The sequence below is a fragment of the Chrysemys picta genome, chromosome 2 (assembly GCF_011386835.1).
Source record: "Chrysemys picta bellii isolate R12L10 chromosome 2, ASM1138683v2, whole genome shotgun sequence".
Taxonomy (NCBI): domain Eukaryota; kingdom Metazoa; phylum Chordata; order Testudines; family Emydidae; genus Chrysemys; species Chrysemys picta.
Window position 1 is genome coordinate 185,650,171 of NC_088792.1, and position 144,179 is coordinate 185,794,349.

Consider the following 144,179-nt stretch of genomic DNA (forward strand, 5'->3'; position numbering starts at 1 on the left):
GCAAAAAGACTGAATGTTTTGACTTTATCAAAATGTATTTTTTCTATTTTTCTCTCTAAATGACTTTTCAACAAATTTGACACACTTCTGCAAAATATTTCACCTTCCACGAATTGGCATTTTCCAAAAACTTTCTGACCAGGTCTACTTTTGTGTTTCAAAGCAAGAAGCTTATAGCAAGGAATGTATCCAGTGATGTATATATGGGTTGTAAAAGTGATACCACCAACAAAATTCTTAGCAGGGCTAAGAGCAGCAGAAGCATTTTCCCTGTGTTGTTACAATGATTCTATTATTATCTTGGTATGTTATATATCATTATGATATAGTTTTTAAAGACTGTCCCAGGGCTATGTTGGGACTGGGATATGTGTGATTTCTGTGGACCCTTGTGCTCTAAAATGTCCCTCAACCTCCTTTCACTTATCAAGCTACAAGCTGTCAGAGGCAAACTTCAGCAAAAGAACCAGTGCTGCTGTAGCAGTGTCGGTAATGTACAGCATTATTCATGTATTTATGTTATATGCATGCTCTGATTTATGTCGATGTGGTATCTTGGATTATTTACCTGGGAAATGGTAATGTCAAAATTTGTTAAAATCACTGTCTTGAATGGTATCTAGAAGTTGTTTGGCAGCCATGTTGGCTACCCTTCTCTTTGGAACTTTTGTTTGTGTTTGGCACTCTTTTGCGGAAAGGTGGGAAAAGGACTAGTCAGGTGGTCATTAATCTGCCTAGAGACTAGAGGATATAAAAGCCTCACACACAGGCTCTAGGGTGCTGTCCTCCCTAGCGGCAGTCCGCATTCGTGTCGTTAGATCAAGAACTGCCAGAAGATCTCTGAGAGATGCCACCACAGCTACTTACCTGAGAAGTGATCCTAATCCTGCTCCAGCAGTCCTCAAAGGTCCGAGTCCCTCCTGCGCCGCCTGTCATTCCCAAGCGCAGTGGTACGTCCGGATCTAACACCTTGAGGCTGAGGCAGACGATCAGACGAGCTTTGATCTGTAAAGTATAAAATACATTTGTCTGTCATTTGTAGAGGGGGAGGTTTGTGGGCTTCATGCCCATGCAAGCCACTGAGATATTTTGTCCATATACTTACCTTATGTTAAATAAAGCACCTTTTTAGTTTACCCTTTCTTGCCCCTTATCCTTATTTGCACTGAGATCAATTAGGTGATAGAGCCTAGTTCAGTGACAGCCGTACCTATAACTTCTTAGCAGGGGCCCATAACATTCTTAATTTCTCCCCCAACATTGATTCATTGTAAAAGTAATGACTAGTCATGAATGACAGTGATTTGCAAAGAGTTTAGTTTACAGTGAAAATGACTTAGGAGAGCAGGCCAGACAGAAGGTAATTCATAACTAAGCCATAATTCCACCTTCAATTATAAACTCCGTTGCTCAACCTTTGGCAGAGCTGGAGAGGAGAGCATAATGTGCGGGATCCAAAAGAAAGACTCTTATTGATTCCAATGGGCTTTTGTTAATATGTGACAATTTGGGAATCCGGCTGTCCTAATTTATGAATTTTAGCTGAGATTATGAAGTGTTACTATGAAAACTGCTAAATCGTGAATGCCTCCTTGTATGTGTCTTTACCCAGCAGCAAACTCCATTTTGAATGTGCAGTCTTTTGCCTTCTCTGTTGTTGATTTGCCTCCATGCTGGACTGAAATTCCAAAGGCTGGTGGCAAAAGAAAGAAAAAAAAAGCGGGCTGTTGATGTTAAGTGCTCTCTCACAGAAATGGAATAGCTCTAAACAATAGACTGGCTTTCAACCAGGAGAACTGGTTTAGCAGGGGAGAGGTTGCCTTGGTAATGAAGTCACTTGGCAGGACTCTGGTCACCTGTTGACCTGATAAAGGGGGCTACAAGTTATAGAAAGGGAGGAGGTGAGCTATCTGGGGTCCTAGTCCAGTTTGTCTCCAGCTCAAGAAGAGAGAGAAACATTCCAGCCTGCAGGGGCCTGCAGAGGCAGGGAACTCTGCCTGCTTTTCTGAACCTAGATGATTTCCTAAGGGAAGGGTGAGCTGGTGAGGAGCATTGTGGTTATGGTGTTTATTGTTTTCTAAATGATTTGTATTCTCTTGTGCTTTATATGTTTAAGTAAAAAGAGCAAATGTGTTAGACTTCCATGCAAAGTGTGTGAATGTGTTATTTGCTTCACAATTACATGTGCCTCCTGAGAGAGTTATAGTGTAACCCACAAGGCTCACATCTTTCAGTGAGATTCTGGGACAGGGTGTGTTTAAGCAACTGAGGTATCTTCAGTGCTGGTCCTGGGGACCCAAGACTGGTGGGCTGAGGAGCACCATTTCCATAAAGAAGTAACTAATTGGGTCTGTGCCCAGGAAATGTACCAGAGACACCAAGGGAGGAAACAAGAATGCAGCCTGCTGAGAGACCCAGGGCTGCTGAGATCTAAGCCACATAGGGGTCCAGGATTCCAGAGTTTTGGATTACACGCACTGCAGTTTGGTGGGTGCCCAGCGGGGGCACCTGACTGGACCTCTTACAGTTTACTTTATATTGTTTCATTGGTAATTCCAACTACCCTAGGCTTACTAATGATAACTGAAATTTAAGAAAAAAAAATTCTTTACAGACCCTTAGCTAACACCTGAAAAACACAGCTAAAATTGGTTGGGAATTTTCCACTGAATCTCTTTTCCATTGGAAAATGTTGATTTGTTGAAACTGAAACTTTTAGCAAAAACATATCCCTCTTATCTCAACACATGATATAGATGAGAGAGAGATCAACCAACCTAGCCAGTCAACCACCAGTCCACCCCAGACTAGTCCAGTGGTTAAGGAATTCACTTGATATACACACATACAAAGTCCCTGCTTTGCTTGATTGAAGTCAGGACTGGAACCTGCATCTCCCAAATCCCCAGTGAGTGCCCTTCTAATGCAGAACAAGAACTACAAAATATAATTCCTGTTTTCCAGCCAGCCCTACTGAGAGCTTCAGTTGCCAGATATGCAGTTTGTCCCTTTATAGTCATCATATACATTGGTGGGTAGGAAAAACACATGCTTGTTCATTTAATTGATTACACTTTTTTAGCCTTACAAACTGTTGGCAACTTGGAGCACTACCTTAGACAGCTGTTTTCATTCTTTACAAGGGATGTTCAAACTAGTTTGGGTAAAACAGGGACCCCTGCCCTTTCCCTGAACCTTCACCCAGAACTTGAACCCAATGTTAAAAAAAGTTTGGTTAACTTCCCTTTCCCATTCATTACTGCATGCCTACGTACTTGTGAGATCCGCTTGGACCAGATGTGGAAATGTTGAAATATTGCAAGAAAGGATATTTCCTCACTAGTATTGTAACGATTCTTTTTATAAACGCACGGGTTGAGAACATGTGCTGCATGCACAGAGCTTTGTGTGCACGTTTGGAATCTTCTCAGAAAGGGTCAGATGAGATTTTCTACTCCAGTCAAGAATCCACCCCCTGTCACTTGGGCCTCCTGATAATCCTTAGGTAGACCAGCAGTCCTGCATTCTGGTTCAGAGAAAATTATTTGCTATCCATCAGAGGATAATCACAGGGCTAAGCTACACTGCTTTACTTTCTCAGTTTAGGTAAAGCCATTTCCCCTTTCTAATGGAGTTAAGAGCCTAAAAAAACCCCCAAACCCAGTTTTGTGCTCTGCTGCAACACTTTCACATTTGTCACCAAGGAATACTCCCAGCACAGAGGCAATGTGGAGCTGGCAAAGGCAGACCTAGGCTATCCCCTGACTTTCCCCACCCCAGCAACTAGTGTAGGGGTATGATGGGGAGATGGGGATGAATAGGAGTGGGCGGGGTGTGTCAGGGGCAGGAAGGGGAGTTGTGGAGAGCTATGCATTTGAGATATTCTAAAGCAGCCCACTTGTGATTGTGGATGGCTGCTTTAAGTTAGAACAGACCCTAGCGGCAGTGGTGGCACGGCTGAACCATGCTGTGTGTGTACCCACCTATTTCAGGTTGGGTCACAGTCAGCATGGCTCAGCCATGCCTCCACTGCTTCTACCAGTGCTACGTCAGCTACACAGCTATTTATAAACACGCTAGCTTGACACTGAGAGCTAGCGCACGTGTGGGTGTACACAAGCAGAGGAACCCCTCCTCCAGCTCATAGTTTAGACATTGCCTGGGGTCTCAGTTGATGTAATTACTTGGTTCATTTGAACACTTGTTCTGTGCAAACAGGTTGGGCCCAAATCATCTCAGTGGTATAAGCTCATGGAAGTCAATGGCATTACACCAGGAATCAATGTGTCCCGTCCTGGTTTGTCAGGAGCAAAATATTTGCTTTCTTTTCTAGACCTGGCTAATGGCCATTAGGGTCCATGTCAGAATGTTTTCAGTGGAAGAGCATCCCACCAGTACCAAAAATAGAGGCCAAAGATTTAGAAGTAAAGGTTGTGAGTCCAAGTTTTAATATATGACAAGTGCCTTGGCCCTTACCCCTCACAACTGGTCCTTCCCACTATCTGCATTGGTTTTCCTGGCTTATTTTCTTAGACAACATGGGCTCTCTATTGTGGGATAAATGTTCTTTGTTTTTCTTTTCTTTATATCAATTGCTCATGTATTGTCTTCACTCTGTTTTTGCATCTTCTTCTGTTGTACAATCTCTGCTTGCCCAATATTTGCTCCCTTTTCACCCATTCCCTTTGCCATTCTCTTCCTCACCTCCCCCCTGCCACTTTCCCCCTAGCATTAGACTTTAGAAGCGGGTCTATTGCTATAATGTTGTAGGTGCCAGCAGCTATAGATGTCTTCTCACATCTAATGATTTTAGATGCTGAATGTGCTACTAGCCTCAGATTTGCCGGTAATGCTTAATAATGCTTCTCACATCTAATGAGAGTAGTGCTGTGTTAGTGGAGCCCAGTGGGGCAGTGCCCCATACTGTCTCAAGGGAATAATAATGCATGATGTCTGATTGGGACTGTGTGCTAGGTTGTAGGACTAAAGCCTGCATATCTGCTTTAATGCTAGCTCTTTAATCTCATGCTCACTATTCACTTTTCTCCAGAGCCTATTCCAGCAATCCTACATCAAAACAGACTTTAATCATCAGTGACCTGGTTCTTTCACTCTCGGGCACAGCTCTCAGAGCTATAGCGGGCAAAATCAAAGTGGAGGGGAGCTTTGTTGGGTTGTTTTGTTTTTTGTTTTAAATGCTTCGATCTGCCAGATCTTTGCAAGAAACATCAGAATGGACTGAAGTACTGCCAGCCTGAAACAGATCTCTCAAGAGCTGCCTCACTTCTCATCTATCATGGAGTCCTGATGAGTGAAGTGAGCCACCTGCTCCAGGGCCACAATCTCTCATTGCTGTGCCACAGCGAAATACATGCCGGGATGTTGCACTTTGGTATTGCTGTGAGGGCTGGAAAAAACACAGTGTCTCACCGACCAAAGGAATTCTGGTGTGACAACAGGAAGATAGGAAGTGTCATACTGCATCAGGTCCATCTAGTCCAATATCCTGGCTCTGACAGTGGGGAGCACCAGATGATTCAGAAGAAAGTGCAAGAAACCAGTTACAGAATAATCTGCCCATACGGGAAGTTTCTTTCTAGCCTCAGTTGGGGCTTAGTTTATACCCTAAAGCATGAGCTTGTATATTCCTAACCTTATTCAATCATTTCTAATGTAATGATGGATGTTCTTATTATACATACAAATGTCTAAGCCATTTTTGAAGCCTACTAAGCTCTTGGCCTCAATGACATCTGGTGGCAGTGAGTTTCACAGATTGATTATGCTTTCTATTTAAAAAAAATCCTTTTATCTGTTTTAATGCTATAGTCTTTCAGTTTCATTGAATGTCCCCTTGTTCTTGTATTATGACATGGTAAACAGTAGCACTTCATTTATTTCTTTTATGCAATTCAATTATTTTGTGTTTTACTACCTTGTCTCCTCTCTCAACTACAGAAAACCAATCCTTTCAATTTTCTCAGCTTGTACTGAGGTTCATTTAAACAGGACAGAGTCCTGCTTTTGAAACCCCACCCCAGCATCTTGGACTCTTATCAAAACTTAGAAACAATCTACTTAGATTAAAAGCTCTTTGGGGCATGGATTGCTTCTTTCGTAATACATATGGGCATAATGCCAAGCACAATGCGGTCCGGTTGCCTGATGCTACCACAACATGAATAATAAATCTTCTGAAGTTTCTTCCATTTCACTGTCCCACTCTCCAAAACTACCATCCAGATTTCCTCTCCCTGTGAAACCCATTTACCTCTAATTACCTGTGGCTCTTGACTTCTTCTCCAAAGGTCTACTAGTCTCTCTCTATAGCTTCCAATATGGTTTCTAGGATCTTTGACATCTCTCTACATCCTACCATCAGGAAGCTTTCCTTGTTATGATCCCTTCTGTCATGGTTTCTATCCAAACTGGTTTATCCACTCAAATGGGTTCTCTCTGGTAATGATGCTAAATTAGGGTTGAAGCAGTGATTTTGAGGAAACAAACATTACTGCTAATGCCCGCACAACCCATTAGATCTTCGCCCTAAGCCTGTGATGGAAAAATAAAGCACAGCACTCCCCGAGGAAAAATTCACTGTGTGTATGTGGTGCACTCCATACTATGAACAATTTTGAAGTATATTTTATAGTGGTAGATCTATCATGACATGAGTGAAGAGAAGGGGGAAAACTCACAACAGTAAGCTGCAAAAGTGAAAGTAAATACCATAACAGTAGAGAGCTGCCATGTATTGTTTGTTTTTACACACAAAGTACAAATTGCCTTTCTCCCACAGTTCTTCAGAATTGATGGAGTTTGGGTGATAGGAATGAGATATTAGAAGCATTTGCATTAAGTGAGAATAGAAAGTTCTCAGTACTGATTGAACCACCAACGGCTTTTATGTCATCAACAAAATAAGGCAGGTTTGTATTAAACTGGCAAGAAAGAGAAGTGGGACAGTGAAAATGGTCTTGTTCCATTCACTACCCAAGATATAATCTCTTTCCAGTAGTGTTCCACATATGTCAATGCCCCTTGAAACTAGAGAAGGTGAGAAGGCGTTCTAGGGGCAACTAGAGAAGGTGATCCAAAGCTAAGGCAAAGGAAAGCCTCCCTTTGACTTCAGTGGGCTTTTGACCAGCCCCTTATCGAACTTCTACTTACAGTGAAACAACAGTGCACTTTCCTGTTAATGGCTCCCACTGTATGTAGTGTAATTATAGATAGATAAAGAAGAGTCAGCTCATAGATGATACCATTTTGATTGCTGATTATTAATTGTAATGAGTTTTTAAATCCATTTTTTCCTTAGGCTTTTAATTGACAGCTGGTCAAGAGTGGGTGGTAACTAACTCGGGCTATTTTATTATTATTTTGGGATATGACCTAGGCTGTTATATTCTGATTGGACAGTATCAGAGGGGTAGCCACTTTAGTCTGAATCTGTAAAAGCAACAGAGGGTCCTGTGGCACCTTTAAGACTAACAGAAGTATTGGGAGCATAAGCTTTCGTGGGTAAGAACCTCACTTCTTCATCATCCCAATACTTCTGTTAGTCTTAAAGGTGCCACAGTACCCTCTGTTGCTTTTTTCTGATTGGACAGTTCACCTCTGTTAAGTGACTTGTAGTTTTTGGACAATTGTCAGTTTTGATTAATGTAGTATCTAGAGCAATGGGGAGGCATTATATACACTGGAAGAAATGCATAAATATGTCCATTCCTATAATGCAGTTCTTCTTTCTCTTGCTATATATTTGTGCAACATAGTCTTAACTCATTCCATAAGACAGAGCAAAGCTGAGCATCAGCTTAGGAGTTGTTTTATTGCTGTTAAGAAATGCCTTCACATATTAATGAGCGTGTAACATCTGTGCAGCAGGAAAGTGAGACTTTCAGGTTGCATTTTCTGTTGCCAGATTCATCCTGTGCTTTGATGTATACATTTGAAGGAGGGAATATATGCCACTAAAACTAATAGATTGGGTCTGTTTGTTAGAATTAATTTTACCAGATACCTTACACTAAGTATTTCTATCACATGTATATTAGATAAGTATTCTATATAAGGTCTTCCCTGTAATATCTGACCTCCATCCAGTAGTGCATTAAGCAACCTGATTACACATCTGTCACATGTTTGTTCTCTCATTCTCTCCGTGGGAGGAGAATAACATACACTGGATTGTCTTGTTTGGTAGGGTTTTAGGTTTTTTGTTTGTTTTAAAATATACGTGTTGCAATGTATTTGTTAAATACAGAAATGTGTCTTGCTCTAGGAGCGCAAGATGATGAGGTGTGTGATGATCCTTAGTTGCTGGGGAAGTTCATTCTACAGTCTTGAACCTGCACGCAAGAAAATTCTGTCTTCCATACAGATGAGCTTTACCCTTATTGTTGAGCATTCCATTGTGCTTGAGGACCATGGTCTTTGTCCCACAGATTTAGACAATCTTTTAGACATCCTAGGCCATGGATTGACTTTGAAGATAAGGAACTGAGTCCTTGAACTTGATTCAGCATTCTATGGGAAACCAGTGAGAGAACACAAGACAGGTTTGATGTGCTTGTGGTAACCAGTGTTGCTGAGGAGAAGTGTCGCAGTGTTCTGTACTAGTAGGAGTTTCCCAAGTGCTGAAGACTTCATGCCCAGGTATATCAGATTGCTGTGGGCCATCTGAGAAAGGCGTGAATGATTGAGGCCAGGTCATTGTCTGCCAGGATGGGAAGGAGCCAACTGAAGATGATAGAAAGCATTATTCATGGATGCTACTACGCGAGAGCCTATGTCAATGAGGAATCAAGAGCAATGCTAAACTATGGACTGACCTGACAAACTGAGGTGTGTACATTCAACCACAGGAGACTGTACTGTGGCTATAGACCTTTCAGAATGCTTTCCTTTGCTCACCAGCATCACCTTTGTCTTGCTTGGGTTCAGCTTCAGCCAGCTGTTTTTCATCATCTATGAGCTAATCTTCTCCATGCACTGGGCCATCTTGATGTTTGTTTACCTTAACTTACGTATAAGTAGCAAACAGAGTCCTTGAGACAGTAAGAGGGGAAAATGGCAAGAGACAAGGCAAATCTGCATTTCAGCATACACAGGAGAGAAGAAAGAGCATGGGGCCACCTTTACCACCAGACTCCATGTTGTCTTCTTTACTGTTTGAATAAAGTTTGCTTTGAGTGGTAACCCTCAGAAGAATCCACTTCAAGGGTGATTGGGACTATAAAAGTGAGGTGCAAAAACACCCCAAGTCACCTATCCCTATCTCTCTCTCTTTCACTTAAAAAGACAAAGGAACCAACCCTTTGACTTTGGAGGGGATAGCCTGACCTGGGAATTTGGTCAGTGTTGTTGCTGGGAACTTGTGGTAAGGATTTTACCTTGAACCAAGTCTAGCTTGTTAAGCTTTAGCTACTAGGAAGTGCTTTATCTTTATTTCTCTTGTAACCATTTCTGACTTTAATGCCTTATACTTGTACTCACTTAAAACTTCTCTCTTTGTTTTATTTTTAATCTAAACCAACCCAGTGTTGTGTTTAAAATGAACTAGAAAACAGGTGAATATTGACTCTTAACGGGGCAATGGACCTTTGACTATCTGAACTGTCCAGGAGAGGGCTGGACAGTGCAGAACAGATGTATTTAGGAAAATTCAGGACTGGGAGTGTGTTGGGGTCACCCTGCAAGTATTAACCCAGGATGGTGGAAACCCGACTGTGACTGGAGTGATACTGACAGGCTGCTGGGGTCAGAGCTGCTGGACCAGGGCTGTAGCTATACACAGACACTCAGAGTGTGACCTGCAAGCTCTCTGGCTGTTTGTGAGCAGCCCAGGTTGGGAGCTACCACAGCAAAGCATTGTGAGGCACCCAAGGTTGTAGGGCAGGTGGTGGCACAACCCCCAACTAGGGAGGGGGACGGGGGATTTAATCTTGCTAGAAACAAATCTAATTCCCAGGTATGCAAGTTTTTCCAGCTCTTCTATCCTACCAAATAGGTCAGTCCCATTACACAGCACTAAAAATCTGGGCTGAAATCCCGGCCCTTCTGAATTCAATGGGAGCTCTGCTAATGACTTTGATAGGGCCTGAATCAGAAAATAGCCACTAGGTACGGCATTTGGTTCCTGGTCACCCCCCGCCCCCAAAGAATATTGTGTATTTGTAAACTCTCAATGCCGTTGCTTTAATTCTGCATACTGGAGGCTTCTCAAGCTGGTTGTGAGCTTTTCACAGGAAGTAATAAGATGATTTTATGCATCTGTCATAGTTGAAAGCTGTGTGGTACGTTATGTATTCATTGAAAACTGAGAGGGCAAGTCAGCACCTCAAAGGACTGTGCTCTTTACTAGCAGAAATGAGCTGCTAATTTGAGTTTCAGATAGTTTATAAAATGGTCAAAGAACAAATTAACCAGTATTACCAATCCAAGCCATTAAATCTGTATTTCACCTGTTTATTTTAATGGTCTAGTACCAACTACTTTCACATCTAAATGCAATTCCTTCGTTGTCTTGGCAATGGCCCTTCATCTGTCATCATTTAATCTATCTATTGAGGGCACGGATAGATACTGCCATACTTGAGCAACAAAGGATGCCCTATCAGACTGCTCTGAACTTGAGTTGCTTCAACAGATGCAGTTTTATGTTGTGCCTAAGAATAGTCCTTTTTATTTTAACTCTGAATACTTTACTTCTTTCTGTTTTGTAAATATTTTCTAGTATTGACCAATCCTTTATCTGGCCTCTTTTCTTCATGAGAGACTATAAGTTCTTCTTCTGAGCCATTATAGTCTATCACTTTAACACATTTTTAAATTGTAAACTTCATATTATTTGCCTTTATAGATTTTCGGGAGTCTTTAGGCCCAGCTACAGTACACAGGGTCTGGACCAAAACATTTTGCATATTAAAAACCATAAATTTTAAAAATGAGTTGATAGCTGTCAAAAAGTTAAGTAACTGTAATGGATGCTTTGTACGATGATAGCACCCATTGACCTAGGCTCCATAAATGAAAAAAGTGTCTCTGGCCCCAAAAGCTTAACATCTGAAGAGACACAACAGAAAGGCACAGAGATGTGAAAGTTACTTGCCCAAGATCACACAGCAGGCCAGGGACAGTGCCACGAATAGAACCCAGATCTCCTGAGTCCTTATCCAGTGCCCTAACTACTGACTCACACTGCCTCTCAGATTTGGTTAGGATTAAAATATCCTGCCAATCCTAGATAAGATATGCTAGTATTATTATTATTGTATTTATTTATAATCCATTGTATAGATGAGGAATCTGAGCTACAGCGACATGAAGGGACTTGACCAAGATCAGAATTAAGAAGGGAATTAAAAAAAATAACATTAAGGGTTACTGGTATTCTGAATTCTAATTGGTTACTTCCTTCTCTATTACACAACAGAAACTAACATAGTTGTGAATCATGACGCTACATATATTTTCTGCATTTTTGGGATCCCAGTGAATGTCATGGAAGAAGTTTAAAGTAGTTTCTGGTAGGCTCCTTTCAGAGAACAAAGAAAAGTGTGTGTGGTGAGACCCTAACTTGGCAGTCTAACTTTTACATTAACATGTCGTATTGGGTATATCCACAGGCAGCTGCCTGAGTACTATTTAAGCTGGGTGCTGAACTAGGCGCAGACATTGACAGGCAGTAGTTAAGCTGCTCTTATCTTTTTTTCCTCGTGTCACTGATAATGATACTGTAATTCTCTGCAAACTGTGGTCCTTTGGCTATGTTTTGACAGCATGGTTGTTATTCCAGTGGTCTATGTTATTCTCTGACTGTGTCATTTCTGCTGGAGACATTTTTCTCCTTAAATTTCTATTTGAGCTCCTTAAAGTAAGCTTGTTTTTCCTTATATCTTCTAACAGTTTTGTATTACCAATATATAGTTTGTTCAGATTAAACGCAAGGGCTCATATCCTCATCTGGTGTAAATCGATGTAACTCTATTGAAGTCAATGGAGCTATGCTGGCTTATTCCATCTGAAGATCTACGCCATATTCTCTATATATTAGAAACAGCTGAAAAATACGATTTTTTCCCTTGCAAGGTATTACAGTAAGAGATTTGCAAAATCTTCCAGAGACCAAAATAAATCTACATGACTAGATTTTGCAAGGAAAATACATCCCACAAACTGATACCTTATTTGAGTTTAAATGTCTGCAGATTTCTTGATCTACAATCATATGGACCAAATCCTGAAGTACTGATGCAAATTTCACTCAGTCATTAGCAAATCTCTAAGGTGCCACAAGTACTCCTGTTCTTCTTTTTGCGGATACAGACTAACACGGCTGTTACTCTGAAACTTACTTCTGTGGCATTTACATGACAAGTGCCCTAAAAATACTTTCTACAGCTTTAAAAATCTGAGCAATGGTCCATAGTAGTTAAGGGTCAGATTTTAATATCTTTTCTTTAGATGAGAAGTATATTACTCCCCAAGTTTCAGTGGAACTATGCTTCAAACAAAATACGACTCCATGTTAGTGTAGTTATTAAAATCTGGTCCTAAAACAGTAGCAGTATTATGACGAGTGTCAGCAAAATGGGGCTTTGAATGTTACTCTTTACAAGTGCAAATAAATTATTAAAATCCTTTAACTGAGAACCCACCCTGGAGATATCTGTCCTTCCAGTCTGTTTCCTTCATGTAAATGGAACTGCCCCCCTATTTCATAGGTGGCAGTAATGGTCTCAAGAATTGGTTCTTGAAATCATGATCAGGCCCTGAAATCATAACAGGATAACCTTTAATTTACCAGCTGTTAATTGCCTAAGACCAGCTAATGCTGTGACCATCCATAGGACTGTAGAAACACACAACTGATCAACACTGAAAATGCCTTAACAAAGCCAAGCCCAGCTCACTCAAAAACAGGGTGACTAGATGTAATGGAAAGAAGGCAGCTTGCCAGCCAGTGAAAGAAACCTCCAATAATACATGAATACCCTTACTTTCTGGACTTTGTGCTTTGGAGGATAGGATTATAATTCAAAATGATCTGGACAAATTGGAGAAATGGTCTGAAGTAAATAGGATGAAATTCAATAAGGACAAATGCAAAGTACTCCACTTAGGAAGGATCAATCAGTTGCACACATGCAAAATGGGAAATGACTGCCTAGGAAGGAGTACTGCAGAAAGGGATCTGTGGGGTCATAGGGATCACAAGCTAAATAGGAGTGTAACACTGTTGCCAAAAAAGTGAACATCATTCTGGGATTAGCAGGAGTGTGGTAAGCAAGAAACGAGAAGTAATTCTTCTACTCTACTCCACGTGGATTAGGCCTCAACTGGAGTATTGTCTTCAGTTCTGGGCGCCACATTCCAGGAAAGATGTGGACAAATTGGAGAAAGTCCAGAGAAGAGCAACAAAAATAATTAAAGGTCTAGAAAACATGAGCTATGAGGGAAGATTGAAAAAAATGGGTTTGTTTAGTCTGTAGAAGAGAAGACTGAGAGGGGACATGATAACAGTTTTCAAGTACATAAAAGGTTGTTACAAGGAGGAGGGAGAAAAAAATTTCTTCTTAATCTCTGAGGACAGGACAAGAAGGCTTAAATTGCAGCAAGGGAGGTTTAGGTTGAAAAACTTCCTAACTGTCCGGGTGATTAAGCACTGGAATAAATTGCCTAGGGAGGTTGTTAACTCTCCATCATTGGAGATTTTTAAGAGCAGGTTAGACAAACACCTATCAGGGATGGCCTAGATAATACTTAGTCCTGCCATGTGTGCAGGGGATTGGACTAGATGACCTCTCAAGGTCTCTTCCAGTCCTATGATTCTATGACTTAAAGTATGCAGTTGAAGTCATTTTTAGAGGGTGCATAAGCCTTATTAACATGAACATTCAGCAAACTTCCATAGAGTAAGTTAAGATGTCTAAAGGAAACAAGAAATACTCACAGTACCAAAGTCACTCAACAACATGAAAATGAGGCCATGTCTACACGTACAAGCTTATAGCAGCACAGCTGTACCGATACAGTGTGCTGTTGTAAGAGCACTCGTGTAGCCATGTTATGCCGACGGAAGAGAGTTCTCCTGTTGACATAATAAAACCAGCTCAACAAGTGGTGGGAGCAATGTCAGCAGGAGAGTGTTTCCCACCAACATAGCACTGAGCACACGAGTGTTTATGCTGGCAAAACTTATTTCACTCAGAGGTGTATTTTATCACACCCCTGAGCAAGAAAAGTTTTCTGACATAAGTGCTACTGTAGACATGGCCTTAGTCAGTGCACAAAGAAACTCCCCTACAACATGGTGGGCTTGATTCCCTTCTCACTTACATTAGTGCTAACTTGTGAATGGAGTTACGCTGGTGTAAAATGAGTATGAGAGGAGAATTGGGCCCACTTATAGATGTACAGTGTGTATGAGTGATATAAGTTATGACATGTTTTTAACTTTTTTCATTTCTGAAAACGAGAGATGAGCTAAAACCAGCCCAGAACCCTTCTGAATTCTGGAAAGGGGTGTGTTTCAGACTTTTAGGTGTAAATCTGAATTGCTCCTAGGTGATTGTTGCTCACACGGACATGGGGCACAAAGGACCATGCAAATTCTTTGCTCCCAAGAAGATCAAGAAAGTGAGCCATTGCCAGGAGGAGGAAGGAAAAGAAGAGAGCTACGGAGGGAGGGAGGGAAGAAGGAGGGAGAAGTCATGTGGGAGTCAAGAACTCAGGATATGAGGGAAAGGAAGGAGAGAGTTCAAGGAGAACAGAAAGAAAAGTGAGATGTTACCTAAAGATTCTAGAAATGAAGCAGGTCTGCTCCTGAGTTTGCTGGCGGGGGAACTGGCCTTCTGTCTGCCTCTGAAGACAGTAGATAGGAAAAAGCAAGCCAACTGCTGAAAATGAAGGAGAGATTATCAGGCTATGTAGCCTTCCCAAAGTCACAACACTAAAAAGGGATGGTTTCAAGATTGGTGCGTAGGGTGGCAGTTGTGGAGGTGTGTGGGAACCGAGGGTGTAGGGCCTAGTGGGAGATTTCATAGCTTTGCATAGGGCTTTATGTGTGTGGAGAATAGGCGCAAGATGGGACAGGACCCGAAGTCAGACTGGGTAGGAGCTGGAAGGGACAGCAGCAGTTGGTAGGGGGTATGGAGTGTTGCTAACAGGGATGATAGCTAGGGAAGGGAGGATAGATGTAGAAGGAGACATGGACAGGCTGAGGGTAGAGGAGTGGAAGACTCTCGAAGCACTACAGCACATGCCGCCTCAGAACCTGGAATAGAACCCAGGATCCCTGAGCCTCAGCACTCCTTTGATGTCCCGCAAATATCTGGGAAACCCACTGGGATCCTTGCTTCATTTGTCACAGAAGTTGGAGCATCTATACTGATTGAGCTGGAGTTGCAGGAAAAGAAAGGATAGTCTCCTGGTTAATGCGGCCCTGAAGAACTAGATTCTATCCCTATCTCTGCCATGAATTCCTGTGTGATGCTGGACAAGTTATATAAATCAAAATGTTGTACCGGTGGCCAGTGGCTGTGCCTTGCTTTCTGGGTACCCCGCTTGACATTTGGGCTCTAATTTACAGATGTTCTGAGCATTTGTACCTGCAACTGAGGTCAACTGGAGTGCTGCTCTGATCATATAATGTACCTTGAAATGCTAAGTACTCTGACAAATCAGATCCTGAGCATCTCAAATTGGGCACCAAAAGTAGTAGATACTTTTGATCGTAATCTCTGTGCCTCAATTTTCCATCTGTAAAATGGGGATAAATATCACCCTTCCTCTGCCAGGGGTGTGGTGAAGATAAATTTATTAATGTTTGTAACGTACTAACATATTACAATAAGAGCACCATAAGGAAATTAATAATTCTGCAGTCAAGTGCACCATTTGAATGGTGTGCTGTAACTAATGCATAGGGCCACACATTGAATACTGAGGTTTAAAAAGAATGTCGAATGACTACCCATTCAGTAAGCACCATCCATCCTGTGCTCAGAGTGAAGTGGGGTCCCATGAACAAAACATTACATGATCATATAATTAGATGTATGATAATGGATAAACACAGAGTGGCTTTTCATAATTTTTGAATGCTTGGCTTTGCAACCTTAACATTCTATTAGTATAGTTCTTCTGGACGTAAGAACCATCCATAACACCTTTACTGATGCACTTATAAGCATCTATAACTCATGTTAATCATGCCTATAACATCTACTCATCATTTATTAAGCTTTTCTAAACCATTTGTAAATAGAACCTTAAGATAAAGTGCCACCTGAAAATCTTTCCATGAGTTTCTTCAAGAAAACATCACAATCTTTGTAATTTTTCTGTCTCAAGGACAATATTTAACAGCTCCGACCTTCAAAAGCCAGGCACTGCTAAATACAACGTACAAATTGTAAAGGCAGTTTTGGCATCATTTGTGTCAGGTGGTCAGAAGTCACTTCCAAGTCTCTTCTCTCATTTCCAGGTTCAGAAAAGTTCAGCCCATGGGAATGAATGTCCTGACCTCGTTCGCCTCTAATAGCTAACACACCCACTCCAGCCAATCAATAATTATAGAGAACCCTGGCTGAAATTAGCTCAGAGCCCTTAAAATAGTTGTCTTATTTACACAGAAAATAGAACTGACGTGGTGTTTTTCCTTTCCTGTCTCAAGATAAATTGAATGTCTTCTGTGAGTCCAGCTAGTTTTGTAATCCCAGCCAGGGCAAAGTGGCCTGTAGTATTTTGTAAACCCCATCTAGACAGGCTTTCCAAGCTGATACTTCATTAATTACCATTTTGGAGAAATTGGGTTGTTGGGATTGCAAGAACCTGGAACATCCCAGTAAAAGTAGCAGTCAAATCCAGTGCTAGGAGTTTATTTTTCAATATAAAATGCTTGCTACTACTGTTCTCTGTCTGACTACAACTTTCCTTCAAGTCTGTGCTCTGTAATTTATGTCTTAGCCTCTGTAATGTTAGCAAGGTATTAATATATGCATGAAGAGCAGCAGTCAATGTAATTACAGTAGCAAAGTGATAAACGCATAGCCATTTTGCCTGGTAATATTGTGTATTTAACAGGTTTATTTGTTCAACAGTTCTGGCTTTAATTATATTTTGCCATTTGGGATTTTTAGACATATAACAATCATAGCTCTCCCATCAATATTATTTTAAGAAGAGTGGATGCAGTATTAAATATTTATTTATTCATACAAAACCTATTTTTCCAACAGCACAAAGTGTCTAATATCCAGAATTTCTCTTTTTCTAATAGTATTGGAGTGAGTCATTGAGTGTCTGAGATGTGATGTTGCTTCCCTATACACCAACATCCCTAACAATGACGGCATAGCTGCCTGACTCAAATAGTTACAAGCGATGGGCAGCCATCAGATATTGACCCCAAACACGTTGCCAAACTCATGCATTTCATCCTCACACATTACAGTTTTACATTAAACAACAATCACTTTGTCCAAACCATAGGAACAGCCCTGGGTATTCGGATGGCTTCCCGATATGCCAGTTTCTTCATGGGCCACCTTAAAGAACAATTTTTTGGACAAATGCACCACGAAACCAATGATATACCTGAGATACGTCAATGTTGTTTTTCATCTTCTGGACAGATGACTTAAACTCCCTCATAGATTTCCACCACAAATTCAACAACTGCCGCCTGTTCCATTAAACCCTCTCTGGAACACGTCCACACTAGCATCAACTTCCTGGACACCATCACCAACTTCAACAATGGAACCCTACAAACATCTATGTGCAAGAAACCCATGGATCATACACCTACCTTATAGATCCAGTCTTCTTTCATATGGCTTGGGTAGGTAGCAATGATTACAAATGTATACCTAGATTTGATAGCCAGCCCATTGCCGCAGCAGTGAGCTGGTGAATGTCCTTCAGGCCCCTGGTGAAAGACCGAAGGGGACACTCAGATATGATATGCTCCATCATTTGTGCCTGGTGACCACAGTCACATACAGGTGTTTACCTCACTTTCAATTTAAAGAGGATTTGTCCATGAGATATCCTGATGCGATTCAATCTTCACGAGTTTCTCTGACATAAATCAAAACCCGGTTGTTCCTCAGCTGGGTCAACAATAAGCTGTTTCTTTTGAGTGGTTGAAATGCTTCATGTGGCTCTCCATGGAGCTCCAGTTTCAAAGGTGTATGTAAGGGTCTTAACATGGTTCCATAGAGGGATGCAGGATTTTAATCTTGTCTTTGGTGGGTTCTGCAGTTCGTCATGCAATGGAATTCTTGTGTTTGCACTGACATGGTTGAGAAAACGAGATGTCTCGGTGTGACACTCTATATCTTGGAGGAGCACCCTGTAATCCTCCTATTCCTCATCTGTATATAATTGTGATATTGCATATAAAGCATGTGAGGTATCAGGGGAAAGGTTATGATTTGCTGAAACCCATTGTTCCATTTAAGTATGTATATCATTAATGCATATAAAATTATAAGAATTCTGCTGTATGGTTTTCACTAAAATATGCTGTGGGTTTGGGAAGTGCCCAGATACTAGCTCTCCAGAGACAACAACAATGGAGGTAACCAACACACAGGGTGGGTGCTGAACAGACATCACCAGCCATTGTCCATCAGAGGATTTACAATTCATTGACTCACTCACAGGAGACACAGCGGGGGTATTGCTTCACCTGGTGACTCAGCAATGCCCACCAGACATGCCTGGACTTGTGTTCTCCAAGCACATGGACTAAGGATATAAAACAGAACACAGTGGCCCCAGGCTTGTCCTTTTCTCCTCCTCCCGCCTATGCTGCAAGCAACAAGGACACTCAGAAGACTGAAGACTCCAACAGAGGAGACTGGCCCAGGTTTCAAGGGTGAAACCTGTGTATTATGAACTGCAATATCCAGTGGGGTGAGAAAAACTGTTTAAGCTAGATGTTGCCCAGTCTAATAGGGTTGAGAGTGTAGACTGCGTGCTTATATTTTATTTTATTTTGATAACTACTCTGACTTTTTGACTATCACTTATAATCACTTAAAATCTATTTTTTGTAATCAATAAACTTGTTTTACTGTTTATCTTTACCAGGGTGTTTGCCTGAAGTGCCTGAATCTGCTCAAGTTTACAAAGGCTGGTGTGTATCCATTTCCATTGATGAAGTGGTGAACCAATTAATAAACTTGCATTCCTCAAGAAAGGGTCTTGAGCAATGCAAGAGGGTATATTCCTGAGGTACAAGGCTGGGAGCTGGGGGGGATTTGGCTGGTGCTTTATTCTGTGTGATTCATGAGTGGCTCTGGAAGTATTCATGCAATCTAGCTGGCTGTGGGGCTCCACATGCCGTTGTGCTGAGTGATAACAGGACCTGGAGGGGTTCGCTGCTTGTCACTAGCAAAGCATTGTGAGAGACAACCCAGAATAGTGAGTTAAGGGGGCACAGCAGTTCCACACTCCCAGGCTGCACCCCGGGATCCCATCACACAGGGCAGCTCTTCTAATCTGTGGAGCCTGGATGTGCAATAAGACCAGAAGCCAGTCGACTGGAGTTGATTTGAGCATCCGTGACACTATGTGCGTGGCATTATTGAGTTGAGTATCAAGGAGGATTGATAGTGTTACTGGAGGAAAAGATTAAGGGGCTGCAGATGCAGGTAGATACCCTGGTGGAGTTTAGGCGGGGGTTTGAGCAGCTGATGGAGGAAAGGCAAGGGGGGGCTGAAGGAGAATGCCCTGTGGCAGAGGTAGAGGCAGAGGTAGAGGACGGTGAGAGGGGAATGGAGGGGGGAGAACATGGGAGGTGGAAGCATGTGACTGTGAGAAGTAGGCCAAGGAAAAGAAGGGCCAGTGAGGGGGGAATAGAACTCAGGAATAGGTTCGAGTGTTTGGATAGCGAGGTGGAGGGGCAGCAGGTGGCGACTGAAGGTGGGAGGGTGAGGAAGAAGAGAAGAGCAGCTAGTCCAAGAGAGAGAGGGGAGGAGTTGATGGAGACAGCACCAACTCTGGGCCCCGGGAGGATTCAGGAAGGCATAAGGGGGGGCATAAGGGAAGATAGGAACAGGCACAGGTCAGGACTACAGGGATCGGAGACTAGATTACTAGATCGCACTGTTGCCAGGCAATGGCAGGTGTATGTGATTGGAGACTCTTTACTGAGGAGATTGGACAGGCCTGTGACCAGGGCGGACCCGGAGAACAGAAGGGTGTGCTGTCTCCCGGGCGCAAAGATACGCGATGTGGACCTGCGGTTGAAAAGGATCCTAAAAGGAGCAGGTAAGAACCCCTTGATATATCTTCATGTGGGAACGAATGACACGGCTAGGTTCTCGTTAGAGAGGATCAAGGGAGATTATGCCAGGCTGGGGAAGACACTCAAGGAGATAGAGGCTCAGATTATCTTTAGTGGGATTCTGCCCGTTCCGAGGGAAGGGCAGCAAAGGGCTGATAGGATTGTGAGAATAAATAGTTGGCTAAGGGAGTGGTGCTATAAGGAGGGCTTTGGGATGTATGGCCACTGGGAGGCTTTCGGGGACAGACACCTGTTCTCGCGGGATGGGCTTCACCTGAGTAGGGAAGGAAATAGACTTCTGGGAGGGAGGCTGGCTCATCTAATCAAAAGAGCTTTAAACTAGGAAGTTTGGGGAGACGGTTGGGAGATGCACAGTTAATCTCCACGCCAGATTCCAGTATGGAAAAGGTGAGTAAAAGGAGAGGAGACATAGCCGGGGAGATGAGATTGGACATAGGAAGGACGGGGGGACAGACACAAGGAGGCCCGCAACATATAGTGCTGCTAATGGGAGACGGGCTAAACGACATACATTAGGGTGTTTATACACCAATGCCAGAAGCCTAGGTAATAAAATGGAGGAATTGGAGCTCTTGGTCCAGGAACTGAAACCGGATATCGTAGGAATAACGGAAACGTGGTGGAATGGCAGTCAAGACTGGAACACAGGTATGGAGGGGTATGCGCTGTTTAGGAAAGACCGGAACAAAGGTAAAGGTGGGGGGGGTGGCCTTGTATGTCAATAGTGAAATAAACTGTAAAGAAATAATAGTGGATGGATTAGATAACACAGAGTCTGTCTGGGCAATACTCACACTGGGTAATAGGACTACTAGAGCCTCTCCGGGGATAGTGCTTGGAGTGTGCTATAGACCGCCGGGATCGACCCAGGATATGGATAAGGAACTATTTAATGTGTTTAGAGAAGTAATTACTAACAGAAACTGTGTAATTATGGGGGACTTTAACTTCCCGGATATAGATTGGGGAACAAACGCTAGTAGCAATAACAGGGCTCAGATGTTCCTAGAAGTGCTTGCTGATCAATTCCTCCATCAAGTGGTAACTGAACCGACGAGGGGGGAGGCCATTTTAGATTTGATTCTGGCAAGTAGTGAGGACCTTGTTGAGGAAGTGGTAGTAGGGGACAATTTGGGCTCCAGTGATCATGAGCTAATTCGGTTTAAAATACATGGAAGGAGTAACAGAATTAAATCAAAGACTAGGGTTTATAATTTTAAAAAGGCCAATTTTAACAAACTAAGGGGACTGGTAAGGGAAGTGGACTGGGCAAACGTATTAATGGATTTAAAAGCAGAAGAAGCCTGGGATTACTTTAAGTTAAAGATGCATGAGCTGTCGGAGGCCTGTATTCCAAAAAAGGGAAAAAGATTACTAAGCAAGAGATTTAGACCGAGCTGGATGAGCGACCGACTCAAAGGGGCGATTAGGAAAAAACAGAAAGCGTATAAAGAGTGGAAGAGGGGAGGGATCAGTAAGGAAATGTACCTAAGTGAAGTCAGAGAATGTAGAGATAGAGTGAGAAAGGCCAAAGGCCGTGTAGAGTTGGACCTAGCGAGGGGAATTAAAAGCAATAGTAAGAGGTTTTACAGCCACATAAATAGGAAGAAAGCAAAGAAAGAAGAAGTGGGACCGCTGAAGTCTATTGCCGGAGAGGAGATTAAAGACAATCTAGGCATGGCGCAATATCTTAATGATTATTTTGCATCGGTGTTTAATGAGGCCAATGAAGGTATTAGGGTTACTAGCACCACTATAGAGGGGCATTCGGGATGGGGGATTACCGTATCCGAGGTGGAAACAAAACTTGAACGCCTTAATGGGGCTAAGTCGGGAGGACCGGACGATCTACATCCGAGAATATTGAAGGAATTGGCGCGGGAAATAGCAGGCCCGTTAGCGATAATATTTAATGAATCTGTAAACTCGGGGGTGGTCCCGTTAGACTGGAGAATAGCTAATGTGGTTCCTATTTTCAAGAAAGGGAAAAAAAGTGATCCGGGTAACTACAGGCCTGTTAGTCTAACATCTGTAGTGTGCAAGGTGTTAGAGAAAATTCTGAAAGAGAAACTAGTTGAGGACCTGGAGGGTAGTGGCAATTGCGATAAATTACAACATGGTTTTACGAAGGGCAGATCGTGCCAAACGAATCTGATCTCCTTCTTTGAGAAAGTAACGGATTTATTAGATAAGGGAAATGCGGTGGACCTAATATACCTGGATTTCAGTAAAGCGTTTGATACTGTACCCCATGAGGAATTATTGGTTAAACTGAAAAACATGGGGATCGATATGAAAATCCAGAAGTGGATAAGGAATTGGTTACTGGGGAGAATGCAGCGGGTTGTATTAAAGGGTGAACTGTCGGGTTGGAGGGAGGTTACTAGTGGAGTGCCTCAAGGTTCGGTTTTGGGACCCATTTTATTTAATCTATTTATAACTGACCTCGGAACCGATTGCAGGAGTGGGCTGATAAAATTTGCAGATGATACGAAGGTGGGAGGCGTTGTAAATTCGGAGGAGGACAGGGATATCCTGCAGGGAGACTTGAATGAGCTTGTGAATTGGAGTATCAGAAATAAGATGAAATTTAATAGTGAAAAGTGTAAGGTGATGCATTTGGGGATGACTAATAACAATTTTAGTTACAAGATGGGGACGCATTGGTTAGAAGTAACGGAAGAGGAGAAGGACCTAGGGGTTCTTGTAGACCGCAGGATGACTATGAGTCGACAATGTGACGTGGCGGTGAAAAAAGCCAATGCTGTCTTGGGATGCATTAGGCGAGGTATATCTAGTAGGGATAAGGAGGTCCTGCTTCCGTTGTACAAGGCGCTGGTGAGACCTCATTTGGAGTACTGTGTGCAGTTCTGGTCTCCCATGTTTAAAAAAGATGAACTCAAACTGGAACGGGTGCAGAGAAGGGCCACTAGGATGATCAGAGGAATGGAAAAGCTGTCGTACGAAAGGAGACTAGAGGAGCTTGGGTTGTTTAGTCTGACAAAGCGAAGGCTGAGAGGGGATATGATTGCTATCTTTAAATATATTAGAGGGATTAATACAAGGGAGGGAGAAGAATTATTCCAGCTTAGTACTAACGTGGATACCAGAACGAATGGATACAAACTGGCCGTGGGGAAGTTCAGACTTGAAATTAGACGAAGGTTTCTGACCGTCAGAGGGGTGAAATATTGGAACGGCCTACCGAGGGAAACGGTGGGGGCGACGGACCTGTCTGGTTTTAAGATAAAGTTAGATACGTTTATGGAGGGAATGGTTTAATGGTAAAACATAGTAGTCAAGGAAAGCCAAGCAATGGTGGGTAAATAGTATAATGGCTAACGGGGTCGGGCTGGAGACTCTTGCCTATATGCTCGGGGTCTTACTGATCGCCACATTTGGGGTCGGGAAGGAATTTTCCTCCAGGGCAGATTGGCTGAGCCTCTGGAGGTTTTTCGCCTTCCTCCGCAGCATGGGGCAGGGATCTCTAGCAGGAGGGTCTCTGCCGATTGCAGTCACTAAAAACAGGATTGGGGACTTCAACAGCAGAGTCCAGGGAAGGGGTAGGGACGGTTTTATGGCCTGCAGCATGCAGGGGGTCAGACCAGATGATCATAATGGTCCCTTCTGACCTTAAAGTCTATGAGTCTATGAGTTTAGTGTGACTGCTGTGAGACCTCACTGGTGCACAGTATTCAGCCACAGAATATATGAAGGCAATTGTTGCAGTTTGTGAGGTCCGTGGACTGGGGCCCTACGATGTTCCAGACAAGTTCCTGATAAACACGACACAATATCTGACCGTGTTGTGGGTGCTCTCAAGGTGTTGTTGAAAGGTCAAACTCCGGTCCAGTGTAACGCCGAGATACTTTGGGCTAGCCTCATGGCTGACGCTCGCATCACAGAACTGCACATCGTGTTTAGTATTAACCATTTTATTGTTCAGATGGAAAGTGGCCACCATAGGTTTTTTAGGGTTAGGCCTAAGTTTCCAGAGTTGGAAATAATCAGGCATTGTGCTGAGATCTCGGGTTAGGATGCAACTGATGGTATGGAGACTTGTGTGCTGAACAGCTAGGGCAATGTCATCAACATACAGTAATGACCCCAAACACACCAGGAAATCTGTTATCTATAGCCAAGCACTCAGATACCACAGAATATGCTCTGAGGAGAAAGTCTGGGATATACACCTTAGCACACTCAAAATCACCTTCACCAAACAAGGACAATACACCAGAGAAATAGATCGCATCATGGAATGGGCCACCTGAATACCCCAAGAGAACCTGCTTCAATACAGAAATAAAATTCCCTCCAACTGTAGACCCCAAGTGGTCACCTGCCACCCCCCACTAGAACCCACATAGGGTATCAACAATCAGCGACAACCCATACTCGATGGGGACCCCATCCTGAAATAAATCATTCCTGAACCCCCTCTTCTGGCCTTCAAATAAGCTCTCAATCACTCCAAGCTCATCATCAGAAGCATGCTCCCCACAGATCAGGACACACCAACTCAAAGTGGCACCAGACCCTGCCAGAACAATAGATGCAAAACCGGCAGACATATCTCCACTGCTACAGTGATCAACCCCCGACACATACAGCACACCTTTCTAGATCCCTGGATCTTACACATGCCCATCACAACATGTGGTGTACTTCATCCAGTGCACCAAATGTCCCAATAACAGCTATGTGGGTGAATCCAGGCAATCACTACACTCTCAAATGAATTCATACAGGAAAATGATAAAAAGCAAAAACACCCTATCACCCGTGGGTGAACACTTTTCACAAAGCCATCACTCTATATCTGACCTGTTGGTCCTCATCCTCAAGGGAAACCTGCACAACACTTTGAAAAGATGAGCCTGGGAGATTAAATTCATAACTTTGCTAGATACTAAATATCATGGTCTTAATAAAGACATTGGATTTATGTCTTATTGTAACAATCTGTATCCAATTAACCCCCCCTTTTTGTCTTATGAATACAGGAGTGTTAATTGGCCACTTCACCTTGAATGATCCCTTAGAATATAGGCTAACTACTAATGCTAAACTGTTTGACCTTGTGTTTAGCTGTGACACTCTGAATACCTTTCCCAGACCTGAGGAAGAGTTCTGTGTACTTTGAAAGCTTGCCACTCTCACCAACAGAAGTTGGTCCAAAAAAAGATATTACCTCACCCACCTTGTCTCATTGAGACTTGCTCTGTCAAGCCCTTGTGCTGAGTTTTGTCGTACAGAACTTGGAAGTAAGTGCCACTTCTCAAGGACATGGTACTAGAGCATTTTGTTGGTCTCATGAGCTTATAAAAATAAATAAGCAATTTGTGTGGCAACTGATAGCTAATTACAAAGGGTTAGCATTAATAGCAAATGAGCTTTTTCCTCTCTTTGAAATGCAAGCACTTTCTCGCAATTAAAGTTTGGGTAAACCAGTCTGGAATGCAAGCTGCATATTCTATGCAAATTCAGTGCAAATTTTAACACACCTTTTTTTCCTGCAGTTTTGGAGCTTAGATCACTGTCCTCAGTCAAGTCTTGGCATAGGTACATGTGCATGTGCACACATGCTTGCAAATATACAACATGCAGAATACTCACTCCGAGAAAACAGATATAGGTCCAGATTTTTAACTGATGTAAACTGACAGATATAGATATCTGAATGTAATCTCCGGGTCGCCAGCTCTCAGGATTTTATTTGCTGTTTTTTCTTAATTCCTCAGCTCTGGGAGTCATGTGATTACATGAGCATCTCAGCTTTCATTAAAAATAAAGTAAGTTTCTAGCCCTCATGAGTAAAGAGAAAAGCTTGAAAACATGATCGCTAGCAACTAACCCAACATTTATTATTATTATTTATTATTTAAATCTCATGATTTTTAAGTCAATCTCACTGTTTGTTGGAACCTGACTCATTATTTTTGATCAGTGAGAGTTGGCAATACAGTGATTTTCACCTTTCAGCAGCTCTGTTGGTTCCTCTGCTTGGATCTCTCTGAAATTTCCTGCAAGCTCAGTGGAATGGTTTTCAGAATGCTGCCCTCCTTTGTGAACACTGATGGATGAGCAGGCAGTGAGCTCCAGAACAGGGGAGTCTTGTTCGCCAGATCTCAAATCCTTGGTGAACAATCCACTCCAGCTCCAATTATAAAAACATTACAGTTCTAACAGTTGCCTGACCATGAATTATTCTGACAATGTTTAACCTGAAGATAAGAAACCACTATCAACCTGTCACATTTCCCCCACTAACGAGTTCAGCATCAGTTTAAAAGGAAGTGCAACTCATGAAGCAATGGCTCCGTGTCATAAATTATAGGTATCCGGCATGCATTACAGGGACAGGAACAGTAAAATAGCAAGGGACTCTTTATTATACATTCTGACAGTGTCAGAAAAACACCACTCTGCAGTGTTTAATCTACCATAGCTTGTTTATTCTCTTTCACATCCATGCCCGTTTTGAAACATTTGGTGCTGCATTTTGCTGCTATCTGCAATTAGCACAAGTATTTATTTAAAGCCCAGAGAGCAGGAAAGAGGTTGCCTTTGATAGCCTCTCTAATCACCCAGCCAGTGGAAAGTGGTGCTATCAGGGAAGGTCTGGGCCTATTTATTCTGATAAAACTGTTACTTCGGGTGAATTTCTTGTTTTGTCTGTAATGATGTACATGGTCACTTCTCAAAGCAAAACCTTGTAACTAGATCTGTCATGCTGAATCTCAACAGTATATGGCCCCAGAAAACAAGCTGTGCCTGTATCTTCCTCTGATGATAAAATGAAAGAAAAGCATGATATGCTAAAAGGTGGGCTAATCTCCTAGATAGCTGATGCTTCTAAATGTGATATGAACGAAACCTGGTTGCTATCATGAAGCAATGTGGTTAAATGGATGGAGCAGGCCATGGACAGAGGATCCCTACATTCTATTCCCAGGTTTGTATTTTACTTGGTTAAGTCATTCATGCCTCAGTTCCTCATTTTTAAATTGGGTAGGCAAACGTTCCCTCACAGGGGTTTTGTGAGGCTTATTTACATAGTCAGATTTTGGCTTTCCCCTTGCATGAGTGTGCAAAGAGATGGGGGGAAGAGGATGCAGGGAGTTCCTCCTTTCCTTGCAGAATCCCCTTCTCTAAAAGTTAGAATGCTGACAACATTTGTTTACTGCCTTTTAGTATATCATAGGAAAGCCATGTGATCAATAGTGCATTATATGAGCTGGAGAGCATAGGGAGAGGGCAGGAGGCAGCAGCCACTCAAAGCCTATGTAGCAAATCATAGTTACCAACCCAGAGCAGTTAAAAATTAATTCCAAATCATTTTTTTACAAATCCAAAACCCTAATCTGTCACTCTGCTTTAGAGAACAATGGAGAGGAAGAGAGAGATACTGGATACATTTTTCACTAGCACCAAAGTCCCACTGAAAGTCAACAGCTCTCTATGGGAGAGCTGGAGAGCAGTTTGCCCCTTCATGCCCCTACAGTGAAGACAGCAGCAAGAGAGGTACAGACAGTGCTTAATTTGTGCCAGGGCTTGCTGGGGCTGAGCCCCGGCACCTCTAGGCTTGGCAGTTCATAGCCCCAGCACTTCTGGGCTTGCCACGGCAGTTATGAAAGTACAAAAATGGCTTGAGCCCTGGCACCTCTTTCATTACAAATTAAGCACTGAGTAAAGAGTAGAGCCATGCTGCCAAGGAATCACTCTTACACTGTGGGTATTCCCACTGGAAGACCAGCGTTGTGGGCCTTGTACACTAGTGGAGTGAGGCTGTGAGGAGTTCCAGAATCAGGGCCCTAGACTTTTGGAAGTTTTTATCAGAACACCAAATCTTTGGCAGCTCACCCAGTTTCTAAAGCTGCCAGGACAAATAACAGGAGATAAAAACCCTGAAACTAATAATTCATGGAGACTGCTGCTATGTTTTGGCATGGACAACCAGAAGGAGGTGGAGGTAAGTATTTGTGTTGGGGGAAATTGAAGACCTGGTCTCAACACTGGAAGTTGCTCTAGTGAAATATGCTATGGTTGCAGGAGATGTTTAGATGCCTCCACAGTGGACAAAATGTTTGTTCTATTAAATGGACAGGCAGTATTACTGAAGAGCACATACTGTACAGGTAGGTTGTAAAGAATACCCAGTTCTCTAAATCAGCCTTTCAGACCTTTGATGTGGTGAAAGAGAAAGGGTTTCAGACATTTTAGGGACCTCCCTGTATTTGGGTTATTGCTGTTTTTTAGACCAGCCTGTAACTTCAAGAAAAGAATGTGCAAGAGTGAAGGATAGAGTTAAAGCTATGGAAGGGGGAGAGAAGATGTTTGGGGAAGAGGGACAGACACTACCATCAAGTTATTCAGAGTTCTATTTCTGACCTGCCTGTACTTTTTGGTGCAACCAACTATCAACTATGGGATGACCTGCAGCTGGAATACTAGAGCAGCTGTTGTTATTTTCGCACATAGAGGAATAATAAGGTGAATATTTTGAGCCCTTCAATTTGGTAATACTTGACCTACAGCTAAATTGACTCCTGAACTATAAAACATTTTAATTTGTGTTGCTATAATTGGTCTTAACTGTTTCCACTTTTAGCTTGGTTCCCCTCTGATCTTTCACCAGTAATGGCTGTTAGGAGACAGCCCTGACTTTAAGTTCATTATCTTTTGAATTAATTCAGAAAAGGGACAAGGAAAGAGCCCACTCACAAAGAGAAAAAAGAAAAAGATTTTTCTTGGTCAGTCTGCAGAATAGGTGTTGAAAGTGAAGGTAAGTTGCCAAGGAGTGAATGTGTTAGCCTGTCACCTCTTGAAAATCTGGGTTCAGATCTGTGACCCTAGCAGTTTCAAAACAAACTAGATAGTGGAAATGAATCACATCACATCACTAAATCAACATGGAGGCTTAGCATAAAAATATCAGACTGCAGGATTCTGTATAATAACTGTCAACACAGAACCATCTTCTGCTCTTCATTAAACCTAGGAAACCCATTGGCTTACCTGCAAATGAGCAGAATTTAGCCCACTATAAATCTTACTGGCATTATCCAGTCACAGTCATGAGGACTAAAGCTCATCTGTGGGAATATATAAACAATTACATTGGATTCAGCTCTATGTTCATAGTTCTTTTTTAATCCCAGTGATTAGTTTATTTCTGGAATTGGCAAAGTAGCAAACCCATCCCACTTCCAGAATCCTCTTTTTTTCCAAGGAACCAGTGTTTCTCTCCTGCCACCAAGTTTGATTTATTTGTGACTAGTAGCACAGCAGAACTATGCTACTAGTCACAAATAAATATTAAGACAAAATAGGATGCTTCTAGCCTAAGAGTCATAATTCACCCCCTAATTCCCGTTTTGCTCCATTGGGGAAGTAATCTACTACCAGTGCAAACCAGCAGCAAATTACTTCCCCCTCTGCAGTGGCACTGCTGTATTAGCCAGTGCATTGAAGAGGGCCAAAGACAAAGTTCCTCTCATTCCTTGCCTCTCCGTCTACTCTGCTCTCATTTCTGTGGGAGGGGGATAGCAGCCCCATGGAATGTGAAATGTAGATGTAAATAGTTATTAGCTACAGTGCTGGTTAAAGTTGTTAGAAAATGTTTTTATCTGCTGAAAAATTCAAATTTTCAACAAAGATTATGAAAACTGATTTTTTTTTTTAGGCAAAACCAAAATATTTTGATTTGGCAGTGTCTCATGGAAATTGTAGATTTGGCAACCCATGCTCCCATTCTCCTCTATAGATTGGACTCCATCATTGGGCTACATCTCCCATAATGCATCATGGTCTCTCCTCTTGGAAACGGGAAGCTTTGTAGCATAGGAGATGTAGTCTGGCTGGGGAGCCTGGCCCAAAGAGGAAAGTGAGGACATGAAGCCACCAAACCACAACTCCCATGAAGCACTGTGCCAGCATGTCGAAATTCAAATATTTTGGTCTTTGGCTCAAATATTTCAGTTTTCAAATGATTTTTTTTTTTTTTTTGATGAAAAATTAAACTTTTCGAGAGAAAGCAGGCTCATTTCACGGAAAATTTTGTTTTGTCAAAAAAACAATTTTCTGTCAAAAAACAGTTTTTATAGAAAATTTTTGACCAGCCCTAGTGCCAGTAAAATGGTGCTCAAGAATATATAGCATGGTTCCTGGGTCTTTTGAGAGAAATAAAACTTCTTGTTTTTGTGGTGCACTGCAAACAGTCTCATTTGGGCAGCTCTTTACAGTCCCATGCACAGATCTGTGGTATGTTTTTCTCATTCAAGGGAATAATTCTTCTGCAGGTGTGTGTAAAACAATTAACCACCTGAACCTAAGTAATTGAGTCAAAACACTCCATTAAATATGTAAGTAGTACTATCCCCATTTTACAGATGGGTCAACTAATACAGTTAATTGGAAAATGGAATGTCCATCCAGCAGAAAATTCCAACACTTCAGTATTTGTTTTCATTCTCTATACCAGATTGAAAAGTTGAAATATAAAAAAAAACTGTGGAATTAAAATTCCAAAAACTATTTGAAGCATTGATGCTTTAAAAAGTCAAAATGAAATGGTATAGTTGTAATTTTTGTAGTAGTTGTAGTTGTAATATTTTTACCTAATCAAAAAGAAACATTTCAGCATTATCAAAATTAAATAAGGAATTTTAAATTATTCATTTTGACACTTTCCCATTGAAAATTTGTCAAAACTGACACATTCCCATAAAATGCATTTTCCAACAGAAAACTTACACCAAAATTTTTTGACTACCTCTGTTAACTAAGGCATAGAAAGGCTAAATGACGTGACCAAGTTTACACAGAAAGTTTGTTACAGAGCCAGGAATGGAAACCAGACTTTTTGAATCCCATTTCCTTGTCCTAGTCACTTTACCACATGGGTATTTATATAAATCTGTTACACATGTAAATCTTTGTGAATTACATATCAAACATTTATACAGGAATGAAACTAATTACAGTTAAAATAGATTTTTAAAAATCACAATGTGTTTGTCTTTTTTTATTCTGATATTTCTTATAAAAATTTGGAATCAGGCCAGTATCCAGGCATACTAGACATATTGCTATGTGCAGCGTTCCTGATTAAGGGTTATTTTTTCAAATGCCTAGCCCCATTTTTGTGAGTAGAATCTTGGAACTTGATTTAAGATGCAAATCTAAATACAATATAGTGCATCTAAGGGGAATGTATTTTTATGTGACAGTCTTGCAGGAAAAATTAAAATAATTATAGAAGACTTTTATTATTTTGAAATAATGAAAGAAAGATTTTTCCTTTTTATGTTGAAGCTATACTTTGATGTATCTGAGGATTGGTGTGTGTATTAAGCCAGGTACAATACTCAAGAATCTGAAGAACTGTACAAGAAATTTATAGTACTGCTTTAAAATGTCTAAGCAAAATCTAGTGAATCGAGGGAGGTATTTTTTCTTTCTTCTATTCTGTCTGCTATTGACTTCTTCCTATCACGTCTGCATTTGATAGTCTATGGGAAAAAAATAACTGCAATTTCAGTAGTGAATTTTATGCAGATTCAGTATTTATGGTGGCAACGCTTGAGAAAATCTATGATTAATGATCACACACAATGCCACTCTATGAAAAGGACAGACTTTTTAGTGGCAGAAATGTGCCCGTAGGCAGTGATGCAAATTTCACGTGCCTCTAAACATGAAGGCCCAGCCTGACATACTGTTTGGGTTTTGTTTATATCCTATTACAGTACCCATAATTATCAAGAAAATTAATTTTGCATACTGGGTAGGAGATATTAATTTAGTTTCCCATGAGGGTCCTTTTTAAAAATATATTTTTCAAAATATACCATCTGTTTTCTGAAAAGCTGGTTTTCCTGAGTTGGATTTTGGTGGAATATTTTACTCCCGCCTACGAACACTTTCTCTTAAGACTGCTAAAAGTCAAACCAGGTTGCATTATGTTGTTTTTTTCATAAAGGGTGTAGGCAACTCAAACAGACCAAAGGGGAAATTTTAGAATACTGAACCCGAAGGTAATAAAATTATTCTGGGCATAGTTTTGAGTATCAGAATTTTACTTATTTTTACTGTACTTTACGGAGAGGCAGTAGTCAAATTTTACCAAAAATATTTTTGCTGGAAGTTTTCAGTTTTCCAACGTGACCTAATTATACTCCAGCTAATTGAATGTGGATTCAAATGGAGTCCTATCTGTCTCTTGTATGAGTGTATCTATCTATTGTATCACCAATGATATTTTGTGATACTCATCATCTTAATATCTAGGCACCTTCCAACTAATTAAAAATAATAATGTTAATAGTCTCTTTTTCTTCCTTCCCTGCCTGCAGACTTTGATTCGTTTTGTGTGTGGAAAGCCAAGTATAAAAAATGCACGTGAGCTCCAAAATCTAGGTCCAGTTCCTATAAGTGTTTTGCTTTGCTGTCAAGCCTACTCCTACTGATCAACAGTTTCCACTGTTAAGGGAGACCATAGTTGCAGTGGGAAAGGTAAACTCTCTACCCGTTAGTTCCAAGCTCACGGGGATCTTTGGTATCAGGGCAGAGATCTAGGGCTTGATTCCCTTTTGCCTCGCACAGTGAATTATACTTGGGGAAAGGGAGCATAACACACTACCATGTCAGAGCGGTGGTAGCGTTTTATACTCACATTGCTCTCGCCTAGCGCAAGTATGAATGATTGCAAGGCAGTGGAGCCTCAGTCCTCTAATCTAATCTAGGCATAGAGTTCCTCATCCCTCTGGCACCTGGGCGTGTGTCCTGCACACTACTGCATTTGAGGTGCTTGAGGCAGCAGCCTGACCACGTGCACCAAAATGAAAAAATGGCTCCCTCTGGCAAAGCCATTAGAAGTTGTGCCAAGCTTGTCTCAGCTGGAAGTGGCTCTTTCCATATCTTACAGTTTCATAGGAATTGTTTTCTCTTCCAAGGGCTGTAAAATATCTGGGTCAGCAGGTATAATAGAAAATCAAATGAGAATGTCTATCCTTTGTTAAAATGAGCTCTGCACCCTATTGTTCATTTCAGGTACTGGTTCAAGTTGCCAAAGATTTACTCCACGGAAATTAGCGTTGGAAAAAAATAAAATCAAACTATAACTCAAAACAAGCATCCAGGACACTGAAATTTCTTTAAACTGCTGGGCACTCAGCTGGTGCTATACAGGTCTCTTAACTGTGAAAGGATAGAAGATTTAATGCAGTCATCTTATCTGCCTTGAGTTTGACTAGGTCACTTTAAACATCAGTTTTTGTCATTCTGATTCCTCTTGTGGTCATTATTTTAGCCCTCTGTTTCCCATCTGATATTGAACTCTAGTGATACGGATGCAGAAGCAGCAAACAACATGCTAGAGGAAGAGAAAAGGCTGTTTTTACTGCTTTTAGCAATGTGACCTTAGGTATTGATTTATAGCCTGCTGCAGTGCTCCAATGCAAAAGGGAACTGTGGTAATTAAGTTAGTATCTGCACTTTCTAAAATAGTGCTGAGTTGCAACAAAGAGAGACCCTTTATTTTTCCTCTCTGTCTCTCAGTGAATGCAGATGCAGGCACTAACCTCTGACCCTTCTCAGCTCTCCCCAGCTGCAGCTGTTATTTTTCTCTCTGTGTGCCTTTAGGTGCTGATAGACAGAGTAAGATTCATTAATGTTTTGTGCTTGACTTTTTTTTTAAGCTAGCACTGGAGCAAATTTCTACTCAGTACCTGACGCTTTTAAAAAAAAATCCAAGTACTTATTTGGGTAGATAGAAAAGCAGGCAAGAAAATATAGACTGGACAGAAAATTCAGCAGGGTGGGTGGTTGTGAAATGGCTCAGATTTTAAAACAAAAGCTTCTGCATGAAGATTCTCATATCTCAGCAAGATGCATTATTCCAAAATACATATAAAGATAATAGAACAAACACAATGGGGAATCTCTTTTATATTCCAATACAGTCATTAGAGAAATAGGGCCACGGAAGGTAATAAAATTGAGTACCTTGAGGTAAGCATGTAAATGACATGCTAATGTATGCAAATTAACATACTATGTTCAGTGTCCATAAAAACTACTAAATACAGCTAATTAAAGATAGGTAAGTTGCTGCATTTTATACTTCACAGAGTTATGAGGGAGGTAGTATACTATCATAATTACACAATGTTTGCCTTGGGGAATGCATCAAATGTTCTATTTTTTTTCCCTAGTAGTTTTGTCTATTTCAGTGGAAGTAATTACCTTTTCACTTCCTCACTAAACGTCTGAATCTGAGTGAGGGTTATGAGATTAGAAACAAAATAAAATTACAGCCAATACTGTAATTCTGCAAATACTTAGTACTGAACTTAGTTCTTACTACTGTGAATATTCTCCTGAGCAAAAAACTTAAATAAATGCTTGACTTCAGTGGGACTTATGCAAGCACTTAAAATTAAGCATGTGCTTGATTGTTTTGCTGAATCAGGGCATATATCCAGTATTAACTGTTTGCAGAATTGTGTCCTTATTGATTAGGAGTCAAATCCAGCTTGCCTTGCTCATATATGCATCCGAAGACGTGGGCTGTAGTCCACGAAAGCTTATGCTCTAATAAATTTGTTAGTCTCTAAGGTGCCACAAGTACTCCTGTTCTTTTTGCTCATGAAGGCAATTTAACTATTTTTGTGAGTTAAGCAAATTAGTTTTGGCCCTATACACTACTTGAACATGATCAGATCAGCTGTCTTAAGAAATGGTCGTCAAATCTGATGAATGCACACCCTTAAACTTGTTGTTGCAGTCACAAATAGCTCTATTAACTTGTTTTCAATGCAGTAATAGGCTTTTGGGGCTTAGAAAAAGATGGGCCCCAATTTTTAAATGTCCACGCTCTGCATGGTGCAGGACCTGAGGAGGCACAAAAAAGACTTTATATTTGTTTGACCCAGGTGGCAGCTACAGGATGATTCAACCTCTGATACAAATTAGAGCAGCCCCAAAGCTGCTCTAATTTGCTCCCAGCTACCCACACCCTCAAGGGGCTGTTCTAGTGGCTGGGGATTACCAGAGTGCAATGGTGTTCTGAACGTGTTCCTGTTACACAGTCAGGTCCCTGATGTAGCTACGACCTCAAGTCTGTGAGGCAGGATAATGGAAAGCTGGCCAAGCCAGCTTTACAGCACCTGAGGATTCTCCCATGCTGAGGGCTTTGTAGCCCTTTGAGGCCATAAACAGGGGGCCAGGATCTGGTTCAGGGGTTTTAATATTTTAATGCTAGATACTTTGTTATGTATTAATGTTATGAATTGTAATATATGTTTGTGTGGTACATTTGGAGTCTGCCACACCAGAATTTCTGGCCTGTTCTCCAGCTGTTGAGTACTTGAAAGTCTGATCAAGTCAGAACCTCTGAGATAATGTGAAAAGCTCCACCTCCCCTTGCTGTCATTTGCACTAATGGGTTCTCCTTCAAATTACTTCAGGCTGATCTTCCCTATTTTTTAAGCTATGTGTTACTTTCCCAAGATAGTTTGAGCACCTGTCTGTTGCTGTTTTGTCTTCAAGGAATGGTTCTACTTTGTTTTATGCAGGATTTGGAAGCCTTTGAAACAGTTATGTTATAGCTGCAGATTAACCCACATTTTAAAAAGAAGCCTCTCTCATTCCTGCTAGAGAATGTGGTTTATGCAGGCCATTATTTACTCTTATAAGCACTGAAGCACCGCGGTGATGGATGTGGTGTACAGACGTGGTGAGTAGAAAGGGGCTCATTACAGTTTGCCTGGTGCTTTGCTTTGCTATCAATGATGGTTTATGGCTCCAATTCAGCAAAACATCTAAACACATGCATAATTTGCCCCTGTCCAGTAAAGCAGTTCACCATGTGTTTAAGTCCTATTGAAATAAAAATTAAGCCCAATATTAAGCACATGGTTAAATGATTTGCTAAATAGGAATGGATTGCTGAATCAGGGCCATTGGAGGGAAAAAAGAGTGGGTATTCTTGGAGCAGAAGAGATGGGTTGACAGAAAAGAGAGATTGTGAACAGCAAAGAACCTGGGAGGCCAATAAGAAAAATTGGGGTGCAGAGGTGACAAAGAATGATATCAACGGATAAGGGATTCATAGGGGTAAGCAACATACTAAAAAAGAGTGAGAATAATATGGAGAAATGTAAAAAACATTTTAGCAAGCTGAGAAAAAATATCGAAGGAAAGAAAAGAGACCTGTTAAAAAATGTATAGAATGACCAAAAAAGGGGTGTGTGTGAGGGGGAGGAGGATTAGGGAGGAAAAGATAATAAAAATAGGGGTTATAGAAATGTTAATTGTATTTTGTTTAAAGTTTTCTCTTACTTTTACATGTGCTATGTCCCACCTACCAAAAAAATCACTTGCAAATCCAAATGTTGCCCCCTGTTGCACCCATGCAATACCACATTTTATCACTTTCCCTGATTAGGAAGTTTCTGAGACATGTTCAGAAGCATCGTATTGTGTGGGTTAATCATTATAACAGGGGTGCAAAACTCTTCAGATTCTAGATGCAGAGCCATTTTTTCAATTGCTGTGATCTGGAGTATCAGTGCAAATCCACAAATAGTATCTTGCAGGCTCGCAAGTGTTATGCAGGGACTCCAAGATTACCCTGCTGCCGCTTGGCCGCTTGCCCTTCACAGTGCTAAGCTGACATATCCAGAATCAGTGCCTGTCAGAGACAGCACTGTTTTAAGAACTGCTGATTCAGCATGTGATCAGGGTGGAGGGGAGCTGATGTAACTTAGCTGCAGTAATAAGAGGCTTTTAACAACATACATACTGTATTTTGATAAGAAAGGGAAGAGCAGGAGACAGGAGTAGAAGGAGTTTACTGTAACCCCTTTTGATAAAATATTGCAGCATTGTGGTATCCCCTGAAAGATTCATTCTTACCAGACCTCCACAGGGCTATCTTTATCACAGGTAATCTTGAATAAGAACACTCTCCCTCCCTCCCCCTTTTCCCTCTCACTTTCTCATGTTGAACTGATGCCTTGAGAAACTCCAGAAGTCCCTAGCAAGGTTGTGACCATTAGTATGAGGCCCCCTGCATACAGCTGATAGCTTGGATTGACCACTGCAGCTCTAGAACTGACAGGCCTTTTTTGTCTTCTGACCTTTGGTGTAGTGCAAGAAAGGAGGTGGGTTGGTTGGGCAAAAGAAAACTAAAAAGTCTTCTTGCAAAATAGAGATTTCTGCAAATGTAAAAGGTACCTAAAGGGTGTGGTGCAACTTCCTTGATCTAGATCTTATTCCTTTCAAGGGAGGAGGAGAGAGTGAGCGAGAGAGAATGCTGCTTTTGGCAGAGGGCAACTGACTGCTTTATGGCTTTGCCTTGATGTATGTTTAAAAAACATCCTAGAGTCTGGCACAAGGAGGATTTTTCCCACTTGTATTACTTCTAAACATTCTTCAAAAGCTTCAGTAGAATATAGAGTATTTGTTTGATCAGGCAAACATATTCAGCACTGAAGCTCATGGGTAATACCTACCTCTGACCATATTCAGCCAATTTTTTTACTTCTAATTTAAATTCAAATTTCCTGTAATCTGTGTAGAATAGAGAGAGATGTCTCAAGCATAATTGCTTCTCTTGAATCAAATTGACTCCATCCAGGCAGCTGCAGAGTCAGGGGGCAATGTTATCAAACTGGATTCCTCAACTAAATATAAATATGGTCAAAAGTTTGAATATATTTACTGTGTACACACTAGTCTCAGGAAACTTGCAAAAGAGTCAGAGCTTGAGTTTATTTCAGATAAACATTCAAAAGTTTGCATGCTTATCTCAACCTTGTCTGGACTATTCAAACTTCCTGAGGCTGCAATATTTTGCTGGATATTTCACAAGTACTGTATGGGCTTTCTAGTGAGATTCCTGTTTTCATTCAGCCCTCAAATACCATCAGAACAGACCTTTACAGAGTATTTAGGCATTGATTATCCCAGTTGTACCCTAGAAGTGCAGACACATGGATTTATTCTACGTTAGTGTTTTTTGAATAAGGGCCTAAAAGTATTTAAACAAACATTGATTTAGACCCAGAAAGCTTGAATCCAGAGATGATGTTCAAAGTTCAGGTGTTTGGGTCCAGGATTTTCACATGGGTCAATATTTAATTCACATCTTTTGGGTTAGTAATTCTGTAGTACTTCTAAATGGGGCTACTCTTGAAGACCACATAGAAACTTTAGCAACTGCAAAATGCAGCACTCAATTATTTTGCAGTTTCAGTCCTGTGGCTCATATGTCAACTGTTTTATGCAGACTTCACTCGTTTCCATCTGTCAAGGTACAATTTTTTGATTGAATCTATTGGTTTTTAAATCCTGAATATTTGAGACACTACTTCTTTCTGTGTGCACCATTCCAGCAATTGAGATCAACTAGAATGCGGCTGTTAAAAATCTTAGATATGACTGTAAGTGGACTAAAGTTAGGGCATTCTCAGTGGATTGATTATGGAACTCACTTTCCCTGTTAGTGTGACAGAGACCAAAATTGTTGAGAATTAGGGAATGATGTAAGGTTCATCTTTTTTACTTTTTTTGTGTTATGGCTGACTGAGTTTTACTTTATTGGGGACAGTTTATTTAATAAATATATGGAGATATACCTATCTCATAGAACTGGAAGGGATCCTGAAAGATCATCGAGTCCAGCCCCCTGCCTTCACTAGCAGGACCAAGAGTCACTAGCAGGACCAGTTTGTGACAGTCAGTTGTTGTTTGTAATTATTGTGACTCAGAGATCTCTTGATGCCAGCTGACAGAGGCATAATGGGTACTTAGCATTTTACAAAGATCCCAGGGGTCAGGTATCTACACAATAGTGTGCCAAAGGCAGGTAAGTTCTCTATTGAAAGCCAGTAGCTTACTGGTCATCATAGTCATAGTGAAATGGATGGATGGATGATATTTAAGGAGTTATATATCTATACTGAAAACTATGTTTTTAAGGAATATAAGTTTAGACAGCTCACCAGAAGGTGCTAAATAGGTTCTTTTTAGGTAGGGGTAGTAAAAGTGTCTCTCTCTGGGTGGTCATTGGGTATTTTGTGTCTTACAGTGTAAAACCAAGTCTACACTAGAAAATTAGGTCGGTTTCATTACGTCAGTTGGGGGGTGAGTGGCATTGTTAAGCTTACCTAAGTTATTGTGCAGACAGCACTAGGTTGATGGAAGAATTCTTCCGTTGGCCTAGCTACCTCTTCTTAGGGAGGTGGATTAACTACACCGACCTAATAGTGTTTCCACCATTGGCATAGGTAATGTCTACACTAAAGCAGCTCAGCTGTGCTGCTGTAGCCTTTCAACTATAGACATACCCTCAGTCTATGTGCATTACTGATCCTAATGCAAATGAAGAAACTGTGAATTGACATAAGAGAAGCTCTGCAAAACAAAAATAGTGAGGGGGGTGTCCTGTTTACAAATAAAGACAATGGATTTGGGGGGCATAACTGTAGATACTGAGGTGAACTTGGGATCTTTCACTGTGGAGACAAGCTGAGAGCGTGGTTGGTTTCATGGAAAAGGGATCACGGCCTACCTGGCTGAAAAACACATCCGCACTACCATAAGACATGATAGTAACTAGTTAAGTAAGTCTAGGTTCTAAAATGCGTGTTATGGTTTTATTTTACATGTAACCATTTGTTTTCAGTGTTTCTATTTACTATTATTTAAATCTCTCCTCTTTGTTAAATAGCCTTTTACTTGTTTTCACTAAACATACCTAAATGTTAAATGGAATGGTGATCTTGAGCTGAAACTGATATGCTTGTGAGTACTATTTATTTGGGAGCAGCTACCTTGTGCATTCTGTTTCTAGTGGATCAGGGGTTGGTCACTCCAGGGGGATGCTTGGAAGGCTTGGGGGTTGGAGTGTGCCAATCACTAACATGGAGAGAGAGAAAGTGGGGCCTGTATAAGCCTTTTGGGAAATGGTTGTATTGACTATGGCCAGTGGAATTGAGGAGTTGATTCCCAGCAGGCACAGCCAAGGAAGGCTTCCTTATGCTAAGGGCAGATGCTAGAGAGATACCTCACAACCCTGGCAACTGCCAGGAAGTGTCACAATGATCTTTTCCTTTAAGATCACCCTATTGGTATAACATGAGAACTCCAACTAAGACATAAAAATGGCCATACTGGGTCAGACCAAAGGTCTATCTAGTCCAGTATCCTGTCTTGACAGTGGCCCAAGCCAGGTGTCCCAGAGGGAATGAACCGAACAGGTAATCATCAAATGATCCATCCCCTGTCACCCATTCCCAGCTTCTGTCAAACAGAGGTGAAGGACACCATCCCTGCCCATCCTGGCTAATAGCCATTGATGGACCTATCCTCCATAAATTTATCTAGTTCTTTTTTGAACCCTGTCATAGTCTTGGCCTTCACAGCATCCTCTGGCAAGGAGGTCCACAGGTTGACTGTACATTGTATGAAAAAATACTTCTTTTTCTTTGTTTTAAGCCAGCTGCCTATTAATTTCATTTGGTGACCCCTAGTTCCTGTGTTATGAGAAGGAATAAATAACAATTCCTTATTTACTTTCTCCACACCAGTCATGATTGTATAGACCTCCATAATATCCCCCCTTAATCGTCTCTTTTCGAAGCTGAAAAGTCTGAATCTTATTAATCTCTCCTCATATGGAATCTGTTCCATTTCCCCTAATCATTTTTGTTGCCCTTTTCTAAACCTTTTCCAATTCCAATATATCTTTTTTGAGATGGGGCGACCACATCTGCATGCAGTATTCAAGATGTGGATGTACCATGGATTTATATAGAGGCAATATGATATTTTCTGTCTTATTATCTATCCCTTTCCTAATGATTCCTAACATTCTGTTCACTTTTTTGACTGCCGCTGCACACTGAGTGGATGTTTTCAGAGAACTATCCACAATGACTCCAAGATCTCTTTCTTGAGTGGTTACAGCTAATTTAGATCCCATCATCATCTGCAGGAAGTTAGTCCCAGAGTATAGAACAGACTGGTGGAGTTCTGATAATAAAAGCGCATTAATTGCATGATCTAAAGCTCAATGAAGTCAACAAAAAGACTCCCATTGATTTCTTAGGAAGCAAGATCAGAACTTAGTAGTCTGAGCCTGCACCATTAAAGTCAATGGGAGATTTGCCGTTGACTTCAACCAAAGCAGGATCAGGTTGATCTCTCTGTGTCTAGATTTACTCCCACATGCTACTGTGGTGTTAGATACTGTTTTTTACTCTACATGCACTCAGAGGCTCTGCAATGGGAGCATTATATATATTTCAAAGCAAAAAAAAAAAAAAAATCACAGAAATGCCCTAGTTCTGCACCCTTCTAGCTTTAAGCTGTAGTGACCTCACTGAGCACGAGACTGGGTTTTTTTCTAATCTTTCTGAAAGGAGTCTTGTTTGCTTGCTGGCCCTAACACACCAAGGCACTGTTGTGTTACTTAAAATTGTAAATTATGTCTGTTTAAGAAAATGTCAGTGTTTTTTAAAACAGAATAACAGAACTGGAAAAGTCTTGGCTGTGCTGTTTGTTACCAAAGTTGCATGCAAGCAGAATGATGCATTCATCATTATGAGCAGATTCAAGGAGACTAATGACTGGTACACAATACAGCTTCAGTTCTTTCAAGTAACATGATAGCTGTTTCTATTCTCGCCAGTAAGATTATCTGAGCAATGTTAATGCTCATAAACTAGCCTATAGAGGTACTATGACTACAAGACTGTACTTACAAACAATGAAAACTTAAAGAAAATAATCCCTATTAATTAAATGGATCTTTCTGTCAGAAATAGGGCTGCAAGGTAACTATTTCCTTGGTCGGGTGATGTAATTTCTTTGGGATCTGTATTTGTGCTCTGATTATATTGTCTATTCCCTAACAGCATTAGTATGGGGTAAGTTGCTATCAGTATTGCTTATCAGCTGCCTGGTGAAAAGCTGATCTTGCGATCACATTACATGGGCCTCTTTTATATTAGACAATACATGGATCCTGGTAAAAGGCATTACCATCATGAGAATGTCACTCATGACTTTGAAATACCCCAGTCAAAACAAAACCAACCAACCAAATAAATAAATATGAACAAAAACAGAATTTAATAAAATCTAACCCCATCTCAAAAAACCCAGTCCACAAGGACTTTGATATTGCCATTGATTGTATGTGGAAGGCACTCAGATACTACAGTGATGTGAAATGGTATAAAACCCTAAAAGAGCTAGCTAGATCCTGTATATGGAGAAATGCTGCACTTTGCAGTTTTATATTATGAAATACCATAGGAAAATAACCCAGGGCTCTGAACTATTGGCCTGGAGTTGGGTATTTACTTTAAAACCCTTTTGCGTGGCTTTGATTCTTCTTAAATAGCCACCAAAGAGAGGCACCAACTTTCTAGTGGCTGCTTTGGTGGTGTGTGGTGGCTTTTTGTGTTTGAAATACTGCTTGTGCTTTTGCTCTTTTCCTCTTCCACAAGGGAGGTACTGCTTTTCCTGTATTTTTTCACTAAACATTGAGGTTATGCTATGCTCTTAAGTGACGTCATTTTGGAAGCCCGTAAGTGAGACTTTAGCCGTCTTTGTGTGGGTGGAATGTGTTCACTGTGAAACATGAAGAGATGTTTATCAAAACTTTTTCCCATGAGAATCAGAATTTTCCCTCTCTGACATCCAGGTTTCGCCTTGGTGGAACTTTACAAATATGTTATTTCAGTGACCATTTTGTTGACTCAAGGTTCTGACCCTAGAAGGTGATGGCTCTGAACTGCGACTGCCCTTTTGCCTGCCAGACTTAGTCACAGATAATTGCCTGGAGCATTTGCAGTTAAGCTGCTGCCCAAAACATATACGTATATGGTCATGATTTTCAAAAGTGGCTAGTGATTTTCGGTGCCCAACGTGAGACACTTTAAATGATTTTAAGGGGTGGATGATGATATTTTTAGAAAATCAGGCCCCTTTTAAAGAATCTCAGGCTGGTTCCCCAAATCCTTTCTAAAAAACTTGGCCTGTGTATTTTATTTTGTTTTAAGCTGACATTAACTTGGACAATGCCAAATGAAAAATATTCTTTCAAGTGAGAACATCTCCATCTCTGTGCCCAAGTTGTCAACTTTTGGTTCATTGGGGTATGGCAAGATGGATGCCTTCTTGGGAACCTGACAGATGGGAAAGACCAATCTGTCTACCAAATTTTCCTGAAAACATGGCTGTTAGGCCATGAAGTTGAAAAAATGTTCTTATTTCTCAGGCAAATAACTGGCCCACAATCTGAATTACAGTCTCTAGAAGAAAAGAAAGCCCCACCACATTCCACTTTCCACTTGGGTTGAACCAAGTTGCTTCTAATCGCTAAGTTTGATTGTGTTAACTTAAGGTCAGTTAAGCTCTTTTACTTTCTCATAAAATGTGTGATCTCATTAGGCCTCACAAGTTAAGCGGGATCAGGCTGGGTCAGTACTTGGATGGAAAATGTCTAGGAAAAACTCAGGTATTGAAGGAAGTGGTGTTTAGTAAGAGGCACTTTTCCCTCTGACTCAGTACTGAGCCAACGCCTTAGTATGGAGTTAGTGGAGGTTGTGCCACTGAAGATGCTACCTGACATACAAGATAAAACAAATGAAATTCTGACTATTTTCATTCATCAACATCCCATGGCACTTCCTACAGTGTTAGGGGTATGTTAACACTGATGTCATGGCCAAATTCCAAGGTCATTACATTCTGTCTCCATGAATTCTCTTTATTGTTTCCGTTGACTATAGTATTCTCCTTCACAGACTGTCCTGAATGCTTGTGAATTTCCAAGGCGTGCCTATCTGTGTTACCACCTGAGCACTGTTAAACAGATGCTGTGTTCCATCCCCAATGGTGAGTGCATAATGTTAGATGAATATGAATATATATAATATGCACATGTTGTTTTGAGCAGACAATAATTTGACTTCAGTAGGCCTCCATGCAAGTAAAAGGGTCTGTCCATGTTGAGTCATTTGTGAGGTTCAAGTCTCATTTTTCAAGGTGTCTTGCAATTCTTTAAGTAAAACATGAGAACACATTTGATTCCTCAGTTTGCTACATAGTTAGGCCTATCTTTAGATACTTATGCATTTTTACCAACATATTTGCTTTTCCAGAATCCAAACTCTCCTATATTACCAAACCAATCCAAAGGTACTAGAAAAATTCTTTATTAAGATTGAGTTGGTTGGACAGAAGAGCAGGTCTTTTAAAAAATTGACAAAATTTTACATCTTTTCTTCCAGTCTTACTGCTACAGTTTTCCACCATTTTGGATTTGTGCCACAACTTCCATAGCAAACCTAGATCAGGGTAGAAATCTGGATTTTTTTTAAAACCGAGAAGAAAAGGATTATGTTCCACCAGCCACATATCGGCCTCTGCTTCCTACTTTGACCTCGATCTATTACCTTTGTATTTGGGATCAACCATATTGGCTAAGTATGAGGTTCCATAACTTCCCCTAATCATGTTATAATTTTATCCTTGTGTGATCCTAGTTTGTTTGAGTTTTTTTTGTTAAAGGGACACAAATGCCTATATGAATACTAACTTAATTCCTTAACTACAATATTGTGTGTCATCTGACTAAAGCTGACATTTTCAAGGAAGCATAAGGTGACTGATTCCCATTGGGTTTCATTGTGAGTTGGGTACCTAAACCCCATAGGTTCCTTTAAAAATACTAGCCTAAATTGCTAACCAAAGCAATGACTAGACATGATTTTAATAGAATGTTTTAATCAATTTTATAATAAGTTTTTTTAATTTAAGGTTCTTTTCTTTCAAACTATTTGGGGATAACTCATCGTTCATCTTGAGGTTAAAGAAGAAGGGGCTGTTATGAATAGAGTTGGTTGGAAAGTTTTTAACAAGTCATTTTTTTCCCTTTAAATTTAAACTGTTTGTGAAATGGGATCATTTCTGATGAATCTCCCAATTCAATTTTTTTTTTTGCAAAAATAAAAAGTTTCAAAATCATCAAAACAGAATATTTTGATATTTTTGAACCAGAAAGTTTTGGGTTTTCGAGTCAAAATACCCCCCCCCCCTTTTGTGTGTGGAAATTTTAATAAATTTAGACTAAAACTGTTTAAGAAAAAAGTTAAAAATGGAATGTTTCAAAATTATCCAAACTAAATTTTTTAATTGACCCAAACTGATTTTTGTTTTTTTTTAGTTTGTCATTTTGTGAACATTTTTGAGACTTCAACTTTTCATCCTGATCTGGGGTGGGGAAAGAAATTAGAACTCTCTGAAAGTCTCACAGGATGGGAAAACAGTTTTCTGCCCAGCTCTATCTGTGAACCTATGTCAAGTTCAGGTTCTTGGCTAAAGACATGAACCAGAGTGGGTCCCATCCAATGCAGACAGTCCCAAAATGTAAAGACAATAGATAGAGACAAATTTGGGGGTAAAGATGGCAGGAGTTCATAATTCTGATTGTCTGGTCATTGCATGAAAAGCAACGAAGGTTTCAACCTCTCCCCCCAAAAAAGAGGACTGAGAAAATGAATTTAGACTACTAGGAGTTGCTCTGAAAATAGGATCTGAGTAGTAATGGCTGGAATGGTATCAGCCTTCCTCTTTTCTATGCCCAACTGGTGGGAATCCTTGTGAAGAGATCAGATGTGATGTGACTGAGAACACTTATGAAAAAAGGGACTGAGAGATAAATAAATGTTCATTTATTAAAAACAGGTTGTCAGATATTCTCTGTGCACACATGGTTGTGGTTTTCTTTTCTTTTTTAAGATGCATTGGCTTTAGCTTGAAGGGTGGAAAGTAGCTTTACACAAGGAATTTTAATTGCACTCCTTTTAAAAATCATGTGCTTCAAAAAACCTGGTCTGACTGGAAAGATTTATTTAATGTATAGACATTAAAAACAAAACATTGTTTCCAAAGTTCCTCTTCTGAATCTTGGCAACTGTATTCTACCATTTTCATTCTTTCCAGGTCAGCCTCCCACTGCTATCCCAGTAATCTTAGCACCACAGATGAATGAAACTGGAGCCTAGAAAACAGGCTTGGGACCAAGCAGTGGCATTTAGCCATCAGCCTGAGCAGGAAGCAATGCAGAATTACCCTGCTCAATGGGAATCTCTAAGAGGAGCTGGGTCCTGTCCTAGGCACAGTCAATCCCTCTTCCACCAATGTTCCAGCATACAGTGGGACTGTGCTGGATTTGCCATGCATCAGGATGGTTGTCCTATCTGTGGGCTGCTGCAGATGGGGGATGGGGCCATGCCTCCTCCCCCCACCCATTTTGACTATAATTAGAATGGTCCTTGCACTAATGGAAACACAGGGACAGAAATGGAGAAATGCTCTTGAGTGGGCAGTGCTGGTAAGGGGGAGGCTCTTTGTGTGCTGCTTTGCTTGTGCGCTTGTGTTAAGGGTCTGTCACACTGCGGCATTTGGGAAGGTGCCAGTTGTACATGCCCCAGTTCACTTGACCGAGTTAGACTTTAAACAGATTATTTTTTCTGCTGTGTATTTCACTTGCCACAGTTAAGAGTACAAGTGCTTCCATGGCCCTATAGTATCTGACACATGTGCTAATTTTGGGCATGTCTATTTCACTGATAGAATTTTAAGCACCATGATCCTGCCTGGTGGGTAATGAACTGGTTCAGAAATTAACAACAGGAGCCCAAAGTAATTAGCATAATATTCTGAGCATTATTTAATTATTTATTTAGGCCAACAGCACACTGGGCACTTTACAGATAGTATGACGACAACGTCCTGCCCCAATGAAGTTGGGTAGGGTTGATTTGTTATGTAGTAGAGCCAAAACACAGAATTAGAGAAACATTCCCAGGGACTGTTTCAGCAACGGCACACATTTTCAGACTGGCCTATTCTGGAAGGATGATATTTTTTGGTTAGATGTGCAGCAGTTCACCAGTGTTTTCAACATACTTAGAACCAATGCGGTAATCTCAAAACTGAAAGAAGTGTGGAACAACTATTCAGTATCAAAGAGCATTTACTTGGAGAATGACCACCTATGTGGATAGCTACAATATGGATTCACTGGTATCCCCCCCTACAGCCATTGCATGAGGAAGGTGGGGTGAGGCGTGGAACAGAAACATGACTAGAAATAGATGAAGAAGAAAGAGCAGTCAGTGGAGGGCAAAACAAGGTCTTGTAAGAGTGTCATAGTTGGTTTCTGTAGCCAGAGTAACTTGCCAATCCATTTTTACCTGAAGTCAAATAAATTGCATGTGGTACGTACTATGGAATGAGCATATAACAGTAACACTATGCCCATATTTAAGTTTGTAGCAGCTCTAACACAGCACTCAGATATTTTTTTGAAGGGCTTATGCACTCTTGGTCCACAGAAAGAGAGGAGACCCTGTACCAAGGCACAGAACCCTCTGTTAATATAGTTGTTATTTTTATTACCTTGTTAGACGACCACATCTGCTGACATGTCAATCAGAGGGGCAGATAGATGTGCACAACACTTGGTTCTTTGTCCCATGAAAATGCTATTGGTAGTTTCTACATGGTGACTACCTGAGTCTTTCTGTGTCATCTATGCACTAATTCTGTACAGCAAACAGCACCAACCTTGGACTGTCTGCCTTTCTAGAACTTGTCAACAAGTCTGGCTGAGGAGACAACTCTCCTCTCCATATTTCCCTCAGCATGTCTACGTACTCTCTCTGATACCGTCTCACATCATGGCTGCTTCTGCCCATTTTTTACACCCTCTCCCACCACACTTGCTTCTGTGTCAGCAAACCTGGGTTCTGTTCAAGGCTCTGCCACTGACCTGGTGTGTAACCTTGGGCAAATCATGTTGCCCATTTTCCCATCCTTTTGTCTCTTATTTAAATTGTAATCTTGTCAGGCAAGCACTGTGGCCAGGGTATATGCTATGGGTGCTACAGCAGCATAGCTGTGATGGTGGTGCAGCTATGCTGCTGTTGTTTAGATATTTCCTACAGCGATGGAAAGGGTTTTTCCATTGCTGTAGGTAATCCACCCCTCTGAGGGGTTATCGCTAGGTAAACTGAAGAATTCTTCTGCATAGCTAGCTGCCACTACATTGGGAGTTAGGTGGGCACACAGTGCTTAATTTGTAATGAAAGAGGTTCTAGGGCTCAAGAAATTAGGTTCTGGGGCTCAAGCGATATTTTTACTTTCATAACTGATATAGCAAGTCCAGCCCTGACACAAATTAGGCACTGACGGCATAGCTACGGTGCTCAGGGGTGTAAATTTTGCACACCCCTCAGCACCATAGCCATAGCAACCTAACTTTTAAGTGTAGGCCAGGCCTGCCTCTTATACAGTGACTAGCATGGGGGTGATGAGCTCTCACTTGGGGCTCTCTCTAGACCCTACTGCAGTATAAATAATAATGAAAGGTGGTGCAATACATAGCTGATTGCTTCTGGTCAAATGCCAGAGCACAAAGGGCTGCATCATTTAAGATAAGAGTCAGAAGAAAGAAAAGAAGAGCTCGGCTGTGTGTGTGTGGGGGGGGTGGGGGGGTGGGGAGGGGAAGCATTGATTTTAGGGACAGGAGACAGGTGGAGTCAGGAATGAGAGGAAGAGATGGGCTGGGAGCCCTGAAAATTTTGTGATATCTCAAGGTATTTGCTGGATTGGAGAATTAAGACTAAGTAGGGGACTTAATTCATCCCTTGTTGCTGTAATTTGTGAGCTTTAGTCTCTTTTAGATACTGAGCTATCCCAGAGGCTCAAGGAGGGTCTGTTTCAAGCTATATCTGCAGCAAAGTCACATGCTGATGAGTAATTCAGAGAAAATACAAAAGATCCTTTTTCTTTTTTTCAGATTTGCTTAGCTCACACTCATGAACTGGAGAATAGGAAGACAGGCAGGAAGATGATGCATGGTCTGGACTCAACACTCTGTTTATGGGACCTTCCTCCTTCCAGTAAACCATGTGTGTCAGGTAAAATTATGATTTGAATCCTGCCATGGCAATATGGATCACAAAAATGTTTCCGTAAGCTGCTTGTTTTGGAGTTCAACAGGGCAGAGTAGGCAGAGATTGCCTAATGTGCTCCAACATTCACACAGACTGGTGGAAGTCAGGCCACATACCTGTGGTGATGTGAATGTAATTATCTCTAGTAGGAGAAAAGATTAGTTCCTTTCTATCAGACTTCATAAGAGTCTGTCTACAGGCTCAGGCCTTGAGTCCACACTCCCTGCCCCATTCTCACTCCCTGCCCCATCTCCCTACTCCTGATTCTGTAACATAGTCTAGTCCTTGTTTTTTCCTCTCCGCATGAGCGTTCTTATAAAAAGAACATAAACAAACAAATGACATCTTGCAGCTTAACATAGAACTTCCCTAAACATTCTCTCCTGCTAAAACCAACTTGAAACTTCCACCTGATTAAGAAATATAACCTACCATCCGCCTCCACAAAATAAAATAACTTAGAAGAGGAAGAAAAATGGGTATTAAATGCAATTAGATGGGAGTCATAACTATTATTACGGAAGCTCAGGTCATGTATATGCACAAAAAGTGACTGAGGAGGAGATTCTCAAAGGCAGAAATGCTAATTAGGCACCCGACTCATTGATTTTAGCAGGAATTAGGCATCTGCTTGCCATTTATAGTTTTGCAGATCTCCTGAGACATAAATTCTTATCTGAAAGATAGACTCTGTTTTGTAAATGTAGCAACCAGAAAGTTTCCAGCATCCTAAAGATGTCCTTATAGTTCCTCAGTTTGAATGCCATCTACTCACAGGAAGCAATGAGAAATGGGGACGATCTCTTGTCTTTCACCCTATTGGATTTCCAGTTTCTCAGCATGACTGTGTTGCTGTCAATTCAGTGATTAACCAAGCCCTTCTATTCTGCAGTCAAATCCCCATTAAAAAAATATTTAAAACCATATAGGCCATAGTGGCTGAAACACTGTATTGGAGAATAACAGCGTTGCTCTTTCCATTATTTGTGTGGCACTTCAGCAGATGGTTTTGTGTTAGATTTAGACAGTGACAGGTACTGTAATCTCTAGGACAAAAGCATGTGACTGAGCTTTATTCCAATCTGGTAAACTCATGATAGCGGCTTTGGGAGAGCATCGAGATAAAGCAAAGTAAAATATGTGTGAACAATCAGAATGACACGGTTGGGTTGCTCTTTGTTGCTGTTGGAACAGCTTGCTGGTCAGTTCGCTTTCTGGATACCGTGGAGAAATTAAATCTATGTCCTAAATCATAGCGAGTATGGACCAAATTCAGCACTAGCAGATGTTGGCACAGCTCCTATTAAAGTCAATAGGGCCTGTACCATGGTTAACTTATTTACCTAAGGTACTTTTGTTGCTCCCAACACCATAGTGTCCGAACACCTCATAATCTTTAATGTATTTATCCTCAACACTGGTGTGAGGCAAGGAAATGTTATCACCCCCATTTTACAGATGGGGAACCAAGGCACAGAGAGGGTGAGTGATTTGCCCAGGATCACATAGGAAGTTTGTGGCAGAGCAATGACTTGAACCCCAGGTCTCGCAAGTCTAATGCCCTAACCTCTGGACCAGCCTTCCTCTCTGTTTTATCCTCTCCATGTATAACTATGGTATATAATCTTTTAAAATCCATAGAGACAGAAAGGCCTATAACATACATCCCCTTTGTGTGGTTTGACATCCAAGCAATAGTTTTTCAAAAACAAAGTTAAAACACGTCTGTATTATTATTTGGGGTTAAAAAAATTCCTGTGCAGTTCATGGGGATTTATTATTATTTTTGTTATTTGTATTGTGGTAGTGCCTTGGGGCCCTACTCCAGGATCGGGGGGGAGGGATAGCTCAGTAGTTTGAGCATTGGCCTGCTAAACCCAGGGTTGTGAGGGGGCCACTTAGAGGGATCTGGGGCAAAATCACTACTTGGTCCTGCTAGTGAAGGCAGGAGCTGGACTCGATGACCTTTCAGGGTCCCTTCCAGCTCTATGAGATAGGCATATCTCCATATTATTATTATTATTATAATATCAAGGCAATGTTGTCCTAGGCAATGAACAAACCTATAACAGGCCGTCCCTGCTCCAAAGAGCTTGAGATGTTGGAATGACACTGAGTCATTCAGAAAACTCCCTCCATACAGCAGCGGGATTTTCCTCTTCTTGAAGAGAAAGTTTGGTGCTGTTGGGTTAATTTTACAGTACAATACAATTCACTCCCAATGTGCAAAGCAGAACTTTCCAAAACCAAAAAACAATACATTTCTTTCTGGCTTTCCTGACCCCTGCCACTTCTTTGTATCTTTCCTATGTGCCTTCAGAATTGCTGGTTGTGATCTAGTTTAATTAAACCAATATTGAAATTCCCCATCACTGTCCTGGGGCAAGCAAACACATAATATTTCCCTTTCTTATTTGCATCAAGTTGAGGGAGGATGCAGATGTGACAGGAGCGAGATGAGAATGTTGGAAACATATATGCTATCTGCACAGAGCACTGAAGGCCAAATCTGTCCTAGCTGAGAAAGCATAGAGTCAGCTGGAGCTCCACAGCTGCGATGGTGGATGCTTACTTGATGACCAAACGGTGGAATCCATGACATTCCAAGTCTTTAGGGCTTGGGTCTAAGTAGCTGATTGATAGCTGCAGGGAATCTTAAATGCACAGCAGAGCCCAAACAAGTGTCAATGAGGTGATCTCACTTCTCATCAGGGAGTTGGGCAAAGTACATAGCCCCGCCCAGTCTAGCACAGGAAGAACTTTGTTTTCTTATTTGGGGTTTCCCATTGCTGCATACTTGTAGTTACTGCAGCTTCAATGTTGGTTGTGTGGAGCAGGGGTACATGGAAACTTAATTGGAACTGTGGGGTCCCCTCCAGTTCTCTTCAATAGCTCCTCAGCCCTTTCCAGGCAAGCCTCTGCACTGGTCAGGAGTGCATGTATGTAGGAGTAAGGGATATGTGCATGCCTTACTATCTAAACCCAGGTTCAAGATTTGGCCTTCAGAAAATCATCTGTATAATGTTATGAGTATTCAGTTCCCATGGAGCAAGAAAGGAATACCAAACTCTGAAAGCTCAGGCCAGGACAAACTAAATAAATAGAAGAAATTATACTTGACAGTGTTTTATATACACATTCCCTGTGTCCTTATAGAAGGCAACATCCCTCAAAGAAGTTAAAGTTAACTAGTCTTTGTGGGAGAGAAACCTTCCTCACATGCAACTCACCTCTCACCCATATCATCTCAAAAAAGCCAATAGAGGTAATAACTTGAGAAAACTCCACTTTGTAGCTGTGTCTGAATTTGTACTTTATTTGATTCTGTTCAGTGTCAATGATGCTACATTATATAATCATAATAAATTAAGTATCTTTGGCACCCATGACCAAAGACCTCTGGATGACTTAGCAAATGCAATTAACAAACGTACAAAGACACAAGGTGTCAGCCTTTGTCTATGTCCAGAAGAGACTGGAAACAAAAATGAAGAGCAGCCCTTGCATAAAATGCAAATGAAACCCAAAATGACAAAAAAATAGAATAAAATAAATTCCATCTTGCAGGAAATCAGGGACCTAGAAGAGCAGATATCCAGAGGGACAGAATTCCTATAGTGCAGGCCTTCAACAGAAAAAATCCTGATTCCCATTCTCTCTGCATTACATCTTGGGATGGTCAACAAATTCAGTTAAGTCAATCTCACTGCTGGGCCATAAGGCAAAATGCTTTACTGAAGGTAGATGAATCCTATATTATTCAGGGCTTTATGCGCTAATGATATATCATGAGGTACACCCATTCGTTTATAGGTAGCCAAAGCTGTTCGGAACTTAATTATTCTTAAATCTCATGGATGAAGTCTTCTGAGAAGTCAAATTGCCATGTTCTTATTATGCAGCAGCTGGAGTCTATAAATGGTTTTCAAGAGTAAATTTGCACGTAATCTAGCCTAGAGGTCACTGTCAAAATTGAATTAGCCTGATGTTTGGAAATCGCTGATATATTTTAAAATAGGGAGTGGCTTCAAGGAGAGAGAGGAGCGTTAAGAATGGAGAATTTTCAAATCATGGTGTCTAAAGCCATAGTTAATGGCCTTCAGAGATGCAATCAACTGCAGCTCTTATAGATTCCCTTCTTTTCTTCCCATAACTCCTTTTTTCTCAGCTCCCCTTTTGATTTTCAGAGTGTAAAGAGCAATAAATATCTATAGCTAATCTATCCACCTAGTGTTACTACCATGAAAAAATCCACAATTACTGACATTTACCACTCCACTGGATTTGCTATCCTGCCGTTCTTTCTTCTTCGTAAGCGTGGGCAGATACTACGATGGGGAAACGGTTGGTAAATGCTGACTTTGTAGTAAGAATTACCATACGCACACATACAAGTATAGCTGAACTACTCCTCTGAACAACTCTGTTTGTGGGAATATCCATCAAGATAGACCAGACCCATGCAAATAATACATATAGCACAGAAAAGTTCAACATAAAAATCATTCACTAAGGTAAAGAAATACCCTCAAATCATTCTAAAACCATTCCAAGTAAACATGTTCTCATTTACAAATTAGCGCTAATGATTCTCTTAGATTTGCTTTGAAACCACTGTGAATCTGTCTCCATACAAAAACAACAAACAATTACAGAAGCAGACAGAGGACAGCTCTATAGTCACAAAGATGATGCCAGGTGATTCCACCTAGCAAATCACATTCTTTTAAAATACTTAAAAATAATTGTACTCAAGTGCTCAGGAAGCTTTTGAAGAATTACTGCTTTTCGGAAAGAGAACCTCTGGTGATTTCTGACCCCTAGTGCTTGGTCTTTTCATTTAAGGGGCCCTAATGTAGTACCACTGAATTACACCTTGCTTTTAGCTGCACCAGCAGAGAACTATAATACTATAACACATATTCCAGGGCTTTAAATACCTGGAAGCTCTGTAATCAACCCACACTTTTCAGATTCCTGAAGTGAGTAAGACCCTCGTGCTTTTTTCATTTCTAAGTATCTGGATTTTCATAGGTAGAATTATACTTAAATAGCAACTTACTTATCTTTGCAAGCTTCGTTGGCATCCATCTACACCTTTCTTTCTGCACAGTATTGTATAAGCAGTGTACAGCTTTTTAATGCAGTTCTGCAGCAGGGCATTTGATTAAATATTCAAATAGCAACCAATGCTGTGTATGTGCTTTTTACCCCAGAAGAATCTCTTCAAGAAAAAGCAGTGGCAAACTCTGTATTAGTAGCCACACAATCCACAGTTGCAGATTGATAGTAATCTTTGGGTCTCAACAGTGCAGTGTCAAACCTCTGCTCTGTATCTGCATTAGGGATAATGACCAGGAGAGAGAGAAGAAAAAAACAAAACACGAAAATGAGATTTAAAAAGAAGTTGTCTGGCCTACAGTGACGAGATTAGATTCAAGAGACCATTGCCATGGTTTAATACTAACTTAAAAAACATTTGTCCTACCACAAATGAGGATGTATTCATATGTCAGAAGCTTTTAGCAAACAACTGGTTTATTTTTGAATGTGGGGATTTTAAATGTCACAGGACTACGTTTTTGGATTTGTAGTCATGGCCATCCAGCAATACTGCAGCACATATACATAACTAAACCAGTCTCTTCTAACTTGATTTTTTCTGGCTACAAGGAGATCTCATTTCAAGTCACAAAGCTGTAAGATAAACCCCGCTTCATCTTCCTTCTCATTCTTACCACCAACTTTTTCTTTCTTCACCCTGAATCAAAAGTCCTATTCAGCTTGTTGCCAGATGTGAGCAATCACAGCTTGACATAGGGTACAAATAACACCTACTCCAGCCATCTACTTTTAAATTGGAACAGGGCCCTTGATGTGTGCTAGAGATTGCTCTGGCTTATGTAACTTGCACATGAACAGTAGTAGGCATGGAGTGAGAATTACATGAGAGAACTTGGGGACTGCAAGCCCAGCGGCAGCTTTGGAAATAAAGCTAGCCATTTTAAAATGGAGGTAGGTCAGAAGTCACAGTTCAGCCTGATTTTTGTAAGTGGCCTAATGTTCTCCATAAGTATATATTCAGCAGAAAGGGTCTGATTTGAAACCCAGCTTTACATTTTGTTTTCATTTTTCAGGAACTTCAGAACACACAGGGGTCATTGAACTGTTTGTGCTAGCACTGTTTAGCATTCATGGTTTGGAGGAAAATAAAGTCCTAACCTCTGACCTTACATTAGAGTGTAGCACACAAAAGATTGGGGGTGAGGGGAGGAAAAGTGTTTTTTCTTTCTCAGAAAACGGAGGTGATTCTGTTAGTAATCACAGGTTTACCTAGAGCATAAGATTGTGCTTTCAAATTGTAAATTAGAATGCTCTCTGTTACAGGGAAACCATTTTTGTTTTTGCAAACGGAGTAATTTTCCTTCAGTACAGCAGTTGTAACCCCTTTCCTCTGTATATTTAATGCTTGTCGTGAAGAATAACAGCATGTCCTGTCAGCAGTGAGAGCCCATGCTGAGGTAGTGTTCAAGTCCAAGACATTTATGTTAGGCATAGGCTTTGCTGATAACTCTTCCTCCATGCCTCATTCTTAAATGATTTCTGTAGTGTTTTTTTTTTTTACTTTGATCTCATTTTTTAAAAAAAGTTTTGTTTGCCAAGAATAATAGCTTGTCCCTTTTTTTATTATTTATTTTTGTTTTTTCACTCAAAATACATTACATTGACTCCCTTTGAGAAAATATGAAATGGTGTCACCTAACAGCATTAAAATAAATACCATTCAGAAATCTTGGTCAATGCTATGTGAAGTTCACTGCTGAGCACTGGGGAAAGGAATAGAGAGGGTATGTATTTTCTTCTCCAAGCTAACAGTCCTAAGCAGCATTGAAACACTTTGCATATTACTCGCACCATCTCACAAGGTCAGTTAAGGGCCTGATTTTCACAGTTTTCCCTAGGCTAGTAATTTACACCAGTGTAAATAAGGGTAAAAACTCAACCAGTCTGAAAATATAGCATTTTATATCCACTCGTAAAGACTTTCAAATGGCTACCCAAAGTGCAAGGTAGTGGAAAATCAGGCCCGAAGTCTAAAGACCATTACCAATTAAAAAGTAATTTAAAATGACACAAAGAAAATAACATTTGGAATAAAATTTTCAAAAGTGCCTTAGGCCCAGAGTCTCAAAAACATTTAGGTTTCACTTTAGCTTTCAATATGACTTAGGCGCCTACGGGCTAGATTCACAAAAGGCCTCAGGCACCCAGGGGTGCTGGAACAATTTATATGGTGGGGGTGCTGAGACCCATTGAACCAAACTGTAAGCCCTGTATATGATGGCAACCACTTCAAGCCAGGGGGTGCAGCAGCACCCCCAGCACCACTGGTTCCAGCACCTATGTAGGCATCTAACTGCCACTTTAGGTACCTAAAATCCTAGAATCAGTCCCCCCCGAATTCACAACCCACTCAGCTGCCTCTGAACCCTGTAGATGCCTATATTTGCTCAGCGCCTAAATTTTTGCAGTAAAGTTCCCTGGGTTCCTGTTTTTTTGCCTCTGAGCATGCACAGTACAGCACCATAGCGATGCACAAACTGGGGGAAGATAGACATTCCTCTGCCTACTTTGCCTGTGGTGCCCAATCAGGTAAGGGTGCTTACATCTCGCCTACTAGATCAGACCCCTATAGGTGAGCTTACACAAAATGGAGGTGGAGAAGGAGGAGGAGGAGGTGGTGGTGGTGCTGCTGCTTTATAAGTTTTATCCCAGTGGTTAGAGGTCTCACGTGGGAGGTGGGGGATCCTCAGTTCAAGTCCGCCCTCAGGTGGATGGGGAAGGGATTTGAATAAGAGTCTTCCACCTCTCTCACCTGTTGATGCTGTTCCACTGTGGCTTTGGGAAAAAAGTCACTGCAGCAGGGGGGCCTGGATCCTGGGCGTCCAACCTCCTAGATGCTATTAACCAAGCTACAAAATGGTTCTCATGCTTGTTCTCTGTGTCTGGCCCAATGATTCTTTCATTATTTATCCACAGTGGAACAGCCTCAACAGGAGAGACTGAGGGACCCCTACATGAAAATATCCCATAGCCCAGAGGTTTCAGCTCTCACCTAAGAGGTGGCAGATCCCAATTCAAATCTCCTCCTCCTCTACTTTTTGCTAAAGTAGTGCAGGCGCCTAACATCACTAGAGGGCTTTCAGCTGAGAATCCCAACAAGGAGACTTAGGTGCCTATCTTTGAGAGGGGATGGGGCTTAGCACACACCCCTTGGCTTGGCATCTCACGTTAGGTATTTTCGATGAGAAGATGCCTATTATGCTGGCCTTTATGAATCCCATTCTGAGATGCCTGGCTCTCCCCATTCATTGCCTATGGAGCTTAGGCATTGAACTCAAGCTTTGTGAAACCCCAGTGATTGTCTAGGCACCTAGGAACCTAGCCCCGAAGTGCTTAAGTCACTTTTGAAACTAGGACTTAGGAGTCTATGTCATGTAAGTGCTTTTGAAAGTTTTACCCCTTGTTGTTTTTCAGATGAATTCTTAAATTCCAGTTTAACTTGAGACTTGTATCTAGGGGTCAAATGAATGTCTTAGGAGATAGGTATTTGGCACTGGAATATGTAGCCTTTTACCTCTAAGTTATCTGACATATGTTCCAATGGCGTATTATCGCCTAGGCCAACAAGGCCTAGGCCAACAAGGCCTAGGCCAACAAGGCCTAGGCCAACAAGGCCTAGGCCAACAAGGCCTAGGCCAACAAGGCCTAGGCCAACAAGGCCTAGGCCTAGGGCGGCAAATTTGCTCTTGCCCCCTCCCCAACTCCGCCCCTCCCCAACTCCCCGGCCCGCTTCCTCCCCAGGCACGCCGTGCTTCCCTCCTTCCACCTCCCTCCAGACTTGCCACGCTAGGAGGGAGGGAGAAGCGAGTTGCAGCGTGCTTGGAGGAGGCGGAGCAGAGGTGAGCTAAGGCCCGGGGGCGTGGGGAGTAACGAGGGGCCGGGAACCACTCCTCGGCTCACCTCTGCTCCACCGCCACCGCCATCCCCCGAGCGCGCCACAACTCCCCTTCTCCCCCCTCCCTCCCAGGCTTGCCGCGCGAAAGCACTGGGAGGGAGGAGAAGCGAGTAGCAGCGCGTTCAGGGGATAGCCGAGGTGAGCTGGGACCGGCGGGCATGGGGAGTAACTCTTGGGGGGGGGGGCAGGAAACCACTCCCTGCCCCAGCTCACCCCTGCTCCACTGCCGCCATCCCCCGAGCGCGCCACAACTCCCCTTCTCCCCCCTCCCTCCCCGGCTTGCCGTGTGGGAGCGGAGGTGAGCTGGGGGGGGGGCAATTTTTTGACGGCTTAGGGGCGGCAAATTTGTTAATCCGCCCCGATATGTTCCAGAGCTGCTCAGGTACAGAGTAACTGAACATGGTTAACATCCTTTAGTTGTTTCATGGACAAAAGAAGCTTGTGGTGCACTTCAGTTCTTAGTGGACAAGTGTTTACAACAAAAAAACCACCATGGCTGTTGGTTGCAACTGTCGTCCTTGTTAACAGCTTCACATAGAGGCCAACAACTGAATGGGCATCCATTTATCTATCTCAGATACTGTGGTGATAGGTGCTTTAGAAACCTTTGAGGAATGGAGATTCTACTTATTCTACTTAAGAATAAAACTACTTATTCTTAATGAAAGTCAATGGAGTACATTGGGCTGATGTGGAAAAGATTATAATGCAACTGCCCATCTTATATCTGCTCTGAGGATAAATAGGGGAGCCTTAAATCCTTTCTGGATCTGGGCTTTAGTCTCCAGTGTAGTCAGTCTAGAATCTTCTATGAGCACTACAGTTCAGTTTTAAAGACAAATGAAAGCTAATACTAATTTGGTATTAATTCTTTGTGTAAAGGTGTAACCGGTTAATTCTACAAATAATCATTTTAAAAAATCCTACCGGTTAATTCTACAAATAATCATTTTAAAAAATCCTACTGGTTGTTATAGCATATGTATTTATCTAGAAAAATTATATCAGAACATTGCAGCGTACCATGATAAAACAGAGTTAGATTTTGACCTGCCCCTAACCCCTTATTTAGAGAAAGGAACACACTTTACTTACCCTATCCTTGCTGGAGCCCTGAGAAGAGGAGTGCCTCTTGGAAATTCCCTGGGGTAATAGGGCTCCATACTGTTTACCACCTCCCAGACAGAGCCTGACCCTTAGACAGCAAATTATCTCTTCTTCATACATGGATAATACTTTTGGATAAAGTCAGATCTTTAAGCACAATTCCAAGAGGACCAGGGCAGATAGCCAATGGAATTTAAATCTGCCACCTGCTGTTAAAAAAACCTCCTGCTAAAATGATCCTAATAGCAGACCAGGCAAAACATCATGCTTGTTGGATCATAGAATATCTCAGAACCATTTCATCTAGAGTAGAAATGTGCTTAAAGGTTGATTTACTTCAGTGGGAGCTAACAAAGCCTATGGTTTAGATAGAAATGTACCATCTGTATCCGCCAGAAGACTATATGGTCATAGCTAGACTTAGGGCTTGCTTCCAGACCCTTTGGAGATATAGGATCCTTATGTGTTTCCCTGGCCCCTTTCATATGTCCCTGTTCATCTTGGTAAAGTTATGCTAGGTAATCAATAAGTCTTGGCTACAATATGTGTTTAGAAACATTCCAGCTATTATAGCTTAAAGAAACAAACTGCTGAACTGTGTACATTGTTTAATATTGCAATGCAGATTTAACAATATTTTCATTTTAAGGGCAAAATATAGGAAAAACCCGAGACTGGAGAATGGTGAAAAAACTATTCCATTAATTTTTCTTTTGTGTCTAAGAACAGATCATGAAAATCAGCTAGTTTTATTTGTTATTCAAAATTGTTTGGTTTTTGTCAGCAAATAATTCTTTTTGAGAACATCATTCAAATTTCAAATTGTTAATTTTACAATTGTTTATAGACAGTTCTCAATGCATGCTGTGTTGGTTAGTGACATGTCACATAGTATTCCCTCAGTTCCCTTATAGAGTGTCCAATAAAACCAGCCAGTAAGGAGTAAATTTTGAATTATGTTGTCAATTGTAACACTTGCAATTCATATTATTTTGGTTGGTTATAAATGTCATGCAATCAGGAAACAGAAACAATACCATGTGATTTGCGTGTCTGACATACTTCACGACTTTGAATTATACATTTAGAAGTAAATACCACAATTTGTGTTGTGTTGGTTAATGGGTAATATTGATTTTACAATTGAATAGACAACAGAAATTCATGTAGGGTGAATGAGGTAGAAAAATGTCTGCAATGCCAATATTCATGCTATTGCAGCTTGAATTCTCAAAGGTTCACATAAGGTGATCACAAAAGGTTTGCAAGGATGTTCAAATTGAAATTAACTTTGAATTAGAACAAATATTTGCAATTCCCTCCCCCCCCACACTATTTTCTCATCTCTAGTAGAAATGAGAGTGCGATCTGAGAAAGCTGAGACAGAGAGGCCAATAGGAGAGTATGTTTGTGCGGGTGTCCTGTGAGTGCATAGCCCAGAGTGCGATTGAGGTGGTTGCAAAAGCTGTGGTCCAATGTGTTAGCATTAAGCGTTGGTCTGGGTGTGGCTGCGAAGCTATTCTGGGATTTATGGAGGTGTTGCCCCAGATCTGTTTTAGGTAATGAGATGTCTGAGAGATTGCTCAGGGTCTATTTAAAGATGTGGCCTTCCAGAATAAATTTTTAAACACAGATGTGTTTTGACCAATCCAATTTATTGTAGAGAGTTTGTTCCCAGATGGTTTGGGGCCAATCGTCTTGCATGTGTGAGAAGGTCCTAGAGCAGCTATTTTTGAACAATGCATAGCTGCATAGGGGAAGGACACTTATACTGCACTGGAAGAATGGATGCTGTATTCTTGCCTACAGAGGTTGAAAAGGTTGTAACCGCCTCTTCATGAAGCTGTCAAGCACTAATGATTAAATCCCACAATTTACATGTTCTGTGTAGGGTTGGTTTTTTTTTTGCCTATTTTCCTTCATGCCTTTAATCTGTCAGCAGGTTGGAGAAGGGACCTGTTATCTGCTTGGTTCTGACCTACAGCACCACTGTGCATATTAGGTAAATAATTTAGAAAGAGGATAAAAAGGAGTTACTTTAGACACAGGTGGCGGCTTCCTCCTTGCCCTGGGGGTGCTCAACTTCTGCTTCACCCTGGGCCCCACCCCCACTCCACCTCTTTCCCCCAAACCCTCACCTTGCCCTCCCTCCTCCTGCCCCTGCTCTGCCATTCTCCTGTTTCCACCCAGTTCCACCCCCACCCTGAGCGCACCCCATCCCTGCTCCTCCCCCACCCACCCCCAGTGCCTCCTGCACATAGCAGAACAGCTGATTGCGGCATGCGGGAGGCACTGGGAGGGAGCCGGAGGAGTTGATTGGTGGGGCCACCGGCAGGCAGGAAGCACTGTGGGTGATGGGGTAGAGCTGGCTGTCGGTGGATTCTAAGCACTCATGAATTTTTTTCCGTGGGTGCTCCAGTGCCTATGAATTTAGATACCAATTTTCTTTGATCTCGCCTCTGATATCTAGATAATTAGAAAAGGTGATACATTGGTGGGTTGAGGGCCCAATTCAACTTCCCTTGAACTTAATGGGAGCACTTTCATTGATTTCAGTGGGAGATGGACTGGGCCCCTACAGAGATCAATGTTTGAGAATGCTTTCTAAAATCATAACTGGACACAAGGTAGAGCCATAATGAACCTTCTCAGTTTTTACATAGGAGACCACCATTGTATCCAACAAATTTGATGCCAGAAACAAAAGAAACTGGATGGAGATGTGGGGTCTTAATGGAGACTGAGCTTGGGTTGGTTGTGGGGGGGGCATTCTGACCTCCAGGGTCACAGTGCTGCTCAGGTTTGGCTCCACCTCCCCGAGAGGTGGCCAACAGTGCCAAAACTGTGAGCATGGCCTTGCAGCCTGGTGCATGGGGTCATACTGCCACACTTTGACATTTGACGTGGCCACCCCCTGCCATCATGACAAAGGGGCATCCGTTCCAAACCTGAGTGGTGCTGCAACCTGAGAGGTCGCAATGCCTGAAGCAGGGAGCCGGGCCCAGTCAGCTCTGTGGGACCATAGCTACAAGAGCCGCCACGTGACCCTTTGAAACCTTGTGGCAACCTAAGTTTGGATTGCGACCCCCAGGCTGAGAAACCCTGGCCTACGGGATGTGTGCAAAGCAGGTGAGCAAGCACACAAGACAGATTCTTGCTTCAAGTGCTACCTTCAGTCAGATGTCCCAGAATGTATGTAGTTAGGGTTCCCTGGAAAAGGTGATGAAGACTTATTTTGTCAAAATTGTTTGGGCTATAGGCTTCTCACACAATGGGCCATTGCATTCCACCAGGGTCAGATCTCACTGTCTGTTTATTCTGTTGTTCATTTGCATTCTCCATAGAGGAGAGCAGATAAAGGGGCAGGACAAGGATGAACTGAAACAATTAGGCTTCACTGTTCACATGTCCAGAATGAATAATTGACTTCTTTCTGCCTCTTGCATGAAGTTTATAAGAAAAACAAAAGTGTAGATATTTGATAAGATCAGCAGTAATTTAGTGTTTTTAGATACTTTATAGCAAAGCCCTTGTAGTAGAGTAAAACTAACAACATGTTATATTTTTTATGAGAGCTTGTTCATGCTTTTTTTTTTTTTTTCACCTTTCACCATGCAGTTGGATATTTTTCTCTCTGTCTGTAGAAGTTGCCAGTATAATCTTTTACTGATATGCCTGATTCAGTTAACTGAGATGTGGACTCATGCAGCTCCTCCTGCTGTCTGAATCTTTAGTTGTGCTGTCATGAGTTCACAATAACCAAGAACTATAGAATAGGAAAATATCAGCCTCCAGTCATGAAACTGCTACAAATGATAATAGGTACAGCAAGCTGGAAACCTTTAAGCAGGTGAGATGAATACTATTCACACATACACATGCTATAGATAGATATACACACGCACACCACAGTATAGCTCGAACCATTGTTCATATACATTTTTCAGGCTAATTGTAACACAATTTTAAGTATTATCCTGCACTTATCCTAAGTCAACATTTTTCCTCTTTACAAAGGACAACTGATTTACTGAATTACGATTTCAAAAGCTAAATACTTCATTAACTGCATTGGGGGCTGGACTAAAACATTATATGCTAGTTTGAATGATTATAAATCTAACTTTCCTGCATTCCTTTTTTCTAAAAGGTTAGTATGTTTCCTTGAGAGACACATGACCAATAAGTCAGAACAATCAACCCTTTCATGTGAAGACTGGCTAGCCAGCCCATCAGGCCTGTGAAATATACCAGCAGCAAAGCACTAGTGTGCATTTAGAGAAGTGATCGGTCTGCCTGGAGTAGCTAACATGATTCAGGTTGGTTGTCAAGGGCTCACAAAGGTCTGATAGCAAGAGAATGCTATAATTGGTTACAGTATTTCATTAGGGTGCAAATCAAATCACACAACCAGCACCAAAGCTCTTTGTTGCCCTCTGCAGGGACAGAAATCAGGAACCTTATTCAGCAGATAACTGAAAAGGGGAAGAGGGGACAAAAAAAGGAGTAGGGAGAAGGTGATTAAAGGAGTCTTGAAAGAATATACATTCAGAGAGCAGTAAATCTTGATACATTTCTGGCGTATCTGTAGTTCAGTGATTTAAACGGTAGGCAATATTTTAAAGAACTGATGTCTTTAATGCTTTAGAAAGGTAAGGGATTGCTGTCCATGGAAAATGGAGGGTTTTTTCATGAGCCAATGCAATATGGAAGAGGTAGTGTATGTTTTGCTTGAAAGATACTGTTACTGTTATGTGCAATGCATAAATAAAAAATTGTTTCAGCTTCTCAACTTAACAGGTGAGCTTAGGGTTAAAGAAGAAATAATATTTTTGCTCATTTAGTAGAACAAAGGTTCAGTGTGCCAAAAATATAAGAAATGTATTCTAAAGGCATGGGTATAGGAGAGAGATGTTCTGATCCAGCTTTCTCAGATAGTCTTCAGAAGCATAATGCTTATTCCACTGTTTATATTCAAAAATTACAAAGTAGCTGAAAAAAATGAAGGGCAGAAGGAAAATTATTTGGTAAGGAGAGAAAATAGAAACATAGCTCCATTAGTAAAATGTCTCTCTCTGCTGCCTCTGCTTTTCAAGGCTGATGGGAGGGCAGCTGCTTGTTTAAGTTTCTGTAGATTCCTTTACAAGAGCATAGCCCATCAGCTGATGGCTAAGATATATGCATAATACATGCATTCATAAATGAACATTGATCATCCTTGGAATATTAGATTACTTTGTGATGAACTCATACTTCTTGGGTTCCTTAGGTATTAACACGACAGGGACACCTTGTAAAACTGCATCTGATCAGATATACCTTATGTCTTATAGGCTATTTTTTTGGCTTCTATAATCCAAAGAATACAAAATCATTTTCTGAATAAGGTCTGCATGGAGTTGTCTTAAGGAAATCAGGCTGTAGGGGTTGGAGAAGACATTGCACCTATGTACATGAATCCATTTCCTTACATAGCTGCTGTGCCATTTTACCCTGGAAAGTATCATTTGTAGTAAGAAGAGAAAAATGGTGTATTGCCAGAATCCCAACAGGAAGCTTAAAATGATATTGTCTACGTGTGCACATGAATGCATGTAGAGGCTGATCCTGCACCATAGCAGTCAATGACAAAACTCCTATTAACTTCAGTGGGTGCAAGAAAGATCAAGACTATATATAAATATAAAGTGTGAGCACGTATAACTATATCAGAGAGACTGGTTGAAGATTTAGGACTATATTTTGGCTTTTAATCTGTATCTCAATTTGGAGGATGAAGCGGCATTACAACAACAGGAGTGCCCAAGGGCATTACGGCGGAGTCCAGAGGACATGTGGGAACATATGCCCAAGTGGGAACTGCATCACCCCTTAAAACCATGTAATGTATATTACCCTTCCCCCTCTCCCAAATGATGGGAATTCCATTAGTAGTTTCAATGGACGCAGAGTGGGGCCTTATTTGCGATCGGTTATCTAGCTTCATCCACCTAACCCAGGCAGGCAAAAAAGCATGTTCCAAGTACAGTAGATGTTTAACAAACATTGTTTTCCCTATGTCTATCTTTGAGATTGTGATCTTGTCAGGACCCAGACAGGCTTTAAATTTGAGTCTTGTACTGTTCTAAGCTCATTGCTGGCATATAAACAAATAGATAAATACTATGATGTATTTCATATGTATGAAAACCAATGTAAAATACTACATTTACCTAAAATCTCCTAAACGTAGCCAATGTTGGTCATATTTTAAAATGGGCACACTCACCCAATTTTTAGTTACCATGAAAATGGGCTGATTTTTATTTGTTCAGCGAAAATATATGTGAAATACAGGTAGAGATGCTTCTGAAGAATGCAGTAATTACATGGACCATGCAGTATTTGCTGTGAGGGAAAGCACTGAATATTCCGTTAAACAGCTCTTCTATATGTTGGTGTGACTCAACTTCCAACATGGCTACAAAGGTTCAACTGGGGGCATCATAAACTAGCAATAGCATGAGGTGACCACATAAATATCCGATCCCACAAAACTACAGCAGTGACCTTGTTAGAAGAGGGAAAGGGGGAAGGAGGCTGAATAGTTGGCCAGATCCTTCTTTTTTCCTGAAACTGCTGCTCAGTCCTAAAGTTGCCAACTTGTCTGTTTGATGGCTTGGCAAGGCTCTGTCAGGAAATGTACAAATTGCAGCTTGTGGAAACAGAAAAATATAGAAATTTGACTAATATGGAAGAAGAGTATATAGCCTTGTAAAATCAGTTTTTAACCTGGAACTGCCAGGCCTGGTTAAGGAGAAGGATTGGTTTCTTGTAACCTTAATCACATTTGAAGTAGTTAGCCTATTAAGCCTAGTTTAGTCCATGATTCTATTAGCAGCTTTGATCTGCGTCTACAGCACTTCCCAGCATTAGAGAACACATACTGTACATAGCTGTATGGAAAGAAGAGGAAAACAGCAGTGCTGGAATAAAAGTATTTGGTTTTTACACCTGTTGGGAATCTTGATGAAGTCTCTATTCTCAGCATTCATACAACCGTAGAAATGACAAATCTAGGTGGAGTAGGATGGGAAGAGGAAGTAAACATTTCTTAGGTGGTTTTAACTAGCACTTCTCTTAAATGATGGTCCTGAAAGAATGAATTTCAGTCAGTCAGTGGTCAGGGAAGGAGGAATGTCTTGGTTTTGGTTGGGCCAGAAATACTGTGAGAACAGGCTTATTTGTGGTATTTTGATATTTCTGTTGTCATTTGCAGCCAAAGGCTGGAAGTGCAGAGGTGCAGTGAAAAATTAGGAAACAAAAATGAATCAAACTTTCTTGGACTTCAGAGAAAGTTCATGTCATTTTATCCAAACCCACAGGCCCATGATTGCTAAGGACATTCATATTTTCTTTTCTTCCCCTCCCCCATGAAACTGCCCTACTAAAATAAAAGGGTTCTGTCAAACCATACATGCACCAACTTTAAACTAATTAAATATACTTTAATAGGTTGAAAAAGTCCTTGGGATTCTAATTGTCTAGTTTCATTGTGATTTTTTTTCCTAATTCAGCATTCAAATTACTGAACTTTTTAAAAAGTCTATTTGTAGCAACCAGAAAACATTATTTTGTATTCTCCCTGCAGGTTTTGCAGAAGGAACCGAACTAACTTGAGACCAGAGCCTGCCAACCCTTACTTGTGTGAGTAAAAGGAGTAAGAAACAGTGATTACAAAGCTGTAACTATAGCTAGCAAAACCTGTCCCAGATTCTGTTCTGATTTATATCCTGTGCAAATCTCAGTCTCGCCAACCTCAAAAGTTTAAAAATCATGATTCAGAGCCACAAAAAGCATGAGCTTGACCTCCAAACCCTGATCTTTTTATATATGGTTTTTGGTCTGTCTTCTGCCCTCTGTGCTGTGTGTTTGTGAAAAGAGAGACAGAGAGAGTATTGCCAACTCTTGCAAATTTTGAGTAAATTAATTTGGCCCTTGTTGCAAGAGCTCTTGGAAAAAGGACCCAAACAGGATAAGGGCCCCTGTATGCTAGTACCGTACAAACACATGGTAAAAGAGAGTCCCTAATGTGGGGGGGTCAGTTTGTGACATGGTAGCTGGAAATGACCAATTTCATCTTGGAGAGGGGCTCCCAAATATCCCATAGCTAAGTTGCACAGGACTCAGACTGGTGACCTATAGGTGAAAGATTCTATAGATCATTAGCAATGCTCTGAGGCATCCAGTCCCCCACCCCAGCTAATGTTCCCCTTTTGAGCATAAGACTTGCATTCTGGAAATATACGTTTATTAAATCAAGCTCTGACCTTTTTGGCCCTGACTAGAGTGACCAGATGTTCCAATTTTATAGGGACTGTCCCGATTTTTGGGGTCTTTTTCTTATATAGGCTCATATTACCCCCCACCCTTGTCCTGATTTTTCACATTTGCTGTCTGGTCACCCTAGTCCTGACACCGACAGGATCTTTCACTGTCTAGGCACATGGACAAAATCTCCCACCTATTGTGGTTGGTCTCAAATGAACACTGTTTGTAAAGAGACAGCCCCATTTACCAAAAGCAAATAATAAAAATGCAAAGGTAAAAGAGATACTAATACAACATCCAGCTCATCCAAATTCACTTCCTAATACACCATTTTGCAATATAAAACCATGCTAACAATTACTCCAGGATACTTATTATAACTTTTAATACATATACGTACACTATATATCCTTACCTGGGTCATCAGCGGTGATGGAACCAGCAACCTTCTGATTTACTGCATATACCTCTTCCACCCACTCCAGCTGTGGCAGTAAATGACAGTATGTAAGGGAATATCCATTACGTGGTGCAGCCTATAGATGGGGACACAACACAGACATTGCCAGGAAGTTACATAAGTGTGTGTGAGACAGCAGGGGAGCACTGGGCACCAGGATTCTTATTGCTATTTCTGGCTCTGGCAATAGATTGTGGTCTAGTGGTTAAAGTCAGAACAACCAAATGTAACAGTGCCCATATCATCGGGTAATCTGGGGGGAGGGAAATGAACCTGGTCTCGCTGATGTAAAAGCATAATTCTCTAAATTACTTGACTTCTTGGTGTAAAAGTGGTAGTAGAATCATCAACCTATACACGTGGTCTTCCTGCTAAAAGGTGACACACTGTTTGTATGGGTTACAGAAGCCCTTAATTTGACATGCTTTTTTGAAAGTGTGTGTGGCAAAGTAGATAAGCATTGGTTCTGCGGTAAAGAACCCTGGATTCTACTTGCAGCTTCTCCTGAAGTGGCTTTCCCCAAGCTCCTAGTTAATTTAGCTGTAACATGGGTGTTTTGTTTCTGTAATATGGGTCTCTGTAATATGGGGGAAAGTTAGTTACTTCTCCAAGGTAAAAACTTGGCTAATGCTAAGGGTTTTTAAGAACAGCAAGACTAGTCTTTCTCTTGGGTTATGCTTCCCCAAAAGTGTGTGAAGGCTTCAGATCTTTGCATTTTGTGAGACTGCCTTCAGCTGGGGTCAAAATCACTTTCACAAATGTATCACAAGTAGAGATCCAGTACCTGGAAGTATTGGAAATATCATGGGAGAACCTAATCTTACAAGATCACCGACCCCAAACCCAGATGTTCCAATAAGCTTACGCATATTATTCATCAGAATGTAATGACTTCGCAAGGTGTCCTGATGACAAATTTTTCCCCTCATTCTATTTAATGATGCTATTTTCCCATTAATTTCACTGGGGGTGGTTGGGGTATAAGGTTTGGCAAACTTACCCCTATTTCTAGAGCTAATACCCTGGATGAAGCTGGAACACAAATGTAAATGTTTTAGGTGAGATAATGAAATTTGCCAATGATGCAAAGATGGGAGGCATTATCAATACAGAGGAGGAATGGAATTTTATACAGAAAGATCTGGATGAACTCAAAGACTGGAGTGACAGAAATAGGATAAAATTAAATAGTACAAAGTGCTAGGTCATGTGCTTAGAGTCTAATAAGTGTTTCTGCTATAATCTGGGGGTTTATCAGTTGGAAGCCATAGAAGAGGAGAAAGACCTGGGTGTCTGGGTTGATCACAGGATGGCCATGAGCCACCAATGTGGTGCAACTGTGAAAAAGGCAAATGTGATCCTAGGGTGCATCAGGCAAGGACTTTCCAGTAGAGCTAGAGAAGTATTAATGCCAGCGTACAAGGCATTGGTACAATCTCATTTGGAATACTGTGTACAATTCTGGTCACTCATGTTCAAGAAAGATGAAGTCGAACAGGAAAAGATGCAGGGAAAAGCTATTAGGATGAGTGGGGAAAGTGAAGGGTCTATCTTATGGAGAGGAGACTGGAAGAGCTTGGTTTGTTTAGCCTATCAAAAAGAAGGGTTATGATTGCTCTGGATAAATACATCAGGGAGGGTGAAGAGCTATTTAAGCCAAAGGATAACGTTGGCACAAGAACAAATGGATATAAATTGGCCATGACCAAATTCAGGCGGAAAATTAGAAGACGGTTACTAACCATCACACCAGTGAGGTACTGGAACAGTCTCCCACTAGAGCTTGTGGGGGCAAATAACTGAATAAGTTTTAAGAGAGAGCTGGATGGCAATACTATGATGGGGTTGTTTGTGGTAGGAAGGGGCAGAGTTCAACAGGCCTGTGCTCACTGCCAATTTATGTCCTACGTGCCTAAAAGCTCATGCTTCAGGGGTCAGGAAGGGATTCCCCTTCCCTCCTCTCCATGTATTTTGAGCTGGAGGGTTGGGCTCCTTCCTCTGAAGCATCAGAGATGGCCGTGGCTGGAGATAGGACATTGGACGGGGGAAATGGGGAGTAGAGCTTCGAGGTGGCACAGAGCATTCTCTCTCACAGGTGCTTGGCTGGCTGGTTCTTGCTTACATGCTCAGGGTCTCACTGGTCACCATATGTGAAGGCAGTTCCTGGGATTTTTTGTTGTTGTTGTTGCCTTCCTCTGTGGCGTGTGGGTGCAGATCACTTGCAAGAATTATCTGGGTATATCTCACTTAATAATTTCCCTCCCATTGCAGGGGCCTCAGGCACTGGTGCGTCCTGGTCCCACCTATTCTCTGCCAACAGCATATAATAGCCTAGACTCCTGTAGACTGTAATACTTTGGTCTAATTTTGGTTGTTGGATTTATTGTATGGGTGTTGCATGGCGTTGGTGGCCTGTGATAGACAGGAGGTCAGACTAGATTGTCTCGTGGTCCCTTCTGGCCTTAAACTCTGACTCTGTGGTTCTTAAGTACTAAAAAACCTGATTTTGTTGTGGTTGATAAGCAAAACTGGACACATTAACATTAGCTTTGTTTAAAACAAAGGGATCTTTATTAATGGAGAAGGACAGAATTGGCAGGTGACCACCTTTTAATTTTCAGATCAGATGGTAAATGGAAGGTAAACAAAGTGTGTGACAAATGCCATGGATCTTACTCCCTGGAGTCAATGGGAATTTTCCCTTAGTAAGGACAAAGATTTTCAGGATTTGGCCTTATAAAGATCATTTTAAGTTGTGTTTTTAAATGTAAGTACATTTATTTGTTGAAAGTGTGCAGGAAATACAAAACTGAAGCTGCCATTCTTAATATCACTGAATTGGGGCCGCTGGGAGCAGGACCTGGTTGTACTGGGCACTTTCCAAATGTGTAAGACACCGTCCCTGCCCCAGTCTCTACCTGCTGAAGAACATATAACTTAAAAAGAATGCCCATGAATGTGAAAGAAGTATCAGACCAAATCTGAATCTCCTCTCACTCACTTGCTGCTTTGTGTTTCAGTCTTTTGGATGTATTTTCTTTTTGGTTTTAATTTCTTTGCTTTTTTTTTTTAAAGGGACACCTCCCACCATCATCTTATGAGAAATTGTAAATATTTAACCCAGTGGTTCTCAACCTATTTACCATTGTCGGATACATATGCAGCCCACAATGTGTTATGTGGGCCACATCCAATACTAGCTGCATGCCTCTGAGGATGTCACATGGGCTGCAGCTGTGTGCTGATGGCCCGCAAGCGGTCCATGGGCCGAATGTTGAGAGCCACTGATTTAACTCAAGATACTGATTCTTGTTAGAGGTAGATAGGGTGACCGGACAGCAAATGTGAAAAATCGGGACGGGGGTGGGGGGTAATATGAGCCTATATAAGAAAAAGACCCCAAAATCAGGACATCTGGTCACCCTAGAGATACAGAACAATGTAATATCCAGTTTGGAGCAGTTTGTCATTTTGATTGTCCCTCTCATCCCAATCCCTCAATACTTTTATATTCAAATAGAGTGTTTTCCATTTACCTGCCTACATTGGGCCAAGGACACGCCTGAAGTCAGATGTGCATACTTGCTGCCTCGTGGAAAGCAAGTGAGTTTTAATTTTCAGGTGGCTTTGTCTTTATGGGGTAGGCTGGATAGCAGGCTTCTTTAACAGGCCTGCTGTGACAAGTTCAGGAGCAATTCTACCAGTCTCCTGACCTCTCTCTTCCTCTAATGTGTCTCTGCTCTTTTCTCCCCTTATTCTGCCTCCCTCCCTATTCTGCATCTTCCCCATGTTTCTCTATTCCTCCGATGTAGCAATCTCTTTCCCTTCTCCCCCATCCCAGAATATCAAACACCCATCATCTGCTACAAACTAGATCTATCAAATGATCCAATCAAACAACTCACCCTTCAAGGACATAAAACAGTAATACTGGACCACTAGGAGGAAAGTGGAAAGAAATGTCCATATCTGTCATCAAAGAATATTGGAAACAGTTATGGCATACTTTTTAAAGGTGTATCAGAATAGAGAATCACATCTATATTCTTCTGGTATGTGTCAGAAGATTGGCCAACTTCTGTCTGAATGTCCACATGTATCCGCTATTATGTGTATGGGAAACACAAATGAGCCAGTGGTACCATATAAAATGCCATAAGCACTGTCTCAGATCATTGGCATTGATTTGTTTATATGGAACAACATAGATTATCATTTTTATAGATCTACAGTAATTCTTTGAATAAGAAAATAGCACAGTACCAAAAGTACAACAACAGTCAAACTAATCTATATTTGCCACACACTGAAAATGACTCTCGATCATTTTCTCTCCTCAAAACTGAACTCAATCCTTTTATATGTTTCTATACATACAGAGCAACAATATACTTTCACTGGGAAAGATCTATATTTTATATTAAGAGAACAAGGAGGGAGTAAATGGACTATGTGCCCGCTGTACAGGCTGCAGAATATCCAATAAGAAAATGGCTGCAGTCTCTGAAGTCTGGAGGGGGAATTATCCTTATCTGAAAGTGCAATGCACAAAAAACAAAAGACCCTTGCAGTTTCTGCACCGCAAGCGATAGCACTGATTTGGGCTCAAACTCAACCTTGAGTCCTAACCTACCTTAATCTGGATCTGAGCAATGACTCTTCAGCCCTTCTCTACTTTTAATTATTTTTATGAATCTGTTTTAACAATCAATCTAGTTAATAGTACCTTGAAGGTAAGGCTCACAAACTCTTTGATTTAACTTGGGAGATTTTCCTATCAAATCTGGGCTGATTAATGATTTTGTAGTGAAAACATGAGGATTTTCAGATATTTCACTTTCCATATGACAGCTGGTCTCATCTGAGCTTGGTCTGAGATTTTGAGTTTGTCTAAACCCCGACACCCATGTCCACATGGACTGAAACTGAGGCAAACCAAGAACCACTAAGTAAAACTCTCAAGTTTCACACTGCTCTAAAAAGGACTAAAAATCTATAATTAATAAGACAAATCTTGAGTGACACTGCGCACCCACAGTGCTACTGAAATCAGCTGGTGATGGAGGTGCTCAGCAACTCTGGAGAATTTGGTCCTTAGAAAATTCACCCATTTTAATATTCAAAATACTTTGAGTTACCTGTAAGCTTTTTGAGGCAGTGACTGTAGTTTTACTCGGTGTGTGTACACTGCCAAACTCAATGGAGTCCTGGTCCATGACAGGGCTCTTAGGCACTACTGCAATATAAATAATTAATAATAGCAATTAATCATCTCTCTAAAGAAATCAAATTATTATATCACTCAAACCACTTGATAAATAACAAACAGGAAAATTCAACCTTACTCCCACTGAAATATCCACCTTGGGTCCTCCATCATTTATGCAGGCAAGGCTCTGGCATTCACATATCTTCTGATCAGAGTTTCAAGCGTTTATTCTTGCAACCTGTAATGCTGTCACACATAGCAAGATTTAGTTTTATCCCTGAGACACTTCTCTTATTCCAAATGCTCACATTGATGGAGGTGGAGGGTGCACCAATCATTCAGGAGGACATCCCTATCGTTTCCCCTCAGAGACCTCCATCAGGATCTCTGTAGCACTTCTGGGAAGTGGGACACTCAAAAAATCCAGTGGTCACATATGAGACTTGAACTGCGGGTGCAGATGTTTTTTTCAGAGCTGGCGCAAAAGCGTTACTAAGCAATGAAGACCCAATGCTCCCATTGACTTCAATGATAAAATTCCCGTAGACTTCAATGGCAGTAGGATTAGGCCACAAATAGAGGATTCTTTTGCAGGAGTGGTATAAGGTATTGAATGATTTCCTTTTATCACTACTGACCCTGTCTGCCTCCCCTGGATAAGAATGCTTCATTCATGGTGGTAGACTTAATTTATCACACTCCTCTTTCTTCCCTTGCAACCTCTCCCCTATTTCCTGCTGAAGGGCACTGTCATGCAACTTGTGTGTGTGTGTGTGTGTGTGTATTAAGGGTTTAATGAAGATTTATGCTTTACTCACTTTTCTCTCTTTATTTCCTACTCTGAAGATGGGGTTCTTGATGACATATTTTTGAAAGGTGATTGTTTCTAATCACAAACCCCCTACCGTGGTGGTACTGAAAATAAAAGTTAAATACATTTAAAAGTGAATAGAGATTAATAAAATTATAATAAAAATAAAAGTGAATAGAGATTTTTTTTCTTAGGGTATACAGATTGTGACGCTCATCAGGTGTACCCAGGGTTATGAGGCACCTCACCTCCACATGCCACATGACGTAGTCTTGTCTATGCCTGCTCTGTCAGTTCTCTGACACCACCAGCCTCTGGCAATATAAGTACTATCTTCCAGGCCTCTGCAGGTCTCTCTCTCTCTCCAGTTTAGTGATAACCACACACCAACCCCCAAGTGCTAACACTCCCAGAATTACCAGCAGGGCCGCCGAAAGCGGGTTCGGGTCCCCAGCAAGGGTGGACCAGGTAAACAGGGCCGACAAGAGGGGGGGGAAGCCAGGTCCCCTTCTGGAATTTTTTTGGGCCCCCCAGCAAGGGCAGACCGGCTAAAAAGAGCCCACTGGGGGTGGGGGGGGAGGGGCGGGGGAGAAGCCGGGGAAGCCGAGCCCCCTTTCGGACCGCCGGGCCCCGGTAATTTGTACCGGCTTCCCCTCCTCTTGTCAGCCCTGATTATCAGTCCTGTTCCCAAAGGAACAGTACATACCAGCTTGTAAGATTCAGCTCAGGATCACCACTTTGCTTAATACCACAGCACATAGCTATATATTATATCTATAGTGAAAACAGGGATAAGTTTATTATCTAAGAACAAAAAAATCAAGTGATAGTGAGTAAGAATATTAGAAACAAAGGGATACATATAAAATCATAACATGCTGTCTAGAGACTAAACCAAACTAACAGGTTAACCTCCTGCCTAAAGAAGCTTATCTCACCAGCATTTTCAACCAAGCCTGGTTGAGACCCATCTTTCATGAAGGAAACTCACACTGTGTTTACTTCCTAGTTGGAGGATGCCACTGCCTGAAATATACTAGAGCAAACCTTTGATGTGCACTTCAAGATAGGGTTCCCCCCCCCACTACTTACTTTTCTCTCTCTGAAGTTTTCATAATCCTTCAGACAGGTTCAGACTGGTGAGAGGAGGCCCATTGTGAGTCACACAATACCGAATTTACATGTAAACAGGGAGATAGATAAACATTTCTTGTCAGATAGAAAACCTGTTTTTCACCTTTGCTGGTGATCAGTCCCTAGACACAGACTTTATAACATAATTTTCAGTGTACATACATACCTCTTTACACAACATCCATCCATACATTTTGTGATGAAACTGGAGACCAATGTGACACACTGGCTTTTATTTGAGAACTCACATGACACTCTTCAGTGAACTAGAATGTAATACCAGACACAGAGGTGAAAGTGGGCCGGTACGGCATACCAGTAAGAGGTGGCTGCTGGTACTGGACTGCACTCAGCCGAAGTTAAAACGCTTTAACATTGCTGCTCCTTTTGCCCCCCGCCAGGGCCACCGATGTGGGGGGGAAAAGGGACAGCTTCCCCGGGCCCCGGCAATTTTAAAGGGGCTGGGGCTCCTGGCCGACGCTACCGCAGCTGCGGCCGGAGCCCCAGGCCCTTTAAATTGCCTCCAGAGCCCCAGGCGGCGCACATTGGGCAGCATAGAAGGGCTAGCTGGGGGAGGCTGACCCCCCCCAGCCCCACCCCTTCTGCCCCATGCTCTGCCCCTTCTGGGGGCCCCCTGACCAGACACGAGTGATTTCTGTAGTCCCCATACACCCCCTCTGTGCTCTGTGCCTGTTGACACTAAGAGGTTTCTGGGTCACACAGATGTATTTTTCAATTGCCTCTCAAATATACTCAAAGTTTGTTTTTGGGGAGGTGGGGATAGGGGGAAGGGGGGCCTGAGACTGAAGAGCACTTAGTAGCAAATTGTTTAGGTAAGAGTCAGGAGTCAAGTCTCAGATCCATATGGGAAGTGTAAACTAACCTATTAATTCCCTGCTTTGTCTCATAAATGTTTTAATGCTCACAAAAAGAGCGGGATTGACAGCGTTGGAGAGTGAAGCTCTTTATATACCTGCAGAACAGATACTGGGTGGGCAGCAGTAGCTTCCTTAGTGTCTCAGACCTGACTGTATGAGTGAATAGCTCAGTCTCCATGAGCCATTCATTCTTCAGTGATTCCTTCTGTGACTAGCACAACCCACATAGGTGGTGGAACTAGGGGTGCTGGGGTGCTGCCACATCTCCTGGCTTGAAGTGGTTTTATTCATATACAGGGTTTACAGTTTGGCTAAATGGCTCTCAGCACCTCCACTATACAAATTGTTCCAGCACCCCTGCCCCCATAGCATCTCTGCTTCCAGCCAGGCTGCCAATTGTGGTAGTAGTTACTGTGATGTGACCATCTAGTCACTGGTGATAAGACTGAAACCAAGAAACCCGTGTAGGCCATAAAATGGCTATCAGAGAGCAACAGCTTTTGGCCACCACTGTCCTGGCTTAGAGTGAACCTAGTGACCTAAAGGAAAAGGTTGTGGCTCTTATTAAAAATCCCCTAAGCTACGCTGACCTCTTTACTGTTCTGGAAAAACTGTGTTTAATTACAGTTGGCAATAACTAATTAGCCAAATTAGAAACTATGTGATCTCAACAGTTAAAAACAGTGGCATAGAAACCTTGTTTTCCAATTCAGAATGCCCAGACATTAGACAGATGGGGTCTGCTTGATATGAGATATACAAATAGCAACTTCCACATGAGACAACTTCCATCTCTTGGTACAGTTGCTGCCTAGGAATCATGCAGGTCTTTTTTAAGGTTTATCTGGTGAATCCAGCCAGTGAGTTGGAGAAAAGGCTAATAATTTGTTATTGCTCTAATATGTGGCCACAAGTTGGTAGAAACACAACAGTTGTTCATGCACTTATCTAAGGTAGGGCCCACCTCAGGGTAAGTCTTCATGGGAAAAGATAGAGCATCACAATTTTACACAAACTGTCTAGTATAACAATGAAAACTAGAGATTTGCTGCATCTGCCTTGTAAGCACTGTGCAGCTACACTGCAACTTCAATCAAAATGTAAGTCTGCCTGTGATGATTAACTGTAAAAGAACAAAGTGGCAAACATCTGATATTTGTGCCAAGTAAGAAATTTTCCTTGTTTTTCTTGTACGGCAAGTTTTTAGCACCATTTTTGCAAAGGCCATGTCTACTCAGAATTCCCAGACTATGAGTCAGCCACATTCTGTTATGAACCTGTACCATCACATGATGTGGCGTGATGAAACTTCACCTTATGAAGGGGTCAGAGGAGTATTTCAAAGGCTCACTTTCAGATTTAAAAATATAAAGCTGTTTCCTACCGCTTCATTTTATTCTGTTGGGGCCTTGCCAGACAGTTAGCCAACAGTTCATGATACCCAGTATTCTGATTTACTGAAGCTTCTGCTGTTTTCTAGACAGTTTATGAACCCCAGCACCGCAGAGTCGCTCAAACATTACATACTTTATTCTCACAACAACCCTGTGTGATAGGGAAGTATAATTATCATCATTTTTACAGATGTTGAGGAATGCTCAGGTGTTAATTTACATGTAAGTAGGCAGATAGAGAAACATATCGTGACTTACATAATGATCTCTACACCATCCCACCTCCTGGAGTAAGGGTCATGACTGGGTAGTCTCCAGCAATGCTTAGTGACCGGAATAGCTCTCTGGGGCCATGAGCTGCCAGGCAACAGTTAGAGCAGCCCTGAGGCTAAGACACTGGGAGACAGTAATTGACTTAATCTGAGCTAGCAATTACTGATTAAGACAGAAAGTTTCCCATTCTATAGCCCTCCAAAGCATCCCCATAAAACACGCAAGTGACATAATCAGGTCTCATATCGCAACAGGTTGTGCTGCCTTGAGGAACAGCTTGCCACTGATTCTGTAAGGTGAAAGTCATTAAAATGAAGATATTTGTGTAATTTGCAACATGTAAGCCACAATTACACAAGCAAGTCATTCTTGTCATGCCATTATGGATGACATTTTGCAAAGACAATACAGTATTATGAAATTAATAGGATCAGCACCAAAAAAAGGGTAATTTAGATGCAATTCCACCATTACAGATACCTAAGAACAGGCTAGAGCAAAAGAGTGGATAATTAAAATGGTCGTTTGTGGCCTGCCTATTAGCTGTGTATTCTTATTCCTCTGATTACATTTTACACTATTTTTACTTAGGTGATTAAGGGCTGAAGCATTGAACCCCTGTGATAGGTTGCTACTAAGCGCCAATTCAGGAAAGCATCCTGATTCAGAAAGAGCAGTTAAGCATATGCTTGGTGCTTTCCTGATTATGGATGGATTTATGCATGTGCTTAAGAAAAATGCTGTTTGGAACTGGAATCTAAGGGCCTGAGTCAAACCCACTGAAGTTAGTGAATTTAGTGGACTTTGCATCAGGCCCTAAAATGATATAAAAAAGTCCCTAATAACTAGGATGATGTATGATTTAATAGTGAGTCATGATAAATAAACTAATGTACAACCTATATTTGTATTGATTTATTTAACCCTCTTGCTTGTCATCCCTTATGGGTTTTTAAAAAATTGTTATTCTTTGTTAAAAAAAGAAAAGATGATGACATTTTTGTCTGTGAACTGGGTGAAAGGTTGATCAGGTCCATTACTTTGAAATCCTAACAGCACCACCCATTCCCACCGCCATTGTAGCCCTTTTCAGTCTGGGTCTTGGGAAAAGGTGTGAGCTGAAGGCTGGGAGCTCAAATGGTTTCCACACAATACACACAAAGTTCCTATGCCTGATTATGTCGTAGCTCATTTTTAACAAATGTCAAAATGGAAAATCAAGCTGTCATTCCACATACTAAGCCCTTGTTCGCAAAACAGAGGACCTTTATGAGGAAGCATTAATTTATGGTACAGTATCGTAGGTGTCCAGTGAGTTGCATGATGGGTGTATGGACTATCCTGGGGGGTTCCTTAAAAGAAACACAAGTTGGAAATCGTGATTTCCATCTATGAGTCTCATTTATCCCAAAAGTTTCTTATTCTGTAATTGAACATATGGTGTAATTTGAAGTCATGGTATGGAGTCTGGCTTGTGAATGCTTTCTTTACAAAAACATTCATAGCATATGTGGGATAGTAGTTTTTTTATTATTATTATTTAATAACAAAAACAACACAAGATGTATTGATAGGAGTATTTCAGTCATCATTCATACTGTCATGGACTGTCACAGTGACCTGTATTCAAAGAAGACACTATAGAATGTTTAAAAATAATTATATAATAGCAGCACCTCCCCCTACATATATATGTCATACAGATTTGGTATCTCTGTATTCATAGTTTTCATTTTTTATTTCAGACTTTGTGGTGGGGCAGAGGCGTTAAATGTTTATCTTTTACAGTAGACCTACTCCTGTTCTCCATTTATTTCAGTTTGAACAGGATTGGGTCAAATATGTATATCTATGTGATAACATAGACCCCAAACCTACAACGAGCTCTGAGCAGGAGGAACCCCATACCCACATATGAGCTTTCAGAATTAAATCTTTAGTTACCTTCAAAACCCTCAGCATTAGGCCAGACTCTATGAAAACAATCTAAATAGGAACAAAGCTTCTTTAATATTGAGGAGCTGTTAAATATTATAACAACAGCTTATCTTACTTTTCAGACCTTGTAAACTATATCTGGATTTTTGGTGCTGTTTGTCTTGCTAAGCAGTGCTAGCAATATGTGTCTACAACTAGGTTATTCTACTTCTTTTTCAACCCCCTGTGGGCATATTGGTCACTTTACCTCTACTGAACTTGAAGATAATGCAAACCGGGCATATCCTAATTTGTAATAAAAAGACCAATATGGATTATTCCTTATCTGTTTGCTAGTATGTTCCGTACAGCATTGTGCTGGAAAAGGCACTTCTAAAGACAAACATGAAAAATGTCAATCCCTGTTTTTCTTTCTGAATGTAATTCATCCTGTGCAGAGACCTCAAGCGCAGTCTTAATCACCATTTAAGACCATAGTCTCAAATCCAATGCCCCACAACAGTGCAAGTAGTTTGTTCATAACCCAGCCCCTACCTTGCCCCCCAAGTCACCTCCTTTCTGACCCCATTCATTTGGGCATAATTCACTGGTTACTTCTCTCTCTTTCTGTGGCCAGTCCCCAGATGACATGAGCCTGTTACAGCTCTCAGCTGGACAGCATCATTCTTTAGCTCAAGTTGTAGAGACTCATGTTCTTAATTCTAGAGTTCTGGGGTTCAGCCATCATGTCTGTGGAAATGGCGGCCATCACATTGGCACACAGGAGCTACTGCAGAGCTGGGCCCTCTGCCATCCTCATCACCATACGTACCCAAAAATCGTATTTCCTCTTGCAAAGGAGAACCACATTTGTTCCACATTTGTTTTAGGAGAGCTTTCTATGCTGGCGGAGGGGAGGGTTGAAGTTGCCCCTTAACCCAAGCTTTACGTGTGGCTTAAGAGTTGCTGAGGGCCTTTCAAGGGGTGAATTCCACCATAGAAACAGCCTTGTTGCATAACCCATGCAAAGCTCTATGTTTGGTAGCATACAACGTGTATTGTGCTGGCCTGCCCTTTCCCCCAGTTCTTTGCTTCCATTAAGGGGAAATGTGTGAGTGCGGGAATATGCATCTGTCAGTTTATCTCTGAGAAAGCAAAAAGGAGATTTGAATCAATGTGGTGCTCAGTTCAGGAGCACTGTGCACAGAGGCTTAATGTTCAGCATTACTGAGGACATTCTCAGATATAATGACTTAGTTTACTTGGCAAAGCCCAGTCTGAAAAGGGGAGATGCCTACAAATGAAGCCTCATAAAAGGATATAATTAAACACTGATGCTCCTCATAATGAAAGAGCTTCGAGATAGTGACTACAATGGTACACTATACCAATGGTAACAAGATATGCCACATTTATATACTTGCAGGTTGATTTAATCTGACAGGATTCTTAGCAATAGTGGGCTTGGCCTTGCTGGGCAAAAACAGCACAGGCCTGTGTGCCCTATAAATGAGGCATTTATTTATCTTTTATAAACTTATATATGTCAATTAGCAGACTTCCTAATCCATCTGGAAGTTAACGTCTGTTGAAAATATATCGCTTTATTTGCCATTTTGGCATAGAGTAATTCTTTATGCTCAGACTAGGAGGTTTCTACAGTTCCCTCCTCCCCCCCGACCTCTCCCAAGGAATTATCTTTAATTTTCAACATATGATTTTATATGTATATGATTTTATATATATCATAGCAGCACCTCCCTCTACTGTAAAATATTTTTATAGTCATGAGCCAGTGCTGAAATGTACACAGCTACCATAAATCTAGAGTGTGCCCAAATCCTGGTGCTGTAGAAATCCCTCTGTAGGGATCTCGGAATAGTGCCACGAAGGCAGCTAATCTACCCCTCTTCCCCCCCCATTCACGAGTGGTAAAATCTGCACACAGAGGATTCCTTACGCATGTGAATCTTGGGTCATAGTCTGTCTCAAATTGTCTTGCAGCATTCAGGCATACAAATAGATAAGCTTAACTCAGAATTTGCAATGTGGCTTCCCTATTTATGGTTCTAAGGCTGAAATATTTTAAGGGCCCTCCTGTATTTTATTATCAAGCTACAGTACTGGAACATGTTTATTAAAATGTAAGCTAGGAAAAGGAGTATGCTGATGTTCTGATACACACAAAATAAATAAATAAATAAAAAAGATGCTGAAAAGAAAAAAAAACGTTGACTCCTAGGGTACGTCTATACTTACCCGCTGGTTCGGCGGCAAGCAATCGATCTTCTCGGATCCATTTATCGCGTCTTGTCTAGATGCGATAAATCGATCCCGGAAGTGCTCACCGTCGACACCGGTAATCCTGCTCCGTGAGAGGAGTAGGTGGAGTCGACGGGGGAGCCTGCCTGCCACGTGTGGACCCGCGGTAAGTACCTTTAAGTTCGAACTAAGATACTTCGACTTCAGCTACGTTATTCACGTAGCTGAAGTTGTGTATCTTAGTTCGAACTGGGGGCTTAGTGTGGACCAGCCCCTACAGATACAAACTACTAACAGAGTTAGCAGGACAAATGGCACCAAAAATCCAGATGTGGAGGAAATAGCCAAAGGGCATTACAGGATAAACAAACCTTAATAATATACTGGAAAAATTTGCTATCCAGTAGTCATGGCGGATCTTAGCTCTGATGTTCTTCTCGCTTTGCATGTGCCAAATTCCCACTGAGGTTCCTAGCAGTCTGGGACCTGTAGGGACATCAGCATATCAGAGCTGAAAGCAGTGTTCTCTCCTTGAGCTTTTAAAATCAAAATGTTACAGATTCATTTCAGGTCTTGTGACACCTCCATGCTTGATGTCCTTAGTATTTGCCAATGTTCTATAGTTTGGAGTGGTGATCAGACAGCGTTTTACAATGAACAGTTTTGGGAACTACCTTTACAAAAAACAACCAACCTTCAAGGTTTTGTTTTCAGTCTTCACCCTCTGGTAGCAAAGGCCTTTTATAGTTACCCAAGGCAAAGGCAAGTAACAGGCATTTGGATTCCTTCTTAGATAACAATATTAGGATGGGGGAGGAAGGTGCGGCACATGGCGTGGTAGTGCATATTTACTAGATATTGGTGAACAGAGTAAAGACTGCAGTAGCATTCCATAGACATGGGCAGCATTTAAATCAAGTCAGCATTGACTTCTTGATTCTAGCTTTGGAAAATATTTATAGTTTTCTTTTCCTTTTAAATTATATGTGCACTGTTTCAGGTTTGGACAGGGTAGGGATAGCATGTCATTTTGGGAATCGGTTGCATAGCTTTCACGTGCACAAGGGGAGAGGGATTGAGTTACCATGGGGCACAGAGGTTCAATTGACTGCAGACAGCACACTGTGCTTGGCATCTTTTAAAGGAAGATGGAGGGGTTCATTTGGAAATGATCCACTGATTTTTTTAAACAAAACAGACTCCAAAGGACAGGAGCTGAAATTCCACCTCATTCATAGCAACACCCAAGTCTGCATATTATGTTACAGATCTCGCTCACATTTATGATTCAATTTAGGAGATAATGTCAATGAAATTGAACATTGTGACTGGATAATAGTCACCTGCTGAAAGATAAATGCGGAGGCTAAGACATTTATTTTCAAAGCAGGAGACTATTTTTGAGTCATAAAAGTTCAATTCCATTGATGATATTATGATTATATCAAATGATTTGTAAAATAAAATAAATGAGGTCTACTCTCCCTGGCAAGCCAAAAGAAGACCCGTGTATTATACTCCATTGTGCTTTATTGAAAAGCCGCATTATGACTGGCTCAGAAAGAGGGAGTAAGTCAGAGAGAGGATTTGTTCTTTGCTTCAGCGAACCAGAAAACTTATTTTCTTTCTCTATAATCTGTCATCTCTGTCTCTCTTGTTTATCTATCTAGGCACCAATCTTCATAGTACCTAAGAATCCTAGACTAGTGTCTACATTTACTGAACCATTGAATTTTGACTTTTGAATTGAGTTCTGTGGGTGCATTTTTTCCCCTATACTTGGGACCTAGACCTGACGTTACTGGCTAACACTGATTTCATACAGTATATTTCATACAATAACTATATTAAAGGAAGCATAGGGTTGCAACGTCAAACTCTAGACAGTTAGAAAATGTCAGAATGAAGGCTGTCTGTGCAGCCTTAATTCAGCCCCCTTATACATATGAATGATGACACGTTTTTTAATTACATGGTCTCCTGACTGCTCTGCTCCTATCCCTCTTTCCCAACCCTTGCTTCTAGTCCCCGCACCTTCTCACTCCTGCCCCCCTCCTCTCCCTCTGCTCCTATTCACCTCTGCCCTTTCCTTGTTTCTATTCCCCGCCCCACTCCCATCCAGGCCCTTCCCCCTCCCCCCTCCTCTCCTCTCCATTCCAGTCAAGCAATTTCCTCCTTCTTCTCCTTGCTTCCTGGGCACCATCAGGGGGACCACTGAGACATGAGGAGAGACAGTCTCCCTGCTCTCAGTTCCCATGTCCAATATCACAGCAGGCAGGAAGAGAAATTGCAAGGAAAGTCTAGCTCAGCCTCTGCATTCTTGGGCTAGAGCACACTCAGTCACTCTGTGGTGATGGCACATGTACAGTCCATTCAGTACGCAGAAGAGGTGAGGGGCTGGAGCATGCTCAGTACAGATGGCATCTTCCTAGAATCTAATAGCCAATCTCTAACAAGTCTTTACTGAGCATGTGCAGATTGAGATGTTTTAGAGGCTCATAAATTGGCCAAATTTGGGCAATTTTTCACAGGGATTGCAAAAGGCATATCCCTGATACCAGGGTGTCCCTCTTGCCAAATTTCAAATTCCTGTTCTGAAGCCTGGAAGTGTGAGAACCTCTCAGTGAAATGATTGTAAGATTTTTTTAACATAGGTAGAACAATGTATTCCCTTCTTCTCAGAAATACCTGGACCATTTTAGCTGAAACTTTCAAACATAATAAGCATAATTAATAATAATGCAGCATGAGGCAGACACCTAGCATTGAAAAGTTCATCCCAAAATTACATTTTGGCATAGATATAACCAATGAAAACAGGGTCTTAAAATGGAAAGTGTTAGGTAACCTTAAATATAGGCAGCACTACCAGCCCCCCCCCCTATAATAATAAATGCTTATCAGACTGGGTCAGATTCACCAAAGGAGGCATTCACTGCAAAAAAGGTCCACTGACGGCACTGATAAGTGTGGGCAGATTGAAAATTTGACTAAGACTCCACAAAAGTCTACCTGGTGGAGGCTGCAACAGGGCTGGCTCAGCATATCTCCTGGCCCAATGCTCCACACATGTACACTGCTAGCTATTAGCACTCATATTTTGCACTGTGATGCTCCCAAAGGGATTTGAGATTACAACAGCTTTCCACTGCCACAATGTCCAGTGCTCCCATCAGGCTGACTTTCCACTTTGGCCCCCTTCATCTGCAGAAGCTGGTGGAAATGTGGCCTGAATCTGACCTACTGCACAGTGGTTGGCATTATAATCTTTAAAATGTTGTGTTTTTCTTAATGAATTTTACTGTGGTATTTATGGTGGTCTTTATAGGTAGTACAGGAAATCCTGCAATAACACCTGTGACTTTCAAACACCCCATGCTATGGGAGATTTTATGTATTTTAATTTATATATAGTATAAAGAAAAATATTAAAGGCTAAGATATTTGGGGCTAGGATTGCCTTTGTTTTTATGATATGTATGTACAGCACCTAGCACCCGAAGCCTTGATTAGAGTCTCTATGCACCACTATATTACAAATAATAAATAATAGCAAAGATATTTAGTCATGCTTCTCAGACAACTAGGGAAAATAAGAGTATGCTAGTAACAGTCTCACTGAAAGGCAAAAAGAAAGCCTGCAGCTGTTCACCTTCTTTTATTTGTTTAGGTGAATACACTGCAATATGCATACTTAGTTGGCTTCTTTGGGAAGAGCATTATTGATTCTCGCTATTTCAATTAAAAAACAAATTGCTGCAAATCAAATAGTTTACTACCAAAAGACAAAGTAGGATTACGTAAAAATAATAAAAATCTATCAGTACTATGGAGGGACTGCCTATCCTTGAAACATTACACCTGGGTGTTGTTCCGAACCCTACCGTGCTCATGGACAGTCCAATTTGCTTTCTGTGCAAAATCTTTAAAAAAAGCATAAAGTGGAGTATATTGCTTGATGTTTTCATTAATTTTTCATAAGAAGTCAGCTATAACACAAGTATTTCATTTCACACTGTACACAGGAGGTCTTGCATGCTGGGCACAAAAGATAAACTCAGATTCAAAAATCCACAGATTTTATTCTATCCATAGGGACTACATGGGATTGATTTACAGAATGTGTTTACATTTTTGACCATCTATATTGGTCATATATCTTCATATGAATATGAGCTGCCTTAAACATCAGTGAAATATTCTAAGTATGCTGGAAAGAAAAGCAATGAATAATTTAATAAGGAATACCAAAGGGAATGTGCAATCCTTGACAAAGTTTGGAAATTGTTAATCAAAAAATGTGTCCCTGGAGACAGCAAGCACCCTTAATAGTAAAGGTGTTTTATGCATTTGTTATTTCTATGGTGCAATGAAGGAAAATGATTTCTATGGGGAATAGTCTTAAATTCAGTATTGCAGATACAGTTATATCCACCAGTAGTTTTGTAAATGCAATATAGTTAAGATATTCATAGGAATTATGAATAGAAACCTGGGTTTTTCCACAAAGAAACAAGACAATGGGAAGTGCATAACTCTCATAGTTCACCAGGGAAAAGAATACAGTTTATCTACTTTTGAAATTAAACAATACACATACTGTAAGGCATCCTGTGCAATACCGACATTGTATCAAATTCAGAGGTGAAGATAAAATGGCATTAATTAAATATCCTTTCATTTACTCAGAAGACCTTATGCTCAGACACCCTTGGACTTACTAACACTGACTCACTAATGTAAGAGCTTAAAGGAGTATAAGTTACACACCAACGAGGTGGACGAAGTTGTAAGTTAACATAGACTCAGATTCAGTGGACCAAATTCAGAAGTGTGTATGAAGGAGCTTCATAGTAGTAAGCAGGTGTGAATCTAAGCAAATTTAAATTTAAGTTAATTTAAGTCTACGGAACTGGTGAAATGTATACATTGAGGGAGGCCAGACAATGGCATAGTACACCAACTTAGACTCCCTCTAGACTTACTTAGACTCACCCCTAACAACAGCCCCCCTCCTCCCCTGCTAGCTTATCAGCAAACCAAGACCTTGTTCTTTCTAAGAAGGACTAGAAGTAACACTGAAAATACCAAGTAGACTAGGAGCTTGCTTTTACTATCCACTCTTCAGCATAACTAAGTTCAGTCAGGAGGACAAAAAACAACTGGGACTCACACACAGTGCATAAATCTGCCATGAATGCAGGCTTTTGCTTTGAGCGCTGTCTCCTACAGTGGTAGGCTGAGGTTATGCCACTCGCCACTAAAGAATTTCAACTTGTTGTGGTTTTTTAATCCCAAAGTAGCCATGGGATAACCATGCTATTATGAAACCCTAATTGTTTTCCTATCATTTGGATAGGAGGCATATATGATGTTATCCATTGTGACAATGTTATTAATTCACTGCAACAATAAAGCATGACTATCTGTAATGTGCACACTGCACACTGAAATTCATATGCTATATTAGCTAATAATGTGGGATTTTATCTGTCCCTTTTCATTTGTTTTGCAGACAGCTCTTCATGCAAATTTCAGATGTCTCCCTCTCAGTGGCAACTCATTGTATCTCTTTGTATGATGCCAGGGCCTTCACATCATATACAGGATAAGAAACACCGGACCTTATTTTCCCTACTTCCAATATCATTCATTTTTGTAAAATATCTGTAATTATCAGCTAAAACTTTTTTTCATATGTGTAAAATCATAACCATTACAAAACAGAGAACTTTTCTATACCATAGTAGTGGAACAGATTAGAATGGAGTTTGTGTTGTCATATAGATAAGCTAGATAAGTTTATGGAGGGAATGGTTTGATGGGATAACGTGATTTTAGTCAATTGGTCAACAACGTGCCCACGTTGGTAAATAGTATCAATGGTCAATGAGGGTCAGGCTGGAGAATCTTGCCTGCATGCTCGGGGTTCTACTGATCACCATATTTGGGGTCGGGAAGGAATTTTCCTCCAGGGTAGATTGGCAGAGGCCCTGGAGGTTTTTCGCCTTCCTCCGCAGCATGGGGCGGGGGTCGCTAGCTGGAGGATTCTCTGCGACTTGAAGTCTTTAAATCACAGGATTTGGGGACTTCAACAGCAGAGTCAAGGGAAAGAGGGTGGGTCAGCTTTCGTGGCCTGCATCATGCGGGAGGTCAGACTAGATGATCATAATGGTCCCTTCTGACCTTAAAGTCTATGAGTTTATATACACGCATGTGTTTAGAAAAATGCTGGCCTAACCAAAAGCTTTGCTTCATTCTCTTGAGAAACAGCTTTGTCTCGTTCTCCTTCGGTGGGCATGGAAAGCATTCAGGGTTGAGGCACCTGATCTATCGATAATCAGAGAAGTTTACTTTCTAGTGTGAGAAATCTGCCACTTTCCATGGATGCTAAAAAGACTGCCCTTAAAAGAATCAAGACCCCACTTACACGTGTTCCTAATTTGTGAGTTGTCCCATTCACTTCAGCAGGACAACTCCCATGTAAAATCAAGCATTCAAGCAAGCATTTGTAGGATTGAGGATTTAGTTTAACAATCTGAGGCCTCACTGTATGCAAAGCTGGCAAGGCTCCCTTTAGTTTAGGCTGCCTAACAGTTTCCTTTATAAGATCCTGTTTCCATTACTTATAACTTTAACCATTTGTGGTGAAATTTTCCAGCACGGGTGCCTGCTTCAGGCTGAAGTTATTTCTGAAGTTTCAGCAAAAACAGTTGAGCCATTTCTGAGAATGAGATCATGTTGTTTTGCTAATGTTAGAAAATTCTTACAGCCATTTAACTGAGAACCTCCCGTGCCTCCATGCTTTGGAGCAGTGATTTGAAAAGTTGCAGTTATAAGCCTCTGAAAATCACCATTTGCCCATGCTTAGGAGCCTTGTCAGAGTTTGGCAGCAAAATTCTCTAAAGATTCTGTCCACACTGAGTACATTCCTCCACCCCCATAGAGTTCCATGCCCACCCCAGTGAGTGTGCTTTAGGGATCAGAGGCTCAGCAGGATTTTTCTGCAATTGCTACTCCTAGTTGCCAGGGGCTCCTGTGGGCCGACATTGGAACTGAGAGCAGGGAAGCTGTCTCTTCTGTGCTTTCCATCATCCCCTGCTTGTATCCAGGCAGTGAGAAGGCGGAGGAAGGAAGTATCCAGACTTGAATGCAGAGGGGTAAGAAGTAGGCAAGCAAGAGCAGAGAGAAGATCACAGAATCATAGAATATCGGGGTTGGAAGAGACCTCAGGAGGTCATTTAGTCCAATCCCCTGCTCAAGGCAGGAGCAACCCCAACTAAATCATTCCAGCCAGGGCTTTGTCAAGAGAGGCCTTAAAAACCTCTAAGGATGGAGATTCCACCACCCTCCTACTGAAATAGTTTCCCCTAATATCCAACATAGACCTCTCCCACTGCAATTTGAGACCATTGCTCCTTGTTCTGTCATCTGCCACCACTGAGAACAGCCAAGCTCCATCCTCTTTGGAACCCTCCTTCAGGTTGAAGTTGGAGAGGAGAACAGGTTAAGAAAAGGGAAAAGGAGCAGAGGACAGGAGCAGACAGGGACAGAAGTCCTGAGGTAAAAATAGTATGTCATGAAGATGCACAAGAGACCAAATTGAGGTTGCACATGCAACCTTAACTGTCATTTCTTAACTGTCAGTGTTTGACTTTTCAAGCTTAACATTCTTTTAACCTAGTTAGGTTTGTCTTTTGTTTTGTTTTGCTGTATATAATATGTATAGATATCAACTCCAGTTGTTTAAATGCTGTTTCTGAAGGAGATTTCCCAACTCTCAGCTCCAACAACACAGTGAGATGTACTAGCAGCCGCACCTGTAAAGAACTTACAGGGCCTGCAAGTGGATATTCACCCACTAAAGCTTATGCTCCAATACGTCTGTTAGTCTATAAGGTGCCACAGGACTCTTTGTTGCTTTTTACAGATTCAGACTAACACGGCTACCCCTCTGATAGTAGAAGAAAGTGGTTCTTGAACTCAGGGCTCTGGGTAAGAAGCTCCCAAACTGGGGGTGGGGAGTGGGGGTTGTTTTAAATTTTGTTGTTTTTCTGTGACTAAGAGAGAGGCTTTTCCCTGGAATAGGAGAGCTGGCTAGACAGCTGCTCCTGTGTTTTTAGTTTTGAATTCCTTCCCCAGGTTCAGTGTGATCCACTTTTCTTAACCCTCTGATCAGGCTTATAAAGGAAGCAAATGAATAAAATATCCAGAAGCCTGAAAACTACAGTTTCCAAATGGTGTAAAATCCCACCATTCATAGCTGGCTGGTGTGTACAAAGCAGGGGAACACATAGTACACCTGCAGGAGGCAAAGACTCACCTCCTAATAGTCCAATATGCTCACTGATCGTGGGTGCCACATCTGGAACAGATTTATGTGTCTTGAGCTGGACATCCAAAATTAGTGCCCACTTCTGAATGTTTTGGACAAAGTGTATCTTGCTGTTAGAACAATTCTTTTCTCTTTGAAGTCACTACAAAGCACGTAGGGGATTATGGGAATGAAAATATACAGGACGCTGTAATAATGTGTGGCTGTTATCTAACTGCTTACAGCCAGCCAATATGGAATAAAACCTAGAATTTTTCATTTCCAAGCCTGAGAAGTCTTTGAGCATGCATAATTCCCTGAGTGTCAACAGGAACTGGATAGCGCTTTGTGCAGCAGCTCTCAAGAGACTCATCCACCTTCCAGTGAAGTCAATGAAAAAAATACCATTGAGTTCAATGAGAGTTGACTAGGACCTCAAGCCTTTTGACTCTATAAACATAGATTTCTATAAATTGATCAGAAGAAGCACTTCAGCCAGCTTAGGCACTAGTGAGAATGGTTAAACACTAAAGCAGACAGTAGATGTAGTCTTTCCAACATCCACGTACATACAAGCCATTACATCTGTGTGTACCAGCCATTCTTATTAGCAGAATCTCTGTTATCTCTTCAGATTTTCTGATAAAATATGGAAAGTTCCAACAAAGAGCAAATGTATGTGGCTACATTATTATAAACTTCCAAAAGCAGGTGTTTACAAGGGAATTACTGACACAACCTCTGCTATCAGGGTACATATCTCCACCTGCAAATAGTAAATGCCATTGTGCACTCCAGAACTAAGGTAAAGAATATTAATAGTTTTACACCTGCACTATCATGAAAAAAACTGTATGTTGAGCTATATTCTACAGCAGGGATGAGCAACTTTTGGCATGCAGCCCGGCAGGGTAAGCCCCCTGGCGGGCCGGGCCGGTTTGTTTACCTGCCGCGTCCGCAGGTTTGGCCGATCGCAGCTCTCACTGGCCGCAGTTCGCCGCTCCAGGCCAATGGGGGCTGCGGGAAGTGGCGGCCAGCACATCCCTCAGCCTGCGCCGCTTCCCGCAGCCTCCATTGGCCTTGGATGGCAAACTGCGGCCAGTGGGAGCCGCGATCGGCCGAACCTGTGGACATGGCAGGTAAACAAACTGGTCCGGCTCACCCTGGTGGGCCACATGCCAAAGGTTGCCGATCCCTGTTCTACAGCATAAACTCCAGTAAGATTTATTTTACCCTTTCTATATAGCTTATGCAAAACAGCTCATTTTAACTGTACAATGACAAAAGTCTAGAAGTGGAAGTATTTTAATTCCAGTTTATGCTGCTATTTATCATTACAATGGTATCTGCTACTGTTACCATTCACTAATTGTGCTACAATTTCTATTGAAAGGGTTTCACTTCTCTTTTCCCAGGATAGTACTCAAGTTATCGGAGAGCTAAAACATGGCACACATGACAGGCCATTTGGCTATGTTTTAACATACCTTCCCTGGTTTCAGAGAGATTTTTACATTCCCATAAGTGATTTTGTTCTTTCTAATGAGGTCACTATTGGACCACTGTTATGGGAAATGAGATGCCTCTTCAACACAGGGCTACTGTTGCTCGGGTCCAGCCCTTCCATCCACCACCATCTCCTCACTAGAGTATTCTGTGTGATATGATCAGTGGTCAGTGATTTGTTTAGGAAACTGGGTGAAGTGGAGAGGAAGCCAAAAAGGTCTAGACTATGACATAAATAAGTATCACAATACTCTGAATAAATTTATACTGTGACCCAACTTAAAAATAACTACATGGGAGGAAAAATGCATGCATGCTCTTTCTGTATCCCCTTGGACCACTGGAAACTGTTCCATTCACTCCTTAACATTTACTACAGCCAGGTAAATAATTCTTAGCAGATAATTTCCTCTATTCTTTTAAACTGCTTTCAGAATATTCATGAGTAGATCCGCATGTTCTTGATTTTTGTAGTTAAAGTTCACTAGACAATTTTATTATTGTTTGTTTAGATTTTTTTACTCTCTGGGCCCCGACCTTTTAGTTTCCAGTATGAAGAAAAATGAAGCTCAAAATGTTGAAATGTGATGGGGGTAGGGGGCTGGGGGAGAGACTGTTAATTATTAAAATGTGTTCTTGCTAAGCAATCTGAAATCCCCAAACTACACATGCATAAACCCATAATAAATATGTACCCCCAAAAGAGAGAATGAAAAAGCTTTCCAAAAATAACCACACAGCTTTCTTGGAGTGTCAAATCTCTGATCAGTTTTAACCTAGAATATCCCCTGCACCAAGGTTTTCTGATAGGGTGAAATTCACCCCTGTGTACAGGGCCCACAGAAGGGCTATTCTTAAAGGAGTTCATGATGTGTACTGTACCTAGCACAGTTAAATGGCTGTAAGAATTTTCTAACATTAGGTAGGGGGAAGTATCTGGGCTCTCTTTTTCCCTCTTGTGCAACCACACAGGAGCCATGTTAGTTTATAGATACATAATGTGTGTGTGTAGTTTTTTTCAGTTGAAATAAGGAAACAAACAAAGATTCATGAGTGCAGATGTAAAGAAGCAGCATGGTTGCAAAACCAAGGCACAGCCATTACTTCAGTGCAGTTATTTTTAGTGTGGCTATGTATTAATGGGTACCAGGATCCTGAACAGCAGCAGCTATAGAGCTTGTGTTCTCATGGCTATTGGTTAATTGTTTACTATAAATCAGCTTCAGCTTATTTAGTCTTTGCTTTTGTGTGTGTGTGTGTGTGTGTGTGCGTGTGTGTATAAATCAAAATGATGTTTAACAGTGTGTGCTGGAATGGTCTGTGTTCACAAAGTTCCAAACCAGATTGCAAGTTATCCATGTGCTGTGCCTTTTCTTAAACCAGATTTACTGCCAAAACATGAGCAGCATGTGACAATGATATTTAGTTTGTTTGTTTATTTTTCATAGAGCTTGGATTATTGCTTGCTTCTATTTGGTTGTGGGCCTCCTGCTAAAAGATTTATTAGAACTTACTGAGTTGGTCAACACTTCCCCACCCATCTGCCCCCTCCTCATTCTGTACTATGGATATTTTTTTTTGCTTGATTATTTTTGTCCATTGATAGCTGATTCCTCTAATAAATAATACCGAATAACCAAAAACATTAGAATTACAAGTATATTTTACAAAATCTAACAAGGAATCACTACATATCTATCATTTGCTGTCTTTTAGGTTCCCTTAAGCAAACATTGGAGATAGCTAGATATTTTGTTTCTGCTCATCCTAATATATGAATACAGATGCATCTGTCTGTGTCTTTGATTTTTGAGGTGGTCATTGTGGATGGTTTATTTTCTCAGCAATAATTAGTAATAACTGAAATAGTCTGATAAAAAAAGAAGGGAATAAATTAGCTATAACTGTATTCACATGCAAGGGCACAGATTTTTGTTTTTGTTTTATTTAAATGCTCACATCCTTGGCACTTTATATTATCTGCAAAAACCAAAAAAACAAGTGAGTGAAAAATGAGCAAGTCATGGATTTTCAGTGCTCTAATGACTTATACTAATGTATTCCTTCATCTAAATACAGATTTCTATTTAAAATTCAGTATGCAGGAGTATTATGAATTCCAGTTTAATAGATTCCAAATAATTGCCCTTTAGAAATGATGAATAGCTGTTTAAAGCCACTGATAAGAATACACTATTCCTCTCCTAACAATGGGCCTTCCACATGAACTGTGTCATATATGCCTGAAATTAGTTTATTAATTTTTTTTATTGGTATGCAAAACATAGGCTGATGGCAGATGCCAAATAACCCTTCACTCCGAACCCCACACTTCCAAAAAAAGCTCTGTTACTGTTTTTGTGGGGGACAAAAAAAAGAGGGAGAAGAAGATAGATTTTTTTATACTGAAGCCAGGCCACTGAAATGCAGATGATGCCAGTGTCTCTTGTACTTGGTTTTCTTAGATTTTCCGTCTTAAAAAGAGGAGGATCTAAGGTTGAATTGGATTTTGCAAAATTCCACATTCAAGAAGCTTTCTGAAGGCTGTTTGTGCTGTCTACAAATGCCTTTTAAAAGAACCCATTCCAGACATGTTCTTTCATTTAAAAGATGAGCATCCAGAACTACTGAAATTAAAAATACATTATTCATTTACTCAACGTGGCAACATTTTCACTTAACAGAATAGATATCCTCTTTATAACGTAAGAAAGTCTTTGAAAGCACAAAACAAAATAGATTCAATGCAGATATACATGGAATATGCAGTTATGTGTGCAATTTGATAATGTACGTTTCAGAATTTGTATGTGTGATAGACACACATACACTGATATGCATCTTTGAGGAAAACATATACACTGACATGCATCTTTTATGAAAATACATATACTAATATTTATATATTAGGAAAATAATTCCAATCATATTTTTAAAGAGACTTGGTTTTTAAGTGAACTGTAACACCATTTATTTAGAAAGAGACAAAATAATTTGTCTCACGGCATCAGTCATTTGATAATGCAGAAATAATAACAGGATGCTATAGAATTGATTACTTATCAGCAAATGGCCGAATGCTTCAAAGTTCTTAGAATTTCAGTAGAAATATACTACTTTCTGTGTGGAAAATAAACATGTTCAGAATTTGCAAAATTATGTGTTCATTGCTATGTGCTTTGTAATATCATGATGCTTAATATAGTATTTCTGCTTACTTAACATTACCTGCTTATATATGTGGCACAGGGCATGCATACAGACACATCTGCCTATATATAGATCTAGTGTGTGCATATATGTCTATAGAGCTAGCTAGCTATACTCTATGCATAGTACAAAGAAAAACAGATTTCCAAAATCTCTTGCAATGCATGCCACCAAACTAAATGTCTGTTACCTAGGGAAATATCTCCCATTTATTTGTTTATTTCAGCAAACAGTATAAATACAATTCTTCCCATTTAGTTCTAGAGGTCAGAATGTAGAAGTGGAATGTTAGTGGAAGCCAGCAGTGACTCTTTTCCCTTCCTCCATCTCCTCTTTCCTACCTCAGAACAAATGGTGGGAGAAGTAGATTTACTCTTATTTTCTAGCTGCTTTTTCATTTTACCCTCCCAAACTTAGCCACCTCTAAAGTTGTCTTAAAAACAGGTTACAGCAGTTAGCTTTAGCATACTTGTGTCTATAATCCTTGGCTCTAGTCTCTTTAGTCTTTTCTTTTCTCTATAGGAGCAGGGCAGTTATCCCCTATTCAGGGTCATTTTCTTCTGCCTCCAGGGTAGGCTGCCTTTTCCACACACCACTGGTACCCAGAGAAGAATGGCTCTTCTGTTTGTCCAACTGCCTGCATATTGCATCCATTGCTCCATTCAGCCTGCCTTTTCAGGTCTTCTAGCTGCTGTACAACTTAGCTTTTGTGCTCTACTGCCAGGGGTTTTCTGAAGCCAGACGCTTTTTGAAAAGAGGGGATATTTGCATAAACAATGCCATGTGAGGAGGTCTGCTGGAAACAAAATCAAAATTCAGTCAAGCACATCTTCCTGATCAACTCATTTCTTACAGCCGACACCTCCTATCATTACCATCTGTATACTAAATTATGGCTGAGAATTTGTGCAACTCTTCCTTTTCGCTTGCTCTGTGTCCAGCTTTATCAAATAAGCCAAAGTATATTCTGTTTTCCAATTTAGTCTGAACAGAACCCATAAACAGAATTTGGTATGTGGAATGAGGAAAATATGGTGAGTTAAATAAAACAGGAGGCCAGCCATGCATCAGCTAGCCTGCAACTCAGATTGGATTTGTATTGAGGGCTCATCAAAATGCACATCGGAAACAAGATCTGTCCATCAGCTTGCTGAGATTGCAGGTCAGTGATGGCTGGGCAGTTTTATCAGGGCAGACCAGGGAGGGGAGGCATATTTACCAGTGTGGGTGGTAATTGAAAGAAGCATGCTGAAAACACGTGTGTTTAAAATAAATGGCTGCTAGCTTCAAATATTTTGTCCTTGTATACATGTGTGTGTCTAGGTGTGTGTAAGCACACACACTATACATATAAAAAGGCTTACACATTTATGTGTGGGTATACATATATGTACACATGCAAACATATATATCATGCTGTATAGCCTCTGTGTATTTGTTTATACATACACACACTCACATGCACAGAGGATATAGCTTCTCCATGTGCTAAAGGGAAACAAGATAATTAAAAAAAAAAAAAAGCTCACAGAACACGAGTAGCCCAGAGGTGAAAAGGGATATAATTTCCTAAAGCACTGGTAAAAAATACTAGTTATTGGAAATATTTTTAACCTAAATATGAAGCTAGATAATAGCTATGTAATTATTCTATTAAAATATGCTAAGAGAATGTTAGGGTTGCACAGCTAAACACTCAGTAATTAGGAAACAACAACATTAAGGTTACATGCACAATCCTCATTTTACTCCCTTATGCATACACAATACAATTAAATAATATATCAGATTTTTATCACATTAAGTACACATGTGTAGCATCTTCCACTCTGCACTACCTATTAAGTTTGTGTATGCCAGCCAAACAGAGTCTGTGAAAGCCATTATTGTACAAAATGCACAGTGAGGTCTTCTCCTTTGGATCCGTTGCCTCAGTCACTGCCCACTTTAGAAGCTACACAAGAAAATACATTGTCTGACGTAATATTTTTTGTTTCAGAAATTAATGTGGTCATATCACTAAAGCTGCTTATGCATATGCACAAGGGGGCAGACTTGAGATTTCACCAGCAGACTTAAGTCTGCCATGTCCTTACTTTTGAGTGTTTGACCACTGAGCCTTGAAGTTATCCTAACAGATTTTTGTTGATGGATTTTTTTTAAACAAAAAATCTCTACAATCAGGCACTGTCTGGTGAGACACCAGTGGAACATGCTGCCCCTCGGAAGGAGCCACTGAGCTCACTTCTCAATTGCACAGTCCAACATGCACCCAGTGGGGTATAAATGAATCCCTGAGTATTAAGGACTATTTATTCCAATAGGTTATTAACATTCTCTTTGAGTGCTATCAATATCTAGAATAATGTTAATAAGGCACTACGTACCAAAAAAGGGTAATTATATATTGGAAGGTGGATCCTGGAAAGTACTAAGTGGCTACTTTTGGGTGTTGAGGGTCCTCAACTTCCATTGATTTTAAAAGATGACAGTACTGAGCACCTAACATGTTGCTAAGCAAATTGCAGAACCAGGTCCTAATGATCAAGTAGCATTCATTGTGTATACAGTAACTTTCTTATTACAATCAACTGAGATTTAATATGATAGAGATGATATGTCCTTATAAATATTGGTTATGAAGACTAAGGTTCAGCTCACCTCTTCCTATGACCGCACATGGAACTAGCCCAGAGGCGAGTTCTATATGGTTCCCTTTGTGGAGGTTCCTCTAAATGGAAGAATTCAGAGGTTTGTCCATGTGTGAGAGAAGTTGGGATCTGGTGCCCAAATTCTCAGCTCACCTGAAATTGGGCAGATATACAGGCCCCTATGCCACTGCCCTGGCCCCACCAATCCTTCCCTTCACTTTGGCTCCACAGCAGTACACTTTTCATGGAGCCATGTTGCTAGGAACTCCACTGACAACCCTACCCTGGAATCCTTCCTGCCAGGGATGTGTGCAGGAATTTAAATTAGACCGCTTTTGGAGTTGCATGTTCTGTGCTCCCACCGCCACGGCCCTGGGGTCGGAGGAGCTCTGTGCCCCCGGCTGATGATTGGGGGGGGGGGGTGTGCCCCTGCTGGCCCCCTCTTGGGCATAGTCCTGCTTCCTGCAGGGCCATGCCTGACAGTAGGGCCAACCTGCAGTTGCAGGGTGCCCCCCAGGTCATGATGGCCCTATCCATGCCCTATTTAGTGTGGGATACAAGTTGCTGAAGTGATAACTAAGGGTCCATGGGTGAAAATACATGCACCACTGTTCCCTATTGGCTCACACCCTATGGATCTAAAGTCTTCCTCTCTATACATACACACACACACACACACACACACACTCAGAATGGTAGAGCAGAAGGATATAGGTTGTTGGAGAGAAGGTCACATATTGAATCTTTCCACTTGCAGACAGGGACCCAACTGAATGCCTTTGCAAGCATCCCAGATTTCTTTGAACTAGCCCTGGCCCCATTAATCACGTGCAAAAGGCATACTGTCAGGCTAGGTTAGCCCCTGATCACATGGACTGGGAATGGAGTGAATGATGCACATCCTCATTCGATGGTTCATCAGGGAGGAGAGTGGTGCAGGATTGGCTGCCTCCCACCCCACAACTAAGTGCTCGTTGCTGTTTACCTGATATATAGGGGGCATGATCTTGCACAAGTTTAAATATGAGGTATAACAGAATTTGGGGGGTCCTTTTTGAATTTCTCCATGAGTAATACACACAAATTCTATTCCCCTTCTCATTGAAACATGCCAGATCATGTCACTAGATTTATGCACGGGGAAATGAGGAATAATAATATATTAACTCCTGGGTTCCCTTTTATTCATTTTCTGTAATCTTTAAGTCCTTCTAAACCACCTAGAGCTCTATCATTCTTACCTTCCCAGGATGTAAATTGCCTTAATCCTACATAGTCCATGGAAATGGGTGGGTCCAAGCATGTTGGAAAACTAGGGCCCAGTATTTCTTTTCACAGTACTTCAGTTTGGAAAAGCATACTACATAAATAATGTATCTGAAAACATATTTATTGAGGTTTAACAGCTGTGTTAGAGATGTATCTATTACATAGCTTCAGTAAATGTGTTTTTAATGTTCTACTTCATTGCATATAATACCTCTCTTATTAAATTGAAATTAAAAGCATGTTCAGTACCTCATAGTCAAAGCAGCACTGTTGTAGGTTTATAATGCAAGCAAATGCATCAAGAAAGAGAATAATACATATAACAGAATGCATTGCTTGGCCAATAAAAGACACAAATTGTTCCTGGAAGATATGATATAATATAGTGAGTTCTGTATCCTAAGTTCTGCAGGATGTTAGGGCCTGATGCAAAAGTACTGTTTTTAGTTACATCGGAATGTGGGAGATTATTTCTTTAGCAGTTATGTTCTACTTAATTAATGTTGGATTCAAAGATTGTGTGTAAAAGAAGTTTTTGACAGCATATTGCTAGAGCTACCTGTTTGTAATGCATATAAAAGTCTAATGAGAGGGAGGACCGACCTAGGTTTAAGGCAAAACCCTGACAATTGGAGACTACCTCAACATACTCAACAGGCAGAGGTGTCTGGAGGGTTACTAGTTACTAGTACGTCAGTATTTTGATTAAAAAATCATGACCTTGAACTCCTTTTTAAAAAATTTGTTTTTAACAAGAATAATACAGAAAAGAAATCTGACCAGTCAGTAAGGAAGGGAAAAACCTGTACCAATACTGTACTACTAATAAAATATAGGTCCTGGAATACTTGGAAAATTTGAACAGGACAGAAGCAGCCCCTGATAGCTTTTATGTCTAAGGGATCCTTGATAGCCTAAATGAAATGAGCTGGTAACTTCTGTCTATTTCCTAGTGAGCAGATGTCTGCTCAACAAACATTGCCATCGAAGTGCCTGGTCCTGCAACGAACACCCCACAGAAGGATCTCTGCACCTGCACAGAGCCCCATTGATGTAATTGATTTCAGTGGGGCTCTGCACAGCCACAAGGGTCCAGTGCTCATTGAAGAATCAGGGCCATAATTTGCATATATTGGCCGTATCAGCAGAGGTCAAAGGCTAGAAGCCTGATCCCGCACTCATTGAAACCAATAGAAACACTCCCATTGATTTCAGTGAAGCAGGATCAAGTAATAAAATGGTTATGGAGAGTAAACTACGCTCTCCCCACTAGACGCTCTCCCCACTAGAGGCAGTCCCTCCAGTCAGTGCTGGGATATTTAAATGGGGCAACATGGGGGAAGCTTGCACTTCCACTGCCAATGCTGTCCCTGCTCATGGATAAAAAGGTGATGTACATTTGGCTTCTTTCAAGAGCACTAAAATTCACTGCGTTTTTTTTTTTTAAGTGTAAATTACTTTATGTCCAGCAGACCAAAAGGGAGGCAAACTTCTAAAACAAAACCCAGAAATATGAGGCTCTGATGACAGAATTTGCCCTTCAGTGATTAGCAATTATGTATCCAGTTGTGAATAGGCTCCACACGTTAGCATATACATTAATCTGTACACGAAGCTCTGCTTTCCTGAGGATTTTCTCTACAATATTTTTTCCATAAAATAAATTCATAGAAGAAATGATAACATTAATGTAAGAGAGAGAGAGAGCTTGATTAGCATTGGCTGTGTACTCATTATAGTGCAACCAAAATGGGGAGAAGATAGGGAAAGCTCCATATTGTCAGCAGATTGTGTATTTAACAGAGTCTACAGGAGGCGGTCTGCATGACTAGATTGCTCTAATCCTTATACCTTGGAAATCAATAAGATAAATGAAGGAGAACTGAACAGCTAGTAGGCTCGGCCCTGATGGTTCCAAGATAAATCCCTTTTAATAAACATGAAACTGCAGCAGACCAGAAATTCTGAGCTCCAGTTCTGAGTTGAAACTGTTTACCTCTCTATCGGCCACATTTATCAGTTTTTGTTTTTACTCCTCCACTCTCTTTTTAATTTGTAAGTCTGTGTCCATCCATTTAGATGAATGTTTTTTTCCTTCCTTCTGCAAGATGAAGTATAGATATAATGCTGCTTTGTAATGGCTTCCAAGAAGGATTAAGGAAAAAAATTCTGTCATCCTATAATCATCTTATTCTTGCTTAATACATACTATTGTCTTTTGGGGAAATTCAAATTTGTGAAACATGCAGGGGGGAAAAGGAGGGAAATGTCATTTACAAAAAGCTGCTACTCAGATTTTTTTATTATAGCATTTATGGTAATGGTAGTGACAAAGGAATTTTTTTTAATGAAGCAAACAGTATATTTTCCACGGCATTAACACTCCCTGGCTAGTTGGTCCATCAGAACTGGGATTTGACAAGGCTTGGTTTGTATAATAGCTGTTTGGTTAATGTATTTATTTCTAAATTATAACAAGAGTTTGGAAGTTCAAGATTTAATACCGAGGCTTCCTTTGATATACACAGGGAAAAAATAAATTTAGATCTCTCTTTATTTTCCAATTAAACATTCTTTATCCATGCGTTAATACGTCTCAGAAATAATTAAAACAGATAAGCAATTTATAAAAATCTTTACATTTCATGCTAATTATCATAACATAACGTTACATTTCTATTAGCAGCTTTTGTTTCCTCCTCCCCCATCCTTTGCTTTTCTGAACTCGTGGGCCTCAACCAGTCAGTATGTTATAAATCTTTGTTAAAACACACTAAGAAGCTTGCAAACAAGCAAACTGGACAGTGATGGAGCTTTCCTCTGTTTACCTCCCTTCCTGACAGCCAGGCTGTCATTGAATTTGAAAATGATGATGGTTTTTATAACTTTTTACTGTGAAGGCTAAAGGATTTTCAGCATGCAGAAGAGCAAGTGAGGGTTGTAAGAGAGAAGAACGGTGCCATTGGTAAGGCTGGTGAACATTGTGCTTTGTTACTCGTGATCCAATAGTTTGAAGAGAAAGCACAAGTAATGTATTAGGGTTAGGTCACCTGGTCAGGGAATAGAAGCAATGCTGTATGATTTAGATGGGCTGTCACACCTCCAACAGCAAATGCCAGTTATCCAAGCAGTCAAATGAGTATTCACTGTGAACGGTTCCCGAGCACAAATATTGTTAGCTATTTGTGGTGAGAGTGTGAAAAGGGGGCGGGGGGCGGGAAGAGCTAAGGCCCTGCACTTGCAAACACTTAACTTCACTGCAGTGAGCCCCGTTGAAATCAATGGGAATCTTCACGAATAAAGTTGTGCACATGAGCAAGCATTTGCAGGTTTGAGGCCTGAATTTGTCCAATACATTGTTCAGAATGAAAAATCTGACCGGAACAACTGTAATAACAAAAATTACCATTGCCTATGCACAAACACACACACACGCATTACTCTGCGCTGACGTGGAGCAGAAGAGCAGAGTGCTCAGCTCTAGCATTTTGCCTCTCCAGCCTTCTTTCAGCAGCCTGTAGGACTGAGCCTTTAAGCAGTAATTGGCACCATAAGACAGATAATGGACCGCCATATGTTTTAAAAATATAATCATCTAAGCTTTCACGTAAAACAGTGTAGTTTAGGCTTCATTTTGTTTTTATTCCTGCACTAGACTTTGATATAAGCCAATGGAAATGAGGGATAAATAAAAGACTCACTCCAATGCCAAGTTCTGAAACCTTTCTGTAGATAGAACCGTACTGATGTGGACAGATCCACATACTACCCAGTCTATTGAATCAAAGCTATAACACTTTTGTCCTATGTTACTTAATTTATCTTTATTTATTGCAACATTGATAGCATTCAAATTGCATTAGATAATGCACTGGATAAGATACCTTTTTAAAACCTCTTACTGAGATCCTATTGGGACTGGTATGTAATTGAAAACACTTAATGGAATATTTCAGGGAATATTGCCAGGGAATGAACAAGAGACTCACATTTCATTTTAAAATGCCAGACAAAAATCACTTAAAATGATCATAGCTGTGATTTGGAAGGGGTGGGATGGGTGTTATAATTTACATAGACTTTATTTCTTACCTAAAATTATTTTCTTTCTTTGTTGCATTTGACAACTTACTAGTGTCTTTTCAGAAATGTCTGACATTCCTTTTAATTAAGTAGTTAGACGCGACAGGCAATAATACATTTCTGGAGGATTACTGCAGAGCATGTGCCAATGTGTATTTTATTTCAGGATTGGGGACTAAGTTTGTAAAGTGCCAAATAAATGTGTGCTTCTTAATAAATCTATATGAATAATAAAATATATCAAGTAGTCTGAGAACTGGTTGTATCTTCCTTTTGACCTGGAAGTAAAGTTAAGACTTTTCAGATTGCATCAGTTAACACTACCCCTGCATGCAGGGTCTCCACCACTGGAAGTGCATAGATAGTTGGGTCCACCTGGACTGTACCCTCTTTTTCCACGTTCATCCAAGTAAATTGGAATGATGCCATTAAATCTGGGCAGCAAGGCAGTTACAACTGCCAGAATTGTTCTTAGTATTGAGCTATTTTATCAACTTGGATTCCATAATCCAAAGGTCAGCTCCAACTGCTGCAGAGAGCTCTCATCCTACTGCTCAGAAATAAAAAGCTGAATATGGATGAGCTCACTGGGACAGAGTTCCTCATAACAGGATGGAGAACCATAACCAGCTAACCACCCCAACCAAATTCATCTCTCTCTCATACGTGGAGATGCTGGTAGCAATGTGGGGCATCCAGGCCAGTATTTGAAAAACAGATCATTGCCCCTCCTGGCTAGTAGAAACCAGGAAAGACCAATTGCTCCACTATATAATGGAAATGCTCAGTGCCTCTTTTGGAAAATGTCTGAACCTCCCTAAAGAACATGATAGTCTGTCTGGTCCTCAAGAAACCAAGATTTGATGCAGACAATCTCATCAACTGTCATTAACCTCGCCTTCCTAGGCAAAATGATCAAGAATCTAACAACGTGTGGCATCTGCTCACATCTTGGACCTCTCACAATCAGGCTTTAGACCAAGACAGGGCATAGAGATGGCTCTAGTAATAATGATAAATGTCCTCCTTATCACTATGGATCAAAGCCAGATCTTAGTGTTTAGTCTATTCAACCACTCAGTAGCTTTTAAAACACAGTCAATCACAAGATACTGATGACCAAGTTCTGTTTGCAACATACACCTAGAGAAGATGTTGCCTTAAAGTACACGCTGTATATTTATCCCATTATCTGACATGATAAACATAGGCAGGAGAAAGAACTGGGTAATCAATTTGATGATTTTGCCATGCAATTTCACATGCCTGTTCTGGTGAAGGAGTTGTCAAAGCTATACTTGCAGTGTTGCTTGCCAATAGACGCAGATTGCTTAACAGTCACCTCCAGGTGGTAAAACTGGTTGCCAGTTCAAGTGCCAGGTAATTTTTATAGGATAATTATTACCCTTACTAAAGTTATTAGAGACTAGCTACTGGGAGATTTGTGAAGTATGAATTATCACTATCTGTCTGAGCAGCAAGGATAACTAATCCACACAGACATTTTTCCTGAGCTGCAGACTATTCCCTTTTTTAGATATTAGAAATAATTCTTCAGAAAGGATCAAATCACATAATTTTAACAGATATGAGTGTATTTACAAGCTACTTATTTTTCTGTTATTGCAACAGTATGTCAGAAAAATATACTGCTGTTCTAGGCTTCTGGCACTTGCTTGGTTCAGTGAGCACTGAAGGTGCAGTGTGATTCTGTGAAGGATATGCCATGCAATGTGTTCTATGCCGATGTCTCTAGGTATGATAGTAGAATCTACTGCATCCTTCTTAGATCAGGTACTGCTAAGGCAGCCACTGCAACTATGCCATCCTCCATCATTTCCTTCCCATGCATGGCTAGCTTCATGAGAATGTGGCTACTGGTAAACCTCAGTTCCTCTTGTTCTCGCCCTGTGACAGTGACACACAATAGTTTAGTCTCCTGAGGCCTGTAATATTTTGTTTCAGTACTGGTTGTTGAGCTTCGTGTGGAAGTGGCTGGGAGGTATTTAGTGGCCTGTGACATACAGGAGGTCAGATTAGATTATCTAGTGTTCCCTTCTGGCCTTAAACTCTATGATTCTATTCCTTTCTCTCTCTCCAGCTCCTACTCTACCACCTCCACCAAGGTATGTGGTCAAAACCCAGACAGAACCCTTACTTTCTGCTCCGCCCTCAGAAGGGGCAGGGAATATCCATAACACTCAGCCTGCAGGATCTCTCCAAAACATTCTCATACCTCCACTCACCATCAACACAAAACATCATGGTTCCCCGTCCTCTGCAGGAAAGGGTGAGCAAATAAGCAGTTCTGCGTCTACCAGAGCCAAATTGCCTATACAGAGCCCTCAAAGAAAACAGCAATTGCTAAAGGGGCAAAAAAGCCTCCCAGAGAAGCTTCTGGCCCTACCCTAGATAATTTCTTCTATTTTATGAGGGAATGAGAGGAAGTATGACCCTGCCCCATCCTGTATTCTGCAACACTCCTGCTCCCCCCTCAGTCCTACCCTGTCCCTCAGTCTCCCTAGTTGCTGCTTGCACATATTCTTTCTTGCTCATGCTCGCATGCTTTTCTCTGTCTCCCATATTCATACTGTCTTGTGTTTAATCTGGAGTGGGGATCCCAGGTGTGTTGTATGCAGAACAACCAAAGTGGCTTACCCTAGAAGTTATGTCCACACTGGAGGTGCAATTGCAGCATGTCTAGACATGCTAGCTGCACTGACTGAGCCAGGTAGAAAAAAAACATCAGTGTAACCACAATGGCACAGGTTAGCTGCCTAAGTACATACCCAGGATCTCAGGCAGGATTGTACTCATTTGGCTAGCCCTTGCCACCATTGCTAACTTTAACAAACTGCATCAATCAAAGCTAGCTTGAATATGCCTACACATGCTGCAATCATACTTCCCAATTGCAGTATAGTCATACGCTTAGTCATGGTCCTGTGGACATGTGAGGGCCTCTGAGCACCCCTGAAAATGAAAGTGCCCAGGCCTTTAGCTGTGCTCCAGCACAGTTTTCTTTGGGCACCCTGGGAACCCACAGGACTTGACCACGACTGTAATTGGTGCTGAAAATCCCCCGGGCACCCAAATTTGCTCTAGGGCCTGATCTACACTATGAATTTAATTCGAATTTAGCAGCATTAAATCGAATTAACCCTGCACCCATCCACACAACGAAGCCCTTTATTTCAATATAAAGGGCTCTTAATATCGATATCTGTACTCCTCCCTGACGAGGGGAGTAGCGCTGAAATCGGTATTGCCATTTTGAATTAGGGTTGGTGTGGCTGAAATTCAAAGGTATTGGCCTCCGGGAGCTATCCCACAGTGCACCATTGTGACCGCTATGGACAGCAATCTGAACTCGGATGCACTGGCCAGGTAGACAGGAAAAGCCCCGCGAACTTTTGAATTTCATTTCCTGTTTGCTCAGCGTGGAGAGCACAGGTGACCACGCAGAGCTCATCAGCACAGGTAACCATGCAGTACGAGAATCGAAAAAGAGCACCAGCATGGACGGTATGGGAGGTACTGGATCTGATTGCTATATAGGGAGAGGATTCAGTGCTAGCAGAAATACGTTCCAAAAGACAAAATGCCAAAACTTTTGAAAAAATCTCCAAGGGCATGATGGAGAGAGGCCACAACAGGGACTCATATCAGTGCCATGTGAAAGTTAAGGAGCTCAGACAAGCCTATCAAAAAACCAAGGAAGCAAACTGTCGCTCCGGGTCAGAGCTGCAGACATGCCGCTTCTACGCTGAGCTGCATGCAATTCTAGGGGGGGCCGCCACCACTACCCCACCTCTGACCGTGGATTCCGAGGCGGGGGTAAATTCAGTCACACCTGAGGATTCTGCGGACGGGGAAGGAGGAGGAGGAGGACGACAAGCTTGCGGAGAGCACCCAGCACTCCGTTCTCCCCAACAGCCAGGATCTTTTTCTTAGTCTGACTGAAGTACCCTCCCAATCCTCCCAAGGCAGTATCCAAGACCATGACCCCCATGGAAGGGACCTCAGGTGAGTTTACCTTTTAAAATATAAAACATGGTTTAAAAGCAAGCGTTTTTTAATGATTAATTTGCCCTGAGGCCTTGGGATACATTCGCGGCCAGTACAGCTACTGGAAAAGTCTGTTAATGTGTCTGGGGATGGAGCGGAAATCCTCCAGGGACATCTCCATGAAGCTCTCCTGGAGGTACTCCAAAAGTCTTTCCACAAGGTTTCTGGGCAGTGCAGCCTTATTCCGTCCTCCATGGTAGGACACTTTACCACACCATGCTAGTAGCAAGTAATCTGGTATCATTGCATGACAAAGCCTGGCAGCGTATGGTCCTGGTGTTTGCTGGCATTCAAGCAACATCCATTCTTTATCTCGCTGTGTAATCCTCAGGAGAGTGATATCGCTCATGGTAACCTGATTGAAATACGGGAATTTAATTAAGGGGACAGAGGTGGCCATTTCTACTGGGCTGTTTGCCTGTGGCTGAAAATAAATCCTTCCCTGTAGTTAGCCATGCCGGGGGTGGGGGTGTAATTGGCGCTGAGCTTTTCGCATTTGGCTAGCAGGGATCTTCCCTGATACCAGCCATGCGGTGGGGTGAGGGGTAAAGCGATCATCCCAGATAATTGATGGGGGGGGAGGGTTAGTTTGGTTTCTGCAGGGATCTTCCCTGATACCAGCCACGCAGTCGGGGGAGGGATAAAGCAATGATCACAGAGAATTGGATGGGGGGTTAGTTTGTTTTCTGCTGCTGCAGGTTAACAGGAAAACCGCAGCAGTCAACGGGCTTTGCTTGGTATGTGAGAAAGGAGGGTGCAGAAGCCAAAAGACAATGGCTTACCCTGGCCGCATGCAAGCCGAATTCTGTTGCCCAGACCTGCGTCTGTGATCTCTAACACCAAAGCCACAGGCACTCAATATTAAGATGCAAAATGCGACCTTGCACTGAAATAACATGTGCTATGTAATGTGAATAGTGTTGTTCACCGTGAAAGAGTATAAGCATTGTTCTGTAAAATGTATCTTTTTAAATACTTCTCTCCCTTTTTTTCCCTCCCTCCAACAGCTGCAAATTTTTCAAGCCTCCCTCCTCCGTCCCAAAGGCTATCTCAGATAAGGCAGAGAAAAAAAAAAGGATGCGAGACGACATGTTCTCAGAAATCATGGAATTGAAAGAGCTCATCTGAATGAGTGGAAGGACACGGTATCAAAGTACAGGAAAGATTCCAGTGAACGTGAGGACAGGAGGGACCAACGTGAGTATAGAAGGGACCAACGTGAGGAGAGGAGAGACGCTCGAGATGAGAGGTAGCGGCAGGAAGATCAGAGGAGGCAGGATGCAATGCTGGGGCTGCTGCATGAGCAAACAGACATGCTCCGGCATCTGGTGGAGCTTCAGGAACGGCAGCAGGATCACAGAATGCCGCTACAGCCCCTGTATAATCACCCTCCCCCCTCACCATGTTCCATAGCCTCCTCACCCAGATGTGTAAGAACGCGGGGGGGGGAGGGAGGAGGCTCCGTGCACTCTCCCATTCCACCTGAGTGGACAGCCCAAGCAAAAGGCTGTCATTACTTTAACTGTTTTTTAGTGGCCTTTTCCTTCCCTCCGATCCGCCTCCCAAACCCCACCTGGGCTACCTTGTCAGTTCTCTCCCTCTTTTTATAATCAATTAATAAAGAATAAATGATTTTTAAATGATAGTGACTTTATTTCCTTTGAAATCAAGCTGTGATCGAAGGGGGAAGGTGGGTTGTTTACAGAGGATGAGTCAACAAAGGGGGCGGGTTTTTATCAAGGAGAAACAAACATAACTTTCACACGGTAGCCTGGCCAGTCATGAAACTGGTTTTCAAAGCTTCTCTGATGCGCAACGCTTCCTGTTGTGCTCTTCTAATCGCCCTGGTGTCTGGCTGCGTATAATCAGCAGCCAGGCGATTTGCCTCAGCCTCCCACCCCGCCATAAAGGTCTCCCCCTTACTTTCACAGAGATTGTGTAGCACACAGCAAGCAGCAATAACGATGGGGATATTGGTTTGGCTGAGGTCTGACTGAGTCAGTAACGATCGCCAGCGACCTTTTAAACGTCGAAATGCACATTCTACCACCATTCTGCACTTGCTCAGCCTGTAGTTGAACAGCTCCTGACTCCTGTCCAGGCTGTCTGTGTATGGCTTCATGAGCCATGGCATTAAGGGGTAGGCTGGGTCCCCAAGGATAACTATAGGCATCTCAACATCCCCAACGGTTATTTTCTGGTCCGGGAAGTAAGTCGCTTGCTGCAGCCGTTTAAACAAAGTAGTGTTCCTGAAGACGCGAGCGTCATGAACCCTTCCTGGCCAGCCCACGTTGATGTTGGTGAAACATCCCTTGTGATCCACCAGTGCTTGCAGCACCATTGAAAAGTACCCCTTTTGGTTTATGTACTGGGTACCCTGGTGCTCCGGTGCCAAGATCGGGATATGGATTCCATCTATCGCCCCACCACAGTTAGGGAATCCCATTGCAGCAAAACCATCCACTATGACCTGCACATTTCCCAGAGTCACTACCTTTGATAGCAGTAGCTCAGCGATTGCTTTGGCTACTTGCATCACAGCAGCCCCCACAGTAGATTTGCCCACTCCAAATTGATTCCCAACTGACTGGTAGCTGTCTGGCGTTGCAAGCTTCCACAGGGCTACTGCCACTCGTTTCTCAACTGTGAGGGCTGTTCTCATCTTGGTATTCTGGCACATCAGGACAGGGGAAAGCAAGTCACAAAGTTCCATGAAAGTGCCCTTACGCATGCGAAAGTTTCACAGCCACTGGGAATCATCCCAGACCTGCAACACTATGTGGTCCCACCAGTCTGTGCTTGTTTCCCAGGCCCAGAATCGGCGTTCCATGCTAGAACCTGCCCCATTAACAACATGATCTCCAAAGCGCCGGGGCCCGCGGTTTGAGAGAATTCTGTGTCCATGTCCATGTCCTCATCACTGTCGTTGCCGCGCTTCCGTCGCCGCCTCCTCCTCGCCTCATTTTTCTGATCCTGGTTCAGCATAAACTGCACGAGAATGTGCGAGGTGTTTACAATGTTCATGACTGCTGTCTTGAGCTGAGCAGTCTCCATGCTTCTGTGGTATGGCGTCTGCAGTGTTCACCCAGGAAAAAAGGCGCAAAACGGTTGTCTGCCGTTGCTTTCATGGAGGGAGGGGTGAGATTGTACCCAGAGCCACCTGCAACAGTGTTTTTTGCCCCATCAGGCACTGGGATCTCAACCCAGAATTGCAATGGGCGGGGGAGACTGCGGGAACTATGGGATAGCTATGGGATAACTACCCACAGTGCAATGCTCTGGAAATCGACGCTAGCCCCGGTACATGGACACACACTGCCGAATTAATGTGCTTAGTGTGGCCGCATACATTTGACTTTATACAATCTGTTTCCAAAATTCAAATTCTGTAAATTCGAATTAATCCCGTAGTGTAGACATACCCTAAGATCCAGCAGGTGCTCCAACAGGCACCCATGCAATGGTTGGAAAATTCTGGCCTTGCTGTGCAGTCTGTAAGATGGTTCTCATTTAGTGTAATTTCCAATTCATAGCTGGCTATACCATCTGTTGGAAAAAATTGTCTATCGGGTACTGCTTCTCCTGACACTAGTGATGGCAGTAACATTTCAGAGAGACCTGTCAGTCTCACTGCTGCTGCTTCTCCTTCCTTCCACTTGTGCCCTATTGAAATACCAGAAGTCTATTTGCATGCTGTGGTGAGCAGACGTTCCCTTGTATGCATCTGCCTTTCCTCTGCTGTCCTAACCCTACACAAATATTGGATTGCTATTTTAATGTCCTTTTTCTCCAGAGTGAAAAATATAATGCACCAATGATTTTCTTTGTAGAGCACTGGTGCATGTGTGCACGAACCAGTCTCCTCTCACCATTAGCACTGTTTGTTACAGGTGTTTTCTCTTCATCTTTTCTATTTCTTAGGGACAAATCCTAAAGTGTCTTGTGCAAGGCCCTAAAATGCCAAACATCATCTATTTTTGCTGAAAGGGGGAGGAGGGGAAGGGCTCTGCATGAGAGTCATGTTGCAGAAATAACTTCCATGTGCATCTGCACAAGGATGTTACTCCAGATTTACACTGATGTGGCTGAGAACATGGTTTTGCTAATAATACTAATAAATGGAACACAGTACCTGTGACTACTATATGCAATTCTCATGCATTGGCACAGCAGCAGCTGGTTTGGCTATTTTTTGAGTACATCACTAGATTAAACGTGGATACTGTTCTTAGTACTGCTGGCCTGTCTCTCTGTGCCTTTCACCGCTTCTTGCATGCTTCTTTGTTGCTGTCAATACAGCGGTTATTCTCTCAAAAAAATTAAGAGGCAGACATGCTCCCACCAAAGAACTTAGATTGACATATTGTATTACAGAAGATGGCAATGTCCTATTATCTGTTCCTTTTACAGAGGAAATGTTGGGGTTCATATTCATTTCTTATTTTTCCTTCATCCCCCTTTTTTATGCTGCTCTGTCTTTCTTGGGCCTTGTCTACATCTAAAACTTAGCTTGACCTAACTACATCACTCAGCGCTGTGAAAAATGTCACACCCTGAGCACTGTATTTAGGTTGACATAACACCCTGTGTAGACACGGCTAGGTCAACAGCAGGATTCTTCCATCTACATAGTTACCACCTCTCAGAAAGGTGGATTACCTACGTTGACCAAAAGAACCCTTCCTTTGATATAGGAAGCATCTACACTACAGCGCTACCGTGGCACAGCTGCAGCGCGGTAGCTGTGCCACTGTACCAGTTGTAGTGTCGACATACCCTCAGTGTACAGGATTTATCAGTAACTGTTGGAGCTGAAATGTGTTAGGTAAGTAAGCCTACACTGTGCAACGAGTGGATGAGCCAATTCCAGCAGGTCATTCTCTACGGAATAATTCATTGGCCGAATACCTACACCGGGGGTCTCAAAGTCTTGGCCTGCAGACCATCTGCGGCCTGAGAACCTCCCCACTGCGGTCTGTGGAGGAGAGACGCATGCAGCCACGCTGCTGGCTCTGTCTGCTGCAGGCACTGCCCCCTGCAGCTCCCATTGGCTGGGGAAGAGGGACAAAGATACATCACTAGTCACCGGGTAGAGTCAGCCATGGAGGCAGCATCATTAGTTGCTGGGCAGAGTCAGCCACGGAGGCAGTGTCACTTTTTTCCACAATGAATATAAACAAGTCAAAATACCGAACACAGCTATCTGCGGCACACCTTGCTGCAATCCTCAAGGTTTCAACTGCTCAGTCACTGAGGCCAAACATCAACAAACTGACAGAACTGAAGCATTGCCAGGTGTCTGGCAAACACTGAAAACTCTCTGGCAGGTGAAGAATTGTATAAAGTTGTATGACAGTTTTATTATTTCTAAGAAATTTGAAATAAAAAATACAATATAAACGTTTTATTTTCTGAATGCCATTTTCAGTGACATTATTGGCCCGTTGGGAGGATTTGAGGGCTGACACTGGCCCTAAGGTAAATTGAGTTTGAGACCCCTGACTTACACTTTTCCCTCTATCTTTCTTCTGACAATTCAGATTAAGAACATAAGAAAGGCCATAATGGGTCAGACCAAAAGTCCATCTAGCCCAGTAGCCTGTCTTCTGAAAGTGGCCAGTGTCTGGTGCCCCAGAGGGAATGAACAGAACAGGTAATCATCAAGTGATCCATTCCCTGTCACTCATTCCCAGCTTCTGGCAAACAGAGTTAGCACATCGTCCCTGCCCATCCTGGCTAATAGCCATTGATGGACCTAACCTCCATGAACTTATCTAGTTCTTTTTTGAACCCTGTTATAGTCTTGGCCTTCACAACATTCTCTGGCATAGAGTTCCACAGGTTGACTGTGCACTGTGTGAAGAAATACTTCCTCATATTCGTTTTAAACCTGCTGCCTATTAATTTCATTGGGTGACCCCTAGTTCTTGTGTTATGAGAAGGAGTAAATAATATTTCCTTATTTACTTTCTCCACACCAGTCATGATTTTATAGACCTCTATCATATACCCCCTTAGTTGTCTCTTTTCCAAGCTGAAAAGTCCCAATCTTATTAATCTCTTGCCATACAGAAGCTGTTCCATTTCCCCAATAATTTTTGTTGCCCTTTTCTAAATCTTTTCCAATTTCAATATACCTTTTTTGAAATGGGGCAACCACATCTGCATGCAGTATTCAAGATTAGCACTTCCAGTTCTTCCTGCGAGAAGTATGGGGAATAAGCAGGAAGAACTGGAAGTGCTAATAAATAAATAGAACTATGACATTGTTGGCATCACTGAAACTTGGTGGGATAATACACATGACTGGAATGTTGGTGTGGATGGGTACAGCTTGCTCAGGAAGGATAGACAGGGGAAAAAGGGAGGAGGTGTTGCCTTATATATTAAAAATGTACACACTTGGACTGAGGTAGAGATGGACATAGGAGACGGAAGTGTTGAGAGTCTCTGGGTTAGGCTTAAAGGGGCAAAAAACAAGGGAGATGTCATGCTAGGAGTCTACTACAGGCCACCTAACCAGGTGGAAGAGGTGGATGAGGCTTTTTTCAAGCAACTAACAAAATCATCCAAAGCCCAAGATTTGGTGGTGATGGGGGACTTCAACTATCCGGATATATGTTGGGAAAATAACACAGCGGGGCACAGACTATCCAACAAATTCTTGGACTGCATTGCAGACAACTTTTTATTTCAGAAGGTTGAAAAAGCTACTAGCAGGGAAGCTGTTCTAGACTTGATTTTAACAAATAAGGAGGAACTCGTTGAGAATGTGAAAGTAGAAGGCAGCCTGGGTGAAAGTGATCATGAAATCATAGAGTTCGCAATTTTAAGGAAGGGTAGAAGGGAGAACAGCAAAATAGAGACAATGGATTTCAGGAAGGCAGATTTTGGGAAGCTCAGAGAGCTGATAGGTAAGGTCCCATGGGAATCAAGACTGAGGGGAAAAACAACTGAGGAGAGTTGGCAGTTTTTCAAAGGGACACTATTAAGGGCCCAAAAGCAAGCTATTCCACTGGTTAGGAAAGATAGAAAATGTGGCAGAAGACCACCTTGGCTTAACCACGAGATCTTGCACGATCTAAAAAATAAAAAGGAGTCTTATAAAAAATGGAAACTAGGACAGATTACAAAGGATGAATATAGGCAAACAACACAGGAATGCAGGGGCAAGATTAGAAAGGCAAAGGAACAAAATGAGCTCAAACTAGCTATGGGAATAAAAGGAAACAAGAAGACTTTTTATCAATACATTAGAAGCAAGAGGAAGACCAAAGACAGGGTAGGCCCACTGCTTAGTGAAGAGGGAGAAACAGTAACAGGAAACTTGGAAATGGCAGAGATGCTTAATGACTTCTTTGTTTCCGTCTTCACCGAGAAGTCTGAAGGAATGCCTAACATAGTGAATACTAATGGGAAGGGGGTAGGTTTAGCGGATAAAATAAAAAAAGAACAAGTTAAAAATCACTTAGAAAAGTTAGATGCCTGCAAGTCACCCGGGCCTGATGAAATGCATCCTAGAATACTCATGGAGCTAATAGAGGAGGTATCTGAGCCTCTAGCTATTATCTTTGGAAAGTCATGGGAGACAGGAGAGATTCCAGAAGACTGGAAAAGGGCAAATATAGCGCCCATCTATAAAAAGGGAAATAAAAACAACCCAGGTAACTACAGACCAGTTAGTTTAACTTCTGTGCCAGGGAAGATAATGGAGCAAGTAATTAAGGAAATCATCTGCAAACACTTGGAAGGTGGTAAGGTGATAGGGAACAGCCAGCATGGATTTGTGAAGAACAAATCATGTCAAACCAATCTGATAGCTTTCTTTGATAGGATAACGAGCCTTGTGGATAAGGGTGAAGCGGTGGATGTGGTATACCTAGACTTTAGTAAGGCATTTGATACGGTCTCGCATGATATTCTTATGGATAAACTAGGCAAATACAAATTAGATGGGGCTACTATAAGGTGGGTGCATAACTGGCTGGATAACCGTACTCAGAGAGTTGTTGTTAATGGTTCCCAATCCTGCTGGAAAGGCGTAACGAGTGGGGTACCGCAGGGGTCTGTTTTGGGACCGGCTCTGTTCAATATCTTCATCAACGACTTAGATATTGGCATAGAAAGTACGCTTATTAAGTTTGCGGATGATACCAAACTGGGAGGGATTGCAACTACTTTGGAGGACAGGGTCATAATTAAAAATGATCTGGACAAATTGGAGAAATGGTCTGAGTTAAACAGGATGAAGTTTAACAAAGACAAATGCAAAGTGCTCCACTTAGGAAGGAAAAATCAATTTCACACATACAGAATGGGAAAAGACTGTCTAGGAAGGAGTACGGCAGAAAGGGATCTAGGGGTTATAGTGGACCACAAGCTAAATATGAGTCAACAGTGTGATGCTGTTGCAAAAAAAGCAAACATGATTCTGGGATGCATTAACAGGTGTGTTGTGAGCAAGACACGAGAAGTCATTCTTCCGCTCTACTCTGCTTATGGTTAGGCCTCAGCTGGAGTATTGTGTCCAGTTCTGGGCGCCGCATTTTAAAAAAGATGTGGAGAAATTGGAAAGGGTCCAAAGAAGAGCAACAAGAATGATTAAAGGTCTTGAGAACATGACCTATGAAGGAAGGCTGAAAGAACTGGGTTTGTTTAGTTTGGAAAAGAGAAGACTGAGAGGGGACATGATAGCAGTTTTCAGGTATCTAAAAGGGTGTCATAAGGAGGAGGGAGAGAACTTATTCACCTTATCCTCTAAGGATAGAACCAGAAACAATGGGTTTAAACTGCAGCAAGGGAGGTCTAGGTTGGACATTAGGAAAAAGTTCCTAACTGTCAGGGTGGTTAAACACTGGAACAAATTGCCTAGGGAGGTTGTGGAATCTCCATCTCTGGAGATATTTAAGAGTAGGTTAGATAAATGTCTATCAGGGATGGTCTAGACAGTATTTGGTCCTGCCATGCGGGCAGGGGACTGGACTCGATGACCTCTCGAGGTCCCTTCCAGTCCTATAATCTATGAATCTATGAATCTATGTGGATGTACTATGGATGCATATAGAGGTAATATGATATTTTCTGTCTTATTATCTATCTCTTTCTTAATTATTCCTAACATTCTGTTCGCTTTTTTGACTGCCACTGCACTTTGAGTGGATGTTTTTAGAGAACTATCCACAATGACTTCAAGATCTCTTTCTTGAGCAGTAACAGCTAATTTAGACCGCATCATTTTATATATATAGTTGGAATTATGTTTTCCAATGTGCATTACTTTGCATTGATTAACATTGCATTTTATCTGCCATTTTGTTGCCCAGTCACCCAGTTTTGTGAGGTTCCTTTGTAGCTCTTTGCTGTCTGCTTTGGACCTATCTTGAGTAGTTTAGTATGGTCAGCAAATTTTGCCACCTCGCTGTTTACCCCTTTTTCCAGATCATTTATGAATATGTTGAATAGTACTGAGATTCCAGTACAGATCCCTGGGGGACACCACTAGATACCTCTCTCCATTCTGAAAATTGACCATTTATTCTCACCCTTTGTTTTCTACCTTTTAACCAGTTACCGATCGATGAGAGGATCTTCCCTCTTATCCCATGACAGTTTACTTTGCTTAAGAGACTTGGGTGAGGGACATCTGAAAATCTAAGTACACTATATCCACTGGATCACCCTTGTTCTCATACTTTTTGACACCCTCAAATAATTCTAACAGATTGGTGAGGCATGATAACCCTTTACAAAAGCCATGTTGACTCCTCCCAACATATTTTGTTCATCTGTGTGTCTGTTCATTCTGTTCTTTATTATAGTTTCAACCAATTTGCCTTCTACTGAAGTTAGGCTTACTAGCCTGAAATTGCCAGTATAACCTCTGATGCTTTTTAAAAAAAATCAGTTTTACAATACCTATCCTCCAGTCATTTGGTACAGAAGCTGATTTAAATGATAGGTTATAAACCACAGTTGTAGTTCTTCAGTTTCACTTTTGAGTTACTTCAGAACTCTTGGGTGAATACCATCTGGTCCTGGTGACTTATTACTGTTTAATTTATCAATTTGTTCCCAAACCTCCTCAAATGACACCTCAATCTGCGATGGTTCCTCAGATTTGTCACCTAAAAAGAATGGATCAGGTTTGGGAATCTGTCTCACATCCTCAGCTGTGAAGACAGATGCAAATAATTCATTTAGTTTCTCCACAATGGCTTTATCGCCCTTGAGTGCTCCTTTAGCATCTCGATCGTCCAGTGGCTCACTGGTTGTTTAGCAGGCTTCCTGCTTCTGATGTACTTAACATTTTTTGCTATTACTTTTTGTGTCGTAGGCTAGCTGTTCTTCAGATTCTTTTTTGGCCTTCCTAATTACATTTTTACACCTCATTTGCCAGAGTTTGTGCTCCTTTCTATTTTCCTCACTAGGATTTAACTTCCACTTTTTAAAGGATGCCTTTTTCCCTCTCACTGCTTCTTTTACTTTGTTGTTTAGCCACGATGGCACTTTTTGGTTCTCTTACTATGGTTTTTAAGTTTAAGTTGAGCCTCTATTATGTTGTCTTTAAAAAGTTTCCAGGCAGCTTGCAGGGATTTCACTTTTGGCACTATACCTTTTAATTTCTGTTTAACTAACTTCCTCATTTTTGTGTAGTCCCCCTTTCTGAAATTAAATGCTACCATGTTGGGCTGCTGTGGTGTTTTCCCCACCACAAAGATTTTAAATTTAATTATATTTTGGTCACTGTTACTAAACGGTCCAGCTATATTCATCTCTTAGACCAGATCCTGTGCTCCACTTAGGACTAAATCAAGAATTGCCTCTCCCTCTGTGGGTTCCGGCACTAACTACTCCAAGAAGCAGTCATTTAAGGTGTCAAGAAGCTGTTTCTCTGCATCCGTCCTGAGGTGACATGTACCCAGTCAATATGGGGATAGTTGAAATCCCCCATTATTATTGAGTTTTTTATTTTTATAGCCTCTCTAATCTCTCTGAGCATTTCACAGTCACTATCACCATCCTGGACAGGTGGTCGGTAGTATATCCCTACTGCTATATTCGTATTATTCAAGCGTGGAATTACAATCAGTAGAGATTCTATGGTACAGTTTGGTTCATTGAAGATTTTTATTTCATTTGATTCTATGCTTTCTTTCACATATAGTGCCACTCCCCCACCAGCACGGCCTGCTCTGTCCTTCCGATATATTTTGTATCCTGGTATTACTGTGTCCCATTGAGTATCCTCATTCCACCAAGCTTCTGTGATGCCTATTATATCAATATCCTCATTTAATACAAGGTACTCTAGTTCACACATCTTATTATTTAGTCTTCTAGCATTTGTATATAAGCACTTAAAAATGTCACTTTTTAGCTATCTGCTATTACATGATATAATTGAATGGGTCTCTTTTTCATTTGACTGTTTCTCATCAGATCCTACCCGTATTTGATCATCTTCCATCCTCTCCTCCTTACTAGGACATAAGAATCTCCATTAATAAATCCTCTCCTAAGGGAGGTCTCTGTCCAAACCACATACTTCTCGCACCTGTTGGCTTTCCCCCACCCCTTAGTTTAAAAACTGTTCTATGACCTTTTTAATTTTAATACGACCTCTTTAATTTTGTTAGTTCTTTGGTGCAAGGACTGCCTCTTACTCTGGGTTTGTTCAGAGCCTAGTACAATGGGGAACCCATCACAGATGGAGCTTTTTAATGCAAAAACAAAACAAAACAAAAAAGAAATGGGGGTAGAATTTGACCCTTAAGGCATTAGGTTTTATCCCACAGAGGCTTTACAGCTTGTATGTGAGAAACAAGTCTACTCTTTGGTTTAAATATGGCAGATGAAATTCAACACTGATAATTGCAAAGTAATGCACTTTGGAAAAATAATCCCAACTACACATGTACAATGTTGAGTTCTAAATTACACCCAAGAAAGAGCCTTTGGAATCACTGTGGACAGTTCTCTGAAAACTTCCACTCAGTAAACAGCAGCAGCAACCAGAAAGGCTAAAAGTATGTTAGGAACTACTAGGAAAGAGAGAGAAAATAAGACAGAAAATATAATAATACCACTAAATAAATTCACAGCACACCTACATCTTGAATACTGCATGCAGATCTGGTCACTGCATCTCAGAAAAGCTATATTGGAATTAGAAAAGGTACAGCGAAAGGCAATAAAAATGATCAAGCCTGTAGAACGTCTTCCATATGAGAAGAGGCTAAAACTATTAGAATTGTTCAGTTTAGAAAAGAGACAACTAAGGGGGGGATCTGATAGAGGGCTATACAATCATGACTGGTGTGGAAAACATAAATAGAGAAGTGTTATTTGCCCTTTTATGTAATACAAACCAGAAGTCAGCCTACGAAATTAATAGGCAGCAGGTTTAATACAAAGAAGAGGAAATACTTTTTCACACAGTGAAGAATTAAACTGTGGAACTCATTGCCATGCAATGTTGTGATGGCCAAAACTATAACTGGGTTCAAAAAAAGAACTGGATAAGTTCATGGGGGATAGGTCAATCAATGGCTATTAGCCAAGATGGTCAGGGATGCAACATATGCTCAGGGCAACCTTAAATTTCTGACTATCAGAAGAAAGGATTGGGAAAAAGGAGTGGATCACTCCACAATTGCCCTGTTCTGTACTCTCCACCAGAAGCTCTGGCATGGCAGAATATTAGGAACCACTAAGAAAGGGATAGATAATAAGACAGAAAATATCATATTGCCTGTATATAAATCTATGATATGCCCACATCTTGAATACTGCAGACAGATCTGGTCGCTCCATCACAAAAAAGATATATTGGAACTGGAAAAGGTTCAGAAAAGGGCAACAAAAATGATTAGCGGTATGGAACAGCTTCTATATGTGGAGAGATTACAAAGATTGGGACTTTTCAGCTTGGAAAAGACACAACTAAGGGAGGATATGATAGAGGTCTATAAAATCGTGATTGGGAAGAAGGATAAAGGAGTTTGAGGCACAAGGGGTGTTCTTGTCCATCCTCCCTGTGAAAGGAAAAGGCCCGGGTAGAGACCATCAAATTGTGGAAGTCAACGAATGGCTACGCAGGTGGTGTCGGAGAGAAGGCTTTGGATTCTTTGACCATGGGATGGTGTTCCAAGAAGAAGGATTGCAAGGCAGAGATGGGCTTCACCTAATGAAGAGAGGGAAGAGCATCTTCCGCAAGCAGGCTGGCTAACCTAATGAGGAGGACTTTAAAATAGGTTCGCTGGGGGAAGGAGACCAAAGCCCTGAGGTAAGTGGGGAAGTGGGATACCAGGAGGAAGCACGAGCAGGAGAGCGCAAGAAGGGAGGACTCCTGCCTCATACTGAGAAAGCAGGACAAACAGTGAGTTATCTTAAGTGCCTATACACAAATGTAAGAAGAGTGGGAAACAAGCAGGGAGAACTGGAAGTCCTGGCACAGTCAAGGAATTATGATGTGATTGGAATAACAGAGACTTGGTGGGATAACTCACCTGACTGGAGTACTGTCATGGATGGATATAAACTGTTCAGGAAGGACAAGCAGGGCAGAAAAGGTGGGGGGAGTTGCATTGTAGGTAAGAGAGCAGTATGACTGCTCAGAACTCCAGTATGAAACTGCAGAAAAACCTCAGAGTCTCTGGATTAAGTTTAGAAGCGTGAGCAACAAGGGTGATGTTGAGGTGGGAGTCTGCTATAGACCACCAGACCAGGGGGATGAGGTGGACAAGGCTTTCTTCAGGCAGCTAACAGAAATTACTAGATCACAGGCCCTGGTTCTCATGGGGGACTTCAATCACCCCGATATCTGCTGGGAGAGCAATACAGCAGTGCACAGACAATCCAGGAAATTTTTGGAAAGTGTAGGGGACAATTTCCTGATGCAAGTGCTGGAGGAACCAACTAGGGGCAGAACTCTTCTTCACCTGCTGCTCACAAATAGGGAAGAATTAGTAGGGGAAGAAAAAGTGGATGGGAACCTGGGAGGCAGTGACCATGAGATGGCAGAATCCTGACACAAGGAAGAAAGGAGAGCAGCAGAATATGGACCCTGGACTTCAAAAAAGCAGACTTTGACTCCCTCAGGGAACTGATGGGCAGGATCCCCTGGGAGAATAACATGAGGGGGAAAGGAGTCCAGGAGAGCTAGCTGTATTTTAAAGAATCCTTATTGAGGTTGCAGGGAGTTGGACTAGATGACCTCCTGAGGTCCCTTCCAACCCTGATATTCTATGACTCTATGATTATATGACTGGTGTGAAAAAGTAAATAAGGAAGTGTTATTTACTCCTCATAACACAAGAACTAGGGGTCGCCAAGTGAAATTAATAGGCAGCAGGTTTAAAACAAACAAAAGGAAGTACTTCTACACACAACACAGAGTCAATCTGTGCAACTCTTTGCCAGGGGATGTTGTGAAGGCCCAAACTATAACAAGATTAGAAAAAGAACTAGATAAGTTCTATCTGGAGGATAGGTCCATCAATGGCTATTAGCCATGATGGGCAGGGATGTAACACCATGTTCTGAGTATCCCTTGATGATTGACTGTTCTGTTCATTCCCTCTGAAGCACCTGACATTGGCCACTGTTGGAAGACAGGATACTGGGCTAGATGGACCAGTATGTTGTTCTTACGGCCAGACCACTGATGGAGACAGTGTACTGGAATAGATGGGCCATCAGTCTGAGGTGAAAATGTAACTTGCCCTTTCTTTTAATTTTGGAGGATTCAAATATGGTTTCCCATCCATGTGAAAAAGACAAAATAGGTGAGTGTGGTTGGAGGGGAGTAGTCTAGACAAGACAAGACAGAGTTACAACACTAACTCTGTAACGTTTTCCATTTGAACTGAAATGCAAACTGGCAGATGGCTTCTGCTTCAAGCAGTGAGACACTTCAATGCTTAAAGGTGCAGTGTGCAGCAAATACAACGACATCTCCTTTCAGTTACATGGCTGCATGCACCACACATTTATTAAATTAAATGTAAATGTGCCTGTTCCTCATCTTCTATATACCTAGCAGATGTTGTCTGAGACCCTTTTCACAAGGGATAGATATTTTATTTCTTTTATATAATGTGCCCCTTGATCAACCTCTGGATGCATTTACAATAACTTGCAATAAAAATTTCAACACTACACAACAGCTCCTCCTGTGTTGACACCAATGAAATAACTCTCACATCAAACAGATAAACCTAACCTCCATGCTACCCCATCCAACCTCCTCAGAAAAAAATCTGGGTAATCAGAAGAGCCTTGCAGGATGCATCAATATACTAGGCTTTATTTGGACCAAGGTTGGAATGACTTGCAAAGTCGCAGACCCTTCCCTCTAAGGCATCAATATGGCCCTTATTGCCAAAGTAAATGAGTGCTTCACCATCTTTATCCTGTGAGGTGGGGAAGCACTATTATCTCCACTTTACGGATGGGGAATTGATATACAGAGAGGCTAAGTGACTTGCTCAAGTTCACAAAAGATGTCTGTGCTGGAGCAGGGAATTGAACTTGGCCCAGGTAAGTGATTTAACCGCACAAGGACATCTAGCCTAATTGACGCTATGAAGATCTCATAGATTCCAAGTCTAGAAGGGACCACGGTGGTGATCTAGTCTGACCTCCTGTGTAACACAAGCCATAGAAATGTCCCTGGAGTAATTCCTCTTTGAACTAGAGCATATCTTTTAGCAAAACCCCCAATCTCAATTTGTGGATCTCAGCTGTAGAATTTAAATACAACGAGGATGACTTAGATACACAGAACCCAATAAAAACCAACACTTTGAATTGCAAGAAGCTGATACAATCCACTATTTGGAATACTATCCAAGCACTACCCAAACAAACCGGACTCTGTCCATATACAACCTGTATGAGTAGCTTGAAGGGAAGTTGTTTTTAGTGTGTTTTGGTTGTGTGGAAGGTGTTTTGATTGTATACTGTGCTTCCATGATAGAAGCAATACAAAATAACCAATCCGCTGCCTCACAGTCTATACTAGCTGAAATTTCTAAGTGGACTTCAAAGTTTGTACAAAGTAGAACATGTTGCAGAAATTCAACTTTTAAAAGTTATACAGGTATTAATGACTACTAAGGTATTTCCCTTGACAGGCACACACAAAAACCCACCTACTTCATCCCCTGGGACTTAGCCAATACTGCTGTCTACTAGAGCAGATTGGAAAATTTCGCATGAATCTCCCACCTCGCCTCCCCCGGCCGCCTTTTTGGTGGGAAAATGCTGGTTCGTCAAAATCAACACGTTCTGCAGGAATGTGTTGATTTTGACAAAACTTTCAATGGAACCCAGGCAGCAGGTTTCCTGCCAGCTCAGCTGCCTGCCTGCATGTGTTCCTGTCCACCTTGGCCCCTCAGTAGCCCAGGGCTTCCGGAGATCCCAGGCTCTGCAGCAGCCTACAGAATGGGAACTTGCAAACAAGGGCTCCCAGGCTTCCCACCGGGTGGGGGGCTGGACTCTCAAGCTGCCCAACTCCCTGGGCTGTTGGGCAGCCCAGAGCGCCTCCTGCCCAGAAGTTAGGCAGCCCAGATAGATTGCTTCCCAACTCCCCGGGCAGCCAGCTCCCAGACAACCTGGTCATCTGGCTTCCTGAGCTGCCCAAATCACTTGGCAACCAGTTCCCAGAGCTGTCTGATTCCCCATGGAGCTATCTGCCATGGAATCCGGCTGGCTGGGGAGTAGGGAGCCCGAGGAGTAAGCCCAAAATCCCTGTTTCATTTCTCCTGAAATGTTTCCCCCTCTCCCCTGAAAAATTGTCCCAATTCAGGATGTCCCCCCACCCCCCAAAAATTCCCAGTTCTCCTGTCTAACTCCTCACAAACAGCCAAAAATCCAGCAAGATTATCTGATATTACCTTTAGTTTCAGTGAATTCCTGTGCTGTGCGAATGAGTTAGTAAAATATGAATGAGTCCCAGAAAACTTTTTTCTTTCCAAATAAGCAAATAGCTCAAGTTCGCTCCAGAAGATGACACAGCAACATCCACAGCAACAGTGGCATTGTTTCCACAGGTGCCAGTTGTGAATTTGGTCCATTATGCAGTATCATGGGATGGTTAGGGGGCTGGGATGGGAAAGAAGGGACACGAATGTGTATTTGCATGTTCTTTTTACTTTGTAGGTAAATTCTGGTCTGAGTATTGCTTCCATTTCAGGAGTCAATGGGTAAAACCCTAAGCACTTCACTCACATGCCATTAATGTCAATGGGACTTTACCCAAATAAAAACAGTGTTAGGTAAGATCTGAACTGCTAAATCATTCTGCTCTGTTCACATCCTGGCTCACCAGGGTCTTAAATTTTAGTGAAAAGAAGTCTGACTACTATTGCATCCACTATTTGGGAAGAATTATTTTATTAGAACAAAACCATTGTATATGGGCTGATTTCAAGGGAATGTACCATTTTCAGTTCTTTGGTTTCCTTTTTTTCTGTTCTTGAGATCTAGATCTGCTATGGAATCATCAGCATGTTTTTTCTTTATTCTCCATTTATTGCTAGCTTTTGGGCTTGGGGCCATCAGTTGTTAATCTAGGTGAATAGTGTAAAAATGGACATCTCTCCTCTTGTATGTACATGTGTAAAACAATAATCTACAATGTGGAAAGCTTTGCAAACAGACTGTTGATTTAATCTGGGTATTATAATTTGCTTCCCATAAATCTATTCAGTTGAAGTAAATAGATAGCCCTTACTGATGCAGGCAGGGCCAGTGCAGCCCATTAGGCAACCTAGGCAGTCGCCTAAGGCACTAACATTTGGGGGCAGCGACCGCGGCGGCCGGACCTTCCGCTGCCTCTGTCGGGGGTGGCATTTTGGGGGTGGGACCTTCTGCCGCCTAGGGCGGCAAAAAAGCTGGCGACGCTCCTGGATGCAGGCAGATAGCAAAGACCTATTTCTATGTCCAGACACTACGGTGATAGGTGCTTTAGAGATGCTGCTAGATAGTTGGGACTTTGGAGGGCGTGTTTTAATCCTCTTCAGATGTGGGTGGATGGATGTGATGAAGTGCAGGATTGCATTTCAAAAGAAGCGGTCCTGGTGCATAAACAATTTTGGATCATGCTAAACTCTAATAGGGATTGAGGGATTACTTGTGGGATTAAATAATATTAGTATCAGAATATTGCATTTTGATATATAGTATGTTTTATCTTCTTTTATTTAACATGAACTAAAGTTCTTCAAGCAAAACCAATGATTAAATTCTAGTACAGTTTTAATGACACAATCACCTTAAAGGCACACTGTTATGTTAACAATCATATACTAAGAAAACCCTCTTTGGGTCTATTGTTTATAACTGTTTGGATTATTAAAAATATTTTTAAAATCTAATTTCATTTTTTTATTTGGTTTGTTCACTTAGGCATGTATCTCGTCTTGGAAAATGAGAATAAATCAAACAGTTTTCATTTCTGCTCATTGTCATATTCAGGTTCTTATATATTAGCACAATGGAGCAATGTTTGGGTCCCAAATATCATAGGATAATATCCATTTGTTTTTAAAAAACAGATTCCACTGGAAGTTTTAAAATCTGAGAAACCTTCCTATTGGTCTTTGGATTTGTAAAAAGTACATTGTGGGCCATGTGTCACCAGGCAGTGTTCCTGTAGTGCCCAGTTCTGTGAGTACAGTTCCCTTCTTGTGAGGTGCAGAGTGCCCTCAATGTCTGTTGGTTTCAGAGGTGGTTGAGGGTGTGATGGGTTGGATCACAGAAACCCCCTTGGGAGCTGCCACCCGATGTGCAAAGACTACCCCTGCTTCTGTTTTCCCTGCCAGCTCAGGACTCCAGCACCCTGTCTTGCTGAGCCAGACACAGATCCAGGGTCCGAATCACTTGTCCCAAAGCTGCAAGTTACCTGTAAACAGCTCACAGTAGTGTGCTTGTCTTTAGCACTCAGATGCCCAACTCCCAATGGGGTCTAAACCCAGATAAATCCGTTTTACCCTGCACAAAGCTTATGCAGGGCAAACTCATAAATTGTTCGCCCTCTATAACACTGATAGAGAGATATGCACAGCTGTTTGCTCCCCCAGGTATTAATACATACTCTGAGTAAATTACTAAATAGAAAGTGATTTTATTAAATACAGACAGTAAGATTTAAGTGGTTCAAAGTAGTAACAGACAGAACAAAGTAAGTCACCAAGCAAAATAAAATAAAATGCGCAAATCTATGCCTAATCAAACTAAATACAGATAATCTCACCCTCAGAGATGTTTCAGTAAGTTTTTCTCAGACTGGACATCTTCCAGGCCTGGGCACAATTCTTTCCCCTGGTACAGCTCTTGTTACAGCTCAGGTGGTAGCTAGGGGATTCTTCATGATGGCTTCTCCCCTTCTCTGTTCTCTTCCCCCCCTTTATATATCTTTTGCATAAGGCGGGAACTCTTTGTCTCTCTGGGTTTCCACCCCCCCTCACTGGAAAAGCACCAGGTTAAAGATGGATTCCAGTTCAGGTGACATGATCACATGTCACTGCAAGACTTCATTACTCACTTGCCAGCACACACATATACAGGAAGACTCACAGGTAAATACAGCCATCTGCAGACAATGGGAGTCATCAAGATTCCAAACCATCATTAATGGTCCACACTTTACACAATTACAATAGGCCCTCAGAGTTACATTTTATATTTCTAGTTTTAGATACAAGAGTGGTACATTTATACAAATCAGATGATCACACTCAGTAGATTATAAGCTTTGTAATGATACCTTACAAGAGACCTTTTGCGTGAGGCATATCCCAGTTACTTACATTCACTTATTACCGTATTTTCTCTAAAACTATCTCAGTTACATTATATTGACTTATTATCAAGTTTTTATAAAACCATATAGACTGCACAACGTCACAGAGGGTGCTCACAACCTCACAGGAAGTGCTCACTATTATACTTACAGCACTAGTTGCCCCTCTGACCCTTTCTCTGATCTCTCTGAATGGGCCTCCTACCTCCCCAGTTGTCACGCCTTCGGCCTTTATCTCCATGGGTTGGAATCTCATGATTCTCCCTCTCTTAGACTAGGTCCCAGGCTACAGCACTCTAGCATCTGTGCTTATCCCACCAATCTGACTAAGGTCAAATACCTGTGGTTCTGCTCTTTGGGAGCTTGTGACTAATGGTGAATACAGTGACTGAAGCCAACCTTCTTAAAACAAAGTATTGTTTTATCTTAACAGCAGGAACAAAACACATATAAGAGAAAAGGCTTGTAATGCAACAAAAGGCCTACACACGAGTCTATCTAACCTAGAGTCCATCCATCCTCTGGTGACCCCCATTACATCTAAATTCCCTAATACCCCAGCCTCTAGTGTCTGGGTTCACCTTTGCCCCAGTTACTGTTTTTATCCAGCCCCAAGATCTCTTGTTCTCCTGTGTTTTCTGAGCCTGGTTAAACTGGTTAGGGAAGCTCAGCATACCAGAAGTGGAATTTCAAAGCATTGTATTTTAAATATTTGCAAGGAAGGGTATATCAGGCTCTACCCCTCCCTCCTGGGTGTGTTTCCCAACAACCTGGCTATTGAATTAACTCTATAGATGCATGCAGTAAATGGACAAACTGAACATATAATATTAATAAATTATGACAGGCAGCTCCAAATCCATCCCACTTGGTACCTTGCAGGATGAGATCACTAATAGTTAATTGTTCTAATTTTGTGCATTGTAGGCTGACCTGTTTGTCTCTTGTTCCATCTGTGATGTTAAGACTTAGTTAAAGCAGGGTATAAGGGAGAGGAGAACAAATCAGAGCCTCAGCAAGCCAGTGATTTAGGTACTTCTCACCTGCTCTGGCCTTGGCTACACTTGGGGATTCACAGCGCTGCCACGGCCAGAGCAGGTGAGAAGTACCTAAATCACTATTCCGAGGGGAATAGCTTGCAGCAGTGCGAGAGAGCATGTTTTTTCACACACCTGAGAGCAGCAAGTGCAGCGCTGTGAATTGCAAGTGTAGCCAAGGCCTCTGTATTACTGGTATATACCCTGCCAAGACAGCTTCTTTCAGAACTATTAGTGGCTTTTCCAATGGAAAAGAGTTCTGTCACACAAAATAAAGATGCACTTTGACAAAAGGACAGGCCAGTTCCCCACAGAAAAAATGGATGTGCAAAACGTTATCTGCTAATTTTCAGTCAGGAAAGCTTTGGGGTATTTTCTAGATATTAGCCATTGTCCCTTGAAATAATTCAGAGTAAGACCTATAGCAAGAGGTAAATGTCTTCCAGTTCTGTGCAAACAGCACACGCCAAGAATTGCTGAAGGAAGCATGGGGTCCTCTACTACACACTCATTTGGTGCTTGTGAGAAATGTCACTTTGACAACCATGGAGACTGAAAGTCTCTATCCAAGGAACAGGTGCAATGAGAGTGCAAGTTTCTGCCGGTGTGTCTTTCTCTAACCCTGTAGGAAGGGGAACCTCAAGGGTGCCTATGAAGTCCATAACCTATCTACCGTGAAAGCCAATTGGAATGGCAGTACTTGTAATGGAACAGTTGACCATGCTGAACTGGTTCACCAGTTCACTTGGCGAAAATTACTTGCCAGCTCTCAGATTTTATCAGAGTGCTAGTCACTGCCAGTGTAGTCTTCATTTACTTTGGTGAACTAGCGGTACAAGACTTTGTATTCTATTACCAGTCCTGTACACTATTTGATCCTTTTGTAATACACAAATATATTTGTAGTGGTACTCTCTATGATTCACTGAAGGCAAAAACAATATATCATCGCTCATCAAGACACAGACTCAGATCTTCAGTTGTGGCCAAGAAACAGAGCACAACTCTGCACAACTCCGCTGTGGGTTGCAAAAGTGCTCTTAAACTACCTTTGTACTCCCCCAATCCCGTGATGGTGGTGTGTTGGGCTGGTTCCCCTTGAAGTAAGTTAGAGTAGCCTGAATGCTGCTCAGACTTGTGCAGCTGCCAATGGGCTAATATGGCAGCAGAAGCCACTGCTGCCTGTGTGCTTCCAGATGTTCCTGCTAGACTGGGTTTATCCTCCCATAGCCAGCTTTAAAGTCAATTTGCAGGTGTAAAGCTGCTGCAGTTTAGCCCAAGATGTAGAAATCAGACTAGGGGGGACAGGACACGTCAGTGCAATAAATATATTTATAGTGGTTTATTGGCCAGCTAAATGTATGAATGTTTTGTGGTCTAAAACCTAAAGAAATATCACATAATGATTAGTGACTATCGGTGCCTGGTATTTGTAATGTTTTTCCTGTAATTGTTGCCTCGTAGGCAAATTGCATATTCTCTGCAGATAGCACCAATGAAAGCAAAGGGTAAACTCGTGGGGTGATTCAATGTATTGGCTGATATCAGCTCAACTGCATTTATTTCAAAAATGTTCTTTTTTGATGAGTGAAACGTTGAAAAAGAAATACATGAGACCAATCAATTGCGTAACATAGCATTTACTTTCAACTCCGGACAACTGACCTAACCAGAAATGAACATAAATACAACGTAACATAAATACATATAATGTAAATACAAATATCTACCTTAACTGAGCTGTGAAAGCAAATCTGGTGCTCCTGGTATGGAGCAGGTTACAGTTCAGCTCTCTTAGCTCTGATTGCGAAAGGTTTAAGGGTCTATTCATATGTAAGTGCTCTTAATAGGCAGACATACTGTAATCTTGGGGGCTGTAATTTATCCAGTTGCTTAAATAGAAAGGGATTGGTTCTGAGAGGCCTCATAGATCCTATCATGTTGTCGTTATTATAACAGTGTTTTAATGTACTAAGGGGTTTGTGTGTTCAAAATGCTGTGTGGAGTGATTTATCCGCTAGGATTGATTATGTTTTTAATAGCCCAGATGGCTCGAGTTTTGGAGTGGGGAATTTCTTGTCACTGAGCATGATGGAATAAACACTTAGCTGCCAAGCGGGGGATAAGGGGCCTTCACGCTCTGAAGAACTCATTACCCACCATGTGTGGATGTGCAAATTACACACAGTCTCGCTCCCTTTCCCTCTTTTCCCTCACTGGGGATGGGGGTGGGACAGGGCCTTTTCCTAGATTTCAAACTATTTGTATTTTAAAGAAAACTTGCAGTAATCTGTCAGCACATTCCTCCAGGGAGAATTAGCCACTGTTTTCAGAGCCCCCATTGAATTCTTGTGCATAATGTCAGAAAAGTGGCCGTCAAATTGACAGGTGAATAGCATGGTGGAATCCAAAGGCCCTTAGATCACACTAAGGATTAAATTCTGGGTAGCCCAGCATGGCTGCATTAGGATAAGGGAAAAGCGCACATGGACCTGCTTCTCTTCCTTTTAAGACCTGTGTAGGATTCAGCCATAATGTGGCCACTCGTACTCCCGAATACAGGAGTGGGAGAAAACAGGTAAGTGGAGCAAGTAATCTAGTGTAGAGATAGGTCAGCTGTGCTGCGGTCAGGCTCAGGCCACCCTCTGCCTTCAGGCATTCAGCATTAAGTGTGCGCATGCTGGTCATTTCTGCAGTTGAATGTGCTCCTCTAGCTTGCCCTGAGCCACTCTGTTTCCATCTGACCTGAGCAGGCAGGGGCTTTTATTCGGCTCAGGCAGGGTGGACACAGCAAGGGTCAAACAGAGAAGCTAGTGGACATGATCACACAGAGCTGGATGCACTATGGATTCCTGGGAAAGTCCAGACCTTCTATGGGCCACAGCACCCATTATAGCCTCAGCAATTCACATTCTTGGGCCAGTTGCCAAGTAAGTTGCATCTCCTACATAAACACAAGTTTCACTCTTTAGGTTGACAGCTTTATTACTACAGTGAAATGTAGCTGTCATTGCAGGTCATGACCCTGCCATGATCTTCTGGATAACTTGGGCTATATTTCCCTGATGCAGACGAAGTCAGGCTATTTTGATGGAGATACTATGGATAATAATGACTTCTTGGCCACTGATTTTGCAGGAGCAGGAGCGTAAGGACCATGTATTTGCCTTCTGCTATATGCTTGTAGGAAGAGAATAGTGCATCATTATATTTGATTGACTGCATATGCCCAAAGATCTGCTTTCTTGGTGCTGGTTTCCACATGCAGTGGATATTTGTTCCAGATAAGACTTGAACTGTGTAGGAGAAACGTCCTGTGTTAGTTGTGGTTATTGGTGAAGATCTAAGGGGCGAGGGATGATTTGACAACCCTTGCCACTGTGGAAGGGGCAAAGATCCATTCAAGGGCAATGAAAAATAAGGTTGCAAGATGGAGGCATTTTTAAATAGACTTTTTGATAGATATTAAGCTGCTTGGGCCTTTCATCTTTCATCACAAGAGTGAGATAGGGTATTTTTAAAAAGCTGCCTTTAAAATGAGTGAGCCTCACTCAAACGTAAATGAGAGCTGTCAGGTTTGGTCCTGTGTAATATGGGATTTTTTGTATGCAGGAACATTCTTTCTGTGCAGATTTTCCATGCTCCAGTTAAAAGCCTTTTTCTTCTTGCACATACTGTAAACGGACACATTTTCTTTTACGTGTAAGGGTGAATGGGTGCCGCAAGGAAAATTGTGCGTGTAAAGCAAAATAAGAGAAACTGTCTTAAACACCATATTTTTTAGGAATGTGTTTCAGGGAGTGGAGGTATAGGAACAATGACCTTTCTTATCAGCAAAAAATATTATTAGCAAAAAAGTTACCATAGTGGAGAAGGAAGGAGATCGGAATCTCAAATGTATAATCAGCATCACGGCACATCCCAAATGGACACAGTCTCTTTGTAGATCAAACGTCACCTGGATCAATCTCTAATCAAATGGAGGGTATGAATGAAAAGTTTACTAGCTGTGAGAATGAGCCACAAAGTTTGGATCTGGAGTTTTGGTTTAGCCTATTATAGAGGCCTGCCATGAAGTGCAAATCAGGCTCTGAACTGCCTCAATGTTTGGGAGTATTTACATCTGGTTTCTTGGTTCAGTCCTGTCAGTAATTTAGCATTATCGGCATTACTCCGTAGCCCATGACTTGCACATTAGGGAGGCACAGCTGAAGAGTAGGGGGAAAGGAAGTAAGTCTGTTCTACTGATCTTGAGGGCCTCAAGCCAAAATGGTCCCAAATATACCTTTGAGTAGGCTGCTCTAAGTTGCACCAGTTGGAGCAGTCCTGATCTGGCAATTGTTGCCCCTGACGTGGCCCCTACATGGAACTGGGGAGCAGGTGACATAGTACTGGTTGTAGTGGGTCTACATCATACAAAGATTCTTCTAAGTCACCTGTCCCTTTAGGGGAATTTTCTGTCTCCTTGGGATTTATTATTATCAATTTAGTACTTGCATTGTGGTAGTGCCTTTGTATTGGGTAGAGGTCCAAATCAGGATCCAGACCCATTGTGCTAAGTACTGTACAGATATAAAAGAAAAAGATGAGTGCTACCAAAAAAGAGCTGACAAAGCACTGGGGCAAAATATCTGGCACTGGGGCTAAATATCTGGCCTTAGACCTTAAGTTTTGTATTACAAAAGTTGGTTTTCCATTGCTACAATAAAATCAATGTTTCCATTATCAGCTCCTTTGAAAGGTTTATATATGTAAGCCATAATTTCTCTAGCTGAACTATAGAAATAAATTTGATTTCTTTGAATATTATTGAGGAAGAAACCCAACTATTTGCTTTTTTCCAATTTATTTTTTAAATAATTTTGTTATATCTAACTGAGTTCCAGATTCTGGTACCATTACTTGCCTCATTCTTCGAGCAGCCCCATTATTGATTTCAATGGGATTGCATGAAGAGTAAAGTACTACTCAAAGTGTAGAAAGTGAGCAGTTCATTGGTATTATCTTAGTATTGTGAAATAAATGTAAAATTGCTATGATATAAAGTAGCTCTCATGCAAAAAAAGTAAAAAAAAAATAAACACCAAAACCTATGCACAGGATGGAAAACTCACATTTTGTCTCTTCTAACAGTTTAAGTAACATACACAAAAAATTCTCTTGTGAGTAGATCACAGTTCACTAGGGTTACAAATGGGAGACATATACCGTACAATCCCAAAATGGTCAGTGTTACTCCTTTAAACTTTGTTTAGTGTTATTGTTCCTTTAAGAAATTTGACCTTACTAACTGGAAGCATTTTAATCAGATTGACTCCAGTGAGCGGTGAAAGTGCTCAGTACCTCCTGTGAGTGAGCCCTCTGTGAGGAAGTGGCGAACTGGTGTGAAAGACTTCTTACAGATTCTGGCCATTAGAGAAATTACTAGTTAGTGCCGAGTGTGATCCTAAACCTGCTGCGAGTAAAAGCATTTCTTTGTTAACCACAGGGCCAATCAGGGGGGCGGGAATGGCGGGGGGGGGGGGGGGGGGGCAGAAGGGCCATTTGGCTTGGGCCTCAAGCTCAAAGGGGGCCTCAAATTTAGACACTTGTTAATTTTTTGGCATTTGATAAGTTTCGCAACTTGTTTTTATGCGCATCCCTATCGGACCAAAATGTGACACACTCTCTCAGCTTACAGCTGCAAATTTAAGCAAATAAGAGATGTGATTTGGTAAAAGACATAATTTTTTATTAACTGATATAGATTTTGTCATTAAAGAGTTAAAATGTTCATAAATATTAATAAAAATATATCGGTTCTGATGGCACAAGATTAGACCATGATGAACGTGTCCTCTCAGATCAGCTGATTATATAAACAAACCATTACTAGTGGCTGGTGCTGGATCAAGTGCATGTTGAAAGGTAGGGAATTGTTACATTTTAGTGTCTTTATAGTTTTACGTCTAGTTGACTAAGGAATTATTTATGTGTGAGAATTCCTCATTATTATCTTCATGTGGTAGCTAAAAGAGGTGACTGGTTGGTTGGTTGAGCCCTAGCTTGGTAACTTGGCCATCATCATAGGCTCTCGTAGTCTATAGGCCCAGATTCAAGGTGAACATTTGTGCAGACAATCTCGTACAGTGAGTTTTGTGAGGACACACATTTGATATTTTTGGACATCATCCCTATGTCTGTATCCGTGTCTGTGTTTACTATATATATGTCATGCCTTTGTCTTCAGCTCAGCCTGTTATATTATACCTTGCATGCTTGAGTTTTGATTCAGTGATAAGGATAATAACCTGTCTGACTGTTTCATTTTGTGTTCTTAATTGGTATTCCTTCATTTTAAGTCTTTTCAGCATTTGTGTACCATTCAGCATTTGTGTACATGTTTACAGTAGAAGGTTTCAAGTGTAGATAAGCTACTTATTTATAGCAGAATATTTCAAGTGTGGATAGGCAACATATTGACCAGATAGACCACTATGAAGAGGAGATTTGAAAGTAGTACAAGCAAGAGACAGCAAAAACAACTGAGTGAAGCAGCTGCTACGAGCTCAAAGCCAATAACTTCATTTCTCAAACCACTGGAAAACACACCTTACCCAGCAAACAACGCTACAGATAATGAAAACTCCGCAACTGCAACAGGTGATATTTCAATGCCAATACCTGAACATGAGGACAGTTGTCAAGAAGGAGATGTGCCAACAGTAATAGCTGCAGCAGAAGATCCTGTGTACGATCAAGAAACTCAACAGCAACAGGAAGATGTAGATCTTACGCAGCAAGAGCAATTCATGAGTACTACAGGTTTGACTGTAACCGACAATGGAATTATTGACAAGAGCAATGCTGCCCAAATGCAATCTTTTCTTCAAATGAGTTGTTTCAAAATTCCAAGTAACATTCCACGAGATGCTGATAATCATGCTTTCCCTACTCGTCTGCTGACAAAAATTCTTCCGAATGATGAGACCTGCACAAGAGACTGGTTATGCTGGAGTACAGAAAAACAATCTCTGTACTGTGCACCCTGCTTCATTTTGAACAAAAGTGCTGCAAATGCATCAGTTCTCTCTGATCAATCAGGATGGAGCATCAACAGAGGTTGGAGGAAGTTGAAAGTCTGAATGCCATCACATGAGAGTTCAATGTCACACAAAGAAAACTATGTTGCATGGAAATCAGCCAGTAGGGCAGCATCAGCTGAAAGTTCAGTTGGGAATTTACTCTGAACACCCTACAGAAACTAATAACTAGAAAAAACTTCTTGAGCGCATCCTGAATGTCATCCTTTTTCTTTCTGGGTGGGGATTGGCTTTCTTTGGTTCCAGTCAACATATTGGTGATCGTGCAAATGGAAACTTTTTAGGCATAGTTGAGCTCCTCAGCAAATATGACCCACTTTTAACAGAGCATGTTAAACATGTTCGAGAATCGCAGGAGAGTCAAAAGCGTATGCAAGTCCATTATCTCTCCACATACATACGGAATGAGTTAATTGAGCTATGTGGGTCATTCGTACAAACAACAATTCTTGATGAGATTCAAAATGACAAGTATTTTTCAATCATTGTTGATGCCACTCCAGATTGTTCTCACAAGGAACAGACTACTAAGGTTATTCGATATATTAAGATTGTAGACAGCTCAAAAATGTCAATTAAAGAAAGGTTTATTTTGTTTGATAATTTCATGAGAAAAACTGGAAAAGAAATTGCTGCTTGAGTACTAGTAATTCTAGAAGGTTTTAAGTTAGATTTTCAAGTCTGCATTGGTCAAGCCTATGACAATAGATCTAATATGGCTGGGAAGTACAAAGGTATACAAGCAGTTCCGCTTGAGCATAATTCAAGCTGTGTTTTCTCCAGCTCTGGAAACCACACACTAAATCTTGTAGGTGTTGACTGTGCTGAATCATGCAAGGAGGCAATTACTTACTTTGTAATTGTTCAGCAAATGTACAATCTCTTCAGTAGCAGTCCACAAAGGTGGGAAATTCTGAAGCAATATCTTCCTGTTTCACTGCATGGGATGTCCAAAACTAGATGTCCTGCACAGATTGATGGTGTTTAACCAGTTGTGCAGCATTTGAATTCAGTGAGAAAGGCTTTAAATGAGCTTGAATCTCTCAATCTCACTGCACAGGCTCGAACTGAACTTCAGTCTATTCAGAAGCACATGTCCAAATTTGAATGCATTCTGATGTCATCTTTGTGGATGGAGCTATTTACAATGATCTACCAAACTAATCTGGTAATTGAAGCATGCAATGCTACACTTGATGTTGAGAGGAATAACATTGAAAGTCTTATCAATGACATTCAACAGATTCGTGAACAATGGGTTGTGATCCTGACTGAGTCCAAATTAGTAGCACAAAATATTGGCATTTAATCTGAGTTCTCCACTTACCTACTGAATCCGATGCCGAGCAGCATTATAGGGTCAAAGTCTTCCTTGTCATCATTGACTTTATTCAATCAGGTCTTACATGTCAATTTGAATCACTGTGACTAATTTGTACCCTTTTGGGGTTTCTTTGTCAGGTCAACAGACTGAGTAATGAAGATCTACTTTCTGCAGCTGAACAATTTCAGCAACAGTACAACAAAGAAATCTCAAAATATCTCAGTGACAAGGTCATCTTCCTCAAACGAATATATTCCACAAACTTTAAATTGGATTGCAAGCCAAAGGAATTGCTTCAAGAAACACTCGAACTTGGACTCTCTGGGGTGTTTCCTAATATCACAATTGCATTACGTATTTTTGTCACTTTGCCTGCATCAGTGGCTTCAGGTGAACGCACCTTCAATCTGTTGAAGCAGCTAAAGAACTATCACCATTCAACAATGGGACAAGAGCATTTGAATGGGCTCACCGTGCTTAATATCAACTGTGACATTGCATGAAAGCTAGATTTTTTTCCTAAATAATTAGTGCATTTGCACAGAAAAAGGCTAGAAAAGCATTTGTTAAATAAAAAAATATTCAAATTATGTCTCACTCTTTTTTTGGTGCCTTATTTTATTTTCAAGTGTCGTCATTTTTTATTTTTATTATGGCTAGGGGCCTCAAAAGCTGGAAGTGGCCCAGGCCTCTCTGGACCTTTGAGAGGGCCTGGTTAACCATCCGGTTGTATTTACCATGTGCATGCACACACACACACACTTCAACTTCACTTTGGGTTTGATGATGTCCCTACTGAAGTCAATGGCAAAACTCCCATTGAGTTTGATGGAAGCAGGATCGGGTGTTTATTCAACATTCAAAACTGATGCAACATCTCACTTCAGCACACATGTCTAATCATACTGACAGGAAACAAGAAACTGCACAAGGCCTTCTCCTTTCTCCTAAGGTCCTGTCCCAAAGAATCAACACGTGCAATGTCGTTAACTAGTTAGGGAACATCTAACAATTCTACTTTATAACTCAGTCTGTGCTAGAATATGTTTTTACCCACATACCAGGAGGGAATTAAAGTGCTGAAGGTAATGGGAATTCAGGCAGGAAGGCACGCAATCTACTCCGTGTCTGAGGTAGCACGAGAACAAGAGCCTATAAGAACACCAAAGTAGAGACTTAGGACCGTATACTAGGGATCAGAGCCAAATCAAATGTTTATTTTCCAGAATACCATGAATATCAGTAATATTTGTGTTCAGGAAAAATAATTGGAATGGATTCTGTTTCTAACTGATTCACTGGGAGAGACTTTGGGCTGAGTATGCTGATTCATGCTTATCCACTATAGCTGTGCCTGATTTTACACTGATTAAGCAGCACATTGTATGTCTACACTACGAAATTAGTTCGAATTTATAGAAGCCGGTTTTATTGAAATCGGTTGTATACAGCCGATTGTGTGTGTCCACACATAAAATGCTCTAGGTGCTCTAGTCGGCGGACTGCGTCCACAGTACAAGGCTAGCGTCGACTTCCGGAGCATTGCACTATGGGTAGCTATCCCACAGCTATCCCACAGTTCCCGCAGTCTCCGCCACCCCTTGGAATTCTGGGTTGAGATCCCAATGCCCGGATGATGCAAAACAGTGTCGCGGGCGGTTCTGGGTACATGTCGTCAGGCCCCTTCCCCCCCGTCACAGCAACGGCAGACAATAGATTCGCGCCTTTTTACCTGGGTTACCTGTGCAGACAACATGGAGCCCGCTCAGCTCAGCTGAGCTCACCGTCACCATATGTCCTCTGGGTGCCGGCAGACGTGGGACTGCATTGCTATACAGCAGCAGCGGCTAACTGCCTTTTGGCGGTAGACGGTGCAGTAGACTGGTAGCCTTCATCGGCGATCTGGGTGCTGGCAGCCGTGGGGCTTGCCTTTTGGCAGTAGATGGTGTATTATGACTGTTAACCGTCCTATTACAAGTTGGGTCATCGCACATTAGCAGAGTCTTCCCCGAGTACCCGATCGTGCAATAGGCCTGAAGACCATCGTCATACACTAACTGCCAAGCGCCCAGTATTTGCTGCCAAGCACCCAGAAAGATGCCGAGGGCTATCAGTCACACTGCACCGTCGTCTTAAGATGTAAAAAATAGATTTGCTCTGTATTCATTTGCTTCCCCCTCCCTCCGTCAAATCAACGGCCTGCTAAACCCAGGGTTTTCAGTTTAATCTTTGGGGGGACCATTCTGTGTGACAGTTGTTTGTGTTTCTCCCTGATGCACAGCCACTGTTCTTGATTTTAATTCCCTGTACCTGTACGCCATGTCGTCACTCGGCCCGCCCTCCCTCCTTCCCCTAGTCCGTCAGATACTACTTTCGCACCTTTTCTTTGAATTCTGGGTTGAGATCCCAATGCCCGGATGATGCAAAACAGTGTCGCGGGCGGTTCTGGGTACATGTCGTCAGGCCCCTCCCCCCTCGTCACAGCAACGGCAGACAATAGATTCGCGCCTTTTTACCTGGGTTACCTGTGCAGACAACATACCACGGCAAGCATGGAGCCCGCTCAGCTCAGCTGAGCTCACCGTCACCATATGTCCTCTGGGTGTCGGCAGACGTGGGACTGCATTGCTACACAGCAGCAGCTGCTAACTGCCTTTTGGTGGTAGACGGTGTAGCATGAGTGATAGCCGTGGGGCTGGCAGCCGTAGGGCTGCATTGCACCAGCCCCTTGCCCTTTGGTAGGCGATGGTATATTATGATTGGTACCCATCGTCGTCGTACTGGAGTGGCTGTCAATCATGGCCACCTGGGCAGACATGCTACTGTTTCGATGATGATGGCTACCAATCGTAATATACTATTTTCTGCCAATTGCCCAGTATTGTCTGCTAAGCACCCAGAAGAGGCCGAGGGCGATGCTGGGTGCTGGCGGACGTGGGGCTGGCAGACGTGGGGCTGCATTGCTACACAGCAGCAGCCCCTTGCCTTTTGGCAGACGATGGTATATTATGACTGGTATCCGTCATCATCATACTGGAGAGGCTATCACTCATGCTGCACCGTCGGCTGCCAGCTTAAGATGTAAAAAATAGATTTGTTCTGTATTCATTTGCTTCTCCTTCCTCCGTGAAATCAACGGCCTGCTAAGCCCAGGGTTTTCAGTTTAATCTTTGGGGGGACCATTCTGTGTGACAGTTGTTTGTGTTTCTCCCTGATGCACAGCCACCTTTCTTGATTTTAATTCCCTGTTCCTGTACCTGTACGCCATGTCGTCACTCGGCCCTCCCTCCCTCCCGCCCTCCCTCCTTCTCCTGGTCCATCAGATACTAGTTTCACGCCTTTTTTCAGACCAGGCGCCATAGCTAGCACTGGGATCATGGAGCCCGCTCAGATCACCGCGGCAATTATGAGCACTATGAACACCACGCGCATTGTCCTGGAGTATATGCAGAGCCAGGACATGCCAAGGCGAAACCCGGACCAGCCGAGGAGGCGATTGCAGCACGGCGACAAGAGTGATGAGGAAATTGACATGGACATAGACCTCTCACAAGGCACAGGCCCCAGCAATGTGGAAATCATGGTGTCACTGGGGCAGGTTCATGCCGTGGAACGCCGATTCTGGGCCCGGGAAACAAGCACAGACTGGTGGGACCGCATCGTGCTGCAGGTATGGGACGATTCCCAGTGGCTGCGAAACTTTTGCATGCGTAAGGGCACTTTCATGGAACTTTGTGACTTGCTTTCCCCTGCCCTGAAACGCCAGGATACCAAGATGAGAGCAGCCCTCACAGTTGAGAAGCGAGTGGCGATAGCCCTGTGGAAGCTTGCAACGCCAGACAGCTACCGGTCAGTCGGGAATCAATTTGGAGTGGGCAAATCTACGGTGGGGGCTGCTGTGATCCAATTTGCCAGGGCAATGAAAGACCTGGTGATATCAAGGGTAGTGACTCTGGGCAACGTGCAGTCAATAGTGGATGGTTTTGCTGAAATGGGATTCCCAAACTGTGGCGGGGCCATAGACGGAACCCATATCCCTATCTTGTCACCGGAGCACCAAGCCACCGACTACGTAAACCACAAGGGGTACTTTTCAATGCTGCTGCAAGCCCTGGTGGATCACAAGGGACGTTTCACCAACATCAACGTGGGATGGCCGGGAAAGGTACATGATGCTCGCGTCTTCAGGAACTCTGCTCTGTTTCGAAAGCTGGAGGAACGGACTTTCTTCCCGGACCAGAAAGTGACCGTTGGGGATGTTGAAATGCCTATCATGATCCTTGGGGACCCAGCCTACCCCTTAATGCCATGGCTCATGAAGCCGTACACAGGCAGCCTGGACAGGAGTCAGGACCTGTTCAACTACAGGCTGAGCAAGTGCCGAATGGTGGTGGAATGTGCATTTGGACGTTTAAAAGTGCGCTGGCGCAGCTTACTGACTCGCTCAGACCTCAGTGAAAAGAATATCCCCATTGTTATTGCTGCTTGCTGTGCGCTCCACAATATCTGTGAGAGTAAGGGGGAGACCTTTATGGCGGGGTGGGAGGTTGAGGCAACTCGCCTGGCCGCTGATTACGCGCAGCCAGACACCAGGGCGGTTAAAGGAGCACAGCAGGGCGCGGTGCGCATCAGAGAAGCTTTGAAAACGAGTTTTGTGACTGGACAGGCTACTGTGTGAAACTTCTGTTTGTTTCTCCTTGATGAACCCTCCAAACCCCCGCCCCCGACCCGGTTCACTCTACTTCCCTGTAAACCAACCACCCCACCCCACACTCCCCTCCCGCTTGCAGAGGCAATAAAGTCATTGTTTTTTCACATTCATGCATTCTTTATTAGTTCCTCACAGAAGTAGGGGGATAATTGCCAAGGTAGCCTGGGATGGGTGGGGGAGGAGGGATGGAAAAGGACACACTGCATTTTAAAACTTTAACTCTTATTGAAGGCCAGCCTTCTGATGCTTGGGCGATCATCTGGGGTGGAGTGACTGGGTGGACGGAGGCCCCCCCACCGTGTTCTTGGGCGTCTGGGTGAGGAGGCTATGGAACTTGGAGAGGAGGGCTGTTGGTTACACAGGGGCTGTAGCGGCGGTCTCTGCTCCTGCTGCCTTTCCTGCAGCTCAACCATACGCTGGAGCATATCAGTTTGATGCTCCAGCAGACGGAGCATTGCCTCTTGCCGTCTGTCTGCAAGCTGACGCCACCTATCGTCTTTAGCCCGCCACTTGCTCTTTTCATCCCGCCATTCAGCCCGCCACCTCTCCTCTCGTTCATATTGTGCTTTTCTCATCTCCGACATTGACTGCCTCCACGCATTCTGCTGTGCTCTATCAGCGTGGGAGGACATCTGCAGCTCCGTGAACATATCGTCCCTCGTCCTACGTTTTCTCTTTCTAATGTTCACTAGCCTCTGCGAAGGAGAAACATTTGCAGCTGGTGGAGGAGAAGGGAGAGGTGGTTAAAAAAGACACATTTTAGAGAACAATGGGTACACTCTTTCATTACAAGGTCGCATATTTCGGCTTGCAGGCAGCCATGGTAGGCCACAGTGTTTTGGCTTTTTTAACCTTCTTAACATGCGGGAAAGGTTGCAAACAGCAGCGCATTTCTCATATCAAGGATGAATTGGGTTGTCCATTTAAAATGGGTTTTCAATGTAAAACCAGGGGCTGCGGTTTCCCGGTTAACATGCGGCACAAACAAGTAAACCACCCCCCCCCACACACACACACGATTCTCTGGGATGATCACTTCACCCCTCCCCTCCACCGCGTGGTTAACAGCGGGGAACATTTCTGTTCAGAAGAGCAGGAACGGGTGCCTCTGAATGTCCCCTTAATAAAATCACCCCATTTCAACCAGGTGACCGTGAATGATATCACTCTCCTGAGGATAACAAAGAGAGATAAGGAATGGATATTGTCTGCATGCCAGCAAACACCGGGACCATACGCTGCCATGCTTTGTTATGCAATGATTCCAGACTACGTGCTACTGGCCTGGCGTGGTAAAGTGTCCTACCATGGCGGACGGGATAAGGCAGCCCTCCCCAGAAACCTTTTGCAAACGCTTTGGGAGTACATAAAGGAGAGCTTTCTGGAGATGTCCCTGGAGGATTTCCGCTCCATCCCCATACACGTTAACAGACTTTTCCAGTAGATGTACTGGCCGCGATTGCCAGGGCAAATTAATCATTAAACACGCTTGCTTTTAAACCATGTGTAATGTTTACAAATATTTACAAAGGTACACTCACCAGAGGTCTCCTGTGTGCCCTGAGGGTCTTGGGTGAGTTCGGGGGTTACTGGTTCCAGGTCCAGGGTCACAAACATATCCTGGCTGTTGGGGAAACCGGTTTCTCCGCTTCCTTGCTGCTGTGAGCTACCTACAGTACCTCCATCGTCATCTTCCTCGTTCCCCGAACCGTCTTCCCTGTGTGTTTCTCCAGTGAGAGAGTCATAGCACACGGTTGGGGTAGTGGTGGCTGCACCCCCTAGGATCGCATGCAGCTCCGCGTAGTAGCGGCAAGTTTGCGGCTCTGCCCCGGACCTTCCGTTTGCTTCTCTGGCTTTGTGGTAAGCTTGCCGTAGCTCCTTAATTTTCACGCGGCACTGCTGTGTGTCCCTGTTATGGCCTCGGTCCTTCATGGCCTTGGAGATCTTTTCTAATACTTTTCCATTTCTTTTACTGCTACGGAGTTCAGCTATCACTGCTTCATCTCCCCATATGGCGAGCAGATCCCGTACCTCCCGTTCGGTCCATGCTGGAGCTCTTTTGCGATCCTGGGACTCCATCACGGTTACCTGTGCTGATGAGCTCGGCGTGGTCACCTGTGCTCTCCACGCTGAGCAAACAGGAAATGAAATTCAAACCTTCGCGGGTCTTTTCCTGTCTACCTGGTCAGTGCATCTGAGTTGAGAGTGCTGTCCAGAGCGGTCACAATGAAGCACTGTGGGATAGCTCCTGGAGGCCAATAACGTCGAATTCCGTCCACACTACCCCAATTCCGACCCGCAAAGGCCGGTTTTATCGCTAATCCCCTCGTCGGAGGTGGTGTAAAGAAACCGGTTTAAAGGACCCTTTAAGTAGAAATAAAGGGCTTCGTCGTGTGGACGTGTCCAAGCTTAATTCGATTTAACGCTGCTAAAGTCGACCTAAACCCGTAGTGTAGACCAGGCCTAAGGTGTTCTAATCAGTGCATTTCACGCTCTCTGCCCAAAGACCCAAAGGTGTTTCAGTCACCGCTGAGCACATTTTCCTCCTGAACACACAGGAGGAGAGAGAAGAATCCTGCAAACACATTCTATTGGGAGGAGAAAGAAGCAAATGCTTCTGTAATGTTTTGTGTCATTGTTAAACATGTGACAAGGACAAAGTTTGCTGATAAAACTGCTTTTCTAGCCAGCTGTTCATTCTATTACATCTCCCGTCACAAAATGAGCGCGTAGTTGTTACACAATTCACAGTGACAGAAATCAGTAATAAAAGTGATTGCAACCACATTCACATCTAGCCATTCAATACGATATGGTTGCTCGATATTTAACAAAAGGCTTCAACAACTATCATCCTGTTTGGCATGTTCAGGAGGATAGTACACAATATTAAAAACTCCACCTTCTCCATTTCAGGTGAAGTAACTGTTGTGACCGTTGTATCTTCTGATATATACTAAAGGGTTTAC

General features: G+C 41.9%; 1 long non-coding RNA gene across 2 annotated transcripts; it reads left to right on the top strand.

Moving 5' to 3' along the window:
* Positions 1-44,152: 44,152 nt before the first annotated feature.
* Positions 44,153-91,400, top strand: LOC101943969 (uncharacterized). Of its 2 annotated transcripts, none has more exons than XR_006176868.2 (4): positions 44,153-44,245; positions 49,218-49,338; positions 67,131-67,186; positions 87,664-91,400. It is a non-coding gene; the product is annotated as an uncharacterized LOC101943969 (long non-coding RNA). The 2 variants fall into 2 exon arrangements; XR_006176869.2 differs by lacking the exon at positions 87,664-91,400 and adding an exon at positions 71,791-71,873.
* Positions 91,401-144,179: the final 52,779 nt, after the last annotated feature.